At 41.6% G+C, this 144,179-nt stretch overlaps 7 protein-coding genes and 1 pseudogene across 12 annotated transcripts in view; 4 read left to right on the top strand and 4 right to left on the bottom strand.

Moving 5' to 3' along the window:
• The window catches only part of LOC139409065 (ras-related protein Rab-3A-like), a 26,340-nt gene extending 17,069 nt beyond the window's left edge, over positions 1-9,271 (top strand). The window contains exons 3-5 of the mRNA XM_071153738.1: positions 2,521-2,639; positions 5,382-5,506; positions 5,925-9,271. Coding sequence (XP_071009839.1) covers positions 2,521-2,639; positions 5,382-5,506; positions 5,925-6,115 — 435 coding nt within the window. The 3' untranslated portion in view covers positions 6,116-9,271. The remainder of the gene's footprint in view (positions 1-2,520; positions 2,640-5,381; positions 5,507-5,924) is intronic.
• A 1,367-nt stretch (positions 9,272-10,638) lies between these two features.
• LOC139409064 (transcription factor JunD-like) lies at positions 10,639-12,211 on the bottom strand. Its single transcript, XM_071153737.1, has one exon. It carries the CDS (start codon positions 11,938-11,940, stop codon positions 11,119-11,121), a length of 822 nt encoding a protein of 273 aa, XP_071009838.1. The 5' UTR covers positions 11,941-12,211; the 3' UTR covers positions 10,639-11,118.
• Positions 12,212-35,286: 23,075 nt separating this feature from the next.
• LOC139409063 (LSM4 homolog, U6 small nuclear RNA and mRNA degradation associated) lies at positions 35,287-46,598 on the bottom strand. The gene is made up of 5 exons (XM_071153736.1): positions 46,475-46,598; positions 44,778-44,819; positions 44,509-44,607; positions 44,059-44,248; positions 35,287-35,965 (listed from the first exon to the last, which is right to left on the bottom strand). Exons 1-5 carry the CDS (start codon positions 46,475-46,477, stop codon positions 35,862-35,864), a joined length of 438 nt encoding a protein of 145 aa, XP_071009837.1. The 5' UTR covers positions 46,478-46,598; the 3' UTR covers positions 35,287-35,861.
• Positions 46,594-55,276, top strand: LOC139409062 (pyroglutamyl-peptidase 1-like). Its single transcript, XM_071153735.1, has 5 exons — positions 46,594-46,775; positions 48,712-48,764; positions 49,460-49,576; positions 49,691-49,923; positions 50,099-55,276. Exons 1-5 carry the CDS (start codon positions 46,742-46,744, stop codon positions 50,289-50,291), a joined length of 630 nt encoding a protein of 209 aa, XP_071009836.1. The 5' UTR covers positions 46,594-46,741; the 3' UTR covers positions 50,292-55,276.
• A 560-nt stretch (positions 55,277-55,836) lies between these two features.
• LOC139409061 (regulator of nonsense transcripts 1-like) lies at positions 55,837-73,918 on the top strand. 5 transcript variants are annotated; one of them, XM_071153732.1, is made up of 24 exons: positions 55,837-56,208; positions 56,861-57,000; positions 57,151-57,240; positions 57,335-57,502; positions 57,886-58,066; positions 58,349-58,510; positions 59,567-59,654; positions 59,890-59,988; positions 60,615-60,723; positions 60,981-61,140; positions 61,413-61,531; positions 61,743-61,907; positions 63,016-63,130; positions 63,331-63,474; positions 63,626-63,839; positions 64,289-64,406; positions 64,536-64,692; positions 64,959-65,101; positions 65,582-65,756; positions 66,013-66,094; positions 67,602-67,763; positions 68,043-68,269; positions 69,969-70,091; positions 70,224-73,855. In XM_071153732.1, exons 1-23 carry the CDS (start codon positions 56,038-56,040, stop codon positions 70,086-70,088), a joined length of 3,309 nt encoding a protein of 1,102 aa, XP_071009833.1. In that variant the 5' UTR covers positions 55,837-56,037; the 3' UTR covers positions 70,089-70,091; positions 70,224-73,855. The 5 variants fall into 5 exon arrangements, 4 of the variants coding, with proteins under 4 accessions (XP_071009833.1, XP_071009831.1, XP_071009835.1 ...); XM_071153730.1 differs by having other exon boundaries at positions 60,600-60,723; XR_011634358.1 differs by having other exon boundaries at positions 55,853-56,208; positions 60,600-60,723; positions 69,137-70,091; positions 70,224-73,918.
• On the bottom strand, positions 70,563-77,976 carry LOC139409720 (probable ATP-dependent RNA helicase DDX49; annotated as a pseudogene).
• Positions 77,977-80,275: 2,299 nt separating this feature from the next.
• LOC139409060 (homer scaffold protein 3b) lies at positions 80,276-124,687 on the top strand. 2 transcript variants are annotated; one of them, XM_071153728.1, is made up of 10 exons: positions 80,276-80,728; positions 82,348-82,397; positions 98,714-98,870; positions 99,486-99,617; positions 99,723-99,830; positions 108,258-108,394; positions 109,854-110,010; positions 118,618-118,731; positions 120,941-121,021; positions 121,391-124,687. In XM_071153728.1, the coding sequence occupies exons 2-10, from the start codon at positions 82,375-82,377 to the stop codon at positions 121,574-121,576; spliced, it is 1,095 nt and encodes a 364-aa protein (XP_071009829.1). In that variant the 5' UTR covers positions 80,276-80,728; positions 82,348-82,374; the 3' UTR covers positions 121,577-124,687. The 2 variants fall into 2 exon arrangements, with proteins under 2 accessions (XP_071009829.1, XP_071009830.1); XM_071153729.1 differs by lacking the exon at positions 82,348-82,397 and having other exon boundaries at positions 80,287-80,728.
• A 1,169-nt stretch (positions 124,688-125,856) lies between these two features.
• On the bottom strand, positions 125,857-127,807 carry LOC139410111 (ubiquitin-ribosomal protein eL40 fusion protein-like). Its single transcript, XM_071155555.1, has 5 exons — positions 127,726-127,807; positions 127,200-127,311; positions 126,984-127,070; positions 126,447-126,549; positions 125,857-126,021 (listed from the first exon to the last, which is right to left on the bottom strand). The coding sequence occupies exons 2-5, from the start codon at positions 127,300-127,302 to the stop codon at positions 125,928-125,930; spliced, it is 387 nt and encodes a 128-aa protein (XP_071011656.1). The 5' UTR covers positions 127,303-127,311; positions 127,726-127,807; the 3' UTR covers positions 125,857-125,927.
• Positions 127,808-144,179: the final 16,372 nt, after the last annotated feature.

The following is a 144,179-nucleotide window of genomic DNA, read 5'->3' as shown; positions in this document are numbered from 1 at the left end:
CTCCAGGAATAGTAGCTGCTACTTTTGCAACAGCTAATGGGGATCCTGATAAAATACCAAACCCTCCCCTAACCCAGACGATGCTGGGCCAGTTGTGCACCGCCTCATGTGTCTCCTAGGATCAAACCCGGATCTGTAGTGACGCCTCTAGCACTGCAATGCAGTGCCTTAGACCGCTGCACCTCTCGGGAGGCCAACATTATAGAATTTTAACAACCAGGTAATGGCAAGGAGATTTCTGCCATTGATGATTCTGCTTGTGAGATGCTAACCACGTCTCTGAGAGACGTTGATGGAAGAGAGGGGGGTGCAGCCTGCCAATTTGACATCGAGCCAGTCTGGCTTTTGTTGACCAATAGGAAGGCTAAACAAGCTGTATGTCATTTCGTCTGGGCCCAAAATCGTTATTTTTTAAAACATTGTGCAACACTATGATTCCAATGAAATAAAAATTCACAAATATTTCATATATCTCCTTTAACTTTAGGTGTGTGTTGAATTGTGTTTGGTTGACAATGCAACCAAATATCAACATATAAAAGAGATGTATCTACTTTTTTTTGGTTAACTTGTAGACATGTTAATAAGCTATTTATTGTATTTCAAAAGTAATATTGAGTTACATTTAGCGGACACCCTTATCCAGAGTGACGGCATACATTTTAATACTAGTCCTACATGGGAATCGAACCCATAACCCTGGCATTACAATTGCAATGTTCCACCAGCTGGGCCACATAGGAATTGTGTTTAGTTGTCAATGCAACCAGATATCAACATTTTAAGAATATTTATCTTCTGTTTGGATAGTTCCATCTGTAACACTGACTTAGTCTGGCTTTAATTCCAGTTGGTCTACAAATTAATAATTGATGTGTTAAAAATCAAATCAAACTTTAAATAAAGTTTGATTTGATTGATTCATTTTATTTAACTATGATTTTTGTTTGAGATGGAGATGTGAATTAAAGCCAGACTAAGTCAGTGTTACAGATGGAACTATCCAAGTAGATAATACTTCTCCTTCAAATGTTGATATTTGGCCTATTGTATTCTATTTTTAGTTGAATTCTGGGTTGAACTCAAACAGTTGCTGTTGATGACTTTGCAAATGCTATATAGTCCTAAATAGCATCATTGATGATTGATAAAGTATGGTCACGTTTAATTTGCTAAGTTAAACCTACCCTTTGGAATGACTTTAATAGTGAATCTATTTCATTTTTAAGTGGGGCCCTCTCAACAATCATTCTCATGATAGCACATTGTTAATAATCAATGACAAATATCATAGCTAAGCAGGGCTGGGCCTTGGTTAAAACCTTGGATGGAAGACCAAAGGGTAGCTGTCGATAGATCAATTCTCCAGTAGGAGGTGATGCCCAGACTATTTAAAAACAAATTCTGATAGTGGATATAATGTTGAAAAGCTGACATTTTTAAAGGTACAAATTCAACATATTTTCTAGAAGGTTTATGTTGAAATGTGGTTACCATGGTGACATAGCTGTGGTTGAAATTTCACCCTCAAAACAACAGTTTATGTTGATCCCTTTTTTTCAAATCCAATGTATTTCCCACATAGATTCCACATCACAATACGTTGACAAAGTATGTTGAATCAATGTTGATTCAACCAGTTTGTGCAGTGGGGCACTGCAGTCTCTACTAGACATCCATATTGTGCATTAAACACTGGGGGCTGGTGAAAGAGGATACGTGTATGTGTGTTGAGGAAAGGCTTGGTCTGTGGTCAGCCTTTTCCCAGGGCAATGACTATACCCCCCCCCCCCCCCCCCCCCCCCCCCGACCACCACCACCACCTATACACACACTGCTCCCCATCTCCCACCTCCCAGTACAGCATACAGTCAGCTTCGCATGCACTCAAGTGTAGTAAAATTGAAAAAGCTGTGAATGCTGATAATTCAAATATGACCTAAAACATAAACAAGCACATTTGTTACACACCATATAATGTACATATTTCACCCAATTTACATATTTACATGTGTATTTGGATTCATTATGCATGCTAGACATCATACGAAAAGCAACAATTTGACTACTACCCTAAAATAAAGCCTGACCAGCATAGTGTTGTGTGTAATGGGGATTGGGGCTGATGTTGCTCCACAGTTTAGAGAGATGCAGTATTGGGTTGTCAGGGAGGCCTCATTCCCTGAGCATTCATTAGAGCTTAGGCCGTAACTCAATCTGCCCCCTCCACCCCCCGGCTTGCCAACCAAGGAAGGGAGGCGAAATTTGGCAAGTCACAGTAGAAATGCGTCAGGAGCTGTAAAAGCTACTGATACCCCATCATCATCTGTTGGCAGCAAAAGCAGTCTGCGGGTAGACTGTTTGAAATCACCGGAGGGTTTTAATGTTCTGTCGTTATTGGTGTGCGTGGGACGATCGCTGTCAATGTCAATTTGACTGTGGTGCATGTCAATTTGGCTGTGGTGCTCGTTTTCATGCAACCTCCGTGTGTATGTGTGTGTGTGTGTGTCATATTTCTAGGATACGGCAGGGCAGGAGAGGTACAGGACTATCACCACGGCTTACTACCGCGGTGCCATGGGCTTCATCCTCATGTATGACATCACCAATGAGGAGTCCTTTAATGCTGTGCAGGACTGGTAAGTGATTGCTCAGGAATGTGGTGTGGTCATGTGACCATATGGCAAATAGTAGTAAAACAGAGGACAAACACAGACCAGTGTTCCTTGATACAGTACAGGCCTGACTGGAGGAGGTCCAATTGGCACCAAAGGTTTGTTGACCTTTTCTTCAGAAAGGCCTACGAAGTGATAAGAATTTGTTGACCTTTTCTAAATAAAGACCATTGGACTTGAAACACATATACTATATGTACAGGTAACTACCAAAATACAGGAAACACTTGAGTAAATGGGGGATACAAAGTATATTGAAAGCCAGGGGCTCCACACAGGTGTGGTTTGTGAGTTAATAAAGCAACTAACCTCCCATCATGCTTAGGGTCATTTATAAAAATGCTGGGCAGGCCATTATTTTGGTCATTGTTTTGGCTACCATGGCTATGCCCTCATAGGATGACAATGTCCCCATCCACAGAGCACGAGTGGTCACTGAACAGTTTGATGAGCATGAAAACAATATGTAAGCCATATGTCTAGGCCGTCTCAGTCACCAGATCTCAACCCAACTGAACACTTATGGGAGAGTTTTGAGTGGCTCTTGAGACAGCGTTTTCCACCACCATCAACCACCAAGTGATGGAATTTCTTGTGGAAGAATGGTGTCACATCCCTCCAATAGAGTTCCAGACACTTGTAGAATCTATGCCAAGGTGTATTGAAGCTGTTCTGGCTTGTGGTGGCCCAATGCCCAATTAAGACTCTATGTCGGTGTTTCCTTAATTTTGGCAGTTACCTGTATAGTTGTGTAAGTAGAGATACTGGGGTGCAAAGGAGCAAAATAAATAAATACAATATGGGGATGAGGTAGGTAGGTAGATAGATGGGCTGTTTACAGATGGGCTATGTACAGGTGCGGTTATCTGTGAGCTGCTCTGACAGCTGGTGCTTAAAGCTAGTGAGGGAGATATGAGTCTCCAGCTTCAGAGATAATTGCAGTTCGTTCCAGTCATTGTCAGCAGAGAACTGGAAGGAAAGATGACCAAAGGAGGAATTGGCTTTGGGGGTGACCAGTGAGATATGCCTGCTGGAGCGTGTGCTACAAGTGGGTGCTGCTATGGTGACCAGTGAGCTGAGATAAGGCGGGGCTTTACCTAGCAGAGACTTGTAGATAACCTGTAGCCAGTGGGTTTGGCGATGAGTATGAAGCAAGGGCAGTTGTATAGTTGACAACACCTGGTTCCTCTGGTAAAATAGTCTCAAACACTCTACTCAACAAACTGGATGCAGTCTATCACAGTGCCATCCGTTTTGTCACCAAAGCCCCATACACTACCCACCATTGCGACCTGTACGCTCTTGTTGGTTGGACCTCGCTTCTACCAAATTCTCTAAAACAACGTTGGAGGTGGCTTATGGTAGTGACATGAACATTCAATGTTCTGACAACAGCTCTGGTGGACTTTCCTGCAATCAACATGCCAATTGCACGTTCCCTCAAAACTTGAGACATCTGTGGCATTATGTTGTGACAAAACTGCATATTTTAGAGTGGCATTTTATTGTCCCTAGCTCAAGGTGTACCTGTGTAATGATCATGCCGTTAAATCAGCTTCTTGATATGCCACACCTGTCAGGTGGATGGATTATCGTGGCAAAGAAGAAATGCTCACTAACAGGGATGTAAACAAATGTGTGCACAAAAGTAGAAGTAAATAAGCTTTTTGTGCGTATGGAACATTTCTGGGATGTTATATTTCAGTTAATGAAATGAAGGTTCAACACTTTACATGTTTAGTTTTATATTTTTGTTCAGTATATAATTTTGAACCGGAGTCAGATAAAATTGTGTGTTTCTCTAATTACAACGATTAATCCCCAGACAAAAAGCGTGCACTTGGGTTTGTATCTTCCTGATATCCAATAAGGAGGGGACTTGGGTTTGTATCTTCCTGATATCCAATAAGGAGGGGACTTGGGTTTGTATCTTCCTGATATCCAATAAGGAGGGGACTTGGGTTTGTATCTTCCTGATATCCAATAAGGAGGGGACTTGGGTGTGTATCTTCCTGATATCCAATAAGGAGGGGACTTGGGTGTGTATCTTCCTGATATCCAATAAGGAGGGGACGTGGGTTTGTATCTTCCTGATATCCAATAAGGAGGGGACTTGGGTTTGTATCTTCCTGATATCCAATAAGGAGGGGACTTGGGTTTGTATCTTCCTGATATCCAATAAGGAGGGGACTTGGGTGTGTATCTTCCTGATATCCAATAAGGAGGGGACTTGGGTTTGTATCTTCCTGATATCCAATAAGGAGGGGACTTGGGTGTGTATCTTCCTGATATCCCAAAAAATGATTGAATAACATGTATGTGTAAATGTATTTTCAACGCTTGCTTACATAATGTGGCCGGTGAAGTTTGCGTGTAACCAAATACTATTACTCACAATAACCCCAAATAAACATTAATCGTATCGCAAGCTGCATTATTCCAAACTCATTTTAGATGACCCTTGAGTGTTGGATAAGTGCAGTGAAAATGTCACCTAAGCTTTCAATGGCTCTGCAGTGGACCATGTCTCTGCAGACTGCACACTACAACCTATGTTCTTAGTAAGAGTGGTTTATTGAAACAATGTTTCGATCCTCAGATCATCATTGTGTCTCTTTGACCTCAAGCACCTGCTCAAAACCACTGGATGCGTGTGTGTGTGTGTAATCTTTTCCAATACTGAACCTTTCTGTATGGCTGCCATAGGTCGACCCAGATTAAGACGTACTCGTGGGACAACGCCCAGGTCCTGCTAGTAGGCAACAAGTGTGACATGGAGGACGAAAGGGTGGTGGCAGGAGACAGGGGCAGGCAGCTTTCTGAACACATGGGTGAGTTCAAGTCACACAACACCAGCTCACAGTGCCCACCATAACTACATGAGCTATACAATTCAATGATACTGCTGATGTTAATGGTACTTCTTATCTGATGATTTGATTTTATCATCTGAGTTGTCAGCAACAATAACATGTATAATTTGATTGCAATCGCTTGGTAGAAGTTCTTATCCAGAGTAAATGCGATTAGGAGGTAGAACAGCATCATAAGCAAACATAAAAAGAATTGTGCCGAATTGGCTGTTGAACACAGATCTCCCAGCTACCACCAAATATCATGTCATACAGGAATGACAAAACACGAAGTTTGCTCACAATAGCTTCAGAAACCAATGGGCAAGATTACTGATCACGTATGGCTAGTTTTGTAAACATTTAAATCCAACACCATTATAACACCATGTTCCAGGGTTCGAGTTCTTTGAGGCCAGTGCCAAAGATAACATCAATGTGAAACAGACGTTCGAGCGGCTGGTGGACATAATCTGCGAAAAGATGTCTGAGAGCTTGGATGCCGCTGACCCGGCAGTTACAGGGGCTAAACAGGGGCCCCAGCTCACCGAGCAGCCCGTACCCCCCCAACAGGACTGTGCATGCTAAAGCTGAGCGAACCCCCCACACACACCATCAACTCATCCTCAGGTCCCCTCACACCTGCTTCCTTTACTCTGGTCCTCACTGGTCTTAAATTCTCTATCCAGAGTCTGCCCCAAATCTTCATCATTGTTTACCTTATTTTCTCAGACTAATGGTTTTCTGATAAAAGCCTTTGTTAGAGACGGATGGAATTCCATATTGAAGTATGTGTTGTCATAAAGAGGTCAATACTTTGGAAACAGAGATATTCAAGCCGAGTGCAAATATACTGTCTAAGTTCCCTGTCTGTGTGAAATACAAGAAAACATATATTGGATTGCATCAGTCACTGGTATAACATAATTTCCTGTCTCAAATTTTTGTCCAATCAGCCTTTTTTTTATGTACCTTATGTTTTGTATACTGGTACCACTTTCCTTTGTAAAGCTTTTCGCGTATAAAAAAAACAGTAAGGAAAATACAAACAAATTATAGAGAGGTAAAAATAAACAGAGACATTCTTTATACAGTACCAGTCAAAAGTTTGGACACACCTACTCATTCCAGGGTTTTTCTTTATTTTTTACTATTTTCTACATTGTAGAATAATAGTGAAGACATCAAAACTATGAAATAACAACTATGGAATCATGTAGTAACCAACAAAGTGTTAAACAAATCCAAATATATTTTATATTTGAGATTCTTAAAAGTAGCCACCTTTTACCTTGATGACAGCTTTGCACACTCTTGGCATTTTTTACTGGTACTGTATATGTTTGGTTTAAATGTGTATGTAAATAATGTGCATAATATAATATCTAAGGGATCCATTAGAATTATTATTTTTTTTAAAGCATAAAGAAACAATCTATGAAGATATGAGAGGTCAATGTTGTAGATTTTCTCTGAATCAATTTATTTATGGTTTAATTAGTCTCATTGTCATCCCCCTATGCCCATTTACACAAAACATCTTTGCTCCTACTACCGCTCTCAGGTACTTGCAAATACACTCACTAAGAGCTGTTAAGATTAATGCTAGTTTGCATGGAAAGAGGCTGAAGCCACGGAACCAGAGCATAGCTGAAGTATATCAGCATCGCTCACCTTTTACATCCATTTCAATGATCTTATTTTGTATTTTTGTGAGAAATAATGAATTACAATGTGCATGTTATATCAGAGGCAATACTTGGCTCCTTATGACTTGAAATAGGATACAAGAGACTGCACAAGTGAGGTTAAATAATATAGAAATCATACTGTGTCCTGTACAATAACAGGTTAAAAAAATATGTTTTGCTCAGTTTTGGCAACGGCTGTTTTTGTCCCACAGCTTGTAAGTACTTAAAGGTAGATATGACGTAGGTGCACAAGTAAACCAGGGCCAATATCCACAATAACTAAGAGCATTAAAGAGCGACGGTAAACTTCTGCTGTTTTGGTCCCGTACCTACCATGCTCAAACAGCTTGACCCGAACCCATGCGCAGATACTGTGTGGGGGGGAAGTCTTGCATCTCACTCATCGCAATATCTGCGATGCTGCTCGTGGCAATGTCATTTTGCTGAGTCTACCTTTAATGCACACAAGCGTAGGCTTATGCAACAAAGAGTTTATGGGTTTGTAGTGTGTGTGTGATTGGAACAATTTGCAGTAAAATATGTGTAAAATTAAACGCTAACCCTTGAGACTGTTTGAGCGCAAATTTAGTCAACCGTTTAATTTAGGAAAGAAAAACCTGAATGGCCTTTTGCCTCTGGTCTTTGAATTGATATTCAGTCCAAGGTCTCAATCCAGGCAAGTTTCCATTGAAATTAGAGAATATATTATTACTCATTGCAAGCGATCGAAACCACCCTTAAGACCTTTGTGATGTTTACGAGTGAACTTTTCTATGTTGTTGACAAATGGCTGTCTTTACTAGAGTGAATGAGTGCGAAATAATCATACAAATAGATCAGTCATTCAAGCATCCTCAATTGATGAAACTGTCAAATGTATACTTCGCTGAGTCATACCAAAGTTTTGATGTGGGACAATAATGACAATGTGTAACAATAATATTAGAATAATACTACTGTAGATACAATAACAACAATATTTGATCATGTTGCAATCCAGCATACATTTTCAACATAATTTTGCTCTACTATATTATGGCTGTGAGTCTGCCATCTCAGTAGTATCCAGAGACACCCCCACCCCCCTCTGTAAATTGTCCTCCTCCTCGCCGATGCCGTCTTCATTTCTATGAAACAAACTGTAAATGCATTTTAGTCATATGTTTCATGCGTGGATTCTGTGTTGTATTGACTCCAGGTTTGCAAAAAAAGGACAAAATCTGAAACTCGTATTGTATCTGCATTAGTTCTAGGCCTGCTTGTGAATGAATGTGTCACTTCCTTTAATAAAAAGCAATATGCAGTACCACTGAACAGCATCTGTAACAGTAGAGCTTGCTGACAGTAGATCTACTATATAAAGTGTATCGGGTACACCCCCCCCCCTTCAAATAAACCAAGGGTGTCGGGTAAGTTTTACCTTGCTGCTATTCCTAGGTAGTATAGAACTGAATCTGGAAATATGTAAAAAGAGGGAATAACCATGTTCAACTGATTTGTTAGGTTACATAAAGCCAAGCTGTTACTGTCAACAACAACAAAAAACATTTACACAAATATACTAGTGGTTTTAAAACCGTGGATTTATAGTGAGAGATGTTGTTAGGATCTTGGATGTCACCAAAGCTTGTGAGAAAAATAAACATTTGACAAGAGTGTAAATTTAGAAGAGTACAATAAGAGTATTTCAGATTATGTTTTTATTCCATTGCTTTGCTACGAAGGCAACCTTCAAGGCATCCAATAAGGTTTGCGCTGTCAGGAAGGTATTGCAATTTTTCAAAAGATCCAAAGTGTTGCTTGTTTTTGGAATTTATTTCATAGTTTTTTTGTGTTTTTATTTTTATTGTGCATCCACCGAATACTGTTCTGCAAAGTACTGTTGACTTGGTTTACATAGATTTTTACTTTGTACTTCTATTGTGGGAATACAACAACTAATGTTATAATAATAAGGGAATATGGTGTCAAAATGTTAAAATGTGAACATTACCAAATCTGCTGTACATGTTGTGGAATTCAATGACAAAAATAAAAGTTGACCCTGTTTTAATATTGCAGTTTTCCTCATTGATGCATGTTCACCACTATCATTATGTAGTGTGCGTCTCACATAGAAATACAGAAGACACACACTCACAAACACAGCAGTTGCACCATCTCATTTGGCTCGTAAACATTGCTTCCAGGAGCCTGCCAGCCCCTGCAACATCACATCTTTTATAGCCCTGGTACTGATGCTGCAAATTCAAAGCAAGCTGGGACCATCTGTTATTCACTGTCTCATAGGTGTCTGGCTACGGTATCTATAGAGTGGTCTCTGAGGCTGCGTTCAAAGCAAGCTGGGACCATCTGTTTCATAGGTGTCAGGCTGTCTACACTAAGGTGTTTATACCGGAGATGACCTTGTCATAAAATTATCCATGAAGCATTATTACAGGTTTGACTTACAAAAACAACACCAACAGTCAACTGTGCTACCACAACTTGGTCATATGCAAACATTTTCATACTGTATAAAGTAACTAAAAGTAGTCTTAATTTTTACTTTGGACTAAATTATCATACGTAGACCTACCAGCATAGCCGGCACTCAGTCAAACAAAATAATTGTGTTGATACAACTAATTAGATGACATTTCGTATACTTAATCAATACATTAACTCATCTACAGCACAATTTCTTATCCTACCTCATTTGCATATGCTGTATATAGATTTTCCTACTGTATTATTGATTGTATGTTTGTTTATTCCACGTGTAACTCTGTGTTGTTGTATGTGTCCAACTGCTTTGCTTAATCTTGGCCAGGTCGCAGTTCCAGATGAGAACTTGTTCTCAACTAGCCTAACTGGTTAAATAAAGGTGAAATAAAAAAAATAAAAAAAACAGTCTAATTTCTGCAATAGGCCTATCGTATTACACCAGCAGAGGGCACAACACACCATGTTGATACACAATTCGCGGACATATCACAGCAAACGGACATCCTGCGAGGAATGGATACGTTTGTATCCAATATGCTAAATGCTACAATGTCACGATGGAATCCATTCTCCGGACGTGATGCCAGGGTTAGGAGTCAATTTAGGCCTAATAAAGTTGGCTAATATGCAAACTTGTAAAATTCACATAAATAAGTGGAAAAGTGTCCCATGGGAATATTGTACTAAAAAGTGTATTTATATCAAATACATTGTAATGGTGGGTTGGACCCAAGTCATCATTTATTGGACTTTCCAAATATGTATTGACCAATATCCTTGTGTGCCCCACCCAATCATTTATCCTATTGTGAAAACCCAACTAGCATAAAGGCTTACTGTCGCTTGTGAAGACATTGGTGTGTAGGATCTTGTTTTGTTGCTTCTAAATGAATCAGAAAACTGAACCAACAAACAGATAGCAAAACACGTGCCTTGAATTACCAAGCAAGGTTTATTTGATAACTGAATCCAAGTAAAATAGGAATGTGAAGGGAAATATTCAGTGCAACAAAAAGGTGACAACAGTTTCACATTAAGATAACACTGAAATAAGACACTGGAGCATTGAATATAAAATGTACAGGTGCTTGCTTGTAAACGTTAAAAGGGGTTAAAAAATGTTTTTACTTGCACCCAATGACACCCTCTTAGGTAACATTCGAGTTTGTCAATAAACATGCAAATATGTATTTATTCAGTATAAGGCTATGATATAGTAATACAATAATGATGAACTGGTTTGATCCAGTCTTACACACATGATAAAGAATGTGTAAACAGAAAATGTACATTAGTGAAGTCCTTTTAGTCTTTAAAGTCGATGGCTCTACGTGCATAATTGAGATATTTGAGAGCCAACAAGAGAACAGATATTGAGCTTATTTATGCTGGTTGACCAATGTCGTCCTGCGATTAGTACACTTGAACTTGATGTGGCAACAATTGGCATCCGCTGTTCACATGATTCAAAACATTTTGTTTTAGCTGAGCCACTTGATCCCGGAGTACACTTGCCGTTGAGGCCAGGTCAGTGTTTTGAGTTTTTAGGTTATTGACTTTGTCTTCGAGTCTGGATATCCTCTCCAGTTTCCTCTTTCGGCACTTGGACGCAGCAATTCTATTCCGCAGCTTTTTCCTCTCGGCTTTAATGCGCTCCTGTGTGTCCATGTTGATAGGTGACAGTGGTGGACTGTCGCCGAAGCTGTGCAAGTCAGGGACTGTCTGCGGCTCATCCTTCAAGGATTGCAACCGGGAATGTGCTTGTTGCTGCTGTGTGCCACCTAAATGGTGAGAGGGAGGAGGTGGGAAGGGTACAGTGTCTGTGGAGTAATTGACAGTGGTACCCAAAGGTCCATTACCATAACTGTTCAAGTTCGTATAGACGGGTAAGTCCATGTGTACAGTGACAGGAGCCACGTTGGTACTTAGGTCGAGACTGTTCATTTGAGCGCAAGTCCCCCCGTTCAGCTGGTTCTGTTTGTGTAAGTCCTCCAGAGCCTTGACGAATCCCTCTGCAAACTCCTGTTCGTCAGTTACTGACTTGGGGTAGAGGAACTGAGAGGTCGGTGTTGTTACGACCATTCCGTTGGACTGAATGAGGAGTCTCTCCAGCTCCGGGGAAGCCAGTTTCAGCAGCCCAAGGTCCGGGGAGTTGAGAATGCTCTCGCCGTCGCGGAGATGGGGCTTTAGATTAGTGGCATCTACAAGGTTTAAATGAATGTCATTCTTCATCATATTTTGGTAAAAGACAAAATCTAAGATGACAGCAGCTGTAAAAAGTCAGCAGAGCCTTACGACAGAAAGAGGGGTTCCCATAACCTCTCAGTTGCTGTCGAGGAAAAGATGCGTAATTTGCACATTAAATCAAATGCTCTTTTAAAGTTGCCCTACCCCTTCTCCAAGTTCAGGGTACAAATCACCTTTTGCCTCAAATGGTGTCGTTTTTCCCCTTGTTAATAAACAATTGATAAGAAACAGTCGATGGTTAATCTCCCGACTAGAGGGGTAGAAGTTCCAATGTGTGCGCTCGCATGCTGCCGCTACCTTTTCTATCCTCGTAAATTCCATTATGTCACTTCAGAGCGCGCAGATTGGACAGAAATCACGTTTTTTTCGTATTTTATTTGAATAAGGGGACGTACTAGCCCCATTGCCATGGAGAAGGCGGGTAAACTGCAAACACTGCGGTGCATTGTGGTTTGATGTCATAGCAAATCTTGGATGGAGGCGTGGGGGTTGGTCAAGGCTTGTTTTCTTCCCTGTTCTATTGCTTTTGCACAGTAAAACAAGTCATTGAGTTCTGTTTGACAAATGTTTTTGCACTAAATACCCTATAACATTATTTTTTACCTTGTCCAAAAAGTGTGGTGTAAGAAGAAAATAGCAAATGGAGAAGATACTAGGACTAAGAGTGTGGTTTTTAGAATGAGCTTTATAAAAACACATGATATATAATGACTATCAGTGTATTGAAGGTCACACTATTTTCACTAACTGATTGACACAGTAAAGGCATATACAATGTTATAAGTTAAGAGGGACCTAGTCTTATTTTCAAGATTCAAAGTTTATTCACCACAGGGCTGATTCTGACCCGAGTTAAGTGCAAGTAAATGAAACGGAATTCCCTTTTCATGCACTTTTCTCTCTAGGTGTATTCTGACCTTTAACTTAAACATGAGAATAGCATGCTATTCAACCGCTATTCGTTTGGGGTGGAGATCTAATAAATTAAGGTGTGGCGGAGGTGTGTCTACAGATACTTCGTATTCTGACCTTGACTTAATTCCCTATTAATTCCACCACCTCTACGCACAAAGAAAACATTAATAAGGTCTAGCGAACTTACCGGTTCCAAGTGGAAAAAGCATATACTTAATTTTTTTAGATTGAAATAACACTGTTCTCCATGCACTGTAATTTACAACTTAATGAGAGCTATTGATAAGAGCTAGGTAAAGGAGTAATCCGTTTGGATAAGGGGATTGTAAATATACATTGTTTTAGATCTATTTTACCTTATAATCACTGGAAACGAATGTGAAACCAGTCAAATGGCAGCATTTCATGAACAGTAAAGTTTATGAAATGCTGTGCCATTATGCAGAATTTAAATGGTACTGTCTTTTTACTTGCAGGGATGGGCACCCTCGAATGTCTTAGTTATAGGCTACACAGACTTTCTCTGTTTCCTATTTCTATCAAGGTAAATATTAGCCACAATCAGTATCGACCGTAGGGAGTCCTAACAACCACACATATTCAACTGCCTATTTACTGTTAGTTCCCTTCAGTTGTTACAGCCTACATTTTATTCCATTTAATTATATTGTTTTGTTGACCTATATTTGCTTACCTCTGTAAATGCTGCCACGGCCGTGTGGTTGTTGCTGAGGATTATTATTAGTAACAGTTGATATATAATATATATATATAAATAAAATACATGTAGGCTAATTAAATCGTTATGGAGTGGAGTGCAGACTCAACGAGCTACACAAAATATTCTGTCAGAGGAAGAAAAATTATAATTTGTAAAAAAATATATATAATAATGAAAAATAAAACAGCAATATATTTTGATTAGATAAAGACTCTGATTTAATACATGTTAGAATCACATTTGGCAGCGATTACACCTGTGAGTCTATCTGGGTAAGTCAAACTCCAAGACTGTTGAAAAAGCATTCAAGGTGAAGCTGATTGAGATAATGCCAAGAGTGTGCAAAGCTGCCATCAAGGCAAAGGGTGGCTACATTGAAGAATCTAAAATCAAAAACATATATTTATTTGTTTAAAAATGTTTTGGTTACTACATGGTTCCATATGTGTTATTTCATAGATTTGATGTCTTCACTATTATTCTACAATGTAGAAAATAGTAAAAAATAAAGAAAAATCCTTGAATAAGTAGTTGTGTCTGTATACTTCTGGCCCTTCTTTGGACACAGTGTTAACAAACCTCCAGACGAGCTTCAATGCCATACAACACTCCTTCTGTGGCCTCCAACTGCTCTTAAATGTAAGTAAAACTAAATGCATGCTCTTCAACCGATCGTTGCCCGTACCCGCCCACCCGTCTAGCATCACTACTCTGGACGATTCTGACTTAGAATATGTGGACAACTACAAATACCTAGGTGTCTGGTTAGACTGTAAACTCTCCTTCCAGACTCACATTAAGCATCTCCAATCTAAAATTAAATCTAGAATCGGCTTCCTATTTCACAACAAAGCATCCTTCACTCATGCTGCTGAACATACCCTCGTAAAGCTGACTATCCTACCAATCCTCGACTTCGGCAATGTCATTTACAAAATAGCCTCCAACACTCCACTCAGAAAATTGGATGTAGTCTATCCGTTTTGTCACCAAAACCCCATATACTATCAAATCAATCGATAAAATGTATTTATAAAGCCCTTCTTACATCAGCTGATGTCACACAGTGCTGTACAGAAACCCAGCCTAAAACCCCAAATAGCAAGCAATGCAGGTGTACAAGCACGGTGGCTAGGAAAAACTCCCTACCCACCACTGCGACCTGTATGCTCTCGTTGGCTGGCTCTCGCGTCATATTCATCGCAAACCCACTGGCTCCAGGTCACCTATAAGTATTTGCTAGGTAAAGCCCCACCTTATCTCAGCTCACTGGTCACCATAGCAGCACCCACCCGTAGCACTCGCTCCAGCAGGTATATTTCACTGGTCATCCCCAAAGCCAACTTCTCCTTTGGCTGCCTTTCCTTCCAGTTCTCTGCTGCCAATGACTGGAACGAATTGAAAAACCCCCCCACTGAAGCTGGAGTCTTATCTCCCTCTCTAACTTTAAGCATCAGCTGTCAGAGCAGCTTACCGATCATTGCACCTGTACACAGCCCATCTGTCAATAGCCCACCCAACTACCTCATCCCCATATTGTTTTATTTTCGTTGTTCCTTTGCGCTCCAGTATCTCTACTTGCACATTCATCTTCTGCACATCTATCACTCCAGTGTTAATTGCTAAATTGTAATTATGTCGCCACTATGGCCTATTTATTGCCTTACCTCCCTAATCTTACTATATTTGCACACACTGTATATAGATTTTTCTATTGTGTTATTGACTGTACGTTTGTTTATCCCATGTGTAACTCTGTGTTTTTGTGTCGCACTGCTTTGCTTTATCTTGGCCAGGTCGCAGTTGTAAATGAGAACTTGTTCTCAACTGGCCTACCTGGTTAAGTAAAGGTGATTTTTTTTTAAGTGTCCAAATTTTTGACTGGTACTGTATATACATGTAAACAAGAGTTATAGTGACCAGTAGCAGGATACATATACAGTGCCTTGCGAAAGTATTCGGCCCCCTTGAACTTTGCGACCTTTTGCCACATTCAGGCTTCAAACATAAAGATATAAAACTGTATTTTTTTGTGAAGAATCAACAACAAGTGGGACACAATCATGAAGTGGAACGACATTTATTGGATATTTCAAACTTTTTGAACATATCAAAAACTGAAAAATTGGACGTGGAGTCTGCACAAAACATGACATAATACATAACATTAATAGACAAGAACAGCTCAAGGACAGAACTACATTTATTTTGGCCGGCTGGGTTGTCCTTGTCCCATCGCTCTCTAGCGACTCCTTGTGGCGGTCTGGCGCATGCACACTAACTTTGGTTGCCAGCTGTACGGCGTTTCCTCCGACACATTGGTGCGGCCGGCTTCCGGGTTACAGTGCCTTGCGAAAGTATTCGGCCCCCTTGAACTTTGCGACCTTTTGCCACATTTCAGGCTTCAAACATAAAGATATAAAACTGTATTTTTTTGTGAAGAATCAACAACAAGTGGGACACAATCATGAAGTGGAACGACATTTATTGGATATTTCAAACTTTTTTAACAAATCTTCTGAAAAATTGGGCGTGCAAAATTATTCAGCCCCCTTAAGTTAATACTTTGTAGCGCCACCTTTTGCTGCGATTACAGCTGTAAGTCGCTTGGGGTATGTCTCTATCAGTTTTGCACATCGAGAGACTGAAATTATTTCCCATTCCTCCTTGCAAAACAGCTCGAGCTCAGTGAGGTTGGATGGAGAGCATTTGTGAACAGCAGTTTTCAGTTCTTTCCACAGATTCTCGATTGGATTCGGGTCTGGACTTTGACTTGGCCATTCTAACACCTGGATATGTTTATTTTTGAACCATTCTATTGTAGATTTTGCTTTATGTTTTGGATCATTGTCTTGTTGGAAGACAAATCTCTGTCCCAGTCTCACTGTGCTCTGTCCCAAGCACAGTGCCAAGGCTGCGTATTCAGTTCCCATGCTACCTATTCTTCACCATCTAATACGAACTATACTTCACACCTTGGATAAAACTGACCACACCAACTAGCTAGAAATGTATAAAAGGATGCAGGGAATATTTGCTGAAAGTCACCAGAGGAAGTCATCCCTTAGTCTTCCTGCAAAGTATTTCTTAACATTAAAGACCTGTCCCAAAGGTCATACTATATCAACATATTATTTCTACACACAAATGTCATAGAAGAGCCAATAAAGAATTTCGGACATTTACTTGTTTGTTTTATTAGACACACGTCACACAAGTCAATTTTTCCCCCTGTGAATGGAGCTGCTCCACCTCTACAACAAACCACTGCAGTGTATGCACTTTTAATCGTATTTTTAAAGATGATCCCAATCCGGTTCTCCCTGTGTTCATATAAGCCTCTGGCATGGTAAGGGTTACACCGAGGAGGAGTGTGTGCGTCACAGGTAGGCCCATCTCTGCAAGGCAACGTGGGGGCGGACCACGTCTGCCTGTGATGTCAGAGAGAGCAGCGACAGCGCTCTCTGTGGCGGAAGGGGTAGGAAAAAAAAGAAAAAAGGGAGGGGGTGAACACTGCTCACTGAACAGACAATATTTCTCTGTAAGAAAAGGCTGAATACAACAGTGTAAAGCGTGCGGGGGCGGTCCAGTGAAAAAAACAGCCAGTAGAGGATAAAAAAAAAGGAAGTAACATCTAGTTTTTTGTTGCAATGTGAACAGGGCTGCTGTAGCATGCTCATACTATAATATACATGCTGTTACTAGAAATGTTTTTTGGGGCAAGAAAAAGACCATGAAGAAGTATGTAATCACATTATTTACATTCATTTTATTACATTTGAAGGCTCAAGGATCTAATGATGATTTATTTTCAATGAATAATCCAAAAGGTAATAGATGAAATGAATGTCATGGTGGGTATATCAGCTGCTGGGAAAGTATATTATAGGGCAAGACACTATATTTGGTACTGTCAAGGAATGACAATGTACAGAAGAGTACAAAAGGAATAATCTTATTCTCTCTGCGATTGATCACCAGCTCTACATCAACTCCTATGTAAGAGCATTCCACCTGCAGATTAACCTGGTTCTGTAATGTATCTAACATTTGGAGGCAATGTAATAAATTGCTTAGGAGCAGATACACATGTTGCAATGATCTTAACCTGAAAACATAATCAATTCATATTCATTGGAAGCAACCGTGTTGCTTTGGTCTCTATTCCTGGTCATAGTGGGCTGCAGTTGTGCAAAGGCTTTAGTTGAAACCCAGGACTAACACATTTGATTCAGCAAGTCATGGTCTTGTTGATTAGCTGAATCAGGTATTGTATTGCTAAAGTTTGGACACAACTACTCATTCAAGGGTTTTACAATATTTTTACTATTTTCTACATTGTAGAATAATAGTGAAGACATCAAAACTATGAATTAGCACATATGGAATCATGTAGTAACCAAAAAAGTGTTAAACAAATCAGAATATATTTAATATTTGAGATTCTTCAATGTAGCCACCCTTTGCCTTGATGACATCTTTGCACACTCTTGGCATTCTCTCAACCAGCTTCACCTGGAATGCTTTTCCAACAGTCTTGAAGGAGTTCCCACATACGCTGAGCACTTGTTGGCTGCTTTTCCTTCACTCTGCGATCCAACTCATCCCAAACCATCTCAATTGGGTTGAGGTGGGGTGATTGTGGAAGCCAGGTCATCTGATGCAGCACTCCATCGCTCTCCTTCTTGGTCAAATAGCCCTTACACAGTCTGGGGGTGTGTTTTGGGTCAATGTCTGTTGAAAAACAAATGATAGTCCCACTAAGCCCAAACCAGATGGGATGGCATATGCTGTGTAAGAATGCTGTGGTAGTCATGCTGGTTAAGTGTGCCTTGAATTCTAAATAAATAACCGACAGTGTCATCAGCAAAGCACCCCCACACCTCCTCCTCCATGCTTCATGGTGGGAACCACACATCCAGAGATAATCTGTTCAACTACTCTACATCTAACAAAGACACGACAGTTGGAACCAAAAATCTGAAATTTTGACATGAAGGCGTGATTCACGTAGTCTCCTCTGAACAGTTGATGTGGAGATGTGTCTGTTACTTGAACTCTGTGAAACATTTATTTGGGCAGCTATCTGAGGTGCAGTTAATTGCCGATTTCTGAGGCTGGTAACTCTAATGAACTTGTCCTCTGCAACAGAGGTAACTCTGGGTCTTCCTTTCCTGTGGCAGTCCTCATGAGAGCCAGTTTCATCATAGCGCTTGATGGTTTTTGTGACTGCACTTGAAAAAAAGTTTTTGACATTTTACGGATTGACTGACCTTCATGTCTTAAAGTAATGATGGACTGTCATTTCTCTTTGCTTATTTGAACAGTTCTTGACGTAATATGGACTTGGTCTTTTACCAAATAGGGCTATCTTCTGTATACCACCCCTACCTTGTCACAACACAACTGATTGGTTAAAAACGCATGAAGGAAAGAAATTCCACAAATGAACTTAAGGCACACCTGTTAATTGAAAATGCATTCCCGGTGACTACCTCAAGAAGCTGGTTGAGAGAATACCAAGAGTGTGCAAAGCTGTCATCAAGGCAAAGGGTGGCTATTTTAAAGAATCTCAAATATAAAATATATTTTGATTTATTAATACTTTTTTGGTTACTACATGATTCCATATGTGTTATTTCATCGTTTTGATGCCTACACTATTATTCTACAATGTAGAAAATAGTAAAAATAAAGAAAAATCTTGGAATGAGTAGGTGTGTCCAAACTTTTGACTGGTTGTATCCTCTGATACAGAACGCGTTATATCCCCTCCAATGGCAAGTCTGGGATGGCAGTAACAAGCACAAGGATGTTAATGATCGCATATCTCAGGAAATATAAATCACCTAATTAGTTTATACCTGATGCCATGTATTACAGCATGACTGCTTCGATATGTGTTTTCTACCTTAACCAAAATGTGGTTCTGCAGTGTTTTTACCGTTAGAATGAGCAAGGGCAGCAGTTTCACAGTACGTAGTCTGCCTTCACCTCTGTTCCCACAGACGTGCACTCTACTTGGCCCATGACGCAGTTTCAACATGTAGGTGACGTTCCACACTCACGGCTATGGGGGAATCCCTGTGTGCGAGGGGGTAGAGTAGTTTCACATGCGAGGTTAGAGGGAGCCTACGGTGGCCTGTCACACACCCCCACACACAGACATACACTCAAAGCCACAAACCCACAGCCACGCATCACAGCAGTGGTTTTGTGTTATGGCTTTGATACTGCTGTGTTGACTGTTATACAATGTGCAATGGACAGGACAGGTGTACAATTAGCATTTTGTTAATCATCATTATGTCCTTCTGAACAAGAAAAAAAACAAAACCTCAAAATACTATTACAAAATGTCAAGATTTTTTCCATTCATTCTCATCTCACTTTCTAAAAGGAAATAGAGGCATGCAAATTAGTGACGTTTGAGGGAAAAACTTGATGGAAAGTAAAATGCGGCCAACACAGCAATAATTGAACAATATTTTTATGGAAACCATGTTACTAAGATTCATATTGATGTATGAGGGGAAAACGGTGAAACAATCCATAATTTGTTTAGTGGGATCAAATGTTCTGGGTGTGTTGACTCCTACAGAAAAGGAATGACATATTAAACAATGTAGATTTGTTTCCTGAAAGTCAAAGGAACCCTACATCACTGAACTAAGCCCAGAAGGAATTCTGTGATTCAGAAAAAATGTTGACCTGCCCTCAGTGCCCAAAAATGTTTAACATGCCCCTCTGATACCCAGTCACAACGAATAAGTCATCACTTGACACCGTCTTGATAAGAGCAAAGATATGGGGAATGAATAAGTCATTTCACAATGGTAAGAAACAACAATAAATTACACTTATAGCCACACAAATATGCAAAGGTGTTTAGCACTAACAGTGAGCTCCAAAAGTATTGGGACAGTGACACATTTTGTTGTTGTTTTGGCTCTGTACTCCAATACTTTTGGTCCCCTAAAATAGGGGGGACAATGTACAATGTTGTAATTTCTAAATGGTACCCTCAAATTAAAGCTGACATTCTGCACTTTAACCTCGTAGTCACTGTAATTTAAAATCCAACGTGCTGGAGCACAGAGCCAAAACAACAACAAAATGTGTCACTGTCCCAATACTTTTGGAGCTCACTGTATGTTTGGTTTAAAAAAAAGTCAGAGTGGTGCAATAAAGCGGAATAAAAAGGGAATCAAAACAGTCTTTCTCGTGGGGCTTGAAATTTTGACAGATGTCCTTACAAGAGAACATTCTGTAGGCCTACGATGTCTCAGATCAGTCAGTCCATCCAGGTACTTAGTATAAGGAAAAGACCCTGTAACACCATGTCTCACAGTGAGTGTTAAATCCATTTACAGGATGATCAACAAACTCAGACAACTGCTCAGGAGACATTATCCAAAGTAATAGAATGCCTTTCAAAACAGCAGCACTGGAATAATCTTATTTCACCACTTACACTGAAATCAAATAGACCAAAATTACAGGAAAGGAAAAGCTTCTCTTTAATGTGATCGGTGAGAGAAACTAAAAATGTTTCCTGGCAGCCTGCATGAGATACAAGTTTCCATAAATACATGGGCAGGCTGGTATATCTGTGCCCTGCAGTAAAAATAGCCCCGATTCCGAAGGGAAGTGATGACGTCCACAGCCTGCCTGCATCAGCAGTCGTCATCATCATCATCCTCGGGTAGCGGGAGGGGGCATTGTCGACCATCGCCATGGCAACACCTACATGTAGCATGACGCAGGAGAGTGTGGCAGAGGAGAGTGAGGCTGCAATTGGATGGGCTGGTGCAGTGTTGTGTGGGCAAACAATGCGTGGGAGGATGGGAGCAAGGATGTGAGGAGAGGGAGAGGAGGATATAAAGACCATCTCTAAGATGACTTCCACCCTCCAGGTCAAAGCCAGTTATCACAGCTGAAATTTCAGCGAAGCAATTACCGAAGATCTGATCAGCACGCCCCTTGAGCAATGTCTGAGAAGCAGAACAAGTGTTTTTTCTCCCTTAGCAATTGATTTAAAAAATATATATTGTTCTGCATTTGTGGTGAAATTCTGTCTCTCAGAATGAAAAGGAAACTGGACAGTGAATTAATTCCAATGTGGCAAGAAAAAAGCATTTGGCAACACACTTAACACTGGTGATTCAGAGATGCCGAATCCTTTCGGTTTTATGAGAGGTTTCCTTTGATTTAGTACACCCACAGATATGGTATTGTAGGGATAGTGGGAAACTGTATTCCAATGCATATGGCATGACACAGATTGATCCATCACATGAAAGCTGGTGGTAAAATTGATATCCTTCCAATCTTCAACTCCTTGGGCACCCTGTACTTCCCTTGTTCTAGCATGATTTGATTAATTCCAATACCATAATTGATCCCTTTAGGGACAATTTATAAAGCATAATCCACCCACATACAGTTATGATACATCCTCCACATACAACGCATGATACAGTGGCAGACAAATATTTTGGCACCCTTGTACATTTCTTAAAGGTCCAATGCAGCCATTTGTATCTCAATAGCAAATCATTTCTGGGTAACCCTTACTGTTATTTTAAATTAAAACGGTCAAAAATAAACAAATTGGTTCTTTGTAAAGAGCAATTTCTCAAGCAAGAATTTTGCTAAGACTGTCTGGGAGTGGTCTGAGCGGGAGGGGAAAACTGAAAACTAGACTATCATAATGATCATAGCATTATCAGAATTTTACAGTATTATTCCAACCTTTGTGTAGAAATACAGCATATATATATATATATAACACAGGATTATCACATTTTTGACTGCACTGGACCTTTAAATAATTATTTATTTATTCTCAAATAAATTGAAATTAGAAAAAAAGTGTAATTTCTGTCAGGGTGTTCTTTGAATGCTTAATTTTGTCATTGGTAACTATAGGGCTGATTTGAATTGCCAAAGAGCTCCAATTTAGTTTCATTGGTCAACAGAACATTTCTTCCAGGATTTGGGCTTGTTTAGGGGAGATTTTTGCACATTTCAAATCTGAGTTTCTGGTGTCTCTTTCAGCAGTGGGGGTCTTCCTATGTTTATCAACAACCAAATTAAGCATTCAAAGAACACAACATCCTCCCTACAAACAAATATCAGGGAGGTTTGATAATGCTGTGGGGTTGCTTTGCTGCCTCTGGTAAATGGGGCCTTATACGTGTACAAGACATCATGAAATCAGCAGATTATCAAGGTGTTTTGGAGTGAAATGTATAACCCAGTGTCCAAAAATGTAGTCTCTGTTGAGGGTCTTCCAGCAGGACAACATAAATACACATAAAAAAAGCACCCAGGAATGGTTCAAGAATAAACACTGGACTGATCTGGAGTGGCCAGCGATAAGTCCAGATCTGAATTCCATCAAAAAAATCAATGGAAAGATAATTTGAAAACAGCCGTCTGTGGAAAGCACCACTCAAACATTGAAGAATTTGAGCAGTTTGCATCTGAAGAGTGGGCCAAACTGCCAGTAGAAAGCTGCAGCAAGCTCATCAATGCAGTTATCTTCACCAAAGGCTGTTTAACCAAGTATTAGCTCCTGGGTGCCAATAATTTTGTCCATGCTACCATTTGTTTTAATTTTCTTAATTAACATTGTAAACATAAAAAGGTCCAATGCAGACTTTAATTTTTTTATTTTTTATATCAATACAAATCATTTCTGTGTAACAATGAAGTACCGTACTGTGATTATTAATTTAAAATGGTCAAAAATAAACAAAGAGCAATTATTTTCAAAGAGCAATTCCTCAAACAATTTTTTTGCCAGGACTGTCTGGGAGTGGTCTGAGTGGGGAGGGGAAAACTGAAATGTAGCTGTTATTGGCAGAGAGGTTAGGAACTCTTTTTTTATTGGTCTATTAACTAAATTTACAGCCTGGTGATGTCCCCAGGCAGGTCAATACTCCATTCCACCAAAACAGGCTGAAATTTCAGACAGCCTTTTCAAACATCACTTACACTAAAAGACCATTATCATAATTGTCACAGTAATATTCCAGAGGTGGCAGAATGAAGTGCTCGAGGTGGGGTTTAGGGTTTGAGCATAGCCTGAAGGTAGGGAACTGCCCCTACAACCCAACCCTACAATCCAACCACTCCGTTCTGCCACCTCTGGTCACTTGCTCCTCCCACCCCTATAAGAGGGCAGCTCACACTAAGCCCAGTCCAAGCTCTTCTCTGTCCTAGCGCCCCCAACCAACTTCCCCCTGAAGTTAGGCCAGCAGAGTCCCTGCCCATCTTCCGAAAACATCTGAAACCCTATCTCTTCAAAGAGTATTTTAAATAATCCCACAGCATCCTGACACCCCTAAAAAAAGAAAAAAGCATTTTGAGAACTAACTCGCACTTTACTTTATTTTCCCCCTTTACTAGCTCTGACCTTGCTGATAGCTACTTTAAGGAAAATGTAGTTAATATTACTCTAATATGTCGCTGGCCCACCTAGCTATCTTAAGATTAATGAACTAACTAAGTCACTCTGGATAAGAGCATCTTCTAAATAACTAAATTGTAAATGTATTCCAACCTCGGTGTGGAAATATATGAAAAATCACGTTGAATGAAGATAGCCTTTAAGTTTACCCCAAATATGTATTTCTGCAATGTTGACAATCCAATAACAACGTGTGGACAGTGGAGACCAAAAGTTTGTTTTAGAATAAACAATTATTTCTGAAGAGTGCAAGGGTGCTAATACAGTTGAAGTCGGAGGTTTACATACACCTTAGCCAAATACATTTAAAAACTCAGGTTTTCACAATCCCTGACACTTAATCCTCGTAAAAAATTCCCTGTCGTAGGTCAGTTAGGATCACCACTTTATTTTAAGAATGTGAAATGTCAGAATAATAGTACAGGAAAAATGTATTTCAGCTTTGATTTCTTTCATCACATTCCCAGTGGGTCAGAAGTTTACATACACGTGGTAGCATTGCCTTTAAATTGCTTAACTTGGGTCAAACTTTTCGGGTAGCCTTCCACAAGCTTCCCACAATAAGTTGGGTGAATTTTGGCCCATTCCTCTTGAACAAAGCTGGTGTAACTGAGTCAGGTTTGTAGACCTCTTTGCCCACACACGCCTTTTCAGTTCTGCCCACAAATGTTCTATAGGATTGAGGTCAGGGCTTTGTGATGGCCACTCCAATACCTTGACTTGGTTGTCCTTAAGCCATTTTGCCACAACTTTGGAAGCATGCTTGGGGTCATTGTCCATTTAGAAGACCCATTTGCGACCAAGGTTTAACTTCCTGACTGATGACTTGAGATATTGCTTCAATATATCCACATAATTCCTCATGATGACATCTATTTTGTGAAGTGCACCAGTCCCTCCTGCAGCAGAGCACCCCCACAACATGAGGCTGCCATCCCCATGCTTCACGGTTGGGATGGTGTTCTTCGGCTTGCAAGCATCCCCCTTTATCCTCCAAACATAATGATGGTCATTATGGCCAAACAGTTTCATTTTTGTTTCATCACACCAGAGGACATTTCTCCAAAAAGTACAATCTTTGTCCCCATGTGCAGTTGCATACCGTAGTCTGGCTTTTTTTTACGGCAGTTTTGGAGCAGTGGCTTCTTCCTTGCTGAGCGGCCTTTCAGGTTATGTCGATATAGGACTCGTTTTACTGTGGATATAGATACTTTTGTACCGGTTTCCTCCAGCATCTTCACAAGGTCCTTGCTGTTTTTCTGGGACTGATTTGCACTTTTCGCACCAAAGTATGTTCATCTCTAGGAAACAGAACGCGTCTCCTTCCTAAGCGGTATGACGGCTGCGTGGTCCCATGGTGTTTATAATAGCGTACTATTGTTTGTACAGATGAACGTGGTACCTTCAGGCATTTGGAAATTGCTCCCAAGGATGAACCAGACTCGTGGAGGTCTATAACTTTTTTTCTGATGTCTTGGCTGATTCCTTTTGATTTTCCCATTCTGTCAAGCAAAGAAGCACTGAGTTTGAAGGTAGGCCTTGAAATACAACCACATGTACACCTCCAATTGACTCAAATTATGTCAATTAGCCCATCAGAAGCTTCTAAAGCCATGACATAATTTCCTGGAATTTTCCAAGCTGTTTAAAAGCACAGTCAACTTAGTGTATGTAAACTTCTGACCCACTGGAATTGTGATCCAGTGAAATAATCTGTCTGTTAACAATTGTTGGAAAAATGACTTGTGTCATGCACAAAGTAGATATCCTAACCAAATTGTCAAACTATAGTTTGTTAACTTCTCTAGGGTAGGGGGCAGCAGTCGGAATTTTGGATGAAAAGCGTGCCCATATTAAACTGCCTGCTACTCCGGCCCAGAAGATATGATATGCATATAATTGGTAGATTTGAACAGAAAACACTCTAAAGTTTCCAAAACTGTTGAAAGTGTCTATGAGTATAACATATCTGATTTGGCAGGCGAACCCCTGAGAAAAAACCTGAGAAAAATCCATTTAGGAAGTAGGATTTTTTTGGTTTTGTAGTTTTCTATTCAATTACAGTATCCATTGACTTAGGACTCAAATTGCAGTTCCTATGCCTTCCACTAGATGTCAAGTGTTTAGAAATTGTTTCAGGCTTGTATTCTGAAAAATGAGGGAGTAAGAGTGGACCCTGCCGTGTCACAGAGCTTTTTCATGCGCGCGACCGAGAGAGTGCCTTTCTTGTTTACCTTGACGAATTTTGAAATATTATCGATTATTTAGGCTAAAAACAACCTGAGGATTGAATATAAACATCGTTTGACATGTTTCTATGAACTTTACGGATACAATTTTGATTTTTTGTCTGCCTGTTGTGACTGCGTTTGAGCCTGTGGATTACTGAAGAAAACGCGAACAAAACTGAGGTTTTTGGATATAAAGAGAGACTTTATCGAACATTTATTGAATAAATTAATGTTGGATTTACAAGAAGTTAATCTTTAAACCTATGTAAAATAGTTGTCTCTTTTCTGAATTTTTATAACAAGTATTTCTATATTTGAATTTGGTGCTCTGCAATCTCACTGGATGTTGGCCAGTACCCTAGAGGTTATTAACAAGAAATTTGTGGAGTGTTTGAAAAACTAGTTTTAATGACTCCAACCTAAGTGTATGTAAACTTCCGACTTCAACTCTATATCTGGCTGCCAATGTATGTACACCTACATTCCTACTAGGGTTGGGCAATATGGCCAAAATATCATATCAAGGTATAAAAATAAAAAAAAAGGATGGTATTTTATGTTTTTTAATAATAGAAGTTCTTACATTTGCTTTATGGGTAGTGCGTGACCGTAGGGTGGCAACAAATACATTCTAAGTCATTTCAATGGGTCTTTCTCCATTCTGATTGTTTTACACTGTTCAATTCAACCAAAAACTATTTAAGACTCATCAATTTCTGCATTTCCCGCACTCGTTTGAGATCCTTTCCACACTGCCATGTAGGGCTGCACGATATGGGCAAACAACCTAGGCCTTATTTTTAACCAAATGTTGTAATTCCGATTTGACTTGCGATTTAGTGAAAATGCCAGGGAATAGTTATTGTGACAGGGTAGGAACCAAAGTGTTGACAAGTGTTTCCTATGGGACCTTATAATCTTTGGCTACATTTAATGTTTTCTATTAGCTACTTTATGTAGCTAACATATTCATGCTTTGCGTATTCCTCTTTGATTTAGAATATACTATTGCACAAATAACATGCTGATTTAGGCCTACACCATCACTGGTATTATCAGGCTGTATAGCTAATTACGTTTGCTCTGACTCAGTACATTTGTTAGCTAGCTAGCCAGCTAACTAGCGATTAGCGGCTAAAAGGATTTAGGCCCAACTTGTTAAGAAAATACAAAGTATCTGTTTGCAGATGTAAGACACACAAACTATGTGTAATTATAGAGCGGTAGTGGATTTATATTAAAGAAGCAAAGTGAAAACAGCAACCTTGTCATCAACATTGTTGCATGTGCTGCATTGACCATGCAGACTGAATGCAAGTGTCTCATGGTCTAGGAACAACAAATGCCCTCTTTGAGTGATGGGGGGTGTGGCTAGGTCTGTGTGGAAAGTGGCGTGGAGAGAGAGCAGAGAGAGATGTCTCGAGTAGCGAAGTAAACTATAAAAATGGACTTCACACGCGGCTTGTCCCATTTAACAAACATTCCTATACAGTTATAGAAGGTAAAGTAAAAACCAAAACCGCTCTGTGCATCAATACCCGTATATCGTTAAAATATGATATACCGCCCTGCCCTATTTCATACATGGCCATTATCATCAGGCCATTATCATCAGGCATGAGTCACAGGCCTTCTGGCTGACTGTCCATTGTCTACTAGCTAGATGTACTAGTTCCAGTTAGCTGGTATGGGGATAAAATAATTGCAACCTGTAGTAATTTTAGTTTGACATGTTTTGCTGTCTGTTAGGTTTTAAACTATGAGCAAAGAAATAGGCTAGTTCTAAGGTTGTAATTAACTCTAAGGGTATCATTTGGAAACTGAAAGACAGCAAAGGTAGGCCTGTATTAGTCAAGCGTGTAAGTTTTGTCTTGGCCCTTTTGAGAAGGCAGATGATAGGGCATTGGGCTCTAATTGAAGAGAACCATGTATCTTTATCTCAGGGCTTAGCAGTACTGTGGCATAACCTGTCAGAGGAAAAGATCTTCCAAACAGAGGACATTAGCTCAAACATCTTAACACAATATCTTTCTCCCTCATACATTGCTACACAAACACTCACCTACCCACACACACACATTCTCTTAAGTAGTTCCCCACAATGATGTGAAATTGTAGCTTACAGGGACATATAATACATAGGAGTAATGCTTTACCCATGGATTTGGGTACAGGGTAACTTCAACCTTCATTAAAGTATCTCACAATCGTGGCCTCCAAAAACTAAAAGTTGGAAAATGAAAGCCCATTAGCATGAAACTTCTGTTAATGTTATCTTTAACTACGTCGCGAAAGTGCTGTTAAAAAATAAAAAAAACACATTCCCCACAGGCAGGAAAAAGGCAAGCAAGCGTTTTTCATGACTGAGCGCCAAGTATGGAGAACAACATTCTGCTAATTTGATAATATAAGTGCTACATAACTTTTATATCCTGGGTCGTATTCTTCAAGAGAGCTGTGGTACATTAGTCTCATAACATTTATGGGACACAAAACCAGTGCCTAGGGATTTTGGTATTGACACAAGAAATAAACACTTTTGCCATACAAATACAGTGCATTCGGAAAGTATTCAGACCCTTTAACTTTTTCCACATTTTGTGTGGTTACAGCCGTATTCTAAAATTGATTAATAAATTGTTTTAAATCTACACACAATACCCCCTAATGACAAAGCAAAAAGTTTTATAGAAATGTGTGCTAATTTATGAATAAAATCTGAAACGTCACATTTACATAGGTATTTTGTTTAAGCACCTTTGGCAGCGATTAAAGCCTCGAGTCTTCTTGGGTATGACGCTACAAGCCTGGCACATCTGTATTTGGGGAATTTCTCCCATTCTTCTCTGCAGATTCTGTCAAGCTCTGTCAGGTTGGATGGGGAGCGTCGCTGCACAGCTATTTTCAGGTCTCTCCAGAGATGTTCGCTCGGGTTCAAGTCCGGGCTCTGGCTGGGCCACTCAAGGACATTGAGACTTGGCACGAATCCACTCCTGCTTTATATTGGCTGTGTGCTTAGGGTCGTTGTCCTGTTGGAAGGTGAACCTTCGCGCCAGGTCTTGAGCACTCTGGTTTTCATCAAGGATCTCTCTGTACTTTGTTCACTTCACATTTCTCTCAATTCTGGCTAGTCTCTGCCAGGACCTGCCGCTGAAAAATATCCCCACAGCATAATGCTGCCACCACTGTAAATAACAGCTGGTGCACTATATCCAAGGAAGTCTCGAGCTATTGCTCGTCTGAGGTAGAGTACTTATGATAAGCTGTAGACCACACTATCTACCCAGAGAGTTCTCATCTGTATTTATCGTACCTGTTTACAAACCACCACAGTCAGCGGCTGGCACAAAGACAGCATTGAATGAGCTGTATTCCGCAATAAGCAAAAAAGAAACCGCTCACCAAGAGGCGGTGCTCCTAATAGCCATGAACTTTAATGCAGGGTAACTTAAATCCGTTTGACCAAACTCGGGACCACCTGAGAGAGACGCATACATACATAGCTCTCCCTCGTCCTCCATTTGGCAAATCTGACCATAATTCAATCTTCCTGATTCCTGCTTATAAGCAAAATTAAAGCAGGAAGCACCAGTGACTAGATCAATAAAAACAATTCTAAGCTACGGGACTGTTTTGCTAGCACAGACTAGAATACAGACTAGAAGATTCCTCCAATGGCATTGAGGAGTACACCACATCAGTCATCGGCTTCAGCAGTAAGTGCATCGAGGACGTCGTCCCAACAGTGACCGCACGTACATACCCCAACCAGAAGTCATGGATTACAGGCAACATCCGCACTGAGCTAAAGGCTAGAGCTGCCGCTTTCAAGGGGCGGGACTCTAACCCGGAAGCTTATAAGAAATCCCGCTATGCCTTCCGACGAACCACCATACAGTCAAAGCGTCAATACAGGATGAAGATCAAATGTACTACACCAGCTCCGAAGCTTGACGGTTGTAGCAGGGCTTGCAAACCATTACAAAGGGAATCACAGCCTGGAGCTGCCCAGTGACACAAGCCTACCAGACGAGCTAAACATCTTCTATGCTCGCTTCGAGGCAAATAACACTGAAACATGCATTAGAGCACCAGCTGTTCCGGAAAACTGTGTGATCACGCTCTCCGCAGCCGATGTAAAACCTTTAAAAACAGGTCAGCATTCACAAGGCTGCAGGGCCCGACAGATTACCAGGACGTGCACTGCGAGCATTCACTGACCAACTGTCAAGTGTCTTCACTGACATTTTCAACCTCTCCCTGTCCGAGTCTTTAATGGCAAACATGTTTCAAGCAGACCACCATAGTGCCTGTGCCCAAGAACACCAAGGTAACCTGCCTAAATTACTACCGACCCGTAACACTCATGTCTGTAGCCATGAAGTGCTTTGAAAGGCTGGTCATGACTCACATCAACACCATTATCCCAGAAACCCTAGACCCACTCCAATTTGCATACCGCCCCAACAGATCCACAGATGATGCAATCTCTTTTGCACTCCATACTGCCCTTTCCCACCTGGACAAAAGGAACACCTATGTGAGAATGCTATTCATTGACTACAGCTCAGTGTTCAACACCATAGTGCCCTCAAAGCTCATCAATAAGCTAAGGACCCTGGGACTAAACACCTCCCTCTGCAACCGGATCCTGGACTTCCTGACGGGTCGCCCCTAGGTGGTAAGGGTAGGTAAAAACACATCCGCCACACTGATCCTCAACACAGGGACCCCTTAGGGGTGCGTGCTCAGTCCCCTCCTGTAGTTCCTGTTCACTCATAATTGCACGGCCAGGCACGACTCCAAAACCATCATTAAGTTTGCCGATGACACAACACTGGTAGGCCTGATCACTGACAAGACAGCCTATAGGAAGGAGATCAGAGACCTGGCCATGTGGTGCCAGGACAACAATCTCTCCCTCAACGTGATCAAGACAAAGGAGATGATTGTGGACTACAGGAAAAAGAGGACCGAGCACACCCCCATTCTCATCGACAGTGCTCCAGTGAAGCAGGTTGAGAGCTTCAACTTGGTGTCCACATCACCAACAAACTAACATTGGCCAAACACACCAAGACAGTCGTGAAGAGGGCACGACAAAAACCTATTCCCCCTCAGGAGACTGAAAAGATTTGGCATGGGTGGGTCCTCAGATCCTCAAAAAGGTTCTACAGCTGCACCATCAAGAGCATCCTGACTGGTTGCATCACTGCCTGGTATGGCAACTGCTCGGCCTCCGACCACAAGGCACTACAGAGAGTAGTGCGATCGGCCCAGGACATCACTGGCTAAGCTTCCTGCCATCCAGGACCTCTAGAACAGGCAGCGTCAGAAGAAGGCCATAAAAATTGTCAAAGACTCCATCCACCCTTGTCATAGACTGTTCTCTCTGCTACTGCACGGCAAGTGGTACCGAAGCGCCAAGTCTAGGCTTCTAAACAGCTTCTACCCCCAAGCCATAAGACTCCTGAACACCTAATCAAATGGCTACCCAGACTATTTGCATTCCCCCCCTCCCTTCCCCTCTTTTACACCGCTGATACTCTGTTATCATCTATGCATAGTCACTTTAATAACTCTACCTTCATGTGCATATTACCTCAACTAACCGGTGCCCACGAAAATTGACTCTGTACCGGTATCCCCCTGTAAATAGTCTCGCTCGTTATTTTACTGCTGCTCTTTAATTACTTGCTACTTTTATTTCTTATTCTTATCCGTATTTTTTCAACTGCATTGTTTGTTAGGGGCTCGTAAGTAAGCATTTCACTGTAAGGTACCTGTTGTATATGGTGCATGTGACTAATACAATTTGATTTGACTAGGGCTGTGGCGGTCACGAAATTTAGTCGGCTGGTGATTGTCAAGCAAATAACTGGTCGGTCTCATGGTAACTTACCGTTAATTAACAGACACATTTAGCTTCTCCTGGCTCCACTGATGCAGAACATCTACATTTAAAAAAGAATAATAAATCCATGTAATATATCATACACCTTCGCAATAAATCCATTATTATTTTAGACAGGTCTAAAGAAGTATGATATGAAGAAAATCGAATTCAGAAGAACAGAATAGTATACTTTGAGTTGTCCTTATGTTAGGCTCTGATTTGGCTAGGCCAAATGGCTGTGGGCTACATTAGTTAATTTAGTAGACAATATTTGCTTAGAATTCCTTAGGATTATTGTATATAATCTTTTTAGTATGAATAATACAATTGAACAATGCTGAATAAAATAGAAAGGAGATTTACTCCAAACAATTTGAGAGTGCGCAATTCTGTGCCGAGCGGTTAACAAAGAAATAGGTATTCCTACATGCTTAATTTAGAGTTATTATTGTAACTTTAGTTGTTCTACAAACATTGATCTATATGCTTAGATTTTTTAATACATTGTAAGGCTGCATGACGTGACTAAAGATGATTTTTTTTTTTAAATGCTCTAAAAAGGCATGAGCTCTGCTTTGTGTGCTTTGTTTCTTGCGCAGGACGTACACTCTACATCAGTCATTCATTCACAATTTGACAATTTCACGGCAGCATCCCCTTTGTGTGGCTGTAATGCACCCTAAAAAAAGCCATGCCTTTTGCGGCCAGTGGCCTCTGCAGAACTTTTTTGCAGAACCTTTCACAGATCTGTGCCTCGACAAAATCCTGTCTCGGAGCTCTATGGACAATTCCTTCGACCTCGTGGCTCGGTTTTTGCTCTGACATGCACTGTCAGCTGTGGAACCTTATATAGACAGGTGTGCCTTTCCAAAACATGTCCAATAAATTGAATATACCACAGGTGGACTCCAGTCAAGTTGTAGAAACATCTCAAGGATGATCAATGGAAACCGGATGCACCGGAGCTCAATTTCGAGTCTCATTGCAAAGGGTCTGAATACTTATGTAAATAAGGTTAAAAAAATATATAAAATGTATTACATTTGGAAAATGTTATTAAAAACCTGTTTTCACTTTGTCACTATGGGGTAGTGTGTGTGTATATTGATAAGAGTTCAAATGTTCCTCATCAGTTTTAGAATAAGGCTGTATTGTAACAAAATGTGGAAAAAGTGAACAGGTCTGAATACTTTCCGAAGGCACCTTATTTCAGAGGTAGGGAAACCATCTCATAATTTCCAGCAACCCCTTGTCAAAAAACACTTATGCATTTTACATTTTCAATTGAAGCTGGCTTTTCATGCAAATGAAGTTGAGGTTTGAGTTCTTTTTTGGGGGTTTCATGTTACAGGTTACTGAAACTAATACAGATGTTCCATTTCAATTCATTAGAAACAGCCACAATACTTGCAACACTACAGTAATAAAACTCATGGAACAGCATCCTAAATCTGTCAGCATCTCATGTGATATTTAACTTCATGAATTATAACTATGTTAAATCAGGGCTTGCCTTGCTACATAAACCCCTTGCTCTGGCCAAACATACGTTTCTTTTCCGCAATAGAGCCCCACAGTGGAGGTGTCATAATACCCATAAAACCTAGCTGTTGCAATCATTTTTCCACCATTCATTTTATCCTCTCAATTAAAAAAAAAAAAAAGCTGTTGCACAGCAACTCACTGCCTTCTTGAAGACAAACAATGTATACGAAACGCTTCAGTCTGGTTTTAGACCCCATCATAGCAGAGACTCCACTCATGAAGGAGGTAAAATACCTTTTAATGGCATCAGACCAAGGCTCTGCATCTGTCGTGCATCATCTCGTGCTCCTAGACCTTAGTGCTGCTTTTGATACCATCGATCACCACATTCTTTTGCAGAGATTGGAAACCCAAATTGGTCTACACGGAAAAGTTCTTGCCTGGTTTAGATCTTATCTGTCGGAAAGATATGAGTTTGTCTCTGGATGGTTTGTCATCTGACAAATCAACTGTACATTTTGGTCATATCAAGACTATTTAAAGGACAGGACAGCCCCCCCCAAATCTCTCTCGGACAAGGTGACTAATATATTTGGCAATATTTACTCTCAGATTTGAAAATGCTAATTAGCATCAAAGTAGACATCATGCAAAACTACAAATCCCTGCAAGCTCCTGCATATCATCTCTGGCAGACACCTTTGCTAACAGGTATTGTGTCAACTTAAAACTTGCACAAGGCAGTTCACAGAATTGTCCATTTAAATACATTTTGCCAATTTATTAATTACTACATTTTGCTAACATTCGATAGTTAATCCAGAGATTCTTACCTTTGCCTCGATTAGGCAGTCTCATCCAGATCATCATGTCATTTGTAGTTCTTTATGAGAACCACATTAGCATTTCATTTTTGGCGGGTAAATACAGGCATATATATTGATAGAAGTCACCTTGTCCTAGAAAGATTTACAGGGTTATCAAAACGTCACGGTAAGCCTACACAGCCCTTATTTTAATGTTTCTAAAATGACCTAATGGAAAAACTATTTGAACGATTTCCCTGTTAGACCGCTAGGATTTATTGGTATTATGACTCATACAGTGGTACTCTACGAATTTGGATCTTGCAGATGATTTCTAGAATGCAAACACATTCTAACCATTCTGATTGGTAACAGAAACCGGTTGGGCCAGAGCCAGATCACGCGTGGGTATAGCGGCGTTTTGAAAATCAGTCATTTGCATTGATACTCTGATTGGTTAGAGATGATCCAATCGCTAAGGACTTTGTTTTGACGTATGCAACGAACATAGAGCAGTGGAAGAATTCAGTTTAAGTCGTCACACAAAATCCTGGCTGCATTTATTGCACATTCAGCAGCTCTGTGATTGAGGTTGTGCTTTAGGGGGTTAGAGGGTTACACCAGCCTTGTTATATGCACCCCTTATTGTTTATTGACTACGGACTGTTTATTTTACAGCTAGTTATACAAGAACATAAACCTAATATGCAAATTGTGTTTTTGTCACTGTGTTACAAAAGGCTTTTTAATTCTGTATGTAGACCAATTCGTTTTTTCTACTTTCATACATAAAGTACAGTGTATAACATAAAATTGTTTATTCTCATGTAAGTAAATTACAAAGTTATTTTCTTGGGTTACAAAATGCAAATAAGATTCCAAAAGTAGAACATTTAGAAACACGCAATTGGGACTCTTTAACCAACTACGTATTTTTCACTCACATACCCCAATCAACTTAAGTTTTCAAATTCCAAGGGCATAAAATGTGCTTTAAGTTGAAAACAATTGGATATACATTAAAAAAACAATTGGGTACAATCAGTTGTATGTAAATGTCTCTAGCCACAATAAAAACAAACTTCTGGACGATATTTATAGGTTTTTGACGGTGGTCCAAATTGATAACTTAACAAAAACTGTAAGTAGGGGGGAAGAAATCTGTAGATAATACAAAACCCTGCATTTTCTGACCTGAACGGACTATTCATAGTTCTCACAGTGGAGTTCAAACTCACACAACACACAACTAGAAACAAAGCACAGAGGGAGCGGTAATGGCCATTATACAAGACGTTGTGTGAGATGATCTCCACTGAGTTATTATTCTGTGAAAACTACACTCTCTTACGTCTGACCTTTCTGCCTGTCCCTCTCCTCAGTGCTGGTTCTTGACTCCCTGAGGTTTGCCACCACCAGGCTTCTTCTCCTGCTGGCCTCTGCCCACTCCTGGCATACCGCGGCCACGGCCTCCAAATACACCTAAACATTGAGCAGGGACATAGAGCATGACCAAAGTTAAGCCACATCAGGAGCACCAGAAAATAATGATTGACACAGCTTATATGATTTCTAGCTACTTTTGAAGCACACACTGTGCCCTAGAAACATTTTTTTTTTTTAACTAGGCAAGCCAGTTAAGAACAAATTCTTATTTTCAATGACGGCCTAGGAACAGTGGGCAGTGGGCACTGCCTTGTTCAGGGGCAGAACGACAGATTTTTACCTTGTCAGCTCGGGGATTCGATCTATCGACCTTTCGGTTACTGGCCCAATGCACTAGGCCACCTGCCACCCCAACTAATATTTAACAATGTAAAGACCGTTTATTATAAAAGCTCAAATGTGGATGCATATGCCTGTCATTGAAATTACAGATCTGCGACACACTGCCTAAATCATAGGCAAATGCACTTTTTTTTGTGTGCCTAATAATGATGTTAGCCTCAGTAAGAATGGGAGGCCAATGTTGGTCTAAGGTTGGGTAGGGGTGAGGTCCGGAAGGGGTCAGTCAACTTCCCTAACTGACATTTCCTGAAACCTAAGCTGTGTTCAAATACTCATACTAACCGCACTATTTTTATTTTTTCCTTTAAACATTTATTTTTTCCTTTTTTTTTAATATTTTTTTTCCACCTTTATTTAACCAGGTAGGCTAGTTGAGAACAAGTTCTCATTTACAACTGCGACCTGGCCAAGATAAAGCATAGCAGTGTGAACAGACAAGAGTTACACATGGAGTAAACAATTAACAAGTCAATAACACAGTAGAATTTGTGTAGTATTTGTGACGTAAATTGAGTATGTAGTATGCTAATTGGGGGCGACAGGTAGCCTAGTGGTTAGAGCGTTGGGCCAGTAACCGAAAGGTTGCTAAATCGAATCCCCGAGCTGACAAGGTAAAAGTCTGTGGTTCTTTCCCTGAACAAGGCAGTTAACCTACGGTTCCTATGCCGTCATTGTAAATAAGAATTTGTTCTTAAATGACTTGCCTAGTTAAATAAAATTGTTCCCAGATATCGTACTAAATTTGCCAAAATACGAAGTATGCAAGCAGTGGACACTATTTACAGTGCCTTGCGAAAGTATTCGGCCCTCTTGAACTTTGCGACCTTTTGCCACATTTCAGGCTTCAAACATAAAGATATAAAACTGTATTTTTTTGTGAAGAATCAACAAGAAGTGGGACACAATCATGAAGTGGAACAACATTTATTGGATATTTCAAACTTTTTTAACAAATCAAAAACTGAAAAATTGGGCATGCAAAATTATTCAGCCCCTTTACTTTCAGTGCAGCAAACTCTCTCCAGAAGTTCAGTGAGGATCTCTGAATGATCCAATGTTGACCTAAATGACTAATGATGATAAATACAATCCACCTGTGTGTAATCAAGTCTCTGTATAAATGCACCTGCACTGTGATAGTCTCAGAGGTCCGTTAAAAGCGCAGAGAGCATCATGAAGAACAAGGAACACACCAGACAGGTCCAAGATACTGTTGTGATCAAGTTTAAAGCCGGATTTGGATACAAAAATATTTCCCAAGCTTTAAACATCCCAAGGAGCACTGTGCAAGCGATAATATTGAAATGGAAGGAGTATCAGACCACTGCAAATCTACCAAGACCTGGCCGTCCCTCTAAACTTTCAGCTCATACAAGGAGAAGACTGATCAGAGATGCAGCCAAGAGGCCCATGATCACTCTGGATGAACTGCAGAGATCTACAGCTGAGGTGGGAGACTCTGTCCATAGGACAACAATCAGTCGTATCTTGCACAAATCTGGCCTTTATGAAAGAGTGGCAAGAAGAAAGCCATTTCTTAAAGATATCCATAAAAAGTGTTGTTTAAAGTTTGCCACAAGCCACCTGGGAGACACACCAAACATGTGGAAGAAGGTGCTCTGGTCAGATGAAACCAAAATTGAACTTTTTGGCAACAATGCAAAACGTTATGTTTGGCGTAAAAGCAACACAGCTGAACACACCATCCCCACTGTCAAACATGGTGGTGGCAGCATCATGGTTTGGGCCTGCTTTTCTTCAGCAGGGACAGAAAAGATGGTTAAAATTGATGGGAAGATGGATGGAGCCAAATACAGGACCATTCTGGAAGAAAACCTGATGGAGTCTGCAAAAGACCTGAGACTGGGACGGAGATTTGTCTTCCAACAAGACAATGATCCAAAACATAAAGCAAAATCTACAATGGAATGGTTCAAAAATAAACATATCCAGGTGTTAGAATGGCCAAGTCAAAGTCCAAACCTGAATCCAATCGAGAATCTGTGGAAAGAACTGAAAACTGCTGTTCACAAATGCTCTCCATCCAACCTCATTGAGCTCAAGCTGTTTTGCAAGGAGGAATGGGAAAAAATTTAAGTCTCTCGATGTGCAAAACTGATAGACATACCCCAAGCGACTTACAGCTGTAATCGCAGCAAAAGGTGGCGCTACAAAGTATTAACTTAAGGGGGCTGAATAATTTTGCACGCCCAATTTTTCAGTTTTTGATTTGTTAAAAAAGTTTGCAATATCCAATAAATGTCATTCCACTTCATGATTGTGTCCCACTTGTTGTTGATTCTTCACAAAAAAATACAGTTTTATATCTTTATGTTTGAAGCCTGAAATGTGGCAAAAGGTCGCAAAGTTCAAGGGGGCCGAATACTTTCGCATGGCACTGTATGTGCTTTTAGGGCCTAAAAAGCAAATTCTTCAGAAAATGCTCATGGCTTCACATTTTCAGATTTGAAGAAAATGGCAGCCCAAGTTCGACGGGGGCGGATACAAATTCATTGCTTTAACTAATGACAAATGTTAAGAAAATGTTGAACAATGTAATAAAGTAATGACTTAGCAAATAAGTTACACGTTATGTTGGCTTACAATTTGTTAGCTACGCTATCTTTACAAACCACCTACCGGTACATACTGCTGTAATGCTATGTTAGCTAGTTACCTAACGAGTAATGTTAACATTAGTTGGCTACTAATACGTCAAACTTGCCAGGCAGTATAAACTATAATCTAACCAACTACCCAATGTTTATTGACTTGATTATTCACGTCATTCTTAGCTAAGTGGTATAGTCGTTGTGCATTCTCAATGGACATTGTTCATTTCTGGCCATCTACTCCGATTTCAGAGCACACTCGTCAGTGTGCCAGAGCGCAATTTACACATTTTCAACACCCGTTGAATATATGGCCAGTGTCAGTAAATGTTGGCCAAAAAATGCGTAATTAAATTGTTGCCAGCATCATAGTTACAGTCACAAACACTCTGGATAACATGAACCAGCCTAACCAGCTCTGCTAAGGCGAGTAAAACGGTCAGAGTAAGGTGTTCTCTCATTTGTGTCTGGAAATAGTTAGCAAGCTAGCCAACGTTATCCAGTTAGCTTGGGTGCTTTACTGTGGTTGTAAGGTCAGAACGATCAGATCAACCCTATTCCTCAAACAGAGCGCGCTCCAAGAGTGAACCACTCTGAAATTGACAATCTGACAACGATCTGGATTTACGAACACCCAGAGCGCACTCTGGCACTCCAGATTGAATTTCCGAACACACCCAAAATCGTAAAATGTCTAGCTAGTCATTTATTATGCTAACAAGCTAGCAATAGGTTGCACGGCAACAAAATCAACTTCCGATAGACAGGCGAAGCGCTAGTACGCTCAACTGAAAGGATATAGTTAGTTTACAGTATACTAAAATTAACTAATAGTATATACTCAAACAATGTATCCAACAAAATAAGTCTTGTTTGATCCTACATTAAATTGAGGTGGTCTCAATGACACCTTCATATATTTCTGGGTAAAATTTAGGGGTAATGATTTTTAGATTTCATAGGTTTCTTTGTGGACAGTCTAGTGAAAATGTGAACTGGCTTCGTAATTTGGTTTGGGGAGAAAATGCTCAATTCAATTACTAGATGCAATGTAGTCTAGTTTATTGTAGACTATTTGAAATATGAAACAACTGAACTAGGCCTATATGAGCTGGTTTCAGATCTCCATCCCTGACCTAATCCATCAAGGTCTGACTACTAGTCTATCATTCACTCAACATGCCTTGTCGTCATTGGTGGACTGACTATTATAACATCATTAGAAGCCTACTGTTGACATACAGATATATCAAGAGGACAGATCAATAACTGATGAATTAACATTGGCCTACTAATCTTTAAACCGTCTAAAATAACTTTCTGTGAAGGACGGTATTAGCGGAACAGCTCTCTGCCATGTCTGTTTCCATCCACACAGGAACATGCTCTAAACTACCACAACACCCATTTATTAATTGATCTCCTGAAGAAGCTATCTTTTTTCCTTTCTTTCTGTGCCCCCAAATGTTTGGATATACTGGTAAAGTTACCAGAGGAGTATACTACAAAGCAGAATCAATGAGTTAGCCAGCTGACTAGCCTAAGTGTTTTTTTTTTTTTAAAGATGAGCTTTAAAAAAATGGGCATGGTCTCTGACTAAACAACCAAAAGCAGAAACATAAGTTTAGCTTTCTTAAATTAATCAGAAAATCTATAGTTATTTCTGGTTGTTCATCAAAGCTAGCTGGCTAACCCATTGATCCTGCTTTGTAGTATACCCCTCAGGTTGTTAGCTAGTTAGCCAATGCAGTAACATGACTGAACAAAGTGTAAACAAATGGTTCAAGGCCTTCGAATAGTTTTATAACGGCCAACTGGTTAATAAATATAAAATTCTGTCACGTCTATCAGCTATAGGAGGCCAAAAATGTTGCGCCAAGCCAGATCATTAGAATTGTTGTAGCTAGAAACAAGCCGTTTTTGCTGTAGCAATTGTGCAACCATGACGCTAACGGATCAGCGCTCACTTTTTTTCTCTAGGGCACTCGGAACCAAATGGTACAGCGAAGCCTAATCATTACAACAATTATCTGGGAGAATTTTTAAAATATATTTTTTAATAGGCGCACTGGTGCTCCCAAATTAAAATTCCAGGTTGCACAGAAAATATTTGGGAGCATATCGAGAGCATGACAAACTATTTCACCTAAGACGAGTGATTTCATACAAAACCAGATTTTTAAAAGACAATGATTTCAGGGATTTTCACAAAATGCATCTCATAGAACGAGATCCCACTCAGAAACTTTGATATGCCCATTGAGCAGTGGTAATCAAAATGTATTTGGCACATGCTTCGTAAACAACAGGCGTAGAACAGTGAAATGATTACATACAGCCCTTAACAATGTAGAGTCAAAAAAAGAGCCTTCATAGACAAATGACACAAGGAATAAATACAAAATGATTAACGACATTATATCTATATATATATATATATATGACACACATACACACAGCACCAGTCAAAAGCTTGGACAAACCTACTCATTCAAGGGTTTTTCTTTATTTTTTCACTATTTGCTAATAGTGAAGACATAAAAAATATAACACATATGGAACCCTGTAGTAACCAAAAAAGTGTTAAACAAATATATAAAATATATTTTGATTTTAGATTCAACAAAGTAACCACCCTTTACCTTGACAGCTTTGCACACTCTTGGCATTCTCTCAACCAGCTTCACCTGGAATGCTTTTCCAACACTCTTGAAGGAGTTCCCACATATGCTGAGAACTTGTTGGCTGCTTTTCCTTCACTCTGCGGTCCAACTCATCCCAAACGATCTCAGTTGGGTTGAGGTCAGGTGATTGAGAGGCCAGGTCATCTGATGCAGCACTCTATCACTCTCCTTCTTGGACAAATAGCCCTTACACAGACTGGATGCGTGTTTTGGGTCATTGTCCTGTTGAAAAACAAATAGTAGTCCCACTAAGCGCAAACCAGATGGGATGGCCCATCGCTGCAGAATGCCGTGGTAGCCATGCTGGTTAAATGTGCCTTGAATTCTAAATAAATCACAGACAGTGTCACAAGCAAAGCACCTCCACACCACCCCCTCCATGCTTCACGGTGGAACCACACATGGAGATCGATTCACCTACTCTGCGTCTCACGGCTGGAACCAAAGTCTCTTCTCATTGGTATCCTTTAGTAGTGGTTTCCTTGCAGAAATTCGACCATAAAAGGCCTGATTGACGCAGTCTCCTCTGAACAGCTGATGTTGAGATATGTCTGTCAAATATATTTAGATTTGTTTCAACACTTTTTTGCGTACTACATGATTCCATCGTTTTGATGTCTTCACCATTATTTTACAATGTAGAAAATAGTCAAAATAAAGAAAAACCCTGTAATGAGTTGGTGTCCAAACCTTTGACTGGTACACTAATATACACTGCTCAAAAAATAAAGGGAAAACTTAAACAACACAATGTAACTCCAAGTCAATCACACTTCTGTGAAATCAAACTGTCCACTTAGGAAGCAACACTGATTGACAATAAATGTCACATGCTGTTGTGCAAATGGAATAGAAAACAGGTGGAAATTATAGGCAATTAGAAAGACACCCCCAATAAAGGAGTGGTTCTGCAGGTGGTGACCACAGACCACTTCTCAGTTCCTATGCTTCCTGGCTGATGTTTTGGTCACGTTTGAATGCTGGCGGTGCTTTCACTCTAGTGGTAGCATGAGACGGATTCTACAACCCACACAAGTGGCTCAGGTAGTGCAGCTCATCCAGGATGGCACATCAATGCGAGCTGTGGCAAGAAGGTTTGCTGTGTCTGTCAGCGTAGTGTCCAGAGCATGGAGGCGCTACCAGGAGACGTGGAGGAGGCCGTAGGAGGGCAACAACCCAGCAGCAGGACCGCTACCTCCGCCTTTGTGCAAGGAGGAGCACTGCCAGAGCCCTGCAAAATGACCTCCAGCAGGCCACAAATGTGCATGTGTCTGCTCAAACGGTCAGAAACAGACTCCATGAGTGTGGTATGAGGGCCCGACGTCCACAGGTGGAGGTTGTGCTTACAGCCCAACACCGTGCAGGACGTTTGGCATTTGCCAGAGAACACCAAGATTGGCAAATTCGCCACTGGCGCCCTGTGCTCTTCACAGATGAAAGCAGGTTCACACTGAGCACATGTGACAGACGTGACAGTCTGGAGACGCCGTGGAGAACGTTCTGCTGCCTGCAACATCCTCCAGCATGACCGGTTTGGCGGTGGGTCAGTCATGGTGTGGGGTGGCATTTATTTGGGGGGCCGCACAGCCCTCCATGTGCTCGCCAGAGGTAGCCTGACTGCCATTAGGTATCGAGATGAGATCCTCAGACCCCTTGTGAGACCATATGCTGGTGTGGTTGGCCCTGGGTTCCTCCTAATGCAAGACAATGCTAGACCTCATATGGCTGGAGTGTGTCAGCAGTTCCTGCAAGAGGAAGGCATTGATGCTATGGACTGGCCCGCCCGTTCCCCAGACCTGAATCCAATTGAGCAAATCTGGGACATCATGTCTTGCTCCATCCACCAACGCCAAGTTGCACCACAGACTGTCCAGGAATTGGCGGATGCTTTAGTCCAGGTCTGGGAGGAGATCCCTCAGGAGACCATCCGCCACCTCATCAGGCGCATGCCCAGGCGTTGTAGGGAGGTCATACAGGCACGTGGAGGCCACACACACTACTGAGCCTCATTTTGACTTGTTTTAAGGACATTACATCAAAGTTGGATCAGCCTGTAGCGTGGTTTTCCACTTTAATTTTGAGTGTGACTCCAAATCCAGACCTCCATGGGTTGATAAAATTGATTTCCATTGATAATTTTTGCGTGATTTTGTTGTTGCCAAGAAACTGTAGATCTCGTACAATAATTTGCAAATAAAATCATTGAAAATCCTACAATGTGATTTTCTGGATTTTTTTTCTCATTTTGTCTGTCATAGTTGAAGTGTACATTTGAGGAAAATTACAGGCCTCTCATCTTTTTAAGTGGGAGAACTTGCACAATTGGTGGCTGACTAAATACTTTTTTGCCCCACTGTGTGTGTGTGTGTGTGTGATATATATATACTATGTTTACTTAGCTCATAAATATAAGTCCCAATTGCGTCACACTACCAGCACCTCAACCAAATGTTACCCATTTGCCTCCCCAGAAAGAGAGGTTCCATCTTACCTCTACCTGCTCCTGCTCCTCCCCCTCGGCCCTTGCCCTGCTGTTTGTTCTGCTGCATGCCTCCTCGCCCGCGGCCCTTGGACACCACCTCCTCCTTTACCATGTCAATGATTTCATCAGGGATACGCAGGTACTTTATGGTGCTTCCTCTGATGTAACACTCGGGCATCCTCCAAAACTTATCTCCATCCTAAACGATAGGAGTGAATGGGATTAGGGGAGAATTTCAGCATTAGTCTTGGTAGAAGCACTCTTAAAAGCTGAATCTTTTGACTGTCAATAGTGCCATCTTGTGGCTAGACATGGACATTTTTCTGATAGTTGATTTGTGAAAAAGAGAGCAATGTAGCCTCTTCATTCACGGCTGTCACGTAAGCAACCATATACATATTTCAGATCAGTGGTCACAACTCTTGAGTGTCGACAAGTACTTATAGACAAACCCTTTACCCTCGAGGTGCAGATGACTTCTCGTAAGTTGATATTCATCCAGTTGTCACAACTGACCAAGTGCCCGTTGTACGTCTCTCCATTCTTCAACTCCACCAGCTGAGGAGCATAGGCATGAGTAAGAAATCAAAGTGATGTGGTTTCATGTTTGTACCACAAAAACCAATGACCACATTTACATGAACAACCGTGAGAAACTCACATGACTCAAGAAACAAAGTAAGAGTAAAATATCACAAAAACTTAAGACTAGTTGAATTCATCCTTACCATAGGGTGGTTCTGTGCAGTCTTCAGCAGAGATAGAGGTAGCTGTGAATTTCAATGTTTTTTTAAAGTCATTGCGCATGTTGTCTTGCTCGCTAGCTAACACATGATTAAATTAGCTAGCTAGCTTTGAAAAGGTTTGCTAACTAGTTGGTATGATAGCAAACTATACTGAACAAAAATATAAACGCAACAATTTCAAAGAATTTACTGAGTTAGTTCATATCAGGAAATCAGTCAATTAAAAAAGTCATTAGGCCCTAATCTATGGATTTCACATGACTGGAAATACAGATATGCATCTGTTGGTCCCAGACACCTTTATAAAAAAGGTAGTGACAACCGCCATTTGCCTCATGCAGCGCGGCGGCTCCTTCACAGAGTTGATCAGGCTGTTGATTGTGGCCTGTGGAATGTTGTCCCACTCCTCTTCAATGGCTGTAAAAAGTCACGGGAACTGGAACACGCTATTGTACATGTCGAACCAGAGCATCCCAAACATGCTCAATAGGCCATGAAAGAACTGGGACATTTTCAGCTTCCAGGAATTGTGTACAGCCCTTGTGACATGGGGATGTGCACTATTATGCTGAAACATTAGATGATGGCGGCAGATGAATGGCACAACAATGGGCCTCGGGATCTAGTCAAGGTATCTCTGTGCATTCAAATTGCCATAGATAAAATGCAATTGTGTTCTTTGTCCGTAGCTTATGCCTGCCTATACCATAACCCCACCACCACAGGGCACTCTGTTCACAACGTTGACATCAGTAAACTGCTCGCTCACACAATGCTATATACGTGGTCAGCAGTTGTGTGGCTGGTTGGACGACCTGCCAAATTCTCTAAAATTACATTTGAGGCAGCTTATAGCAAGGGTTCCCAAACTTGGTCCTGGGGCCCCCCCTGGATGCACGTTTAGTTTTGCTGTAGCACTACACTGCTGATTCACATAATCAAAGCTTGATGATGAGATGGTTATTTGAATCAGTTGTGTAGTGCTAGGGCAAAAACTAAAACGTGCACCGGGGGGTGGGGAGAAGAGACACCCCAGGACTGTTTGGTGGACATTCCTGCAGTCTGTGTGCCAAATGCACACTCTCTCAAAGACATCTGTGGCATTGTGTTGTGACAAAACTGCACATTTTAGAGTCGCCTTTTTTTGTCCCTAGCACAAGGTGCACCTGTCTAGTGATCATACTGTTTTATCAGTTTCTTCATATGCCACACCTGTCAAGTGGATGGATTATCTTGGCAAATGAAAAATGCACACTATGGGATGTAAACAAATTTGTGCACAACATTTGAGAGAAATAAGCTTTTTGTGCTTATTGGACATTTCTGGGATACTTCATTTCAGCTCATGGAACCTACACTTTACATGATGCGTTTATATTGTTTGTTTAGTGTAGTTAACTAGCTAGATCAAATTTGACTTGAAATGCAAACCATGTGTTTAGACACTATAACAAACATATGTCAATGTTTTAACTAGATTACGATTATATTTTTAGTTAGCTATTAGCTAGCATTAACACAATGAGTTAACCATTTAGCTACGTTCATGTTACGTTACAGTAGCTAACTATCCAAGCTGCATGGTAAACAAAACAACCACGTTTTTGTGCTCGAGCTATTCCACGGTCCCACACATAATAGTCCTCATATTACTGTAACCCGAAAAAACATATACTTACCATTATAACAGATTATATTACAAACTATCCGGTCAACTGAACGTATTGTATTTTGTTTGCTAATGCTAACTACGTTGGACGGAAGTTGTCGCCAAAATGTGTTTCTACCATGCGTCATTACGTCAGACTCACCAAGAAAAAAAATACGCAAAAAGCACAGAAACAGATGACTGATCAACTGTGAAAGGACAGCAAAATCCCAGACAGCTGCATTCCTGGTAAAATTTAGAATAACAAACGAAAACATTCACTACAGCTAAGAAAAATATGGACAATAGTAACCAAACTGTTGTTGTAACAGGTTAGTGGGCTTTCCTCTACTTGCTCGACTGTACGTAGTTTCTAGCTCGACAAAGCCAACTAGGGAGTGCATGTGAAGAATGTTACTCTGTTGAAAAGTTGTGTGAAGGACATGCAGCTGAGTTGTCCAAATAGTTGCAGTTTGTTATTTGTAAAATGGCATACATTCCTTCAAAGTGTTTGTCAAATTGGCAATCATTTGTTTCTTGTATTCCAAAATAATATGCCTATGGATAACTGCCTATGGACATAATTGCATAACTTTAGGAACGTGTCATGCATGGTATGACCTACTTGACCCTGTATGTAGCAGAATCAAATTGAAGTTGTAATATTTCAGACCTCCAGACATGCACTTGTTAGGCAATTTGGCTAATTTTTAATGTCTTCCTTGTGTTTAGCAAAATTCTAGTTTCAATAAACATTTGCTTTACATACTAGCATTAAACAGAATTGTGAAACTTTTAGGGTGTTTTCAAATACTCCGCTTTTTAAAAGACATTATCTCAGTTCTCTTTAAAGTGAATTGGGGTAAAACATTTAAATGAAATAAAAATAACCCAGTTCTCTTTGTAGTCACACTACCCTTGCCTTTGAATGAGGACTCAACTATTTTTTTCCAGTACACTTCACCTATTTTGTGGACTGAGTCCTCTTTGCACTCACATTGCTATGTTTAGAAAGGAATCAAGATATTTTTTTCCAATATGCCCTCTGTGTTTTTACAAAGTGCAGGACAATCCATTCAATCAGAATTGTGTTATTGGACAACTAGATATACATACTTTTTGGAAGCTAATAATTGCATTTAATTAAAATATGAGACATAATAATTGTAATTAGAAGATACTATTAACATGTACATTGTATTGCTAACATAATAAATAGCAGAATAATAACTGCAGATTTAAATAATGCTGTAATTGAAAATTGTACACCCAATATAGGCGACTGCCCCTTTATTAGCTAGAATTTATTTTTGTACCTTACAGTATGTTGTTATTCTCACCAAATGATGTTGTCTTCTCACACTTTTCAAAATGCACAACCAAATAAGCATTTTATGAAGCTCTCAGCCTATAGATAGCATATTGCAAACAAATAATCTTGAACTAAAAACACACATTTTGTCATTTGTGTCGCTAATCAGTAAAAAAAAAAAAAAAAAAAAAAAAAATCTGCGAACCTGCATGTAATCTTCTCTCTTTTGTGGCACCAATGTGATGGATTATGGCAGGGAAATCTGTGTTGCAGTATTCAAGTGTGTGGTGTGGGAATAATGACAGACGAACCTGGGGAGCTTTGTGTTCACATTTCCCTAAAAGAGGGAACCGGACCACGGAATTCAAGCGAACCGCTTCAGGGGCTCTTTTGAGGTGTCTGACTTCCTTTGGAGTGTTCACAGTGCACAACAAATGTTGCAAACCGTGCTGAGTTCACAAAAATTGTCTGAAAGGGACCAAGTGTGAAAACACCCGAATTCTCCTGTCTCCCAGACACAAAGGCCAGTTGAACACGGGATGGCCTGATAAAAGATGTTAGATTGCCTGGGAACAGAGGGCCTCACAAAAGAGCTGGCCAGCAGCTGCCGACCCCACGCTCACTCCTTTTCACCTTCCTGCCAGACAGACAGATAGATCCCTGTGTCCCCAAGGGAACACACCAGCCCATTAATTTCACAGGGATTCAGAGTGATGTCTCAACGTTACTGCAGCTACACTCACACATTTATAAACACATCATATAAAGTGAGCATTTTATTGAATTGTGCATATTTCTTTAGTGTCCCTTCGAGCGTGGGTTCTTAGGACAGTTATTTCCCTTCAAGCAAATGTATTGCCAAGCAATCCTATAAGTAAGCTTCAATCTCAAGTTAATTGAGTCTGCTATTTTAGTTTAATACTTTTAATTTTTATAAATGCTGCCATATTTTGCAGGGTTTGAGCCATTTGGAGAGCACACTATTAATGCCAGTTGGGTAGCAGTCCAGGTATGTATATTTAGCATATTTCACGTAGGCTATATTGAATTAATTTGTCTTTATAACTATGAGGATGAGTTTATTTCCCTGACAATAACACAAAACTGCATACCTTGTTCATGCTCAGCCTGTTTTGGTAGAACACATTAGTTGTCATGGGATCTCCATTCAGAAAATGTTTTCTTACACGTTCTATAATGTGAGAGAATCATTATAGGGCCAAAGTGGTGGTGTGGGGCTGTATTGGGAAATGTGATGGGGACAATGGTTGTCAGGGTGTCTAGACAGACTTGATAAGGATATTCAAATCAAACAAAGGGCTGCTTTGTGGCTGTGGTCAATCACGCCACTTTTAAATGTTTATGGGAACTGGCCTGGTAGCCATGGCCAGTTGTTCTGTAGCAAATTATAGAGCCAGTTGTGAACATTACACTTTAGAAATGTTGTCTCCTCCAGAAATGTTCAATCTTTTCCTATTTGTGCTTTCCCAACTTGTATTTTCAGGATATCATCCAATCATATTTCTGTTGTGCATATTTTTTTATGGACTGAATAGACAAAGTAAAGATGTTAGACATTTCCTTGTGGTCATGTTACAACATTTCTATTTATTTTAAAAGCAATGAGTTTCAAAATAATGTGAAGACATTTCTATTATCTTTTATGAATATGAATCACCTGTCTACTCTTCTCTTTGTTTTAAGGAACTGAAGAAGCTGGGCCTGGGAAAGGACATAGACCTGCATGTGTATGAGGTGCCTGTCGACTACCAGGCAGTCCAGAGTTTGATTCCATCACTATGGAAGCAGTATCATCCCCAGGTAAGAAGGCAATGAATGGGTCCCTATCTCCTTTCCTGCTGGTCAATTATGCACCTTAATATGCACCATATTTGAATTTGTTTGTTTTGTATCCTTCTCTGCACGGGGAATCAGTTAGTGGTCCATGTTGGAGTCTCAGGTATGGCCACCACCGTTACCTTAGAGAAATGTGGCCGTAACCATGGCTACAAGGGTCTGGACAACAGCCGCTTCTGTCCCCATTCTCAGTGTTGCATTGAGGGGGGCCCAGACTGCATTGACTCGGTTATCGACATGGAATCGGTCTGCAAAAGAGTGACAGCCTCTGGACTAGGAGTAGCAGTCTCCGTATCAAAAGATGCTGGCAGGTAAGCATCCTCCTCCTGTATGCTTTTGTGTTTGCGACATTGCTAATAAAATCAATGTGCATGCATACACCTGTATTTCAAAGAAAGTTGTAGGCCTATTTTTTTCCCCCCACATATCTTACTGTAGAACCACCACTTAGAACCATTATATTAATTCCTGTGTCTTTCCTGACAGATACCTCTGTGACTTCACCTACTACACCTCTCTGTACCTGAGCCATGGGCACTCCGCATTCATCCACGTGCCTCCCATAGAGAAGCCTTATAGTGGAGTGGACTTGGGTAGGGCCCTCCAAGCCATCATACAAGAGATGTTGGACATGCTCGACCAAACCGAAGAGAAGATCCACTGCCAGTGTGTGCACTAATTTACCTGTGAAAGCCAACTGCCTTTAACCCCTTACACACAAGAGAGATTATGCACTTAACCACAACTAGCCAAACAATGTTTTTGTTTCATTACCTCTTCTGGTGCAAATTCAAAGATGGCAACCATACAGACACTTCCAGTTGACTTATTTCACAGCCATTTTGTCACATTCTTCATTGCTGTTTCCTCAAGCTCTTGACCTGGCCCATTTTTTTAAAATCTTAATGGTTATGATGAGGTGAGTAAAGCTGGTTTGGTGTAACGAGCTTTCCCCACATTCTGTTGACACAGAAGAGATTGAGCAAGACGATTTGAACTGGAATAACAGGAATTGACAGAAGTGAGCCACATGCTTGTTCTAAGAGCGCTACTCTTTTTGAATCTGTTGAGAAGCTTCCATGGTTTTGACTCTTTATCCATACTTACACTGCTATCTCAGAAACAGGGTTAGTGTATGGAATAGCCCTTTTTTGCATCAACTCAATGTACAAGTTCCACATTATTTATTGTTATCTATCTAGTTATTTAAGGGGAATTTCTGTCTTTGGTTGTTATTCATCATATCTTGGAAGGAGTTATTTTTGTAACCAGCTTTTTCATTAAAGTCTTAGGCGTCCACTTGTTGGTGCTACTTAAGTCATGCTAGTACTTCCTGGATTTGATGTATATGAAATGCCCGGCCTTTTCCTCTCCACTCACCAACAAAACCAGCGAAATACAACTTCTGATAAGGATAAAGAAGGACTTCTCACCTCTTTCTTTTTTATGCTGTGGGTCTAGCCAGCTTCCAGGTCTACAGGGCTGATCGTGTCCCGAAGCAGTGCAATAAATCCAAAGGAGGTGGTTTGTGTTTCTACTTCACCCAATGCTGGTGCAATGATGACACTTCTAAGTCTCCAGATCTGGAATCCATTTTCATCCACTGCAAACCTTTTTCCTCAGCCATTCTGGCCGGAGTCTATATCGCGCCGAGCACCTGTGCACACACAGAGAAACATCTCCTGGCTGATCAGATCACAGAGGTGGAAAAAGAAGACCCAGATTCTACTTTGACCATCAATGGGGGGATTTTAACCATACCAGCCTACAACAGGAACTTCCCAGATACAAACACTTGGTGAAATGTTCAACAAGTCAAGAAAACAATTCTGGACCATGTTTACAGCACTTTTAAAGGGACATACCATGCTGTCTCCCATGCTCCCTAAGGGAACTCAGACCATGTGATGCTACACCTCATCCCTGCATACAGACATAAACTAAAAACTGCCAAGCCTGTCAAACATGCGGAAATAGACTGACGAGGCCATTGGGAAGTGAAAGCACTGCCTAGACAACACAAATTGGAACATATTCAAGGACAGCAAAGCCAACATACACGACTACACAGACAGATACACTGATGTAGGATGTGAATGTGAGGAGAACTACATACCATCCAAATACTTTTCTATCACACCTCAACGACAAGCCATGGGTCACTGGTGAGCTTAGGGCTCTCCACAGTGCCGAAGAGCAAGACCAGGGTACTCTATAGAGGTCAAGAAAAAGCTACTCTCAGGAATGAAGGCAGCCAAACAGCAGTACAAAGACAGGCTAGAGCAACTGCTCGTCTGTCTGGAAAGGACTGAAAGAAATTTCCAACTAGAAACCTAAAGCTACAAACCCTAACCCCTCACTGCCGAATAAACTAAACTAGTTCTACTGCAGATTTGACACACCCTCCACCTACCCCTCCTTGCCACTTCCCCCTCTCACCCATCTACCCCACCCCTCCCCTCCCCATTTCTCTCCAGGCTCCTCTCTCCTCTACTTAATACTTAAGTCTATTGACGCACACGTGCATCAATCTAAGTAATACAATTTTAAAAATCATCATCCCCAATTTTTTACATGGGTTACGTCTCAATCCACCGCATCCGCCTATGGCGGCCTTTCCGTATCTGCGGTGGAAGGTAACAGAGCTAGAGCTGTCAGACCATGAGACATCCCGAAAAATCTAGCTTCTCACAAAAACGTCTGTAGCTTCCGAACGGTTTGGCCTACAAACTATAATAACCACTCAATGGAAAGGGGAGACTCTCACAAACACAATGGTATTCTCCTGTGTCACGGGACCTGTCTTAAGATACTTCCATTCATTTGTATGGGTTATGGGAGTAGTTTTGTGACAACAGAAATAAGAGGTTAAATGTGTATCCAACCTTCAAAACCTTATTCCTTTATGATTTTTTTTCAGATTATTTTTTTTTGTTGCCATTTATGAATGTTTATTCAATGCGTTTCTATGGGATATAGTAATGGCCAAGTTCAATATTTTATCAACACATTTTTTTTTTTTTTTAATGTTTACACCTAAAGGTGTGCTAAAATTCAAAATCAAATAGCTAAATGATCCATGGTATGACCATCTTAAAACAATTCCACGTGTTATGTCAGCTTAGTAACCTTCCCCTCAAATGGCTTAGTTATTTAAGGTTTAAAGCACTGCACAGACCAGCTCTCCCGTTTTCACTGACCATATTCAACCAGTCATTAGAGCAATGCACTGTTCCTGCCTGTTTCAAATCTTCCATCATTGTTACAGTCCCAAAAAAACCTAAATGTGTCCTGCCTGAACTTTTACAGACCTGCAGTGCTCACCTCGGTAATCATGAAAACCTTTCAGCGCCTGGTACTGTCCTATCTCAAAACCATCACTGACGCCTCCCTCAACCCACTGCAGTTTGCCTACAGAGCTGACAGGTCTGTGGACGACACTGTCGAAATGGGCCAACACTACATCCTCAAACACATCGATAACCCATAGACATATACAAGGACATAGTTTGTGGACTTTAGCTCTGCTTTCATTACATTATCTCAGAACTGCTACAAGACAAACTGTCCTAGCTGAACGTGTCCAGCTCCATCTATCAGTGGACTACTGACTTCCTAACCAACAGGACGCAACACGTGAAGCTGGGAAAACACCTCTCGGACTCTTTATCCCTCAGCACCAGGGTGCCGCAAGGATGCGTGCTCTCACCTGTACTCTACTCACTTTGCACTTCTAACAACGCATCTGTCAAACTACTCAAGTTTGCAGATGACGCCACTCTGGTCGATCTCATCACCGACGGCGATGAGTACATGTACCGTGGAGAGGTCAACCAACTAGTGGCCTGGTGCAGTCAAAATAACCTGGAACTCAACACAGACAAAACCGTGGAAATGGTGGTTGACTTAAGAAAACGCCCCCCACCATCTCCCCCCTAGAGATTGTTGGCTCAGCTGTTAGCATGGCTGAATCATTCAAATTCCTGGGGACCATCATCTCCCACAACCTCAAATTGGAGGACAACATCACAGAGGTCACCAAGAAGGCACACCAGTGGATGTACTACTTGCAGCAGCAAAACACAATCTCCCACCCAAACATTATCCGGTTTTAAGCATCAATCGTTGAGTCCATCCTTCATCTCCTCCATCACTGTCTGGTTTGGGTCTGCCCACTGCAAGGGCAAACTGCAACACATACCCAAAACGTCTTGCCACCTGAATAGTTTCTTCCCCCAGGCTGTGGCCCTCACCAACCGGCTATCTGGCCCATAGAGACTAAAGCACTATGCACTCTATGCTGCACACCGCATCAGGCCATCTCTGATTTGTATACAAAATAACTGCATTTCACTCTGTCCAGCTCTCTGCATTTAGATAGATTCATACTGTAAATGTGTACATCCACTGTATATCAATAATATACCCACTGTACATTTGTATATCTGCTCATTCTCTATGTTCACTTTACCTAGTTGTATATAATGTGTGTAAACTTTGTTGTCTGTATTCTGTCTCTAAATGTTGTCTATCACAAGCAGCTGGCACCATATCACCAAGTACAACTCTGAGTATTTGTAAATGTACATAGTGAATAAAGGTGATTCTGATGGTGCTTTCATAAGGTGTTTTGCTGGATTTATATGTTGTATAGAAATGTTTAATGTACCTGAAAAATTTTCTGTAGAGCAGACTTTAATTTTTTTTTAAAGTGAACTGCATATTGTGTTTTCATATCCCCCCCAACGTTATCTAAACTTTTGTTTGTTGTTTTTCTTTGGGGGGGGAAAACAGCAATTTTAGATAGTTTCTCTTACTTGCAAAAGCCAAATGCTGCTCGTTTACATGGATTTCTTATTGTTTCTTGAGTATTTTTATAAGAAGTTGTAGTTGTGCCTTTTACTACGGTTATTTTATATCAGGGAACGGTTTGGTTCTATCTCATATTTTCAAGTCTGTGGGCCCAACTTTGATTGATAGCTGTATGGCGATGTTTGAAGTTCAATGAACTTCATCAGATCAGTATGCTTATCTCAGCCGAGGATTTCATTTGATGAAGTGGGCAGGTAGGCAGCCAGGTGAGAATTGGACCCAGTTCTTGCATTTCTGTAGCACTTTCTTTTTTACTTTATTGAATGAATTGTTTTGGATGTTTCAGCTTTATGAACATCATTGAGCTAGTTTAGTTTTGTTCTTGTATTTTTGTCATAACACAGTATTTGTTTTCACTTGTCTCCCATTACGGCTTCTTCCCGTGTTGTATCTATATTTTAAAAGACATGTCATACCTCTCGTGGTACAACCACATAATAACATACAGTAACTGATCCAGATGAATTGTATCTTCTTCCCAGAACAACTGTCATAAGCAATTTCGTTACCTAAAATATGTTTTGTGTTTACTGGGTATTTGAGTGTTCATGGACTGTATCCATGGAGATTTGTCTTTGTGTTGTTTATGTGTTCCTTTACACTGTCACATACTGGTTATTACATATGTGATTAAATTGTGACTATACTCACAGATGTGAAAGCCTATGTCCCCAAATGCTTGTTGAGGTGACCAATTTCCTTACTCTACTCTTCTGACCTGTGTAATAATGGAAAGGGCTGTAGAATATTCACTAGGTTACTATTTAGAAATAAACTTCCGCCATACATCGATCCCAGTATGCCTAACATCTACCTACATCTACCAACCTATAAATGCTCCTCTGTCTCAATGTGTAGGCCTATTGTTCTTAGATGTATATCATATTTTATGACATCTAGATGTATATCATATTTTATGACATCTAGATGTATATCATATTTTATGACATCTAGATGTATATCATATTTTATGACATCTAGATGTATATCATATTTTATGACATCTAGATGTATATCAAATTCCTCTGTATTTTCCCGTATTTCTATTTAGTGGTTGGTTTTGTAAACAAAAATAAACATTGAAAAAGATGACCCTCATTAACGTTTGAATAAATAAATTAACATCATTTTGGTTTCCCATGTGCCTCGAGAATAACCCACACACAATGTTAATTCTCATCCAATCATAAGTATATTCATAGTAAACACTTCTAGTTGACAGCTACTGATTTTTTTTGACATTATAAAAAATAGATTTTTGTCACCAATATCAATCAATCCATCAATAATAGTTTAATCCTCCTTCATTTGCATTTCTGTTCTCTGCACGTTGTGTGGCTAGGAAGTTCGTCACTGTTTGGTGTTGGAGTTCAGGCGCCTCGAGTTGTTTTCGGTTTAATTTCTGGTGCGGTTAGAATTTTGTTTATGTTCAAATCAGACTCGAAGCAGAAGCGGTGATCACAGATATCAGCATTGATAAACATATCACTGAAGATCTTGATCATATTCATCGCCGCATCGGAGTCTGTTTAGTCCGCGCAACTTGTGTCGAGATGAGTGTGGAAGCGTACGGGCCGAGTTCTCAAACGCTCACCTTCCTGGACACCGAAGAAGCGGAGCTACTTGGAGCAGATACCCAGGGCTCGGAGTACGAGTTTACCGATTTTACCCTACCTAGCCAGACACAAACTCAAGGCCACACCCAGAGTCAGCTGGACAATCAGGTTTCTATTCTTCATGTCAACAGTTAACGTTAGCTAGCCAAACACGCTAGCTAACAAGTAACGTTAAGGCGTTAGTTTGCTTGCTCGCCACCACCAACAATGTTGACTGTTTGCTTACGCTATCAACAGTTAGCTAGCCAGCTAATATTATAAAGCGTTGTTAGCCAGTTATCGTACTAGCTAGCTTACTAGCTAACTCGTTTGCTAACTAGCTAGCATTATATGTATCAATCACTTTTTACACGTCACTGGGCTGGCTATATTACAAAGTTAGTTAGTGATAGCTAACAGTGTAAGGTAGCTTTAGTTAGCTAACTTAGCTTCTTGTCTAATACCGTATCGCCACCCATTGACTTCCTCCTCTCCAAAATTAAAGGTCAAAAACATGTGCTAAATGTTGGTCATGCTAAAATTGCTAACTAACAACAACAGTACGGATGTGGGTAACGACGTTCTGCAGCAGTTCCAAGTATTCATCAAGTGGTTTGACTACAAACCAAAAAATTCGTCCACAAATTTAAAGTTTGCTTGTGTTGTTTTACCTTTTTTAAAGTTGTATGCGTTCATAGTAGTGGCAAATTAAATATGTTTCTAACGTTACCTAGTGCCATAGCAATAGTTCAGTCTTAATTCAACCATACTCTATCTGTAGGTGAATGGTCCTAATGAAGGGCTTCACAATGGAGGGGTTGATGATGTTGCCAAGGCGAGCCAAATTCTCTCTGAGTTGAACTTTGAGGAGGATGAAGAGGACACCTATTACACTAAAGACCTCCCACTGCATGCCTGCAGGTAGTTTGTAAATAAAGTAAAATAATAACTGTTGTAATATAAACGTATTATAACTCTGTTATTTCTTTCGGTGCTGCTTCACCCGATTATGAGTAAATACGTATGACCGAGAAGTCATAAAAGGGCCTGTTGCTATGTTTCTTTTTTCAGTTACTGTGGCATCCATGATCCTGCGTGTGTGGTGTACTGCAACACAAGCAAGAAGTGGTTCTGCAATGGACGTGGCAATACATCTGGCAGGTATGCATCACGACAGCATCATATCCACACAAAAAAAATGCATTCATAACATGCGTGTGCATGTAAGTTGATCGTCTTCCATGCTCTCGTTCAGCCACATCGTAAACCACTTGGTGAGAGCCAAATGCAAAGAGGTGACTCTGCACAAAGACGGGCCGCTGGGCGAGACGGTGCTGGAGTGCTACAACTGTGGCTGTCGCAACGTCTTCCTCCTGGGCTTCATACCCGCCAAGGCCGACTCTGTGGTGGTGCTGCTGTGCAGGTGTGTATAATGTGCTGAAAAAGAGGGAATGATGGCCAACGCTGTGTGTGTGGTGTGATAGAGAGATTGATTGTGTGTGTGTTATTACCATAGATTTGACAGTATACACACGTGTTGCCATAGAGGCTGTGATGTAAACGTAAGTATCAAATCAACACTTATTTGTCACTTACACCGTTTACAGCAGGTTGAAAAGGTGCAGCGAAGAACTTGCAATTTAGCATTTCCCTGCACCGTTTATACCTGCTATAAACTGTGTATATGACTTATAAACTTGATTTGAGAATGTCCTATTATGGCAAAAGATCAGCACAATCTTCTGTCGAACAGACTTTCGATAATGCAAGTGTATGGTGACTATATCCAAATGTTTGTGCTCTTAGGCAGCCATGTGCCAGTCAGAGCAGCCTGAAAGACATAAACTGGGACAGCTCCCAGTGGCAGCCGCTGATCCAGGACCGCTGCTTCCTGTCCTGGCTGGTAAAGATCCCCTCGGAGCAGGAGCAGCTCCGGGCCCGCCAGATTACCGCCCAACAGATCAACAAGCTAGAGGAGCTCTGGAAGGTACTGGGCTGACTCAACCTTTTACAGGGCCATGAAGTAGACAATGCACTGTACACGTATCTTAACTTCATAAATAACCATGAAACACCACAGCATCAAACATACTGGGGGGGGGGGGGGGGTTCATTCAACAAATCAAGGCCTCTTTTGGGGCAGAAGGGCAACAAAACTAGGCAGGGACAGTCCCTACCAACACCTGTCAGTAGCTGTAGGAGGAATCAGTCAGTGTTACCATATATGGACGTGCATGAAAACTTGAACCTGTGCATCCTCTCGTCTCAGGACAATCCAACAGCCACTCTGGAGGATCTGGAGAAGCCCGGTGTAGACGAGGAGCCTCAACATGTGCTGCTGCGCTACGAGGATGTCTACCAGTACCAGAACATCTTCGGCCCCCTTGTCAAACTGGAGGCCGACTATGACAAAAAGCTTAAAGAGTCCCAGGTATAGCCTCCACATCCCCTTTAGATAGTTAGGTCCCTTTAAAAATCTGCGATGTGGAGAACCCGGATGGAGTCACGGAATGCAGACATTAAACAATATTCAAAAATGTATTGAACATATTAGGAAACCGACTAAATGTATTGAACTTTGTAGTCATGCGTTGATTCAGTTTTTACCTTCAACATTTTGAAGAGGCAGTATGGGAATGCCCCTGTCTGTGTGTGCGCGTTTGTCTACCACTTTGTGTGGCTGATAGCGATGATGCTAATGATAACTATTGTCTGGTAGATGGAAAGGCTTTCCCAAAAACCTTTTCAATTAAATATCAATTGCAAAGTAGTCTATGCCTACCTGGCAGAATGATATCATGATTATTTGCATCAATCCAGTGGTGATTTGTAAAGCAAACTCTGCACTCACATGTGTACTACAGAAAAACCAAAGTCTCTTGCTGGTGCACACTTGAATTAAGGGTATCTATACCCAAAAATGTAAAATTCTTAGATTTTTTTATTTTTTCTCCCCCAAAGAAAAAGGGGTCTTCTGATGCAGTTTAAGCGTTGTTGTAGATTTGGAACATCCAATTTAGTAGTTTTTTAAATATATATATTTTTTTAAGTGTGTTTTAGTGAGCGAAAACCAGAAAAACGGCAGGAAATCTGAAACATGGAAAAACAGAATTCATCAAAAATGAAATCTGATTTTATAGTGCCCAATATCATCCATAAGCTCCCCTTTAAGGCAACAAAACGTCCGTCACACATGAGTCTACTGTGCAACTGCCTACTACAACATACCCACTCTATTAAATGTTTACATGCAGTACTTTATCTGTCTTGTGTGAGGTAAAATCATAATGGTGGAAACCTTGCTATAACCCGGCCAAATTTGTCAAATCAGTGAACATGTGCAGGGAACGATGCATATTCAAAGAAAAGGAAATTGTACTTGAACATAGCAAGGGGGATGAGTTTTCTTTTATGTAGCTAATAACAGTATGACGACTAACTTGTCCTATTTATTGTTTCCCTTGTTCTCATCTGGAACTCTTCATAGACCCAAGATAATATAACGGTCAGGTGGGACCTGGGGCTGAATAAAAAGCGGATTGCCTATTTCTCCTTGCCCAAGACGGATTCAGGTGGTAATTCTTTCAATTGACTTTTCTCTGTATACTGGTTGTTCTGCTGTGCATAGAGAACCCTTGCATCCCACGCATCCCATACCTGCATCCCTGGTGGTGTGTTCGTTTTGTGTCGTGCCGTGTGTGTACGGTATTGTATTCTGTCCGCCTCATTGGAACCATAATTCGTATATTTTGTGATATAGTTTTGAGCAAAGTGTTTCTGATGTGTCTCTGTTTGTGGTGGTTTGTACAGACATGCGGTTGATGCAGGGAGATGAGATTTGTCTGCGCTACAAAGGAGACCTGGCCCCACTTTGGAAAGGCATCGGTCATGTCATCAAAGTCCCAGACAGTATCCTTTAACTAAAAGACCATTACTGAAGAAAAACTTTAATTCTTCAATGGTTGCTCATCTCTACCCTTCTGACCACCTTTTCAAAGTGGTCCCTTTTTAACAAATAGGATCCACCTCTCCATCTTTATTTTTCCATGGTGGGGGTCAGAAAAAAAAGAAGCAATTTTGTGTCTCAATTTATCAGCCAATCTGAACATTCTCAATGTCTCAAATGCAGACTAGTTCTTGGTAACCAATGCAAAACGTGAGGTAATCAGTCTAATGATACTAGCCACGTTATTGGGTTGCAATGTTCAAAGGCTTGCAGAAATAAATCATATTTTATCGGGAGATAATTACCTAATTTAAACCAAATTATTAAGGGTTCAATACCCCATAGAACTCCCTTAGGAGAAGCCCACCCATTAGTTAATGCCCCTCTAGTTTGCACCTGGCTAGTGTATCTGATATATGCTAATGTTTGGGAAAATCTACAGTTCTGTAGACCTTGCTTTTCTTCCCTACTATTAGCCCCGTTCAAGTGGGTGGGGGAGGGGATGGGGACACGTCTTTTTCTTTCTAACATTCCACAAGGAGGAAAGGCTATTTTGCTGTACTTATTTCCTTAGCACCCTTTGTGAAAGACTATGGAGATGAGATTGCTATAGAATTGCGCAGCAGTGTCGGAGCACCTGTGGAAACAACCCACGACTACCAGGTGGATTTTGTGTGGAAGTCCACTTCCTTTGACAGGTGTGACAAGCCGATCTGAATATTTAAGCAGTTCTACTTTGGTTGTTGATGCTCTGGTGTTCTTAAACGTGACTTCCAGAGTACTGATGCCTTAGCTTCGGCAGCGTTTCACATGATTTATCCCGAACATAACTCCTGACGTATATTGAAGAATTGAATGAATAAGACATGATATGAAGGTACTAGCTGGTATTATTGCTGTTAATCACGTCACTCTCTATCGCCACCATAACCCATTGGTTTCCACTGGGTTCCAGAATGCAGAGTGCCCTGAAGACCTTTGCTGTGGACGAGACGTCCGTGTCAGGCTACATCTACCACAAACTGCTGGGCCACGAGGTGGAGGATGTCATCATCAAGTGTCAGCTGCCCAAACGCTTCACTGCCCAGGGCCTGCCCGATCTCAACCACTCTCAGGTCTGACCCACACACATACTCTTAACACCTCACTGACCTGACCCAACCTGACTTCCGGAAACTGAACTTGTTTGCATTTTTAACCATTCGTTTTAGTGGATGAATGATCACAGAAAATGAGAAATTTCCTCTTATAATGGGGAAACCGTATTATAGTAACGTCGTCTTATAATCACGAAGAACTTCATTTGGAGTTAGATGTTAATTCCCCGTACTACCATGTGCTCTTTGCACAGCTTTCATAAATGTTTTGATTTGTGTGTGTAAAATAGGTGTATGCTGTGAAGACTGTGCTGCAAAGACCCCTCAGTCTTATCCAAGGCCCCCCCGGCACTGGGAAAACTGTCACCTCTGCCACCATAGTGTACCAGCTCGCCAGGCAGGGCAACGGGTAAGATGGGTTACACTCACTATGCATATGTGTATTTTTTTAAAGCATTTTCGTGTGCAGTTTACATTCAAGCCGTTAAGCGGAAGCTCTCATCTAGAACGACTTACAGCAAGTGCATCGTACTTAACGAGAATCTGAAGCGACGCACATCAAAAGCATCTCCACGTTGCCCTAGCTTTCTGCGTTCATCTGTTGTGTTTGGTTCCTGCAGACCCGTGCTGGTGTGTGCTCCCAGTAACATCGCGGTGGACCAGCTGACTGAGAAGATCCACATGTCAGGTCTGAAGGTGGTCCGGCTGTGTGCTAAGAGCAGAGAGGCCATCGACTCCCCCGTCTCATTCCTGGCGCTGCACAACCAGATCCGCAACATGGACAGGTGGGGCATGCTGGGAAATGAAGTCTTTGTTAGCACTGTCTGAAATATAATTTTACATGTAGTAGTGCTCTCGTAATGACTCATGTTAATGCTTGTAGCAGTGTATTATCCCTGTTTTGAATATCAAAGAATTACAGAAAGGGAAGGATGAATTTTTTTAAGCACTTCCAACAGAACTATTGATATATATATAATAACTCTAATTCTGTGTGTTTCTAATGGGGGTGTTCCTCTGCTCAGGCTTTACTTACTCATGCCAAATCTTAAAACGCCTGGATAAGTATTTTAATTATCCGCTAACCACATTGTCATGGCATATCTGTAAGTCGATGACACAGTCGATGACGTGGCACGTAAACATTGGTTAATGCATGCAACTTCTGAGCAGGGGAATGCAACCACAGACTTAGTTTTGCATAGCCATACCTCCAAATCGCATTGTTGTCACACCTCATTTGGAGGTCTGGAGAATTTTATATCATCTGAAATGGCTTGATTGGTCGGATGGATTCCAGCGGCTACATTTTATTGGATGTTCAATTTCAAGAACCGTAACTCTCACATGTGACCGGGGCCACACTTGCAGAGAGTTGTTGCGTATGCTAGTTTGCAACATCGCAGAAAATAGAAGAGAACCGGAGAAGAAAAACCGGAGAGAAAAAGCGGAATTCAAAAAAAAAAAAAAAGAGAAGTTATGGCGTATCTACCTACAGGCCGTGGTAATAGTTTAGTGTGGCAGTCTGATTTATTGAAAGTGGAGAAACCGATGGTAATAGTAGTTTCTCATCTGATGTCACTAATCAAGGATCAGGTTTGTGTCCTTAACTCTCAAGGAATCGCCTCCGCATACGCGGTTTGAAATGAGATGGAGAACCGTTGCTCCTACGACACTAGTCTAGTGGGCACCTTCAGAGCTCCGCCCAAACAAGGCATTTAATTGGTTTGAGGTGTTGCGAGGCGTCACTGATTCACTCCGGCTTTATACCCCTTTGGAACTAGTTTCTGCCATTAACTTCACCAGGTTTTCCGATTAGGGAAGCCAGGTTCTCGACAAGGCTACTAATGACTCAACCCACTTTGCCTGCTCTGTGTCTGGTGTGACCCTCAGTATGCCAGAGCTGCAGAAGCTGCAGCAGCTGAAGGATGAGACCGGGGAGCTGTCGTCTGCTGACGAGAAGCGTTACCGGGCCCTGAAGCGCACCGCTGAGCGAGAGCTGCTCACGGTGAGGAGGACTTTTACAACACTTACACCTTTGTCGCCCGATATGTCACAGCAGTATTATGAGAAGAGTATGGCAGGTGCTGTCAAGTAGAATGTATTTTTTTTTTTTGACCTAGCGAAGATGATATGGGTTCCCCGTTCCTTCAATTTCAAACCAACTGTTAACCTGTTAACCACTGTTCCTCTTCTGTCCCTCGGCAGAATGCGGATGTGATCTGCTGTACCTGTGTGGGGGCAGGAGATCCACGCCTGGCCAAGATGCAGTTCCGCTCCATCTTGATTGATGAGAGCACCCAGGCCACCGAGCCAGAGTGCATGGTGCCTGTGGTCCTGGGTGCCAAGCAGGTACAACCACACACCAATTTATGTTCAAGATAAACAGCTCAACTAGGTCAATTGTCCGTGACTTACTCAATCCAGACGAAAACAATGTAAAAGCCCATGAGAATATTTGGTTAATTGATTGTCATTTCATCATTAATTCCCCCCTTCACAGCTCATTCTGGTGGGAGACCACTGCCAGCTGGGCCCAGTAGTGATGTGTAAGAAGGCAGCCAAAGCAGGCCTGTCCCAGTCTCTGTTTGAGCGTCTGGTGGTGCTGGGCATCAGGCCCATTCGTCTGCAGGTGCAGTACCGAATGCACCCGGCCCTCAGCTCTTTCCCCTCCAACATCTTCTACGAGGGCTCCCTGCAGAACGGAGTCACCGCTGGTGAGTTAGACGTTTTCACCAGGCTTCTCGGTCATATTATAGCTTTTGAATTGTCATGTGTTAAAAATTAAATGTAAAAAAAATGTTTTCATTTCAAAATAATTCACACTTATTATCAGCAATGTACTGGTGCCTTGCATCTAGAACATGTGACGTTTTTGTAGAAAGTGTGTTTGTTCACCCCTAGAAGATCTAGAAGTAGCAGTGTAGATCTGCTTTGGATTCAAGCGGTGTTTGTGTTCATACACTGAGTATAAAGCATTTACTCTACTGTGGAAGTTTGTTAGGCCATTCTGAAATCGACAGCAACTCAAAGCATATTGCTTTTGGGCACGTATTTGCTGTTGAATAAAATGGCCAATTTTAGGTTTGTTCACAATCTCGCTGAATTATTGAAGACCAATTCCCATACTAACCATGTTGACAAATTCTCTGTTTATCCTGGGAAGCTGACCGCATCAAGAAAGGCTTTGACTTCCAGTGGCCGCAGCCAGACAAGCCCATGTTCTTCTATGTAACTCAAGGCCAGGAGGAAATAGCCAGCTCTGGAACGTCCTACCTGAACAGGTACGGCTAACAGTCCTGTCAAGGTTCATCTCTAAGCATCAACATAATTGATTGCTATTTTGAAATGCACATAGAGTGCGTCTCTTCATTTAGTTTGACTGGAACCATTTTAAACACTCCTCTCCCCAGAACTGAGGCGGCCAACGTGGAGAAGATCACAACCAGGCTGCTGAAGGCTGGGGCCAAGCCTGACCAGATAGGCATCATCACCCCCTACGAGGGCCAGAGGTCCTACCTGGTGCAGTACATGCAGTTCAGTGGTTCCCTCCATACAAAACTCTACCAGGTACGGCAGTATAGCTGAACTTGCACTTGTCTTGGGAAAAAAACAATTCAATATATTTTTGTTGTCGCAAGTCTTCTCAAGAACATGATTTGTGATATCGATTTGCTTTGTTATTGTTCTGCAGATGGTAGCAGACTTATAAAATCTGAAAATAATATTGCGCTGCTAGTCCTGTCGATCCCTGTTGCCATTTGACCAATGCCAAATGCAACAGGTCTCGATGACCAATGTTACAACACTGTTCTATCCTCTTGTCTTGCTATCAGGAGGTTGAGATCGCCAGCGTGGACGCGTTCCAGGGCAGGGAGAAGGACTTTATCATCCTTTCGTGCGTACGAGCCAACGAGCACCAGGGCATCGGCTTCCTCAATGACCCGCGCCGTCTCAACGTGGCCCTCACAAGAGCCAAGTAAGCATCTGGACCATTAGTCTTCATTCTCACCACAGCTTCTCTGGATGGACAGTTTCAAATCTGTATGGACAAAGTCATAGAATTACATATAAAAGACATAGAATGGACAATGGGATCCTAGCAATAGTTACTTCATAGGATGTCTGTGTTCAAAGTCATGGTAGTTTAGAAGCCTTGATGATGAATCGTGATGAGCCTCAGTGGAACAGTATGGAATGCGTCATCAAAAAATCTATGTGAATCCCTGTCCACATTCATCCTTGACACCGTAGACAAAATGATGCAGTTTGAGACTGCCTTGTCCTTAGATTTCTCCCACTGTGTGTGTGTGTGTGTGTGTGTGTGTGTGTGTGTGTGTGTGTGTGTGTGTGTGTGTGTGTGTGTGTGTGTGTGTGTGTGTGTGTGTGTGTGTGTGTGTGTGTGTGTGTGTGTGTGTGTGTGTGTGTGTGTGTGTGTGTGTGTAACGTGTATTTTCAGGTATGGGGTGATCATTGTGGGCAACCCAAAGGCCCTGTCCAAGCAGCCTCTGTGGAACCACCTTCTCAACTACTACAAGGAGCAGAAGGTTCTGGTGGAGGGACCCCTCAACAACCTGAGAGAGAGCCTGATGCAGTTCAGCAGGCCCCGCAAGCTGGTCAATGCCATCAACCCTGTGAGTTATCACACTTGCATGAACACGCATTATATGTTAGATGTGTTGGAGTGTACAGTTGGCACATGTTTTCAGTGTGGGTATTGAACCCATGATGAGTCTATTCCCCTCATATCCTTTTTTAAATTAGTACTTAACACTTTTACCTCAGTAACACTTTGGCCAATATGTAATGCCATTTACAGCAATGTTATGACAACAGTACAGCAGTGCCACTGTGTTTTTTGAGGGTATTGAACCCTTGTCTGTGTTCCAGGGAGCCCGGTTCATGAGCACTGCCATGTATGATGCCCGTGAGGCCCTCATCCCTGGGTCTGCCTACGATCGCAGCAGCGCAGGTTAGTGGGAAAGTGTTTAATATAAGGCCGTGGCCTCTTTCTCAAACCTAACTTTCCGGATCACGTTCGGCATGTTATTTTACACACATTTGTTTTTCTAACGTATTTGCTGCTCACACTCCTCTCTTCACGTTTTGCTCTTTACTCACCCTCTTCTGAACCATGATGATGTCTCTGACTCCTATTTTTAAACAGCTAAATTAAAAACCCTGCACCTATTTGAACGAACATTCCAAAACATATATATTATTAGGGCTGTCCCCGACAAAATAAATCTATTTGCTGATGTCAATGTTGTGAACCGAGTGCCCCGTGGTGGGGTTGTGATATGGGCAGGCATAAGCTACGGACAACGAACACAATTGTATTTTATTTTTTGGCAATTTGAATGCACAGAGATATCGTGACAAGATCCTGAGTCCCATCGTCGGCCATTCATCCACTGCCGTCACCTCCTGTTTCAGCAGGATAATGCACGGCCCCATGTCGCAAGGATCTCTATGCAATTCCGGGAAGCTGAAAATGTCCCAGTTCTTCCATGGCCTGCATACTCACCAGACATTTCACCCATTTGAGCATGTTTGGGATGCTCTGGATCGACGTGTACGATAGCGAGTTCCAGTTCCCGCCTATATTTTTTGGGGCTCCCGGTGGCGCAGCGGTCTAAGGCACTGCATCTAAGTGCTAGAGGCATCACTACAGACCCTGCTTCGATCCCGGGCTGTATCACAACTGGCCGGGATCGGGAATCCCATAAGGCGCCAAACAATTGGCACAGCGTTGTCCGGTTTTGGTGGGGGTAGGCAGGCATTGTAAAATAAGAATTTGTTCTTAACTGACTTGCCTAGTTAAATAAAGGCAATTTCACACAGCCAATGAAGAGGAGAGGGACAACATTCCACAGGTCACAATCAACAGCCTAATCAACTCTATGCGAAGGAGATGTGTCGCTCTAAATGAGGCAAATGGTTGTCACACCAGATACTGACTGGTTTTCTGATCCATGCCCCTACCTGTTTTTTTAAGGTGTCTGTGACCAACATATGTTAACTGACTTGCCTAGTTAAATACATTTTTTAAAACGCAGTAAAATCTTTGAAACTGTTGCATGTTGCATTTTATATTTTTGTTTATTATATTATATAACTTGTTAAGCACATTTTTACTCCTGAACTTTTTTAGGCTTGTCATAAGAAAAGGGTTGACTTGACAACTTTTCATTTTTTTATGAATTTTTTTATTTAAAAAAAACTTCCACTTTGGGGTATTGTGTGTAGGCTAGTGATGACAAAATCTAAATCGAATGCATTTTAAATTCCGGCTGTAACACAATGTTTTTTGGGAGAAAGTCAAGGTTGTGAATACTTTCTGAAGGTACTGTAGGCTAATGCCTTGCTAGAACTGTAAGGTGGCACCAGACTTTATTGCATTGCAACAAACGCGTCCTACAGCAACGAGACCGCTCACACACTACTGTGACATGTTTTCTGTGTGTTTCTTTCTACAGGGCGTCCATCCAACATGTATTTCCAAACCCACGATCAGATCGGCATGATTGGGACTGGGCCAGCCCACATGGCGGCCATGAACATGCCTATTCCCTTCAACTTGGTGGTGCCCCCCATGCCTCCGCCAGGCTACCTGGCCCAGGCCAACGGCCCTGCTGCAGGTGAGCAGGAAGCGAAACAACTACTATTCATTAGTTGTTCATATATTGACTGGTGGATATTGTATTTGGCCCTGTGAAGTTGGACATTATCCAAATGACCAGAAGTCTCTGTGTTGCTCACAAGAGTATTCTTCATGTGGTACTGTTGTTGGTGATATTATGTTATGGGGGTTTGGAGATGTCCTCGTACCCCTACTATTTCTCGTCTGTAATGCATGTTCATTGTTTTTTCGTGTGTTTGATAAGTGAGCGGGAACATACTCTCTCTGTGCCACCCAGGTCGTGGTGGGGTGCTGAAGGGCAAAGCAGGGCGTGGCGGGCGCCAGAGGCCCCGCGGCATGGGGAACCACGGTAGCAGCGGGCAGGCCAACGGGCACAACAGCCAGGCTAGCCAGGACGTATCTTCCCAGCCCTTCTCCCAGGGGCCACTCACCCAGGGCTACATCACCATGAGTCAGCCCTCCCAGATGAGCCAGCCTGGCCTCTCCCAGCCTGAACTTTCCCAGGTAACAAGACCGGCCTAAACTCCACTCTTTACTACCTAATACCAAATCAGAATCTGGCCTTGTACTCCTATGCCCAATCCCAAATTGTACCTTACTCTTTATGTGATTGTGGAGATCTGAGAGGATTAGATGGGTATAAGTAAAAGATTATAACAGCTTCACCTTGCCCATTGGTTAGATGTAATGTTTTTGACATATTGCTTGAACCAAGCAAGAAGCAGAATGGTAATAACGTAAGCAATATGGTAATAATGCCACCTCTTATTTGCTGGGTGGAGGTTCATATTGCTGACATCATCTGATACTCTTAGGGAAATGTGTTGGAAGCAATGTCCCCTTTAAGCTGCGTGCGGGCGCGCAGTAGCCTCGAGACAGCTGCGCAGCTCCCCTGGGACTGCGCAGAAGAAATACAGTATTGTCCCACGGAGGGAAGCACGAGATTGAACTTCACTCAACTTTTTAGAGTTTTCCCTGTTAACACTATGTTTCCCTTTACTGTGGCAATTGTGATCGAATCAGCGCCACTTTTAATGCAACATACCAAAACAAAAATAACTATGCAAGACTTAGAATGCAAAACTAACTACACAAGAGATTTTGTTGTAGCGTGCGGCATTACCAATCAGAGCTGCAGTAGGCCTATATGCAAATATTATAAATTGCCATATATGGATCTGTGCCATTTACTTTGAACTGGACTGTTTACAGCATGAGCGGTCGTGAGTAGATAGTCATTTATAGTCAGCGATTGCTTCCTACAAGAGAGTCAGGAAAATATATATATATTTTCTTACCCCCTTTTTCTCCCCAGTTTCATGGTATCCAATTGTTAGTAGTTACTGTATTGTCTCATCACTGCAATTCCAGTACGGACTCGGGAGAGGCGAAGGTTGAGAGCCATGCATCCTCCGAAACACAACCCAACCAAGCGACCTGGTCAGTGTGCACTGCACCCGGCCCGTCACAGGAGTCGCTAGTGCGCGATGAGACAAGGATATATCCCTGCCAGCCAAACCCTCCCTAACCCGGACGACGCTAGGCCAATTGTGCGCCGCCCGGTCGAGGCCGGCTGTGACAGAGCCTGGGCTCGAACCCAGAGTCTCTGGTGGCGCAGTGCCTTAGACCACTGCGCCACCCGGGAGGCCCGGCAGTGTTGTATTTTGAGGCAGGCTTGAATAAGCTAAGTAGCCAATAAATAGGCAGAGGGTAGCATAATTTGTCTGATTCTCTGTAATAATGGTATGGAAATAATAATGCATTTTATTTGGTAAAGTGGTTTCTTGCATCAAACACCACAACATACATGTTCTTTTCTAAAGTTTCATGGAATGTAGGCCCACATTGAACACCACACACTGGCTGATACTGTAGGCTGAATGATAGAACAGCTATTTCCATGTTAAAATGTTATGGGATGCATTTCCTCCATTGTTTTTGATGGTAGACCACTCTGGTAGGCCTACATTATGATCAAAAAGCCACAGTAGCCTACTTGGCCACTGATAAAACTGACTTAAACTGGGTACAGCCTCAGTGTTCACAGTGAACGCACGCTGGAAGTTGCACAAGAGTTTTCACAACGTTCAAGTTTGTACTCAGCAGACCTGAAATTTGCTCAGTGCTGAAAAAATGAAGGAAACATTAGTTGGACGAATTATGTTTTGGATGTAATTGGGTGTTTCTCCTTCTGTTTTAACAGGACAGTTATTTAGGTGACGAGTTCAAGTCCCAGATCGACGTGGCTCTGTCGCAGGATTCGACTTACCAGGGTGAACGTGCATACCAACATGGTGGAGTGACTGGACTGTCACAGTACTAGAGTGTAAGATAACTATTCCCATTCCCACGGTACTAGAGTCATCAAGAAGTGTTATTGATTTGACCTCCACTGTACAGACCAATAATCGTGTTGGCGGAAGCCATTTTGAATATCCTTATTGTTTCCTTTTCTCAGGTTGTTGGAAGAGGAGCTAGGCTTGAGCTGAGCTTAGTTCATCAGCATTTTAATCTGGGTAATAATAAAAACAAAAAATGGATACCTGTTTTCCTCTACAACTGAAGCACCACCGTGTGAAATCAACGGGAGAGAGAAACCAACCAATCGCGAGAGAGAAAGTGGTAGAAAAAACGGACGGCCAGGAAGAGAGAACGTGTGGGAGTGAGGGACCACTGCCGGCACATGGGAACGAAAGCGAGAGGAAGACGGTGGCCAGTGGTCGAGCTGTCGTGAGGAAGACGAAACGAGGAACAACTCCCTCCCTCCACAACCCTTTTCCCACCTCCCATTCTAACCTCACACCTCTGTCTGAGAGAATGACCAGTTATCCAGAGGACCTTGCTCTTTGATCAGCTAACAGAGAAAGAAAGACAAGTTCTCAAGCAACTTGGCTGGGGGAGCACTTTCCACTAACTCTCGAAAGCGGATAACAAGAAAGTAGAGGGGGGAGGGTGTGGAACACTTCAAGCAGGCAACATAGGAAATCGTCACCTCAATGTTGATCACTTGCGGTGTTGATCTCAACTCTCAGACCTGAATTCTCATCAAATGACCGCAAGAGGAACCGTCTCCAAGAGGAACCGTCTCCAAGAGGAACCGTCTCCAAGAGGAACCGTCTCCAAGAGGAACCGTCTCCAAGAGGAACAGTCTCCAAGAGGAACAGTGGCAGTTCACATCGTCGTTCAACTTTGAGTTGAAAAGTTTTCTCCGCTAAAGTCTGATAATAAAGAACTTTGAATTGAAATGCCTTTGATGGCCTTCGGAACCATTTGGCTTTTTCAACAGGTCTTTTCAGAAACAGGTGGTTAACTAGAAGTCTGGTGGAGTTGAGTGGCATGGGGATATCAGAGGAAGGTTTCTGAAGTGGTGAGCTCTGGATCCAAGAGATCTTTAATCATGAGACTATTTGTTTTTGAAGTACCTTATTGCAGAGCGCAAAAGGCAAAAAAGATTTAATAGAAAAATGACCAGCATTGAAGAATATTGACTCAATATTATTTGAAGTTGTAGCAAAGGCTTTTTTGATCTTTTGAAATAGGGGGGGTTACATGAGATGTCACCCGCTGTGATGTTCAGCGGATAATATTCTATGTTTTAAATGTTTTTATGCTTCGATGGGCAGCGGCTTTGAATGAATGCTTTACTTGGGGGAATTCCTTGTGGATGTAAGATCCATCTGCATGAACACTGAGCTATTAATGGAAACTGATTTCCACTATAGTCTACACACTTTTGTGTTACTATTGAAGTTGCAGGTGGCTAGGTGTGAAATACGCTACATGGACGAAAGTATGTGGACACATCTTCAAATGAGTGGATTCAGGTATTTCAGATACACCCGTTGCTGACAGGTGTATACAGTCGAGCACACAGCCATGAAATCTCCATAGACAAACATTGGCAGTAGAATGGCCCGTACTGAAGAGCTCAGTGACTTTCAAAATGGCAACGTCATAGGATGTCACTTTTCCAACAAGTCGGTTTCTGCCCTGCTAGAGCTGTCCAGGTCAACTTTAAGTGCTGGTATTGTGAAGTGGAAATGTCTAGGAGCAACAATGGCTCACCCGCGATGTGGTAGGCCACACAAGCTCACAGAATGGGACCGTAGCACGTAATAATCGTCTGTCCTCGCAACACTCACTATCGAGTTTCAAACTACTTCTGGAAGCAACTTCAACACAATAACTGTTCATCGGGAGCTTCATGAAATGGCTTTCCTTGGCCGAGTAGCTACACACAAACCGAAGATCACCATGCGCAATGTTAAGTGTCGGTTGGAGTGGTGTAAAGCTCGCCACCATTGGACTCTGGAGCAGTGGAAATGCGTTTTCTGCAGTGATAAATCACGCTTCCTCATCTGGCAGTCGGACGGATTAATCTGGGTTTGGTGGATGCCAGGAGAACACTACCTGCCCGAATGAATAGTGCCAACTGTAAAGTTTGGTGAAGGAGGAATAATTGTCTGGAGCTATTTTTCATGGTTCGTGCTAGGCCCCTTAGTTCCAATGAACGGAAATAGTAACGCCACAGCATACAATGAGATTCTAGACGATTCTGTGCTTCCAACTTTGTGGCAAAAGTTTTGGGAAAGATCTTTCCTGTTTCAGCCTGCCAATGCAGGCACAAAGTGAGGTCCATACAGAAATGGTTTGTCTTTTGGGATGAATTAGAACGCCAACTGCGAGCCAGGCCTAGTTGCCCGACCTCACTAATGCTCTTGTGGCTGAATGGAAGCAAGTCCCCGCAGCAATGTTCCAACATCTAGTGCTGTTATAGCAGCAAAGGGGCTCCATATTATTGCCCATGATTTTGGAATGAGATGTTCGATGTGCAGGTGTCCACATACTTTTGGTCATGTAGTGTAACAGTTAAGGAATAGACTAGGATGGTGGCTGGAAGAAGGATAAGGCTTGAAGATGCATCCCCCGAATCTGGTTATTTAGTATGGAGAGTCAATTGGCGTTCAAATTTGAATGTGACTCTTCCCCTGTGAAATGCAGTCGTGCGTACAGAATGTTAGCTACATGACTAGAATTAAGTTGTCAAATCCAAAGTATTTGAAACAATTTCACACCAGTTACACAAAATCAGTAAAATTACCACTGGTACTGATTTTCATACAAGGTGACGGTGATTTATCACATTAAAAAGAATGAATGCATCCGAATCAGTACCCTTAACTTCCTTTTGGTTATTTGCAGATATAAAGAAGCACAAACATGAATGCAGGTGAACGCAACCTAAGTCAGCATATACCAACTTCATAGAAAGAATCGCTGAATGTGACCAGTATGTTGTGACATTGAAACCCACAGAGTCGTTACTTGAACCTGAGTCAGTGTTTCTGAATGGTTACTGAATGTACGAACTGGTTTAAGCCATCTTCCTTCTCTTAGGAGTTTCCACTAAACCAGGTTGGTAGAATGGCCTTCCTTTTGTAACTTCTATTTTATGAGTGTTTTACATTTTTGGCTTCCCTATAGTTCGCCCATCTGTTTGCTCCAAATTCCTATGGCTCCCAAACCCTCCATTCTTACCCCTCTGTGAATTGTAATTTCCCCCCAGTATTTTCTTTTTTGCATGATTTGCCTGCCAGGGGTGAGGTTGTGAACAGCAAAATGAGACTTAAACCACACTATACTGTTTAATTTGTTATCTGATGACAAAGGGTGATTAAATAAAATAAATTAAGTTTTAAATCAATCATTTAAATAAACTGTCCATGGGACTGTTTTATATTGAGGAATCCTTTTCTATTTGAGGAGTCCTCTATCAGTTTTTAGGAATGTCATTTGGATGCTTCGAGCACCAAATTGAGAATGTATTCATTTTAGCTCACCACCTGCATTGTCCTCTTTTCTTTTTCTTTGTCGTCACCTGACTTTGAATGTCAATCCAAAACACATTGTATGACAATCTTGCTGTCAAATAGCTAGTCGTGGTTGAAGAAATGCTTAAAAAATGGTATTTTTTGATCAACATTATGCATTTTTTCCATGTTGATTATGTTACTTGTATACTTATACTTTTTACTAGGATGGTGACATTATACTTATGTTGAAATGAAATACAGCAATCCTGCTATCAAAGTTTGTCATCTGTTACATGGCCAGCACGGCTAACTAGAAATGTATTAAAAGTATATTACCAAACTATACTGCAGGAATCAATGGATAAGAACACATTTTTTTTTACGGTAATGGTAATATGGTAATGTATGCCTTCCTTCTTCCCAGCTTTTGGATTCTCACTATGGAAAAACTGCACTGGATTTGCAGGAATTAGTAGTTTAGTTGCAGTGAAGATTAATCGAGACATTTTGCCTGATGATTCCTCTCTTGTGAAACAGAAGCAAAGGTTGCTTATATGTCAACGGGTTTGAGGATTGAGAAAGTGATTTTGCCATTTATTTGGCATTTACAGATTATGAAACATGTTGCACCTGAACTCGGCGCAATAATGGGCAACTGGTCTTGTTATACAGTTGAAGTCGGAAGTTTACATGCACTTAGGTTGGAGTCATTAAAACCAGTTTTTCAACCACTCCACAAATGTCTTGTTAACAATGGTTTTGGCAAGTCGGTTAGGACATCTACTTTGTGCATGACACAACAATTGTTTACACAGATTATTTCACTTATAATTCACTGTATCTCAATTCCAGTGGGTCAGAAGTTTACATACACTAAATTGACTGTGCCTTTTAAACAGCTTGGAAAATTCCAGAAAATGGTGTCATGGCTTTAGAAGCTTCTCATAGGCTAATTTACATAGTTTTAGTCAATTGGAGGTGTACCTGTGGCTGTATTTCAAGGCCTACCTTCAAACTCAGTGCCTCTTTGCTTGACATCATGGGAAAATCAAAAGGAATCAGCCAATACCCCAGAAAACAAATTGTAGACCACAAGTCTGGTTCATCTTTGGGCGCAATTTCCAAATGCCTGAAGGTACCACGTTCATCTGTACAAACAATAGTACGTAAGTCTAAACACTATGGGACCACGCAGCCGTCATACCGCTCAGGAAGGAGAGTGTCTCCTAGAGATGAACGTACTTTGGTGCGAAAAGTGCAAATCAATCCCAGAACAACAGCAAAGGACCTTGTGAAGATGCTGGAGGAAACGGGTACAAAGGTATCTATAACCACAATAAAACTAGGCCTATATCGACAAAACCTGAAAGGCCGCTCAGCAAGGAAGAAGCCACTGCTCCAAAACCACCTTTAAAAAAAGCCTGACTACAGTTTGCAACTGCACATGGGGACAAAGATTGTACTTTTTGGAGAAATGTCCTCGAAAGAAAAATAGAACTGTTTGGCCATAATGACCATTGTTATGTTTGGAGGAAAAAGGGGGAGGCTCGCAAGCCGAAGACCACCATCCCATCCATGAAGCACGGGGGTGGCAGCATCATGTTGTGGGGGTGCTTTGCTACAGGAGGGGCTGGTGCACTTCACAAAATAGATGGCATCATGAGAAAAGAAAATGATGTGGATATATTGAAGCAACATCTCAAGACATCAGTCAGGAAGTCACAAATGGGTCTTCCAAATGGACAATAACCCCAAGCATACTTCCAAAGTTGTGGCAAAATGACTTAAGGACAACAAAGTAAATGTATTGGAGCTGCCATCACAAAGCCCTGACCTCAATCCCATAGAAACTTTGTGGGCATAACTGAAAAAGCAAGGAGGCCTACAAACCTGACTCAGTTACACCAGCTCTGTCAGGAGGAATGGGCCAAAATTCACCCAACTTATTGTGAGAAGCTTGTGGATGGCTACCCGAAACGTTTGACCCAAGTTAAATGCTACCAAATACTAATTGAGTGTATGTAAACTTCTGACCCACTGGGAATGTGATGAAAGAAATAAAAGCTGAAATAAATCATTATCTCTACTATTATACTGATATTTCACATTCTTAAAATAAAGTGGTGATCCTAACTGACCTAAGACCGAGCATTTTTACTAGGATTAAATGTCAGGAATTGTGAAAAACAGAGTTAAAATGTATTTGTATGTACAGTGTTGCATTATATGGACTTCTCTGCCTTTTTTTGAATTTTTGCTTCATCAGTTTATTTTTCTGAATCCCATGTTGCGTCTTCTGAATGGTTTCATGCGCCTTCTCCCTGAACAACTTCTTCTCACCCCTTATCTTATCCAGTTCAGCCTTTCTTTCCAGGATCCTCTGACAGGATAGTAGTTGGAATGTCGGGAAAAATCGGCTAGAACCCTTATGACAGCAAAAAATGTAAGTCTGTTCATGGTGTTTTGGCTCATGGTGAGTGTGTATACTTACTTTCCCCTCCAATCATATTCTCTAGTTGGTCTCCTTTTTCGAGTGAACATCTGCTGACTCAGGTTTCTGCAACACGAAAGGAATGGTGAGAAGTCACAGCTGTAATATGAGCTCATGTTATCCAACAGCCACATGTTCACGAGGGGAAATGTCTATATAAACAGAATGTGTTCATACAATTTCACACTAGCGTCTGGCCACGTTGATTTGAGTCAGGGTTTTCAACAGGATACTCCTTCAGTTTGGTCTCTGGACAAATGAGAAAGCAAAACAAATAATCTAGCTTTCCGCCCCAAGATCATATCCTAAGTGGTGATATTGCGCTAATGGGAATGTCTGAATTGGAAAGGGTAGCAAGCAATACTAAATCAACTATGTGCAATCTATACTTTTCCTTGTAGGAAATGTAGACTTAACTGATCTTCCCCTCGATGGAATAAACCAAGTGGATGTCATACTGTGTCACCAGTATGATCGAGACACCATGCCTTTCTGTAGACATATCAGAGAAAAGTGGATTGTGTTTTAAGTCTACAGTAACGGCCTGTGTGATAACAGACAGATACCGGAGGAATGTTACCTGCTCTGGCAGTTCGGCCGACTCTTGTGAATGTAGATCTTGGGCAGACCTGGCATGTTGTGGTTGATGACAACCTGGACTGTTGGGATATCCAGGCCCTACATAATGAGATTCACAATGGTTTAACCTTTCCATATATTGAGAAATGTTTTTTTTTGGTCTGATTATACACACTAACGGTGAACACTGAGCTTTCTTATCTGGAAGCTACATCAGTTGCAATCGGGATTTTGAAGACACTGAACTTGAACTTTGCGAGGTTGGCAAAATGTTGTTTCTGTGAAAAAGGTAACTAGTGTCTTAATTCTGTGTACATTGTCCAAATTAATGTTACTTATTATGACGCGTGTTAAATGTGCTTTTAACCTGTCCTGTAACCCATTAATGAATACAAAGCTACAGTCTGAGCTCGGGTTGTTTACCCGCGTCATCATTGAATGCAAGGAGAGTTGAATTTCAACTGGGTGGGGGTTATGCTGAGCACCCGAGGAAATAAAGGTTGTTCATGACACACTGTTTTGGTTATCAGTGAAATCCTCACCTAGACATCCTCAAACATGGCCTTTGTGGAAGAAACAATATTTTTTAAATCTTTGTTTTACCAGAAACTGGATCTTCTTGATGCTGAATGTGTTGGAGATCCGAATGTGGTCTTCCTGGAGTGGCTACAACGACGTGGGGCTTCATGGAGAGTTCCAAGGTCTATGTGATCATATGTGTATGGAACATCACCTGAACATTATGCTGGACAAATTAATAACAATGCAATAAGAGGCAATGTCATTGGTAATCGAGATTACTCATTCCACCAACAATGATGCGGTCCCGCAAGCCCATTGGTTTTCCCAGGACTCTGAACTGTTTGGCAATCTGGTAGGCCAATTCCCTGCAAAGGACACAAGTTTAAACATTACACAACATTGACCATTATATTACATTGTTGTTTTCCAGACGATATGCCTTTTAAATGACATTTTGGTCAATTATTGCTCTAGAATTTATACTTAAATTATCCGAAGATGCCCAACATGGTAGGTGTGAGCACCAAACAAAATATGCCATATGGGTCATCAGATAATTTCTGATTTGGTTTACATTGTTGAATCAACCAATCTGACAGCCCGAGAGAGGAGAAATCCAACATTTTACAAAGTTCCAGATGACAATTATATAGAATATACTTTATTTTGTGTTCAGAATTATCATCTGAACTGCCAGAAAATCATACTCTTGGTATCGTAAAATTGGCGCATTTTGTTGATGTCACTATACTTCTTCAATGGATGACAGAATTGGTCATTGGATACGCTCGAATTCGCCCATTCATTCTAGCCTGACCACGTCTGGTCAGATGTTTTTTGGCCATCAAGGAAAACGCTATGTCTGGCGCAAACCCAACACTTCTCATCATCCTGAGAACATCATCCCCACAGTGAAGCATGGTGGTGGCAACAGCATGCTGTTGGTATGTTTTTCATCCGCAGGGACTGGGATACTGGTCAAAATTTAAGAAATGATGGATGGCGCTAAATACAGGGAAATTCTTGAGGGAACCCTGTTTCAGTCTTCCAGAGATTTGAGACTGGGGGGTAGGTAGCCTAGTGGTTAGTGTTGGACAAGTAACCGAAAGGTTTCAAGATCGAATCCCAGAGCCAACCAGGTAAAAATCTGTTGTTCTGCCCCTGAACAAGGCAGTTAACCCACTGTTCCTAGGCTGTCATTGAAAATAAGAATATGTTATTAACTGACTTGCCGAGTTAAATAAAGGTAAAATAAAACTGGGACAGAGGTTCACCTTCCAGCTGGACAATGACCCTAAGCATACATCACTTGAGGGGAAACATTTAAATGACTTGAAATGGCCTAGTCAAAGCCCAGACCTCAATCCAATTGAGAATATGTGGTATGACTTAAAGATTGCTGTACACCAGCGGAACCCATCCAACTTGGAGGAGCTGGAGCAGTTTTGCCTTGAAGAATGGGCAGGTATATTGCACTGGTCATCCCCAAAGCCAACACTTACTTTGGCCGCCTTTCCTTCTAGTTCTCTGCTGCCAATGGCTGGAACAAATTGCAAAAATCTCTGAAGCTGGAGTCTTATATCTCCTCCTCTAACTTTAAGCATCAGCTGTCTGAGCAGCTTACCGATCACTGTACCTGTACACAGCCCATCTGTAAATAGCACACCCGACCACCTCATCCCCATATTATTACTTATCCTCTTGCTCTTTTGCACCCCAGTATCTCTACTTCCACATCATCATCTGCACATCTATCACTCCAGTATTAATGCTAAATTGTAATTATTTTTGCCTGTAAGTGCCTAATTATTGCCTACCTCTATGTACACTGTACATAGAATAGATTTGTCTATTTTTACTTACTGTTATTAACTACATTTGTTTATGTGTAACTCTGTGTTGTTTTTGTTGCACTGCTTTGCTTTAACTTGGCGATGTCGCAGTTGTAAATGAGAACTTGTTCTCAACTGGCCTACCTGGTTAAATAAAGGTGAAATGAAATAGTAGATCTGTACCAGTTTTTGGCATTTATAGTAATGGTTCTCAACTGTACTGCAGGGATGGAACGTAAGTTGTAAAAAAAAAATAGAGGTTGTGGTGGCAGCTGCAGAGAGGTATTAGGGTGTAAGAGACTTGCCATCAGAAGAGTTACAGGGTGTGTTAAGTGGTAGTGTCCCATCCTTTCAGGCTGTAGGACTAAATAGATTTAAATAGTGGAGTATGGTATTCATACTTTTTTTGTGAGTGTAGCGTTAGATGGTAAGGTATTTGTTTTAGTGTTTTTTTGTTGATTTTTTTTTTTTTTTTTAAAGCCAAGTGTAAGGGAGTTATACTCCAGTCTAGTAGGTGGCGGTAATGCAACATTTATTGGATGCCAACTGCCGTTAAACCTCATCGAAAAAGAAGCAACTCCCCCTCACCTGGTTGTCTAGGTCTTAATAGAAAAGAAAACGATGGAATGAGTTTGACGCACCTGATTTACAAGATGTATTTCTATATTGTTTTAATGCCTTAGGGAGGTTTTCAACATGATGCCAAATACACACCAATATAATATGAACACCTTGTTTCAAGCATATTTTGAGCACCTACATGTCACAAAAGCTTAGAGATTGAAGGAAGACAAAAATAAAATGCTTCAGAGACATTTACACGGACCTTTCAAGGACAGCTCAGGGGGAGTTTTTGGGACTACAGGAGAGAGAGAAAAATGTACGAAGTACAGCAATTTAAAAAATGTATGATTTAGGTTTACCTTAATAGGCAGAGCATTTTTTATTCCAAACAGCAATTACAATGTACTTTTACACCCATAATGTGAATGTATTCCTCATTTCAGCCATCAATCGCTGGAAATATACTTATTTTAATCCCATTATGTCAATCAAACCTCATTACAAGTGGGGAGAGTGCTTTCAAGACAACCTGCAAGCCATTAGAATATTATATTTCACATTTCAAATGGCTTAAAGTGGGTTAGGTTAGAGGCAATGTAATTTGATTCGTCAAACAGCAGCCAGTAGGTGGTGTTAGACTTAGTGTCTCTGTCTCATTGAGCAAGGACAATTCTTGAATGGGATACCGGAATGGGCAGAGCAGGGGGAAACAACAAACTGCAGAAGGATCTCATTACCGTGCGCTGACACTTAGCAGGGGCAGAACGCATTTATACTTTTGTAGAACATAGTTCCCTCATGTTTTTGAGAGGCGTTAAATCACAAGATTAGTGTGCCACCACAAAGGAAGAGCGACAAAGAGCGGGATTCGAAGGACAAAGGAAAGCTGTTTTAATTGATTTCCAACAACAGAACTACTACAATTGGGAAAACATTACATGTTTTCAAGTACATTTTTCCCCCACTGAACGTTTGCGGTATTCCTGTTAGAGAAATGTAATGCAACGTACTGTACAATTATAAAGGAATTCACTTTACAGTGACATTCGAGACAATTTGTTAACCATCTATTCGGAGACAAAGAGCAAGACATTACCTATCGCTTGAGATAAGACTGGAATTTATATTCTGCAAGGACACGGAAAGCGTTCAACAATATGGGGTGAGTGCACTGCAGCTTCATAGTTTCTCAAATCAAGTTGCGCTTTCTCTACAATCTCTTGAAAAGGCAAAGACAAAAAGTGAAGTTTGGGATGAGTTCAGGGTGGTATGTATAAATTACCCATGTTTTTGTATGAATTTGATTGGAAATATGATTTAAGATGTGGCATGTTATCGCCCTAATGTATGGGCGTAATGTATGCATGCATTGACCCCCCCCCCCCCCAAAAAAAAATCTCTGAATTCTTACATTTTTTGTACATAAGTCTTAATCTTTTCTTAATGATCTTATTTGAAAGAAGGGTTTAATCTTATTTATATTTCTTATGACCTAATTTCAGCGCCGTCAGCCTTTAAGCAGCATGGTTGTTGCCCTCAGTCTACTGTATGAATGTTCACCTTGACTATGGCTACATTGTTCCACACTGTCAAAGACATGTTATACTGACTGATGTGTTGAAATAATCCGATTAAAATGCCACAGTTCACATACGCAGAAATGTTGATGACTTTGGTTATATTGTGTGGTGCAATAGCCTAGCATTTCAGAATTTACTCTAATTCTTAGCCCTTTTCTCCAATTAATATTTACTTATGTTTACCTTGGTAACAGACAGCTTTTGAAGCCACCTCATAATTTGATAGTCAAGCTGTGCTGAAGGCTCCATAGCTCAATAATGGACTAAAGAAGCCTAAAGTTACTCCTTTCAAGGGCCTTACATGTTATTTTTAGAGGCGAATTGGCTCTGGCAGCCAAATACTCCATTTAAATGTGAATCGATTCTCAATAGTGGTACGGATCTAGAAACATAAAGACCTCTACTTTCATATCACATCAAAATATTTTCACAAATGCTAAATATACACTCACTGTACACTGTTTTAACAGTTGCAGCACACAGTATTTTTCAGGGACAACACTTTTGTGCCATCTGTCTTCCGTTTACACACAGGTGTTCGGAAGACGCAGATGGCTAATTAGCACAGGTAGGCTATGCCTCTGTCTTTGCCTCTGTCTTTGTCTGTTGTCCGTACACAAGCGCTGTAACATGGAAATATGGCTGTGTGGGAAGCCTATAAAGGTGTAATAAATTAACTTGTATTTTTTACTTATTAGTATTTCTCGCTGATATGAACGATTATGTTTCCAAAAACATACCACAAGCGAAGTGTTTTGACGTTCAGAACGAGCGTCGGGGCTGTTAACGAAACTTCCCCAGCCAGAGGATACTTTTGTCAATAGGAGCTAAAGGTAGTTAGCATCTATGCATGGGTTAAAGGCTCCATTGATGGTGAAATCATTAGTTGAAAGATTTATGTTGCCTCTTTGAATTATTTAACTAGTGATATTTAAGAAGGGCCTTGGAAACCAAATGTGAGGGGTTTAGTGTATTGTAAGTATGTCTGGGCAAGGATGCAGTCAGCTCGGCTTCAGAGAAACTAGTGCTGTCTTTAGTTCCCATAGTTCTCCACTACAGACAAAGGTTGGGAAAGAAGAAAAACGATTATAACCTCATGCTGTTTTCATTTGACCTTGAAAAACCTCCGTGATTTTTAAAGTTTATTCCACTTTTTTTTTAAAGGTCTAATTTGAAGTGTTACCTTCTTTTTCCATCACAGAAAAGGAGCCTTCCCTGAGCTGTAAACATGTATCCGTCACACAGAGAAAGGTATTATTGATACATGTCATATGTGTTGTGCTAATTCATTGTCCATTTGCCCTGTCCCTAAAAATGTGCCCCTAATCTACAAGTCTCCCCTCCCAATTGCCCCATCTTGTCACGTCATGTATGCTCTTATCATATTCTAATCCAGGGATAAAAATGAGAACCCCTACAGTGGTTAGAGCGTTGGACTAGTAACCGAAAGATCGAATCCCGAGCTGACAAGGTCTGTCGTTCTGCCCCTGAACAAGGCAGTTAACCCACTGTTCCTAGGCCGTTATTGAAAATAAGAATTTGTTCTTAACTGACTTGCCTAGTTAAATCAAGGTCAAATAAAAAATGTCCAAACTGGATTTTTTATTTCATCTTTAGGTAGGCCAGTTGAGAACAAGTTCTCATTTACAACTGCGACCTGGCCAAGCTAAAGCAAAGCAGTGCGACACAAACAACAACACAGAGTTACACATGGAATAAACAAATATACAGTCAATAACACCAATAGAAAAGTTAACATACAGTGTGTGCAATCGAGGTAAGATACGGCAATAAATAGGACATAAAGGCAAAATAATTACAATTTAGCAATTAAACACTGTAGTGATAGATGTGCAGAAGATGAATGTGGAAGTAGAGATACTGGGGAGCAAAGGAGAAGAAAAAAAATAACAGTATGGGGATGAGGTATTTGGATGGGCAATTTACAGATGGGCTATGTACAGGTGTAGTGATCTGTGAGCTGCTCTGACAGCTGGTGCTTAAAGATGGAGAGAGAGATATGAGTCTCCAGCTTCAGTGATTTTTGAAATTCGTTCCAGTCATTGGCAGCAGAGAACTGGAAAAAAAGGCGGCCAAAGGAGGAATTGGCTTTGGAGGTGATGAGTGAAATGTACCTGCTGGAGCGCGTGCTGCTATGGTGACCAGTGAGCTGAGATAAGGCGGGGCTTTACCTAGCCAAGACTTATAGATGACCGAGAGCCAGTGGGTTTGGCGACAAATATGAAGCGAGGGCCAGCCAACGAGAGCATACAGGTCGCAGTGGTGGGTAGTATATTGTGCTTTGGTGACAAAACGGATGGCACTGTGATAGACTGCATCCAGTTTGCTGAGTTGGAGGTTATTTTGTAAATGACATCACCGAAATCAAGGATCGGTTGGATAGTCAGTTTTACGGGGGTACGTTTGGCAGCATGAGTGAAGTATGCTTTGTTGCGAAATAGGAAGCCGATTCTAGATTTCATTTTGGATTGGAGATGCTTAATGTGAATCTGGAAGGAGTGTTTACAATCTAACCAGACACCTAGGTATTTGTAGTTGTCCACATATTCTAAGTCAGAACCGTCCAGAGTAGTGATGCTGGATGGGCGGGCAGGTGCGGGCAGCGATCAGTTGAAGAGCATGCATTTAGTTTGAATTGCATTTAAGACCAGTTGGAGGCCACGGAGGGAGAGTTATATGGCATTGAAGCTCGTCTGGAGGTTAGTTAACTCAGTGTCCAAAGAAGGGCCAGAAGTATACAGAATGGTGTCGTCTGCGTAGAGGGGGATCAGGGAATCACCAGCTGCAAGAGCGACATCATTGATGTTTACAGAGAAAAGAGTCGGCCCGAGAATTGATACCTGTGGCACCCCCATAGATTCTGCCAGAGGTCCGGACAACAGGCCCTCCGATTTGACACATTGAACTCTTATCAGAGAAGTAGTTGGTGAACCAGCCGAGGCAGTCCTTTGAGAAACCACGGCTGTTGAGTCTGCCGATAAGAATGTGGTGATTGACAGAGTTGAAAGCCTTGGCCAGGTTGATGAAGACAGCTGCACAGTATTGTCTCTTAGCGATGGCGGTTATGATATTATTTAGGACCTTGAGCGTGGGTAAACCAGATTGCATAGCGGAGAAGGTACGGTGGGATTCGAAATGGCCTTGATCTGTTTGTTAACTTGGATTTCGAAGACCTTAGAAAGGCAGGATAGGATAGATATAGGTCTGTGACAATTTGGGTCTAGAGTGTCTCCCCCTTTGAGGAGGGGGATGACCGTGGCAGCTTTCCAATCTTTGGGGATCTCAGACGATACGAAAGAGCGGTTGAACAGGCTAGTAATAGGGGTTGCAACAATTGCGGCGGATAATTTTAGAAAAAGATGGTCCAGATTGTCTAGCCCGGCTGATTTGTAGGGGTCCAGATTTTGCAGCTCTTTCAGAACATCGTCTATCTGGATTTGAGTGAAGGAGAAATGGGGGAGGCTTGGGCAAGTTGCTGAGGGCTGTTGACCGGGGTAGGGGTAGCCTGGTGGAAAGCATGGCCAGCCATAGAAAAATGCTTATTGAAAATCTCAATTATCGTGGATTTTATTGGTGGTGACAGTGTTTCCTAGGCTCAGTGCAGTGGGCAGCTGGGAGGAGGTGCTCTTATTCTCCATGGACTTTACAGTGTCCCAGAACTTTCTGGAGATTTGGTTACTGCACTGAGATGCATTTACCCTGAAATTGTCCTCATAAATTATTGCATTGTGTCAAAGACATTGTGCCTAAACCAGTTGTCCCAAAAATAGGATTTGTGTTGCGTTGTGCAAGCGTGAGTAAAATTAGACAAATTATATATGCCATGAAATAGTCTTTTGTGATCTATAGCTTATTGCTCAATGGGAATTCTGAGGTTGAGGAAGTGCTTGCTAATTGCTGTTTTTGGGATCTTTGCTATTGCTTATGCATGTAATATTCTCTCTCCTTTCACTTTGACTACAACATTTTATCAGTCAGACATGCAAGAGCCTACTGACCAAGTTAAGAGCCTGCACTTCATAATACAAGTGAAGATGATGCTAAGAAGGTTTTGACATGTTTCCAGATTATTTAGCAAAAGGCAATGTTGTATCGTTAGCATTCTTAAATTGTTGAGAATTCCATTTGATGAGAACCTAATTTGGTCCCTGGAGAGGAATGTGTGGATTAAAGAATGAAACACCTTAGCACCTTGATAGAAGACCATATGTGAGCTGAGATGTCTACTTGTTGTTGAGTAGTAGTGAGTTAGCGTTTCCACTGTGCTATTTTGGTATTTAGTTGTGCAGTGTCATGTTGCTGAAATGGCCGGACACTTTCGCTGGCTCAGGAATGTTGGCGTGAGGTTCACTCGACTCTCAGGGTGTCATAGGAATGAAACCCTTAAAGGAGAACTAGAGTCAAAATGAGTTTTTCTCTCACACATTTTATTCTCTATACAAAAACAATAATCTAAGTTTCTGGAAAGGAATAGGGGCAATTCCACAGTAACAGAATTGCTCTGAGACTCAAATGTATGCCAAACAAAAAACATTGATTTTAAAGTTTAACAAACCATATAACACTGTTCACAAGGACTACTTAACAATTTCGTAACTGAATTTTGGTACAATTTATGTGACAACGTTTTCCAAAAACGTTGTTAAATATCTGCTCAGAATTATGATTCAAGATGTCTGCAGAATGAATGGGGTATCAGCTATGACATGACACCTTGAGTTTGAATTTCTTTCAATTTTCGTTATTGAACTAATGTAGGTGAAGTGGGTTTACATCCGGTAACAGAATTGTGGTTACGGAATTTCATCATTGGTCCCTGATCTGTACCACACAGAAATGCATATTTATGGTTATGAGTATAATTCAGTTCATGGTGATGTATCCTAAATAGGTACACAAAGGTAGAAATATGCAATATCCTCCTTTTGCGTATTTGGGTATTATTCTACACACTGGCTGTTCTTTTAAAGAGCTCGTCCACCAAACGACCAAACTACGTCGGTCCAGACAGGACCAAATCTGAACCAATCATAGACGTCTATGTTCCACAAGTTTGGACATCAAAGTAGAGCACAATAGAGTACAGTAAAGTTCAGGAGAGTATAGTTTAGTACAGTACATTAGTGTACTCGACTCTAGTATGCTCTACTGTGTACTGTACTAAACTCTACTCAATTCTACTGTAGAGCGTTGGACTAGTTAACCATAAGGTTGCAAGATTGAATCCCTGAGCTGACAAGGTAAAATCTGTCGCTCTGCCCCTGAACAAGGCAGTTAACCCACCGTTCCTAGGCCGTCATTGAAAGTAAGAATGTGTTAACTGACTTGCCTAGTTAAATAAAGATTAAATAAAGGTGTGTCATTTTTATTTTATTTTAATTAAATGTAAAAATAATCGGCGTCCAAAATTACAGATTTCCGATTGTTATGAAAACTTGAAATCGGCCCTAATTAATTGGCCATTCCGATTAATCGGTCGACCTTTAATCTGAACCAATCATGGACGTCTATGTTTGGGCTAAATGAAGGGCCGGTCCAGACGTCTGTGAACATTTGAAATCAAGGCCAGGGCAGACTGACCAAATTACCGATTTGGTAACAGAATTTTCCATTTGAATCACTTAAGATCTCTTAAACTGAGTTGGTATCAGTAAAAACACCAACTACTTGGTTGGTCTACCTTTACTTTTTACTTCTGTGAACTTTTGTTATCCACCCTCATGAGGGAGATAAATGACAAAATATCTTAAAGATGTGTGGGTTTTTGGTAACGGAATTTGAAGGCATCAGGCATTCTTAAACTTAGAGGCAAGAAAAAAATGTCAACTAAATATACTGTGCATTCGGAAAGTATTCAGACCCCTTGACTTTTTCCACATTTTGTTACGTTGCAGCCTTATTCCAAAATTGATTAAATAATTTTTTCCCTCATCAATCTACACACAATACCCTATAATGACAGTATTCAGACCCTTTGCTATGATACTCAAAATTGAGCTCAGGTGCATCTTGTTTCCATTGATCATCCTTGAGATATTTCTACAACTTGATTGGAGTCCACCTGTGGTAAAGCTCAAGAGACAGGATTGTGTCAAGGTACAGATCTGGGGAAGGGTACCAAAAAATGTCTGCAGCATTGAAGATCCCCCAAAACACAGTGGCTTCCATCATTCTTAAATTGAAGAAGTTTGGAACCACCAAGACTCTTCCTAGAGCTGGCTGCCCGGCCAAACTGAGCAATCAGGGAGAAGGGCCTTGTCAGTGAGGTGACCAAGAACACAATGGTCACTTTGACAGGGCTCCAGAGTTTCTCTGTGGAGATGGTTGTCCTTCTGTAAGGTTCCCCCACCTCTGCAGCACTCCACCAATCAAGCCTTTATGTTAGAGTGGCCAGACGGAAGCCACTCCTCGGTAAATGGCACATGACACCTCTTGGAGTTTGCCAAAAGGCACCTTAAGGACTTGGAGCAAAGTACAGAGAGATCCTTGATGAAAACCTGCTCCAGAGCGCTCAGGACCTCAGACTGGGGTGAAGGTTCACCTTTCCAAGAGGACAACGACTCTAAGCTCACAGCCAAGACAACTCAGGAGTGGCTTCAGGACAAGTCTCTGAATGTCCTTGAGGGGCCTAGCCAGAGCCCGGACTTGAACCCAATCGAACATCTCTGGAGAGACCTGAAAATAGCTGTGCAGCGATGCTCCCCATCCAACCTGACAGAGCTTGAAAGGATCTGCAGAAAAAAATGTGAGAAACTCCCCAAATACAGGTGTGCCAAGCTTGTAGCGTCATACCCAAGAAGACTCGAGGCTGTAATCACTGCCAAAGGTGTTTCAACAAAGTTCTAAGTAAATGGTCTGAATACTTATGTAATATTTCAATTTTTTTATACATTTGCTAAAAAGGGGGGGAAACAATTTAATCTGTTTTAGAATACGGCTGTAACGTAAGAAAATTTGGAAAATGTCAAGAGGTCTTAATATTTTCCGAATGCGCTGTACGTGTTTATTAGTTGGCCGGGGTCTTTTATTCTTCAACATTGTTATGAGGTTAAGACTTTTTCGGGTAAATGTTTTCTAAGACTCCTTTTCCATCAGTTGAACAAGAAATCAAAGCCTTTGCTTTATTACTCATTTTTAGATTGGAAATGGTTCAAAAATGTATCTATGCCTTAACCTCTCAAAATATAGACTCTTAGCTTTCATTTGACACCCACTTTGTCATGCTCCTATAAACTTCACACGTTGTTGCTCATGGGTCCTTTTACATGGAAATGACCATAGTCCCCTGAGTGTCATCCCCGTAATGCTTACAGCAGGGGTAACAACTTTAGTCTTTTTACCTCAGGGGCCATTTATATAGGTGTCGGCGGAAAACATTGCGAAACAACTCCCATTATTCTATTACCTACATTCAAATATGGCACAAGATTACAATAGCCTAATTGATTTCACAGTTTTGGAGTCAGCTATTTTTTTTTTATATCATCGGATCTTTTCAAATAATCAGAGATATTATAATGGGGGATATTTACACCCCAGAACTTCTGCATGAAGTAGGTCATTTAGAATCTTATATCATTGGTCAAATTATTTTTCAGTATCAGAGTTTACCTGTGGTATTCTGCCATCTGTTTTCCCCATTGAAGATGTGTCCTTTGTAACATATACCACGTGTAGTTTGGAACAGCTTGGTTTTATATTTCTGAGCTATTGCTTCCAGATAACTTATTTTGATGCTTTCATAGACCACAGAATAACTCATGGGTATTTTTGGGCAGCTGATCCGCATAGGGGGGCCATTTTACAGATCAGTGACTCTGGAAGATGAATTACTGAGGGAGCTTAAGCATGAGATGAAGATCCAAGTGAGGTGGATTAGCCAGCGATGACACTGTCTCTGGGTGAACCCACACACCCACGGGTCACTGAGAAAGTGAGTTTTAGAGTTTAACTTAGAACGTGAGCAAGAAGCTAATGTCTAATGCTGTTTCACTGTAAATGCAGTTACTGATTTCAGAACGAACCAATCAATATCACCTGCCTTCACTGCGAAAGGTTCAGAGTTGTACTTTTTGTTTTACACTGACTTACATTTGAAGTCCGTGTAATGAGGAGTAATGTTGATTGAGATAATGAGCATTTTACCACAATGGACTTTCTTTTGTGCACTTGTTTTTCACTGAGAGGGTGTTTGTTGGGCTAGAATTTTACATTCTGTTGTCAAGTACTACTGACTCAAAACTGATGGACTGGCCTGATGCCAGCACGTTTTTCCATTTGCCCTAAAAATGCACTGATTCCCACAGAAGTGATTTGACCAGGTACAGAAAGCGGCCCATCCATCGTCAGCACCCAGCCCATGATTAATTCAGTGTTGTGAAATGTTTAGATTAATTTATAATATATGGGCGTGCGTACAGCACGGGAAAGGTGATGAAATATAGATACGTGGGGAGAATAGTAGTCTTTTCCTTCAGTTCCCTCCCTCTCATCCTGTTGGCTGCCAGCCCAGCAGCTGCTGTCCCACTCACCTCGCTAGCTATCAGCTGCTCACCGTCCCCTCTGATAATATAGCTCCAACTTGTTTGTTTCAATGATTCCTTATACGTTTCATGAATATGACCTGGAATAGGTTTACAATAATCTATCTGGACAACCCTGACTTTATTATGACCTTTGCAGAGCAGTGCCATGTTGATTTGAAAATGTCACTGCCAGATTTACCTCATCTCTAGGATACCTGTGCACAACACTGTAAGGGTGATTTGACATGGCTGCGCAGAGGCTAGTAGAGCATTGAAGCATGTTGGTAGAACGTTGGCGGAGCGTTGAATTGACGGTTCGTTGAGCCACCCCCCCCCCCCCCCCCCCCCCCCCCCCGGGTCCTCCTTGATCCTACAGGGAAGCATGGAATGTGCCAGCTGGCCAGACAAAGGCCTGTGTCCCAGAAATGTGTGTCACGGTCACCCCTCCTCCACCCCCCCTGCCTCCTCTCCACGGCTCTTTGCTTTCCCTTCTGAGGCCTCGCTTTTGGCTTCCAACCCACTCCCTCCAGGCCAGGGGGAGGGCTCAAGGCCCCATTTTCTCTCTCTTTCTCTCTCTCTGCCCACTCTTGTGCTCAGACATGAGGCTTCACAGCGTGAGGCATGGCTTCTTTACAACCAAGCTCTCCTGGGCTCCTGTAGAACCTAGATCTGATTCTCTAATGGGAATGAATATGTACTGTATTTATGCTACAGGACTGATCTTCAGGAGGATTTGAATCCATGTTAATCTATACGTTTCATCAAGTCTGTTTATTGTCTAGGCATAGTCACTTTACCCCTACCTACAAGTACATACAGTGCCTTGCGAAAGTATTCGGCCCCCTTGAACTTTGCGACCTTTTGCCACATTTCAGGCTTCAAACATAAAGATATAAAACTGTATTTTTTTGTGAAGAATCAACATCAAGTGGGACACAATCATGAAGTGGAACGACATTTATTGGATATTTCAAACTTTTTTAACAAAACAAAAACTGAAAAATTTGGCGTGCAAAATTATTCAGACCCTTTACTTTCAGTGCAGCAAACTCTCTCCAGAAGTTCAGTGAGGATCTCTGAATGATCCAATGTTGACCTAAATGATTAATGATGATAAATACAATCCACCTGTGTGTAATCAAGTCTCCGTATAAATGCACCTGCACTGTGATAGTCTCAGAGGTCCGTTAAAAGCGCAGAGAGCATCATGAAGAACAAGGAACACACCAGGCAGGTCCGAGATACTGTTGTGAAGAAGTTTAAAGCCGGATTTAGATACAAAAATATTTCCCAAGCTTTAAACATCCCAAGGAGCACTGTGCAAGCGATAATATTGAAATGGAAGGAGTATCAGACCACTGCAAATCTACCAAGACCTGGCCGTCCCTCTAAACTTTCAGCTCATACAAGGAGAAGACTGATCAGAGATGCAGCCAAGAGGCCCATGATCACTCTGGATGAACTGCAGAGATCTACAGCTGAGGTGGGAGACTCTGTCCATAGGACAACAATCAGTCGTATATTGCACAAATCTGGCCTTTATGGAAGAGTGGCAAGAAGAAAGCCATTTCTTAAAGATATCCATAAAAAGTGTTGTTTAAAGTTTGCCACAAGCCACCTGGGAGACACACCAAACATGTGGAAGAAGGTGCTCTGGTCAGATGAAAGGGACAGGGAAGATGGTTAAAATTGATGGGAAGATGGATGGAGCCAAATACAGGACCATTCTGGAAGAAAAGCTGATGGAGTCTGCAAAAGACCTGAGACTGGGATGGAGATTTGTCTTCCAACAAGACAATGATCCAAAACATAAAGCAAAATCTACAATGGAATGGTTCAAAAATAAACATATCCAGGTGTTAGAATGGCCAAGTCAAAGTCTAGACCTGAATCCAATCGAGAATCTGTGGAAAGAACTGAAAACTGCTGTTCACAAATGCTCTCCATCCAACCTCACTGAGCTCGAGCTGTTTTGCAAGGAGGAATGGGAAAAAAATTCAGTCTCTCGATGTGCAAAACTGATAGAGACATACCCCAAGCGACTTACAGCTGTAATCGCGCTACAAAGTATTAACTTAAGGGGCTGAATAATTTTGCACGCCCAATTTTTCAGTTTTTGATTGGTTAAAAAAGTTTGAAATATCCAATAAATGTCGTTCCACTTCATGATTGTGTCCCACTTGTTGTTGATTCTTCACAAAAAAATACAGTTTTATATTTTTATGTTTGAAGCCTGAAATGTGGCAAAAGGTCGCAAAGTTCAAGGGGGCCGAATACTTTCGCAAGGCACTGTATTACCTCAATTACCTGGACTAACCTGTAGCCCCACACATTAACTCTGTACTTGTACCCACTGTGTGTATGTGTGTATATATAGCCTGGTTATTGTTATTTTATTGTGTAACTTTTTTAAAACTTTAGTTTATTTAGTAAATATTTTCTTAACTCTTATTTTTCTTAACTGCATTGTTGTTTACTTACAAGCCCTTAACCATTTCACGGTAAGGTGTATTCGGCGCATGTGACAAATTACAATTGTATTCTATTTGAAATACCAACAACAGCCTGTATTCTTTATCTGGCCTATATCCTGGTTTCAGTCAAATTGAAGGCAAAAGGCAATGAGCCTTCCTTCTCCCTTAAAGTAAAAATAATATTTTTGGCATACGTTGTATTGTGCTCATTAAAATCAGTATAGCTAGGTAATTGAACTGTAAGGGGAACCGGGACGAAAGTAACACTTCGTTTTTTTCCTAATTACTCAGAGATCGATAGAGCTTGAGACACCATATTTTATGACACCTTATAAACTCAGACCCCTTCACTTTTTCGACATTTTGTTACGTTACAGCCTTATTCTAAAATGGATTAAATCGTTTTTCCCTTAATCAATCTATACACAATACCCCATAATGACAAAGCAAAAACAGTTTTCATTTTAATTTTGAAAATGTATTATAAATAAAACATTTAAATATCACATTTACATAAGTATTCAGACCCTTTACTCTGTACTTTGTTGAAGCACCTTTGGCAGTGATTACAGCCTTGAGTCTTCGCTACAAACTTGCCACATCTGTATTTGGGGAGTTTCTCCCATTCTTCTCTGCAGATCCTCTCAAGCTCTGTCAGGTTGGATGGAGCGTTGCTGCACAGCTCTTCTCAGATCTCTCCAGTGATGTTCGATCAGGTTCAAGTCCAGGCCTTGGCTGGGCCACACAAGGACATTCAGAGACTTGTTCCAAAACCACTCCTGCGTTGTCTTGGCTGTGCGCTTAGGGTCGTTGTCCTGTTGGAAGGTGAACCTTCGCCCTAGTATGAGGTCCTGAGCGCTCTGGAGCAGGTTTTCATCAAGGATCTATATATACTTTGCTCCGTTCATCTTTCACCCGATCCTGGCTAGTTTCCCATTGCCTGCCGCTGAAAAACATGCCCACAGCATGATGCTGCCACCACTAAGCTTCACCAAAGTGTTAGGGCTGGGTGATATGGCCAAAATATCTTTCACATTTTTGACTGTATTTTATGTTTTTGATTAATACAAGTTCTACATTTGCTTTGAGTGGTGTGTGACCGTAGGGTAGCAACACATATATTCTACAGTATTTCAATGGGTCTTTCGCCATTCAGATTGTTTTATACTGTTCAATTCAACATCAACCTAAAATTATTTCCAGCATTTCCATCAATTTCTGCATTTCCTGCACTCATTTGAGATAATTTCCACACTGCCATGATATGGACAAAAAAACTAGACCTTATTTTTAACCAAATGTTGCGATTTAGATCAACACTTGGGTGAACTTTTGGAATCATGGAAATAGTTTATTATAATTCTATAGTTAGTTAGAATATACATAATAGTGGGGACTTTGAATACAGTGTTATTTGACATGACAACAAATTATTGGACGAGTTATTGTGACAAGGTATAAAAAATGAATAAATAAATCAAATAAATCAAAATAAATAAAATTTTATTGGTCACATACACGTGTTTAGCAGATGTTATTGCGGGTGTAGTGAAATGATTGTGTTTCTAGCTCCGACAGTGCAGTAATATCTAACAATTTCACCACATACTTAACACACACAAATCTAAGTAAAGGAATGGAATTAAAAATATATAAATACATGGATGGGCAATGTCAAGAGTGGCATAGATTAAGATGCAGTAGAATAGAATACAGCATATACGTATGAGATGAGTAATGCAAGATATATAAAACATTGTTAAAGTGACATTATTAAAGTGACATTGTTAAAGTGACTAGTGTTCCACTTATTAATTAAAGTGGCCAGTGATTTAAAGTCTATGTATATATAGGGCAGCAGCCTCTGTGCTAGTCATGTCTATTTAACAGTCTGATGGCCTGGAGAGAGAAGCTGTTTTTCAGTCTCTCGTTCCCAGTTTTGATGCACCTGTACTGACCTCGCCTTCTGGATGATAGCAGGTTGAACAGGCAGTGGCTTGGGTGGTTGTTGTCCTTGAGGATCTTTTTGGCCTTCCTGTGACACAGGGTGCTGTAGGTGTCCTGGAGGGCAGGAAGTGTGCCCCTGGTGATGTGTTGGGCAGACCGCACCACCCTCTGGAGAGCCCTGTGGTTGCTGGCGGTGCAGTTGCCGTACCAGGCGGTGATACAGCCCGACAGGATGCTCTCAATTGTGCATCTGTAAATGTTTTAGGGTTTTTGGTCTCTGTTGCACCTTCTTCACCACACTGTCTTGTCAGTTATGTGTACACCGAGGAAATTTACGCTTTCCACCTTCTCCACTGCAGTCCACAATCATCTCCTTTGTTTTATTGACATTGAGTGAGAGGTTATTTTCTTGGCATCACACTCCCACAACCACTGTTGTGATGTCTGCAAACTTGAAGATTGAGTTGGATGCCTGCTTGGCCACACAATCATGTGTGGTGAACAGGGAGTACAGGAGGGGGCCAAGCACACACCCTTGTGGGGCCCCAGTGTTGAGGATCAGTGAAGTAGAGGTGTTGTTTCCTACCTTCACCACCTGGGGGCGGCCGGTCAGGAAGTCCAGGACCCAGTTGCACAGGGCGGGGTTCAGACCCAGGGCCTCGAGCTTAATGATGAGCTTGGAGGGTACTATGGTGTTTAATGCTGAGCTATAGTCAATGAACAGCATTCTTACATAGGTATCCCTCGTCCAGATGGGATAGGACAGTGTGCAGTGCGATGGCGATTGCACCGTCTATGGATCTATTGGGGCGGTAAGCAAATTGAAGTGGGTCTGGGGTGACAGGTAAGGTAGAGGTGATATGATCCTTGACTAGTCTCTCAAAGCACTTCATGATGACAGAAGTGAGTGCTATGGGGCTATAGTCATTTAGTTCAGTTACCTTAGCTTTCTTGGGTACAGGAACAATGGTGGCCATCTTGAAGCATGTGGGGACAGCTGACTGAGATAGGGAGAGTTTGAATATGTCCGTAAACACACCAGCCAGCTGGTCTGTGCATTCTCTGAGGACGCGGCTAGGGATGCGGTCTCGGCCGGCAGCCTTGTGAGGGTTAACATGCTTAAATGTCTTACTCACATCGGAGAAGGAGAGCCCAGAGTCCTTCGTAGCGGGCTGCGTCGGTGGCACTGTGTTATCCACAAAGCGGGTGAAGAAGGTGTTTAGCTTGTCCGGAAGCAAGATGTTGGTGTCCGCGATGTAGCTGGTTTTTCTTTTGTAGTCCGTGATTGTCTGTAGACCCTGCCACATACATTCATGTCTGAGCCGTTGAATTGTGACTCCACTTTGTCTCTATATTGACGTTTTGCCTGTTGGATTGCCTTGCGGCAGGAACAACTACACTGTTTGTTTTCTGCTATATTCCCAGTCACCTTGCCATGGTTAAATGCAGTGGTTCGCACTTTCAGTTTTGCGTGAAATCTGCCATCTATCTACAGTTTCTGGTTAGATAAGGTTTTAATAGTCACAGTGGGTACATCATCTCCTATACACTTCCTGATAAACTCAGTCACCGTATCAGTATATTCGTCAATATTATTCTCGCAAGCTACCCGGAACATATCCCAGTCTGCGTGATCAAACTATCTTGAAATGTGGATTCAGATTGGTCAGACCAGCGTTGGTACATCCTCTTTGAGTTTCTGCCTACAGGAAGGGAGGAGCAAAATGAATACCAGTGTATTGCAAGCCGCATGGACAAGACAGTAGATACACTACATTGTTAGATCCACAGGCAATTAATCTATTGATCGTGTATTCTTTATTTGTAATGAACGATCTGAAGGTGTTGGACTTTTTAATACCTGTACAGGCCACACAATTGTGATGGGAAGAAACCATGGGCATCATCCAAACGTTCCTTGGGAGATTTCGATAGGTCATAAGTGACTGCGCCACCAGCATGTCCTTTACGCCTCGATCACACCGACAGTGTCATTGCATTTTGGTACACCAGAAGTACGTTCAGCTGTGTTTGCCTTGCAGCGTTGTGTTGCAGAGGCAGTTGTAGTGCGTTCTGTGTGGTGAATACGTTGGATTTATCAGACATGGAACATATGCGTCAAACTATGCATAGACGGCTTGACAGAAATGGTAGCAAAAGGTGAATGTTGAACTTTTGTTGCACACATGTAGATGCTGCTGTGTACCATTTTGCACAATTACACTGAAGGTGTGATCGAGGCATTATGCATACTTTCGATAAATCCAACATATGCAACATACAGAACGCCCTGAAACTGCCTCTGCAACGCAGTGCTACAAGGCAAACGCAGCGTTCCATTGGAAATGGATGTACTTCAGTACCACTGGTGCACTGGTCAATTATTTAAACTATATATATTTTTACTCACTGGCTTTCATGTGTTGCTATCCATTGGAGCACAGCTTGGTTGCCCAAAATTCTGGGGCAGGGCTTAGCGAACATCAATTACAGCAATGTTTCTCAAACTCTGTCCTGGGGCCCCCCCCTGGGTGCACATTTTGGTCTTTGCCCTAGCACTACACAGCTGATTTAAATAATGAAAGCTTGATGAGCTGTGTAGTGTGTGTGTGTGTAGTACTAATCAGCTGTGTAGCGTTGAGGCAAAAACCAAATTGTGCACCCAAGGGGGCCCCAAGACCGAGTTTGCGAAATCCTGAATTAGAGGATGAGTTGGCTTCTGGAAATATCAAATCACTATCCATTGATATAGGTTAATTTAACAGATAGCCTCCAAGGTTTTTTCTGGATCCAAAAGCTTAGGCGGTGGGTGTGGCAGGGGCCATAACAGGGTGGCGCGGTCTGCCCCCATCGTGGTGGTGTAGAGAAATGTTTGCATTTCTAAGCCAATTTCCTGCAATTCTACAATATAGCAATATTGTTTTCAGTTTAAAGCTAATTTCCTGCCATTGTATGCCTTTTTCCATGGCTAATGCTGTGTTATTTTGATCAAACATAATAACAAAATCTATACTGCTAAATTCATTGTTTTAGGAATTTTCAATTCTCCCTGTTTAGCTTTTATTTTGGTGATTTGTTAGTTCTCAAAGATTATATGCAACAAAAACAAAAAAAAATGTTACACCCATCTAGTGCCGGCTCAGACCACGCCCTTTGCATCCATAACATATTGAATCCTTCGGGGTATGGAAATGTTGATCAATTGGTATCAAAGGACCTAGCAATGCCAGGAAAACAATCCCCACACCATCGCCCAGCCTGTACTGTTGACACCAGGCAGGATGGGGCCATGGATTCATGCTACTTACGCATAACACAACAGCAACCGGTATTCGGTGGACCAGGCAATGTTCTTCCACTCCTCAATTGTCCAGTGTTGGTGATCACATGCCAACTGCAGCTGCTTCTTCTTGTTTTTAGCTGATCAGAGTGGAATCCTGTGTGGTCATCTGCTTCAATAGCCGATCCGTGATAATTAATAATTATCAACGGGTTGTGCGTTCTGAGATACCGTTCTGCACACCACTGTTGTGCCATTCTCCTTTAACGAGTTGTTTTCACCTACAGGACTACCACTGACTGGATGTTTTTCAATTTTGCGCACCGTTCTCGGTAAACCCTAGACACTGTCATAAGTGAAAAGCGCTGGAGGCTGGACTTTTCTGAGATACTAGAACCAGCGCGCCTGGCACGGACGATCAAAACAGGCTCAAAGTCACTTAGGTCCTCGTTTTGCCCATTCTAACATTCAATCAAACAGTAACTGTCTGCCTGCAACTCTGTCTGTTGGAGCGAAAAAACTGGCCACTGAGTGTGTACGTCCAGTATCTTTTCTACATACTCTATATCTGGTTTTAGTTGTTTAAGTTTACACTGAAAGCGCTTTTCAATCCTTACATATTCTCCCACTGTTTTTTCTCCACTGTTTGTACTTAAATAAAATGCTTAGGCGGCACGACACAAGGATGTAAATGGCAGAAAAAACCCTGGCCTTTCCTTCCTAGCCTCTGTCTAGTACCCAACAACCAGATGTTCCTGATTTTCAGAGGAAAAGGAAAGTGAGCCTGTGGCGCGACTTACGCTTTTGGACGTTAACAATGCGACACTCCATCTTAACTCCTCCTCCACATTTACTGAATTGGTTGAACAGTGCAGTAGAGTTATTTACCAGTAGGTAGAAGATCTAGCATCAGGACTTTATTTTATGCCTGCTACACTAGGTCACTCCTAACCTAAACCCTCAACAATACCCACAGGCTATAAAAAATAATGAAATACCATCCATTTAAAAGATGGGAATGTCTGAGCAATATATGCCTCTGCAGAACATTTTCTTTTCAGAACTATTTTGTTTGTTTGGCCTTTAAGTTGTTAATGCGTTGTGGTGGCTCATTTGAAAGAGAGCCATTTCCAGGGCTCAAAATGAATCCGAGTGTGAATCTCAAAAAGGGGCTCCCCTCCCACAGCTTGACTGGCAGCAATGGAATCATGTAACTGTAACGTGCATACGTCCTCCATTTCACCTCCATGTCTTAGAAGAGAATGGCAGTGAGTGACTGGGCTGCATTGCTAAATAGCATTGTGTGTTTCTCCCCTGAAGGGAACAACCCATCTTCAGTGCCAGAGCGCACGTCTTCCAGATAGACCCGGCCACCAAGAGGAACTGGCTTCCGGCCAGCAAGCATGCCGTCACTGTCTCCTTCTTCTACGATGCCAATCGGAGTGTGTACCGCATCATCAGTGTGGGGGGCACCAAGGTGAGATGTGAACCCCGCTGGCTCTCTCTTACCAACATGGTCCTCATTGTCCAGATTGCCTTTGATGGAATATGATTGAACAGCAGAGTCCCCTTTGAGTAACACCATTAGTAAGGACCTGCTGTGTCATGTCTGGCAGAGGGTAGTTAGGTGTACCCTTGGCTGCTTCCCAACACACACATTATAGGGGAGCTGGCCTGCTCTTGACTAATGAGCATGTAACATTTTCTAGTCCTGCCTCCCTATACTTGTCCTACAAAGGGTGCTTCAAAGGTAGTCAGCACACATCTTATTATTTTGCTTATGTTTTTGTCAGTACTAGAGTGAGTGGATGTCCTTACTCAATGAGAATGTTAATGCTCTCGCTCACTGAATGGGTTGATGGATTAAAAAGGGAAATGGTGAACTTTAGACACGTCTGCAATTTAGTACATTTTGTACAATAATGCCTTTGTCTGATGTGTTGGTAATGTTGTTTTTCTCTGTGAATTTATTATCAGTAGGCCCCAGGCAAGGTGGCAGAATCAAGCAGTGATGTGTGAAGTTTTCCTTTGTTGCTTTGTTGATTAGAAATAAGCGGTTGATTTATTTCATGGCCTCTGCCATCCATCATAGGCCATCATCAACAGCACCATCACCCCCAACATGACCTTCACCAAAACCTCCCAGAAGTTTGGCCAGTGGGCTGACAGCCGCGCCAACACCGTGTATGGCCTGGGCTTTTCCACAGAGCAACAGCTTCAGCAGGTTAGTCACCACTATAGACTGTCTCAAATTCAGAAGAAACACATTTATAATGCACACTGGTTGACGAATTACTCTGATAATTATATTTAACTTTTTCTTCCATAGTTTTCAGACCAGTTCAAGGAAGTGAAAGAAGCAGCGCGTCTTGCAAGGGAGAAATCACAGGAGAAATTTGAACTGACCAACCCTGCGCTGAATATCGCCGCCCCACAGGTGAGGCCTGGAATTGCAGTTGTTCGATTATTCTCATAAGTTGACTGCTAAGGCATGACAGATAAGCACATGGCGTAGCAGTGCTACCCCTACGGACCGCGTGTGTGTGTGTACACATGCGGAGATGATCCGTTCACCTACTCTATGTCTCACAAAGACACAGTGGTTGGAACCAAAAATCTCAAATTTGGACTCCAGATCAAAGGACAGATTTCCACCGGTCTAATGTCCATTGCTCGTCTTTCTTGGCCCAAGCCATTCTCTTATTATTATTGGTGTCCTTTGGTAGTGGTTTCTTTGCAACAATTCGACCATGAAGGCCTGATTTCACGCGGTCTCCTCTGAACAGTTGATGTTGAGATGTGTCTGTTACTTGAACTCTGAAGCATTTATTTGGGCTGCAATATCTGAGGCTGGTAACTCTAATTAGCTTATCCTCTGCAGCAGAGGTAACCCTGGGTCTTCCTTTCCTGTGGCGGTCCTCATGAGAGCCAGTTTCATTATAGCGCTTGATGGTTTTTGCGACTGCACTTGAAGAAACTTTCAAAGCCCAGTGCGCTAAATTTATTTGTATTAATATATACTTTTTTTTTCACTGTTCAAACATTTACATCAGAAGGTGCAAAGTTGGGGCCTCCCGAATGGCGCAGTGGTCTAAGGCAGTGCTTGAGGCATCACTACAGACCTGGGTTCGATCCTAGGCCTTGTCACAAGTGGCCATGACCGGGTGTCCCATAGGACGGCGCACAATTGGCCCAGCGTCATCCAGGTTAGGGGCTTTACATGGCTCATCGCATTCTAGCAACTCCTTGTGGTGGGCCGGGCACCAGCAGGCTGACTTCAGTCGTCAAGTTGAACTGTGTTTCCTCCAACACATTGGTGTGGCTGGCTTCCGGGTTAAACGGGCGGGTGTTAAGAAGTGCGGTTTGGCGGGTCATGTTTCGAAGAACGCTTGACTAGACTTTTGCCTCTCCGAGACAATATTTTTTTCGATGAGCCATGTAAAGCCCCTAACCCGGATGACGCTGGGCCAATTGTGCGCCGTCCTATGGGACACCCGGTCATGGCCACTTGTGACAAGGCCTAGGATCAAACCCAGGTCTGTAGTGATGCCTTAGACCACTGCGCCCTTCGGGAGTTGCAGCGATGAGACAAGATCACAATTGGATATCACAAAAAAATATATACAAAAATACAAAAAAAGGTGCAAAGTAATGGACAAAGACACAAAACATCCACATCAAATGTGTATATTTTCTTGATCAAATAACATGGAAAACAACCAATTTTTTGCGGTCATTAATTTACCGTTCTTACAAACCACTTCATGTAAATGTACATTACTGTGTTGTATGTAGGCTGGTCATGTAGGTTTGTACCTGTAGACTTTCCCTCACCATGAAGAAAAACAATGTACAATACAGTAATTGAGTACATTGAGACATCAGCTGGTTTGTGGTGATGTGGTTGTTGATAGATCATGGTGATTGCAATGCTAGGGTTGTGGGTTTGATTCCCACAGGGGACCAGTACAAAAAAGTATGTGAATTCATGCACTTACTACTTAAGTTACTTACTTACGTAAGTTGCTCTGAATAAGAGCGTCTGCTAAAATGGAAAAGGAATGAATAGACCATTTCAGTTTTCACATAGAAATAAGTATTTTAAGAAACTAGAAAACATAAGCTATATCAAGCAAGTATTTTTATATTCCATAAATATTATCAGATTAACTTTTTTGTACAGATAATTATCAGTTACAAAAGCTGGTAAACACTCAAATACATTTTTGTAAAAACATTTTCACAAAAGTGGTGCACTGGGCCTTTATTAGTCCTGTATTAGTGGACTGATATAGACGTCTTCAGTGCGGGCAATCATTTTTTCCTGCGTCCCTCCTGTCTGCTAAAAAATAACGCAGCACCCCCACCGCAAACTACTTCCCATGGCTATTCCTCCAAAGACTCTCTTGTACCATGTTGTGTGCTGAAAGGCATTATGGTTGTTTGTTTCTTGGGAATTAATATGGGATATATTATCACTGGGTTACGTTTGAAGGATTTGCTGTATAAATAATGACAGCTTGAGCCAATGTGGGCGGGAGACACATTTTATACACCGCGCAAACTATGTAAATACAAACTAATTGCGTTTGGAAATCACATTGTTATACAGCTCGTTGTTACAGAGCCAACCTGAATCGATGGCTCGTCCAATTCATTTGAATGGCTATTTCAGCAAAGTAATTGTAATCTATTGTTTGATAAGTGCTAGGGCTATTTTGGTTATTTGTTTTGGTACCAACATGCATTGAATGAGAGCTGTGTGTGTGCTGCAAACCACTAACAACAAGCCATTGAACATGAGTAGCTGCCAACAGTATAAGGCAAACATCTTTTTTTTTCAGAATAGCGCTAGTCACGGGGGAAGCAGTTGTCCATACTGTCTACAGCCAACCAGAGCCTTTGTGTAACTGTACAATAGCCCCGCTGTTTAGCATATTGAGATAAACAGGCGTTAGGCGGCATTCTACTGGCATGAATTCCTATTATGCATGACTATGAACAATGGGCGGTATAGAGGAGATACCCCGGGAAGTCATTGTTTGGGTATTCATAAATGTGACACAACTTCAACAATACAGCAGAAACAACGGTACATTCTTCTTCATAGCTTTCCTGGTTTGTGATATTCTCGAGTCATGTTTTACAAGGCACATCTTACAGCTGGGCTTATTTTGATGTGATCTGATTTCACTCTGTTTTTATCACATTAGTTCAACAAACTATGCCCCCGTGTCCGTTGACACCAGGCGGAAACATTCCTTTGGCTACTTTGGGAATGTATAATGTAATTGCAGTGGGGTCACCTAGGAAACTGGCTGGAGCACAGCGCATTTCTTTGTACAGTTCACTGACTCATTCCTCTCCTCCATCTAGAGTGCACTCATCTCTGTCCTTTCAGCCACACACACACACACAGTCTGACTTTGGCTTTCTGTTTGACTTGTAGATAAGATAAGTAAAACGTATCGATTTGTGTTCTATGAATTAAACACAAGTGGTGCAGTTTCATGTATGAAATATATGCCGACATTTAGCATACACACGGCGGTCCTAATATGACACCACTTCATGAAATAATTATTGTAATTGACTTAAGTCATTATGGTTATGGCAGACGTGTTGTCACGTCTGTGATATAACTGTAAAATCTTTGTCTGGAGGTCCTGTATTTTAGTGTTGAAAAGCTTAGTAGTGACTTTATTTTGTAGCTGGAGGGACAGCTACAATAGAAGCATTGTTGATGCTCCAGGTTTTGGTACCTCTCCTCTCCCATTGTATTAATTCACCACACTCCAAACCTTACAAGCCCTGGCCAATGACAAATAGCATGGGTACACCCACTTCTTTCACTGCCTCCAAGGCAGCAGCACACTCCCACTGATGCAGAGCTATGTGGTTAGGGTGCATCTCAACAGTCTAAAGTATATTACTTTCATCCTCGGCTTCGTATCTGATAGGTGAAAGCAATATGCTTGATGTCTATTGGGAATTAGCTTTCACCTGTCCACTTCTTTCACATTTTTTGTCAGAGCAGATGACAGAAAGGAGATAAGGAGAGGAAGCCACGTTTGTCTACTGAGATGTTGAAGTCTGCATTCGAGGCGTGGGTCGCGTCATGCTGTAGGCGCATCATGGTCATTCATGACAGGAGCTAGGAACTTCCCTGTGAACCAACACATGATGGCAGCCATATGAAAAGGGCAGATGGTTGTGCTCGAGTACGACGGTTGTCTATATTTAATATGACCTCACCGCTAAGAACCCACAAAGAGAGCCGGCATGTACCGAAATATGCCTCTGATGCAAGGGCTTATTAATTAATAACGCTGGTTCATGGTCTCAAGGAAACCAAGTGTAAAGGAAAGGTATAAAGCAAGGAAAATAGGTTTGACAAAGACTGATAAATAAGTAAACAGTGGTGATGTACTTGGTTTGCGGTAGCACAGGGTTATAACTTTGGTTTAATATTTTATAGCTGTTTGAAATTAAAATGTATAGTTTTTAATCATCTCATTGTCTTCCTTTTATGGTCATGAAACTCCTATATATGATATTTTCCTAGAGAAATTGTTGTAACAATGGGTACTTAATTCTACATGATTAGTAATTACCTAGAACCAAATTTCAATGAGTCTCACAGAATCCAAAAGGAAATTAGCATGTAATTATCATTATACAATGTAATTACAAAATATCAAGGGAATAGCTGACTGAAATAAAGCATAACCAGTGACTATCTCTGTTTTAGGGTTGTTTTTTTGTTGTTGCATAAAATGGTGTGCACCGGAGCAGACAGTATGACACTGAAATATTGCTGATTATTGCTCTCTCTTTTTTTTTTAAGCTTTGTTCATGAAAACACACTTATCTCTCGCTCTTCTTTCTCTTCTCACCTATTCTCTTTTCCCCCCACGTGGGTGCCCTCTGCCTCGCTGCCACTGATCCACCATCTGCTTGCTCATCTCACAGCTCTCTCAGGTTAGTGTCATGTCTATTACACCTCTTTTCTCTCTGCTGCCGACTGGCACGGAGAGCGCACTCCCTGCACGTTATTCCAAAGGCATTCTCCCCATCACATCCCAGATGGCCTACTTCATGAGGCATTTTCAATGGGACTTGGGAGTTCCTAGAAGACCCCCTAGTGTTTCCATGAGACATTGTTCTCAATAATGCAGTTGCAGTATGATGAGGGTAGATTTGGAGAGCGGGAAAGAGAAAAAAAAGCATATCATCCCATGATCAAATACAATCTGTCTGTACATTTTAAGGGAGAAGATTCCACTTGCGATATCATCATTTGAATTACAACCCTAATGAGCTATTCCGCTCGTTAGGATGTAGGACTGTCGTATGTTTGCACTTGCTCCAATTGGAATGCACTAGTCAACGATGAGGGAAAACTGTTGGAAATTTGTAATCCATTATTACTTAAACATGATCCACATTGTGAATAATTTAGAGAACTGTGCTCCCTAGCCATTGACTTTGGTGTGTGGAGTTGTCTTAGCTTTGATTTCTTGCTCTTCACTTTTGGACCTAGCTAGCGCTAGCTCTGTTTTGAATGCTGGCCCTGTGCATTTTTTTATCCACGTTTTTTTAAGTATAGTGAGGGAGTAGCTAGGTTGTAGAAACAACTTCCTTGGGGGAATACACACAGGCTGACTCTGAGACTAATTAATAATACAAGATTTTCTGAGTGCAGGGGTGTAATGCCTCACCGATGCACTCGGCGCTTGTCGAGCTCAAGTTTAGTTCCCTTTCAGTCAGTCAACTTTGGTACAACATACTTATGGGGTGTCGAACTCTTAAATTGCTTTTTCCCGCAATCTACACACAATACCACATAATGACAAAGCTAAAACAGGTTTTTAGAATGTTTTGCTAATTTATAAAAAAAATGTAAAAAACTCACATTTACATAAGTATTCAGACCCTTTACTCAGTACTTTGTTGAAGCATCTTTGGCAGTGATTACAGCCTCAAGTCTTCTTGGGTATGACACCTCGAGCCTGGCACACCTGTATTTGGGGAGTTTCTCCCATTCTTCTCTGCAGATCCTCTCAAGATCTGTCAGGTTGGATGGGGAGCGTCGCTGCACAGCTATTTTCAGATGTTCGATCAGGTTCAAGTCCGGGCTCTGGCTTGTCCCGTTCATCTTTCCCTTGAATCCCGACTAATCTCCCAGTCACTGCAGCTGAAAAACATTCCAACAGCATGATGCTGCCACCACCATGCTTCACCATAGGGATGGTGCCAGGTTTCCACCAAACGTGACACTTGGCATTCAGACCAAAGAGTTCAATCTTGGTTTCATTAGACTAGAGAATCTTGTTTCTTATGGTCTGAGAGTCCTTTACGTAACTTTTGGCGAACTTCAAGTTGGCTGTCGTGCCTTTTACTGAGGAGTGGCTTCCTTCTGGCCAATCTATCACAAAGGCCTGATTGGTGGAGTGCTTCTGGAAGGTTCTCCCATCTCCACAGAGGAACTCTGGAACGCTGTCAGTGACCATCAGGTTCTTGGTCACCAAGGCCTTTCTCCCCCGATTGCTCAGTTTGGCCGGGCGGCCAGCTCTAGGGAGAGTCTTGGTGGTTCCAAACGTCTTCCATTTAAGAATGTGGTTTTGGGGACCTTCAATGCTGCAGACATTTTTTGGTACCCTTCCACAGATCTGTGCCTCGACACAATCCTGTCTCGGAGCTCTACGGACAATCCCTTCGACCTCGGCTTGGTTTTTGCTCTGACATGCACTGTCAACTGTGGAACCTTAAATAGACAGGTGTGTGCCTTTCCAAATCATGTCCAATCAATTGAATTAATCACAAGTGGAAAATCAAGTTGTAGAAACATCTCAAGGATGATCAATGGAAACAGGATGTGCCTGAACTCAATTTCGAGTCTCATAAAGCAAAGGGTCTGATTACTGATGTAAATAAGACATTTCTGCTTTTTATTTTAAATACATTTGCAAAAATGTATTAAACCCGCTTTTCACTTTGTCATTATAGGGTATTGTGTGTAGATTGAGGGAAAACATTTCTCTAATCCATTTTATAATAAGGCTATAACTTAACAAAATGTGCTAAAAGTCAATGGGTCTGAATACTTTCCGAATGCACTGTACAATACAGAGAATTGTCTTTCAGTATCCACTGGCATACAAATGAAAGGAAGCATTGCAACTGGGGCAATGTTCCTTCGAATTTAAATCATTTTAAAAGGAAAGAGCCATATGCTGCTTCATGCTCTACAAAGTAATGCGTTTAGCAGCTGTGTGGCTCCCCATGGTTGCTTGTTCAACTTTGAACCTGCGTTGCGGATACAGATGTAGGATCTTCATTTGATCACCCTGTTGCAGGAGAATTTCCTGCGAGGCTTCTGAAGTTTGTAATTTTCACTTTGAAATGTCAGACTTGATTTTCCCTTTATCAACCCCTACAAAAACGTCCAATAATTATAAGCCCCATAATAATTCACACTTCCTGTTTCTGTAGGGTTATTTAGCAAAGTGGCTCAAATTAAGATCCTACATCAGTATGGAGGTTGATAAATGACATAATTACTTTTGGCAACCTGTTGTTTTGAATGAGGTGTCTGAATCTATAGCGACAGCTTGTCATCTTCTTCCTGTCATTTTATTGTACTAACGAGGGCTAATGTTTCAACCATTTATCTTTGTCAGGTAACAAAAACGGTACAATACTAATACAGAATTTTAAAAAACAGTTTGAATGTCCCTCGAACAATAAATATCTACTCACATCACAAATGCTGAGCTGCCCTGTTTCTGTCTCATTGTACAGCCCCTGAATGTCAATGCTCCAACTGGCAGGGGAATAGCTATGACAAATAGAGATATGCAGTGTGAAATGAATAGTCATTCCGCTCCCTTTTCAGATCCAAACAAATTATTTGAATTGAATGGGAACACTGTAGGACATGCTCAGTCTTTATTTTAAGCGTTCATGTTTTCTTACAGGGATGCTTCGTACTTCCCCTGAGTTGGATGAACTCGTGGACACCATTTGTATGTCTCTGTGTCAAGTATGAAGGAAGTTGGAGGTAGTTTCGCGAGCCAATGCAAACTAGCATTAGCGCAATGATGAAGTCTATGGTCTGCTACCATGCTAATATATATACCCATAGACTTCCAGTCATTGCACTCATGTTAGTTAGCAATTGCGCTAGATAGCAACTTACTTCAAACTGCACACAGACATAAAAATGGTATCCACGAGTTAATCTGACTAGGGAAGTTGATAAAAGGCCTCATTGCCAAAATCCTGAAGTATCCATTTAATTCCCATAACAAGCACACCAAATTCAGATACAGACAGAGATATCAGAGAGAGATCCCTATGTGTGGTCTGTTAGTTCAGAAAGACACATGAGATGGACACATCACTTATTCATCCACGATTTTAACCAAGAGCTCACATTTGTATTAAAAACATATTGAAGTGAGCCCTGGTTTGTCTAAACCAATCCTTAGGCCTGTTAGGCCGTTCTAGAGTTATGTCAGGTTTGGCCAACTCACCTCCTGGAGAGCCACTGGGATATGCAGGCTTTTGGAACACCTCATGTTGTAACACACCCAATTAAGCATATCAAAGTCTTACTGAGCAGCTAATTAGTGGAATCAGGTGTGTTAGAGTAGGGCTTGAGAAAAAACCTGCATACCCAGTAGCTCTGCAGGAGGCTGGTTGGCCACCCCTTCCCTTCATAATGTAGAGTAGTTGTGGTCAGCTTCATTGAGCTTTGACAACGAGGAAGAGTTGAACATACAGTAGGATTGGAGGTGTCCGGGTAACTCATTTCCATGATATCCTTCCTGTCACTAATCATGTCCCTGTGGTCCCCCAGGACTTATCAGAGGACCGCCACTCGCCGCCGCTGCTGACTGTCAACGGACCCGAGGACAAGCTGTTCCGCAGCAAGAGCGCCGACATGGAGCAGCTGACGTCGGAGAAGGAGCGCATTAAGAAGATGCTGTCTGAAGGGTAATGTTATGGAACAGCCCCCCCCCCCCCCCCCCCCTGCACACAGCAGTTTGCCAAACACACACCTCGTAGTTACACAATGAGATCCAAAAAAGTCTACTTCCATTGTGCCACCATGGTCATTGTTTACAGTGGCTAGGTCTCCCTTGGGAAAGAGGTATTCTGAGCTCAGTGTGACTTCCTGGTTAAATGAAGGTTAAATTTAAATACTGTAGACCATGTATAAAATGTAAAGCATACAGTGCACACTATTTTTCTCCAAATGGTAATAATGTGCCACCCCGTCGGTGTGAAGTCACATTGGTGTCTTCAAATAACCTTTCAAATTAGCTGGCACCAGATTGTGACATTTTATTTTAATTGTGGTAGCATGGTGTGACATTTTCAATGTAAATGTAGCCTATTGTCTCCCACTATCTGGTGTTGTCGTGCAACTGTTGGGTTACCTAGTGAGTCACTGAGCAGCTATCACGTGTCGCCAGGCATAGTGTGTGTTCTCCGTCATCTGATTTCTGGGGCAGAGTTTGCGCTAACGTGCCAGATGATGATAGAGGTTCAGTGGGTTGTGGTGCGAAAGCGGCAATGTGATCACAATGGCAGAGGTGAAGCCTTTTTAGAACATGGGATGTATGGTGCCTAAGTGAATGGAAAGGAACACGAACGCTGAGCTCACTTAATAGGATGATGTGACCCGGGAAACTGTCGCACACGATTTAACTCACCGCTACGTTAGGGAGGAAGGAGCGTGCGTGGCGAGAGGAAAGCAGATTAGTGCTTAAAGCAAACCATTAGAAAATAACTCCTATATAGAGTGTATGGGATGCGTTTTAGCTGTGGAAATGTACTAGCAAAATCAAGCCATGGCCCTAGGCGGTATGGTTTCTCCTATTGTGGAGGTTGTTGTGAGTGGGAGGTTGAGCCCAATGACAGGTGGCCACTGACCTGTATGAGGCTGAGTCATGTGCAGTTAAAACATGGTCATTAATGAGGCTCTACAGCAGAGCCATTCAGACACCAGTCTGCCTTCCATCCCACCCAAGCACATAATATACCATTTTAAAATGTTCTCTGACAAACCCTCCTTGTTCTTTTCTTGCATGTAATGAGAGTTGTATGTTGTTGTTTTTTTAGTGCCTGTTGCTATGGTGAGTTGGTTGGTAGTTGGCAGACAGTTAGAAATGGCATGGGGGTGTTTTTTTGCCTGAGGCCTCAGTACTTTAGAAGATGCTGGTCTTAGAAGACTGTTTGGAATTTTCCCATCTCCCGCAAATTATTTGAAAGCTCTTGTCCATTCAATATAATGACTCTAATGGTACCACATTCTGGCATGACAGGAATTCTAAAACCACTTAATAGCTGTACTGTATACCACTTGGGGAGCAGTACTTTGCACCTGACTATGACCTCTGATTTGTCTGATCATGGTGCACTAATCTTCTGATTTGGTTTTTCCCTCCAGGTCCATATGTGAGATTAACCTGGAGGCAGAGCTGTTCACCCTGCAGGATAGCAACGCTAAGCTAGTGGCGGCGCTTCACGAGGCTAACACTGGCGTGGAAGAGTGGAAGAAACAGCTGGCTGAGTATCAGGAGGAGACTGGCAGGCTCCGAGATCAGGTAAGAGTTACGGTGACAGACCACTGCTATTCCGGTTGTCTGCATCCCAGCTAACTGGTCTGGATCCATAATGGTAGATTATTAGATTTAAAGAGGGGGTAACCCTTACACTTTGCCACTTTGGTGGTCAAAGTGGGATCGTGCCCATGAGAAAGACCATTCTCAAAGCAACATAATATGAAGATCTACTGAAGATCAGTGGTCACATGGTAGTTAAACTGGGGTTATGTCTAAGGACCGTGCTGACATTTGGCTGCAGGTTCCACCGGTTTGATAACATTTTTTATGTATCACTGTTGATGTGCCTGGATAATCAGAGGGAGAAATGTGTTTAGCTTAATTTAAACTTAATTGGAAAAAGAGATGTGTCCTTGGTCAAGCTTATTGAGGTTCTTTCATGTGGCAGATTAAAGTACCAGCGTAACATCTTCTGGAAGAAATGAGCTGTCAACAGTCCTATTTTAGCTTCAGGCACTGAGGGGAACAACATCCATCTCAGTCCAAAAAAAAGCTAAGGTTATCCACTTCTGCAACAAAGTCAACCAGGTGGTTGGAAGTAGACCATGTCTCCAGGGCTTGGCGGGGCGGTGAAGCAGTTTGAGGACAGGACACCCTATTTCCCCCTGCCCTAGTTGTGGAGGAAATGACAAATCACCCAGAGGGAGAGCAGGCAAGACATTGGCTAGGATTTTCTACCAAGCCACCATTTAAAGTAAGCCCTTTCCTCTCCAGGCTCTCCAAGCGGTAGACACGATTTACTGAAGGGGTCGGTTTATTTTCGGGGGTATCTCTGACACTGCAGAGATGCTCTGGTCCCCAGTCTACTCTCTCATGTCTTGCCTTGCACTTCTGTAGACAGTAGCTGAGATGCGGTAGGAGCAAAGCGAGGAAGTCCTTTTTAAATACAAACTATACCAAGGGACAGTAGAGTGCACACTGTTTTAAAATCCCATTTGTTGGTTCTCTCAAAATGCTAACATTGTTCATACAAGCTCTTTTCAGGTAATTTCACCATAATGTATTCGACTTGAGCTCCTATTCATTTTCCTGCAAGGCAATTTGATAACTGTTTTAGAGACGAAAGGAGAATTTCAGAAAGGACTATTTTCATGTACTTGTATGTTGGGGTTAGATTGGCTTCAGGTGTCATCAGTAATACTGTTGTCCATGTTGTCAGCGGTGGTGTGAAAGGGCTGTTGTGAGCAAGCAGTAACATCATTCCCCGGGGACTTGCTGTCACATGGATTTGACAGGATGGGGTTGGGTCCTATCGGAATGCTAGATACCCTTAGAGCAGCTTTCTCAAGCGCTGCTGGATGGCATGACATGGAATCTTAAAGGGCCACTTTGAAATTCACTCTGAAGATGCGGAGGAGATATAAAGGGAGAGATGGTAATTGCGAAGGCTGAGCACAAACCCATGCAAACTTCAGTTTTCAATAAACAAGTCTGTTTTGTTATACAATTCTAACCATGTTCCTGTCTGGTGTTAAAGTGAAGATAATTGGCGTCAAGTAAAAGTTTTGATTTCAAGGGGTTAATAGTTTCTCTCTTTTAATCACTGTTACTCCCCACATGAGCATATGTGGAATTCAAACCTTTGAGTCACAATTGATTTGTAAAAGTAGGTCAAATAAATCCGTCCGGCAATTAATAAAAGGAAAGTAAAGGGGGATACCTAGTCAGTTCTACAACTGAAATTCTTCTGCATTTAACCCAACCCCTCTGAATCAGAGAGGTGGGGGGGATATGATATTCGTCATCCACGTCTTCTGCACCCGGGGAACAGTGGGTTAACTGCCTTGCTCAGGGGCAGAACGACAGCTTTTTACCTTGTCAGCCACTGGAATTGTGATACAGTGAAATAATCTGTCTGTAAACAATTGTTAGAAAAATTACTTGTGTCATGCACAAAGACAATGTCCTAACTGACTTGCCAAAACTATAGTTTGTTAACAAGAAATTTGTGGAGCGGTTGAAAAACAAGTTTTAATGACTCCGATCTAAGTGTATGTAAACTTCCGACTTCAACTGTATAGATAAATAGAGATGTTATTTTACAATATTTTTTTATATATTTTCTTTTTCTTTCTATAGTTGTCTAAAACTCTCACGTTTTAAGAAACAGGGAAGGACAAGACATACGCTTCTATAACTCTAATCCCCTTGAAAGGAGCACAACCAAAACCAAACTCATCTCCAATATGGAAAAACGTGCAGTCATAATAAATTGACTGCCCACCCTTGAAAGACAATCAGAAACCAAGTTGTCCTTACCACGGACATGTCTGATTTCAAGGGGAAATTCCTGTAATATCCGTTGTAACTTTTCGCTCGTGATTTTCCTCAGTGGATTGACCTCAAGGAAACAAATGGCAGTGCACACGATGGTCAAGAGAAACTGATTTTCACTATTTGCTTTGGGCAGAGAATACGGTGCGATTATCTGAGGATAGAGCCCCATAAAAAACAACTATTTCAACCAGCACAGGCGTAACAAAATTACAAACTGCAATAAAATAAATTGTTTACCTTTGACAATCTTCCTCTGTTTACAATCCCAATGCTCATTATTACACAATGAATGGTCTTTTGTTTGATAAAATCCATTTTTATAGCCTAACACGAAACATTTTGTGAACCGCTTGTCGTGAATTCCGTCTCATTCCATTTTCGACGACAGATTCGATGTAAATACACACACTAAATGGGAATTTTCCAGTCATGTTTGGTTTCATTGCAATCAACTGCTTTGTTTGTAACACAACCAAACCTGATGGGTCATTTCGCGGGACGTATTGACTGAAAGAAACCGATTTGAAGACAACAAGTAATGACATCATTGTGCACCAATGATATGATCGCTGTTTCGTTGATTGACTGTATTTTAACCCAATGACCACTGATCGTCTTGAAATCTAGCTGGGTAGATAGCCAATGAGCTGAGGTAAACGGCAATATGTAATGTTTATGTGTTGGAAGACCAACCCATGTAGTAAATGCCGGCGTAAAGAGGTTCATTCGCCATTGAAGATTCATACCGGAAGGAGCCACGCATGTTACGCACAGCGTTGTTTTGGTAAAGCGCATCTTCAGCTGTTTATATATCAATCAGTATGGCGACTAAGTCAGGGAAAGCTAAATCTAAGTCTAGATATACAGATGTACACACAATTTTAGAAGAAATTGATCGGGAAAGGGAGACAGAGATTGTTGGAGGACGATTCATTTAGCGATTCCCAAATCTCTGAATATTTTTTGAACGGAGAGGACATCGTTTTGGACTGGTAAGTTTTTCTTATGCCAATGCCGTTGTTTGAAATTAATAATATAAAATATTATTTGTGAAATGAAATAGCCTATTTGAGGCTGTTGATGGGAGGGCAGGCCCACAACAATGGCCAAAGTGAAATGGAGACAGTAGATACAGCTTGTCTGTTGTAATATAATAAAGACAGTAGATCTAGCTGGTCTGTCATAATATAAATGAGACAGTAGATCTAGCAGGTCTATAATAATATATTCAACCTTATGTTCCCTGTACTCTATATATATCTGTTTATTACACATGTTGATACAGGGCTCATATGTGAAACTATTCTAACTGAACATTTTCTTTCACAGTGACACTGACTCCGAATGGGAGCCCCCAGTGCCAAGGTGTCCATCCCCCACTGAAGCTGGTTCATCCAGCTCCTGCCACAAGTGGTGTTCATCTGCCCAAATTTATTTCTGCATGCATGGATGTGCCTCAGGGCCAAAAGGGCACAGCATGTGTTCTTTGCAAAATGAAGTCCCCCATCACCTGCACCACATGCTTGGTGACCCTCTGCTTTACAGCAGAAAGAGACTGCTATGGCACCTGGCATCAGCAGCACAATATTGTGTAGAGGACGGAGGGTCTTCCAAATATTGAAAGTGTTATTTTGTAAGTGTATATATATATTTTTTTTTCATGTTTTTTTCTCCATTTTTGGGGGGGTGTGTTAGAATACCATTTTGGTATTTTGTATATAGTTATTCCATTCAAAATGTATAACTTCACCAATTTGGCCACTTGGGTACATTTGGGCTACTTGTGTGGGACACCTGGGTGACTTCATGATAAATGTCATGTAGCACACTCATTTTGGAAGTTATCATTCTGGAACTTTGCACAAGTACTGTTGCCCTCTTATGTTTTTCACTGAAATTGTCCCCATCATCCTATCTGAATGTTTGTTTTGTCTTGTTCATTTTAAAGATGATGATACAACAATATAAATGAAAAACGTATGGTTTTTTCATTGTATTATCTAAACCAGATCTATTGTGTTATATTCTCCTACATTCAATTCACATTTACACAAACTTCATAGTGTTTTCTTTCAAATGAAATCAAGAATATGCATATCCTTGGTTCTGAGCCTGAGCTACAGGTAGTTAGATTTGGGTATGTCTTTAGGCAGAATTTGAAAAAAGTAGGGGGGTAGCTGTAAGAGGTTAAAGTCTTTCCAACATAATCCAGGTATAATCAGGAATTCCCCAGGGCAGCTGTCTAGGCCCCTTACTTTTTTCAATCTTTACTAATGAAATTACTTTCAGTTAAGCCAGTGTGTCTATGTATGCGGATGACTCAATGCTATACACGTCAGCTACTACAGCGACTGAAATGATTGCAACACTTAGTTACAGAATGGGTGGCACCTGGACTACTGTTCATGCCTGGGGTCAGGTGCCACAAAGAGGGACTTAGGAACATTGCAATTGTCTCAGAATAAGGCAGCACAGCTGGCCCTTGGATGTACACAGAGAGCCAACATTAATAATATGCATGTCAATCTCTCCTGGCTCGAAGTGGAGGAGAGATTGACTTCATCACTACTTGTATTTGTGAGAGGTATTGACATGTTGAAAGCACAAGCTGTCTGTTTAAACAACTAGCACACAGCTCTGACACCCATGCATACACCACAAGACATGCCACCAGAGGTCTCTTCACAGTCCCCAAGTCCAGAACAGACTATGGGAGGCACACAGTACTACGTAGAGCCATGACTACATGGAACTCTACTATGTAGAGCCATGACCACATAAGGTAACTGATGTACACAGTAGAATCAGATTTTAAAAAACAGATATAAATACACCTTATGGAACATCAGGGACTGTGCAGCAACACAAACATAGGCACAGACACATGCATACACACACATGACAACATACGCACTATACACACACGTACATATGGATTTTGTGTTGAAGATATGTGGTAGTGGAGTAGGGCCCCAAGGGCACGCACTTAGTGTGTTGTGAAATCTGTTATGAATGTATTGTAACGTTTTTAAAATTGTATAACCGTCTTGTTTTTGCCGGTCCCCAGGAAGAATGGGATCCATAATAAATACAATACAATCCATCAGAACCCTGCTGAAAGGTTAGTCAAAAGCAGGAATAGTCTGCAAAGGTGCAACCGGCACAGCTTGGTTCGTTGTACCTGTCCGCTGGCTAACGAGACTGGATTTACAGCAGGCCAGAAGTAGTTACGCAAGATACGGTCTTACGTCTTGTTGACCCCAAGATGGCCTGCCATACTACCATCGGGAGCCAACCTCAGTATCTCTTGTCCAAGTGCAACTGGAACGACAATTTGAGATGCACTGGGCCAATCGTCCTGCCCAGAAGTGGCGCGAGAATGCCATGTCCTCATTAGAACACGATCTCTGTCAAAGTAACCCACACAAACTTCATCAAACTCCTCCTCTGGATGTATCTCAGCAAAAAAGAGGGGAGAGTGAAACATCTTTACTCTGTCTGTTCAGCAATCAGCTGCTTCCTAGACATCAACCCTTTCGTGAAGGCAATTCTTAAACTGCTCTAAGTATGGGTTTTTAAATCCTCACGTCCTTGACCTCTTGAGAACCACACCACCGATCAAAAAGACATGCTTGTTCCCTTGCGAACTCAACATGCCTTTGTTATTCTGTCCTTCGTAATTTACAGAACTGTTGTCTGTATGCATCTGGGACCAACTCATAAACCCGAAGGACAGCAGCTTTAACAGTGTAATAATCTGAACTCCGATCAAGAGATAAAGCAGTGTACTCTTTCTAGGCTTTTCCCACAAGAACACTTTGTAGGATAAGTGACCAAATATCTATGTACATAGGGCAGCAGCCTCTAAGTTGCAGGGTTGAGTAGCCGGGTGGTAGCCACCTAGTGATGGCTATTTAACTGTCTGATGGCTTTGAGATTGATGTTTTTAAGTCTCTTGGTCCCAGCTTTGCTGCACCTGTACTGACCTCGCCTTCTGGATGATAGCGGGGTGAACAGGCCGTGGCTCGCGGGGTTGATGTCCTTGATGATATTTTTGCCCTTCCTGTGACATCTGGTGCTGTATGTGTTGGGGAGGGCAGGCAGTGTGCCCCCGGTGATGTGTTGGGCCACCACCCTCTGGAGAGCCCTGCGGTTGTGGGCGGTGCAGTTGCCATACCAGGCGGTGATACAGCCCGACAGGATGCTCTCAATTGTGCATCTGTAAAAGTTTGTTAGGGTCTTAGGGGCCAAGACTAATTTCTTCAGCCTCCTGAGGTTGCCTTTGTCACCGCACAAAGGGTGTGTGGGTGGACCATTTCAGATTGTCAGTGATGTGTACAAGCAGGCTGTTCCGTCCAAGACCAAACTCTGTTGAGGGTGCTGGATGGCCTGACTGGATGGAGTGTTTCCAGATCTACATATCTCAGTTGAATGGCATGTTCATGTTTTTGTTATCTGGCTGCATGTTCATGTTCTTGTTATCTGGCTGTATGTTCATGTTCTTGTTATCTTGCTGCATGTTCAGGTTCTTGTTATCTGGCTGCATGTTCAGGTTCTTGCTGTTTGGCTGCATGTTCTTGTTATCTGGCTGCGAGTTCAGGTTCTTGTTATCTGGCTGCATGTTCAGGTTCTTGTTATCTGGCTGCATGTTCAGGTTCTTGTTATCTGGCTGCATGTTCATGTTCTTGTTATCTGGCTGCATGTTCAGGTTCTTGTTATCTGGCTGTATGTTCATGTTCTTGTTATCTGGCTGCATGTTCAGGTTCTTGTTATCTGGCTGCATGTTCAGGTTCTTGTTGTTTGGCTGCATGTTCTTGTTATCTGGCTGCATGTTCAGGTTCTTGTTATCTGGCTGCATGTTCAGGTTCTTGTGGTTTGGCTGCATGTTCAGGTTCTTGTTATCTGGCTGCATGTTCATGTTCTTGTTATCTGGCTGCATGTTCATGTTCTTGTTATCTGGCTGTATGTTCATGTTCTTGTTATCTGGCTGCATGTTCAGGTTATTGTAATCTTGCTGCATGTTCAGGTTATTGTAATCTGGCTGCATGTTCAGGTTCTTGTTGTTTGGCTGCATGTTCTTGTTACCTGGCTGCATGTTCGTGTTCTTGTTATCTGGCTGCATGTTCAGGTTATTGTAATCTGGCTGCATGTTCAGGTTCTTGTTGTTTGGCTGCATGTTCTTGTTATCTGGCTGCATGTTCAGGTTCTTGTTATCTGGCTGCATGTTCAGGTTCTTGTTGTTTGGCTGCATGTTCAGGTTCTTGTTATCTGGCTGCATGTTCAAGTTCTTGTTATCTGGCTGCATGTTCATGTTCTTGTTATCTGGCTGCATGTTCAGGTTCTTGTTATCTGGATGCATGTTCAGGTTCTTGTTGTTTGGCTGTATGTTCATGTTCTTGTTGTTTGGCTGCACACCCATCTTGTCTTTCCTTGTGCACAAACTCTAATTTCTGTTCTCATTTTGCCTTTAGTTCTACCTCTCGCAGTTGCATGTCTATGGGGTGTACTCTACCACCCGTAGGACCCTTTTCATCATCCTCCCTTTCCGGAAGAATTTCCTCATTCCACCAAATCAATATACTATAGACTAACCCTTTGACTACCACTTTCGAATCGGCATGTGCAACTTTGATGTCATAATGCTTTGCAATGACGAGCAGATTCACCTTTTTACATTTATCTAGCATCTCCCATGTAGGGTTTTCCACAAATGCTTAAAGTTCATGTTTATTTTATTTAATAAGCGTGTGTGTTTATGCAACTTTCAAAATGATTCCAACAGTCTCAGGGTGGATGTCAGTGACAGAAAGTGGGGGTTTTTGGAGGGGTTCTGAAAGACACTCATGGGTGTGTTTACTGAACGTTAACGAGCAACAACAACCTAAAGACACCCACCATGAGCTTTCACTAAATTTGCCCAAGAACAGGCAAACAAAATTAAAGACAGGACGCAAAACAAAAAGAGGAGCAAAACAAAAACCGGTAAGATCAGATAAAGGATTTTTCTTTTAGAAATCAAATTAGGAGCACCAACTAAAGGTGTTAACCCTCCACATCTCTCAAGACAACTGGAGCACTGGGCCAGCCACTCTTAAATATTACCTAGGCCAGCCCAGGTGAAACACCTTCCCACAAACGATATGACAAACCAGCACAGATGTAACACATACTGACTAACGAAGTGAAGCGAATCTGTGCACTCCACGTGCCAAAGTCCAAATATAAATGGAAAAAACAAATCCTGTAATAGCATGTACACTAGGATTTAAAAAGTCCTTACTTGTTATTCTCTCCGGTGTTGTGTGTTGGCAGGTGGCAGAGCTGGAGGCTCAGAGCGGGCGGCCTGGTCCCAGTGAATCTAAGACGAGGGATGAGCTGACCCAGACGTTAGAGGACTTGGAAGCCTTGCTCAAAGCTAAAGACGAGGTGAGACCCGGGGCTCAGACACACTTTCCAGGCAGCCAGGTACTGCTAGCCTCAAGATACCAGTCTTCTAGGCTGTCTAGATAGCACCGTTGAAAGAAACGAGTGAGGTACAAGCTGAGGTTTTCACTTGAGAATCTCAAGAAACCGATTTTTCGAGCACTTCCCATGTGGAAATTTCCTTGGTAGATGTGCTGCTTTGCATACTGTGAATTCCACCTCTTGTTCAAAGGAAATTGCTTTACATACAGTACCAGTCAAATGTTTGGACACACCTGCTCATTTAAGGGTTTTTCTTTATTTTTACTATTTTCTACATTGTAGAATAATAGTGAAGACATCAAAACTATGAAATAACACATGGAATCATGTAGTAACCAAAAATGTTAAACAAATCAAAACATCTTATATTTGAGGTTCTTCAAAGTAGCCACCCTTTTCCTTGATGACAGCTTTGCACACTCTTGGCATTCTCTCAACCAGCTTCATGAGGTAGTCACCTGGAATGCATTTCAATTAACAGGTGTGCCTTGTTAAAAGTGAATTCGTGGAATTTCATCCCTTAATGCATTTGAGGCAATCAGTTGGGTTGTGACAAGGTAGGGGTGGTAACAAAAGATAGCCCTATTTGGTAAAAGACCAAGTCCATATTATGGCAAGAACAGCTCAAATAAGCAAAGAGAAATGACAGTCCATCATTACTTTAAGACATGAAGGTCAGTCAATCCGGAAAATGTCAAGAACTTTGAAAGTTTCTTCAAGTACAGTCACAAAAACCATCAAGCTCTATGATGAAACTGGCTCTCATGAGGCCCGCCACAGGAATGGAAGACCCAGAGTTACCTCTGCTGCAGAGGATACGTTAATTAGAGTTAACTGCACCTCAGATTACAGCCCAACTAAATGATTCACAAAGTTCAAGTAACAGACACATCTCAACATCAACTGTTCAGAGATTGCGTGAATTAGGCCTTCATGGTCGAATTGCTGCAAAGAAACCACTACTTAAGGACACCAATAAGATGAAGATACTTGCTTGGGCCAAGAAACACGAGCAATGGACATTAGACTGGTGGAAATCTGTCCTTTGGTCTGAAGTACAAATTTGAGAGTTTTGGTTCCAACCTCCTTGTCCTTGTGAGACGCAGAGTAGGTGAACAGATGATATCCCTATGTGTGGTTCCCACCGTGAAGCATGGAGGAGGTGTGATGGTGCTTTGCTGGTGACACTGTCTGATTTTATTTAGAATTCAAAACACACTTAACCAGCATGGCTTCCACAGCATTCTGCAGCGATACGCCATCCCATCTGGTTTGGGCTTAGTGGGACTATCATTTGTTTTTCAACAGGATGAATGACCCAACACACCTCCAGGCTGTGTAACGGCTATTTGATAGAGAAGAAGAGTGATGGATTGCTGCATCAGATGACCTGGCCTCCACAATCACCCGACCACAACCCAAATTAGATGGTTTGGGATGAGTTGGACCGCTGACTGAAGGAAAAGCAGCCAACAAGTGTTCAGCATATGTGGGAACTCCTTCAAGAGTGTTGGAAAAGCATTCCAGGTGAAGCTGGTTGAGAGAATGCCAAGAGTGTGCAAAGCTGTCATCAAGGCAAAGGGTGGCTACTTTGAAGAATTTAAAATATACTTTTTTGAATACTACATGATTCCATGTGTTATTTCATAGTGTTGATGTCTTCACTATAGAAAATAGTAAACATTAAGAAACCCTTGAGTGAGTAGGTGTGTCCAAACTTTTGACTGGTATTGTAGGAAACATCAACATGAAGTGTCTTAATAGGGCATTAGGCCACTTTATTAATGGTCCTTGGTATAGATTATACAAGTGTCTGGAACTATTGGAGGGATGTGACACCATTATTTTACAAGAAATTCCATAATTTGGTATTTTGTTGATGGTGGTGTAAAACTCTGTCTCGGGCGCCGCTCCAAACTCTCTCATAAGTGTTCAATTGGGTTGAGATCTGGTAACTGAGACTGCCATGTCATATGGTTTACATTGTTTTCATGCTCATAAAACCATTCGATGACCATTCGTGCCCTGTGGATGGGGGCATTGTGGTCCTGTGGTAGCCAAAATAATGGTGAACTGGGCCTACCCAGCATATTTATACATGATGGGATGTTTAGTGCTTAGGAATTGCTCAGGAACCACACTGCTTTCAATATACTTTGTCTTTTTTTAGGAAATCCACAATCTACAGAGCAAGAATTCAGATATTCCTGATTTAGAGAAAGAGAGGGAAGAGGCGGTTCAGAGACTTCAGGTGAGTTTTAGGAATTGGGGCAGAACATGCATTTCTGGCTTTTCAAAACTATACTGAAGACTAGTGATTCTCAGCCAGGGGGTCGGGCACCGCTTGTGGGTCTCTGAGAGTTTTCAAAGGGTCAGAAAAATTGCGGCGGGGAAATCTAAAGATATGACAGTGGGAGAATCTCAATTACATACTCCTCGCATCCTCTCTACTGGCCGCCTCCTCAAAATCCATTGCAGATGGTCAGAGTGGAGGGACCTCTGGCGTTCTCATCCAATGAGTTTTGATAAGGAGACGAGTAGAGAGTATGCGAGGAGTATGCAATTGAGATCTTTAACATGAATTGATCCGAAGTCCTCTGTCACCTTGTGGACCTTCTAGGATCTGGAGACACGGAATGCAGAACTTGAGCAACGGGTGGAGAAAGCCGAGCAGACTCTGGCTTCCTCTCTGGAGGAGCGGGATAGGGCGGAGAGTGAGGTTCAGCGGGTCATCGACGTCCTGGATGTCAAGATCTACGACCTGAATGACCTACGACAGAGCTTGGCCAAGCTCATCGACAAATAGAGCAACGCGATGACAGGATGGTAGAGGGCGGTGGACAAGGACGGAAAGGAAGCTAGCTCTTTTGGAACAATGTTTGCTTAAGCACATTATTACAGAGGTTAAGAGTAGAACCGTGGATCCACCCGTTGCAGCGGTACATTGCTCCTACCCACCACCTTGAAAATAACAATCTAATATTTTTTCTTTGTCGCTGTGAGAATTGTTGAGTCAACGTTTACACCATTTATCTCAATGTTTTGTTGGGTTATGATTCAGTCAACCTGCTATTATAGAAGTTATCTTGAACTTTTAAAAGTAGTTGAATTGAATCTGGGCTTGTACTTAAATGTAGTTGCCAAATTATTGTTTCCGTTTGTCAGTATTAACAATTAATAATAGATTTACTTCTGTTGTTTTATGTATTGTATTACATTAACAGATAACATAATTATTTGATCATCCTACAGAAATGTTGCTGCGGAGGGTTTATCACCAGGGGTACTCAATGACAAAACTTAATGAGCTCAGTGAAGAACCTTGCCAAGTACAGTAATGTGAGTTATGCGCATTACCCAATGTGCAACCTTTTACAAATAGATTTAAAAGCACAAGTAGTGTTATTAGTAAAGATGTACTGTACTTGATTCAATGCAAAAGCTAACCTGGTATCTCTACTTTCACTGATGCACACCATCGAGATTCTCTTCTGACCTAGGCATTGAGGCATTTTTTCATGGTATTATTTAGGTACAAATAAGGTTAAATCAGTGTTGAATTAGCAATACAGTTTTTTGACGAGCACTCTGTACGTAATGTAATCTCACCTTGTTCATGTAGACAAACTGCAATTCTGTTGAACAATGACCACATTTACATACATTTCGGATTGTAGCTCATATCCTGCTTAAGGTCTTATTCGGGATAAGCTGTTTACATGCACCTTTGATATCCCGCTCACAAGTATCCATGTGACTAAATAGTATATTCCTAATTTAAGTTCATATGGGTTAAATGGAAAAGTAACTGAAATGTGGACACTGACTGTCGGCCTATAACCTCTCACATGTAGAGTAATATAACATTGACTACTGCAGAATAATGCATTTCTTACTGTAAAATGGTACAACAAATGTTAATTTTGTCTCGGGAACAGGAGTGGAGAAATATTTTTTTCTTTCAGCATCTCTTGAGAAAATGTGAATACGTGTGTAACATGTTATATTTGACACTGTTATGCAAGCAGACAGTAGTTCAACCACACAAAATATGCACCTGAGATGAACTGAAGTCTTATCAGAAGTGTTTTCCATGGTTTTCTCAGCTTTTCATTTAACCTTAACTAGTCAAATTGATGAAATTTGGACATTTTCCACAGGAACAATTTTTCTACTGATTTGGAGTTATTGTGTTTTCTCCCAGGTCCCAAAACGAAACAGACAACTTTACTGGTAATTAGATTACTAATGCATTCATCTGGTAAGCATTACTTTATTTTGTCTTCTAGGGCATCAAGTTATTACGAAAGAGAAGCTGCATGTACAGTGCATTCGGAAAGTATTCAGACCCCTTGACTTTTTCCACATTTTGTTATATTATTCTCAAATTGATCAAATTATTTTTATCCCCTCATCATTCTACACACAATACCTCATAATGACAATTTTTGGGGTGCAAATTTATTACAAATAAAAAAAACGGCTATCACATTTTACAGTATTCAGACCCTGTACTCAGTATTTTGCTGAAGCACCTTTTGTATTGACTACAGCATTGAGTCTTCTTGGGTATGACGCTACAAGCTTGGCACACCTGTATTTGGGAAGTTTCTCCCATTCATACTGAGCAGTGGCTTCCGTCTGGCCACTATATCATAAAAGTCTGATTGGTGGAGTGCTGCAGAAATAGTTGTGGGGGGGGGGATAATTTAATCAATTTTAGAATAAGGCCGTAACGTAACAATGTGGAAAAGGGGAAGGAATACTTTCCGAATGCACTGTATCGAACTATAGTTGACAAACAAACTGTCTTCCAAATGTTGGAAATTATAAGCAGAAACATATCTAAATTAGGGGTGAAAGTAGCCTAAGTCAGTAAGCTATACAGTCCAGTAGCCTACGGAGTATCAGAAAAACAAATTATTATAGTGGATGGAACTGCGCATGTAGCCAACTTTTTGAAGTGATTTGTTTGAGAATCAGAGGAAAACATCACAGCACCCATGATATGCGAAACTGAGCCCGCGCAGACCTCGAAAAACAACAGTAGGCCTAAACGGGATAAGATGTTTACATACCACGGTATCCCGTCTATGATCAGAATATCCCAGGCTCCCAGCATCTCCGTGCTAGAGGTGTCACTACAGACCCTGGTTCGATTCTAGGCGGTATCACAACTTCCCGTGATTGGGAGTCCAATAGGGCAGCGCACAATTGGCCCAGCGTTGTCCGGCCATCATTGTAAATAAGAATTTGTTCTTAACTGACTTGCTAAATTAGTTAAATAAAGGTTTTTAAAAAACGTGTTTCTCAAAACCGGAATATACGATTTTGCGGGTTATTGTATGTGTTTTATATATGCGTCAACTCAAAAACAGAATACTTGAGTTGGGGGGGGGGTGGTCATATCAACATGGTTGTTTTCCTAGCCCATCTCCAACCTTCTGGAGAAGACTTGACAGAAAATGTGATCATCCCACTGAAGTGATGATACAAAATGCAGTACCAAAGATGCACTTTTCTTACCCACATAACTGGATGAAGCACAACTGACTGGAAAAATATATTGGAATGCCTGTGGAATTATTCTGTAATTAAAATGTGTAGGGTCTGTAGTGTTCTCTTACTCTTAATACACTTGACAACCACTAATACTTCAAATACCTCAGCGACCTACTTTGAACTCCAAGTGTCTGAGCACTTTCAAATACAATGATTATCCTTGTAATCACATTGGACAGGTGGTTTATATTTGTTGCATTATTTAACAAGGATACATTTTTCCTGTATTAAAACAGGGCCTTAATAACACTTGCCTGATTTGACTTTCTGCATAGGAGGAACCCATGTTTATAATAATGGAAGTTAATGTATGTGCAAGTATTTGTATACAATTCAACATTAAACTTAGCTAAAACATTTGTTTTGATGAATTGCAGTAGCCAGTTAACTACAGACCTCTCTTTAAAATGTTGACTGACACTGAGGCACATCAGTCATTGAGATGTATGAATTTTCCTTAGCTTTGAACACAAGCTCTGCTTTACAATGTCATACAATCCTGTGTACTGCAATTTCCTATTCACCTCTTTACATGACTATCTAGTAAATTAGTTGTTGGTTGAGTACAAGTGCATCAAGCACAAACATGGTTGGCCCTGTCAGAAATCTTGCTTGCCAACTAATGCGCAGTTACTTTGATTTCCACCTTTCGTTCATAATCATGGGGGAATGCTTATCAGCTGTTGAACACACAATCTCGAACAATTTTATTCAAGTGTGCAGCAAATACTGAACAGAAATAAACGCAATATGTAAAGTGTATTGGTCCCAGAAATGCCACTAAAATGAGCAGTTGTCACAACAATGCCACAAATGTCTCAAGTTGGAGTGTGCTGACTGCAGTAATGTCCAGAGCATTTAATTTCTTTACCATAAGCCACTGATGTTTTAAAGAATTTGGTAGTACATCCAATCTGCCTCAACCGCAGACCACGTAACCACGCCAGCCCTGGACCTCCACACCCGGCTTCTTCACCTGCGGGATTGTTTGAGACCTACCACCCGGACTGCTGATGAAACAGGAGTATTTGTGTTTGAAATAAAGCCCTTGTGGAGAAAACTATTCTGATTGGCTGGGCCAGTCTCCCAAGTGTGTAGGCCTATGCCCAGTCATGTGAAAACCAAACCCTAATGAATTTATTTAAACTGGTTTATTTTCTGTGTAGATTAAAAGCCAAAATCGACATTTTAAACTGGAATTTAAAGCATACTAAATTGTAAAAAAAAAAAGAAAGCTATAACCATTTTTCGAATTCCCAAAATGCCTGATATTTCAAACGCGTACGTGAATTCAGACAGCAATTGTGCGTTTGTCAGCTTCATTTGGGGCTGGTTCAATGTGTCACACACAAGTATGTACACAAGTCACCTTGAATTGTCTGGATATTTAATTTGTTTTAATGTTTTTTTGAGCTGTCCAAGCCCTCTTGAAAGCCTGACTATCAAACAAATTCAGACTGTCCTTTAGTTCTTTCTCTAAGACCCTTCAATTGTGGATTAACTTTAAATCAAGGCCAGGCAATGTCATTTTAAAAAAATGTTTATTTTACAGAACAGTTCTGCATATGTCCCACAGAAAACACCAAGCAAACAGTTTACTTCAGCTTCTTCTTGGGGCGCAGGTTGCTGGTGTGTCCACACTTCTTCTTGCGGCAGTTGACAGCACGAGGATGGAGGCGAGCGTAGCACCTGCAGCACAAAAAGGCTCAGAACTGTCCAAAGTGTGTAGTTCAGCGGTGTAAGTCACTGCCAGCTAACGCTCCAATTGATTAATTTGAACTAAAACATTATACTGATTAGCTACCCAATCTTTTCAGACGTATGAAATCTGAATTTGTGTGGGATATGGTTGACGTAAAACAATGGAATTAACTGGTCCATTGTCCAGTCAACCATTCAAGGGGACACTCACATCAACGGGACTTAAGTTTTTATACACTGCAACATTACTGCAGTTGCTGAATGTTGCATTTCCATCAACTCAATCTCAAATGTGCATTTAGGTTTCTTAACGTTAAATTTAAACTAAAAATAAAGGGTGAGTTTAAAGAAACGCGCCAAACTTAATTATTTTGTAAAAAGAGTTGTTCTTTACCGCCATTAACTTGACTTACTTGCGGCAGATCATTTTGTCGCAGTTGTACTTCTGGGCCAGCTGTCTCAGAGATGGCTCAATGATGCCTCCACGCAGACGCAGCACAAGATGCAGGGTGGACTCTGGAGGGGAACAAACATAGTACTTTTGTACACTTTTAGCCAGTAGTTCTGAAACTAACATGCACAAATCAAAAGTGGTCCCCAAAAATGTTGTACTACAGCACATCATTATGCGCCCTCTTGTTCTGCTGTGCATGCATCTTGCTAGCTGTCACTCAAATGGCAGGGGCTAAAGCGCATTGGCTGAAAATAATTGTTAGGGGGCTGTCCCCAGTGGGAGAAAATAGCACAAAGCTTCCAGAAAGAAACTGTGGCTAGCTTAGGTAAAACAGTAATTCTGCATGTATGAACTACACTGACACATCCAGCCTGAAGCAGGTTTTAAATAAATTATAGCCCCAAAGTGTGTCTTTAAAAGCACCTGTACCTTTTCGCATAGGGCTAACTCATAACTTTGAGCAGCTTTACATGCTCTCATTAACTCATTATCTTACCTTTCTGGATGTTGTAGTCTGACAAGGTACGACCATCTTCAAGCTGTTTTCCAGCAAAGATCAGACGCTGCTGGTCAGGAGGAATACCTGAGAATAAAAATAAAATTGATATGACCCACTAATGAAATCACTCATGCACAGTGCTAGTATCAAAGTGTAAAATCCACCTCCCAGCCATACAGTATAACAAATGAGTTACAATGAAACGTAAAATACCTTCCTTATCCTGGATCTTGGCCTTGACATTTTCAATAGTATCGCTGGGCTCAACCTCAAGGGTGATGGTTTTCCCCGTCAACGTCTTCACAAAGATCTGCATCTTGGCAGGCTGTTGGGAGAAAAATTGGTGCTAGTTGGTGGCAAGTTAACAAGCTTCTAAAAGAGAAATCCGTTAACTAGCAGAGTCTGCTACTCCCTGGCACCAAGAATGGAAATCCACAAACAATGCTATTTTTGGAGGACAATAGTGAACACGCTAGCTATCCCATCGGCAATAAGAATGAGCAGCTGACTTAATAGTTAGCCATCAACTGCGGTCCAGCCAGTGCTAATAGTAAGGCCTCTGCCACATGCGGGAGCTCGTATTTCAATACTCATATTTACACATCTAACATGTGATAACCAAACGGCTACTGAGACACGTATATGGTAGCGAACGGACACTGTTGTATTTCTATAACTTTATAAATGCGTATTCTAGTCAATTTCACCAAAATTGGTATGAACTATAATGTGAACCCACCCGGCCGCTAGCTGAGCCTCAACGAAAAGAGTCTGTACAAGGCGGAAGTTATATTACATCACATCCTCTTCTGCTTCGCACCAGCTCTTAACATTTTTTTTTTGCACAAATCTGTTTGATTAATCCTGACTTTACTAACAGCAAAATGTGGGGAAAGTTATCGTCAGGATCATATAAAGTTGCAATATACTACTGGTATCACTAAATTGTATCCTCAAACGAACACAAACGATCAGTCGCTTGGAACAGGTGTTAGATAGTTGCATTTTACTGCCGCCCTCTGGTGTGACTGAGTAAACTTCTCTGATGAGGTCATTTATATTACCATACCTGTCTCAAGTGTGTATTATTTAATAATTTATTTGACTATATAATGTACAGTATGTATGAATTTATCAGTGGTGGTAGAAATGGGGAAGACAGGTTCACGGTAATGGGTGAAAATATGCCACAAGTGAAACATTAACTCCATTTAAGATGCCCTCACATCAACTCTTAAGTTTCAAAACAACATATTCCTAATTACATGCATTGCCATGCAAACAGCATTGATACTGTACGTGAACGTGAGGTTAGGCAAATTTATATTATAAGGTTTTCCACAGAAATGCTATTATAAATAAAATACTATTTTTTTAATGATTTGATTTTTTTTTAATGCTTGTTACAGTCATTTCCCACCCCTATGGACTCAGGAGAGGCAAAGTTTTAGAGCCAAGCATCCGCTGAAAAACAACCCTGCCAAGGGTACTGCTTGCTTATCCCAGAAGCCAGCTGCACCAATGTGTCAGAGGAAACACCATTCAGCTGGAGACCAAAGTCAGCTTGCAGGCACCCGGCCCGTCACAAGGAGTTGCTAAAGCACAATGGGACAAGGATATCTCAGCCAGCCAAACCCTACCCTAATCCAGACAAGGCTAGGCCAATTGTCCACCGCCTTATGGGTGATCCAGTCACAGCAGGCTGTGCCACAGCCTGGGATTGAACCTGGGTCTGTAGTGACACGTCAAGTACTGCCTTAGACCACTGCACTACTAGGGAGGCACTTGCACAAAAGACACTTGAGGCAGGGAAGTGTGTAGCTACCACTATTCATTCAGGTGATGTTCTTCACTGTGGAATGGGTAAGTAACTTTCATTGCCTCCTATAAGCTTCGCTTTGCTACAGACAAATAAACACATAGCAGCAGACAATGAACATTCTCATTCATTTATACATTTCTGTTCATTCACATCTTCATTCCATAACTAATTAACATCAAATATCAACTGTATCACTCAGGGCTGTCATAATGCTAGATGTATATGGTTGGCTACACAGGACATAGATTTGTATTATGCACACAAAAAAACTTTAATAGAATAGAATGATTAAAAAAAAGATAACCATAAAAGGAAATGCACAGTGATGTAAGGAGAACGACAAATTATAAGTAAGAACAGTCCAAGAAGTTATATGGCTGTAAGCACATTGATGGGAAAGGACTTCCTTCAGTCATCACACATCCCCTTTCGGGGTGCCAACGGTGGCGATGGCCCTAACGAGACCTTGAAGACTACCTTCCAGACGGACTTCAACTCCTTCGCCACCCTTCCCAAGAAAGGAACCATCGCTTGCCCCACCCCTGGCCAGGTCGAGCACAAAGACCTGGGTCGGATCAAGGAGTATCTGACGGAAGCGGTCAAGTGCTATGCCCACCACCCATGAATCCCACTCAGCCGCACCCCTGCCTGGACCAAACTGTGCACCAACTTCCAGATGTATGAAGACCGAGGCAGGTTAACTTCCTCACCACCCAGATAGAGGGCTTCCAGAACCTGGCCTCATCCCACACCAGCCGCATCCGGCCAGTCATGGCCATCAAGAAGAATCAAATGGAGGAGAAGCTTCTCGAGACCACTCATAAAGCCATGTTCACCCCATACATTGTCAAGGCCAAGGTCAAACACCTAGGTCAGTGGCTCTGTCAAATCTAGATCATCACGTTGTATATGCATATATACTATATCTATGACGTCCTTCTCACATTTGTGGATTATTTGTCACTCAAATGGAAGCATTGCAGAACGGGGCAAACATTGGTTTTGGATGAACCTTTATGCAAGGCCTACCCCAGGCATAAGCGGTGACAAAGCGGTGACACTTACTATTGAGTGTAAGAATACACCAGGTGGAGTTTCCTGTGGCTATTTTAGCGTCTACATTTTTGCTGGGGAAAATGCAACCAATTTTTTTAAGATGCATTCCAGCAAAGCCACTACACAACATTTTATTAGGCATATGTGGTCTAACACGGAAGGAAAATACAATCACGAGGATCCATTTTTATGGACAACATATTGCCGCACAGACAGTGCATTGTGCAAACAAAACAACCCTCACCATATCAACTGGAATTACATGGGTCTATTACTAAACTTTTTGTTGAAAAAAAATATTTGAATGGGAAGAGGCAACCATGGTTACAGACCCAACAACATTACATAGTGAAGAAAAGCACATGAGCTAATTATAATACACAAATTAAAAACAAAAAAACAATGAAATCATTCCAACATTGCCGAAAATGATGATAACATCCTAATGAGATAGACCTATATAAGCAATATAACAATTGAGATGTACAAACTATGGCATAAGGGAACGATGAGCGGATAAGAGGCAAGCCGTAATTTCGATTTGGACATTAATGAGCGAGTAGTCCATATAACTATTTGTTCAGCACTTTTTAAATTTACAGCGACAGAATTCAGAACATGGGCCATTCTTACAGTATTCTCCCTGTACACCAAGTCAGAACCGTAGGATAAATAATGGGGGCATATAAAGCAGACAATGAAAGCTCTTACAATAGTCGATGATGGCATTTCTCTAAAACAGGCTATAGGCTACTTGTACACCATCAAGTCAGAACAGTAGGCTAATTCTTAGTGTGAAACACATGGGCTACTAACAGCTTACTACACACCATACGTTTATTATTACTTTCTTAGCTACTGTATACATATCTCCCTGGCATATTACATAATTTATGCAGCAGTATACAATACATATTTTATGACTCACTGTTGTTGTGCTGTGCTCACTTGAATGTGGCGGCGCGATCCTGTAATGTAAATGATGGGAGTCAGGAAGCAGGTGCATTGGAGAGTTTAATAGAACATGAACAATAAACAATACAAAAACAGGAGCAGCGTCAGGACATGGAAACAGAGTCAATAATAAGTCTTGAACTCACTGAAGTCTGAGACTACCCAGTTCCAAGTTGTTTTCGATGCGGCAGAAGTCATGTTTATTTAACTAGGTAAGTCAGTTATGAACAAATTCTTATTTACAATGACTGCCTATCCTGGCCAAACCCTAACGACGCTGGGCCAATTGCGCGCCGCCCTATGGGACTCCCAATCACGCCCGGTTGTCATACAGCTCAGGATCAAACCAGGGTCTGTAGTGACGCCTCTAGCATTGAGATGCAGTGCCTTAGACCGCTGCGCCACTCGGGAGCATGTATTCAACCTTTTCTGGCCCATGTATTGTGTGTGAATGTTAATCTTTTTAAGCTGGGAAAAGAGACCCTTTCAGACAGATGTTTTAAACCCTTAAACCCAGACTTGGACCACACACACCTTCTCCACGGAATAACAGGCAGGGGAAGCAAAATAGCGATTGCTTTGCGGCGCTTGCAGTAACTAACAAAAACTAATATGATAATACAGTGGGGCAAAAAAGTATTTAGTCAGCAACCAATTGTGCAAGTTCTCCCACTTAAAAAGATGAGAGAGGCCTGTAATTTTCATCATAGGTACACTTCAACTATGACAGACAAAATGAGATTTTTTTTCTCCAGAAAATCACATTGTAGGATTTTTAATGCATTTATTTGCAAATTATGGTGGAAAATAAGTATTATTTAGGGAAATATAATGTTATTTCTAACAAAGCTATCTAAACTCAGCAAAAAAAGAAACGTCCCTTTTACAGGACCCTGTCTTTCAAAGATAATTCGTAAAAATCCAAATAACTTCACAGATCTTCATTGTAAAGGGTTTAAACACTGTTTGCCTTGTTTGTTCAATGAACCATAAACAATCAATGAACATGCACCTGGTGAACGGTCGTTAAGACACTAACAGCTTACAGACGGTAGGCAATTAAGGTCACAGTTATCAAAACTTAGGACACTAAAGAGGCCTTTCTACTGACTCTGAAAAACACCAAAAGAAAGATGCCCAGGGTCCCTGCTCATCTGTGTGAACGTGCCTTAGGCATGCTGCAAGGAGGCATGAGGACCTCAGATGTGGCCAGGGCAATATATTAAAATATCCATCCTGTGAGACACCTAAGACAGCGCTACAGGGATGGACAGCTGATCAACCTCGCAGTGGCAGACCATGTGTAACAACACCTGCACACGATCGGTACATCCGAACATCACACTTGCGGGACAGGTACAGGATGGCAACAACAACTGCTCGAGTTACACCAGAAACGCACAATCCCTCCATCAGTGCTCAGACTGTCCGCAATAGGCTGAGAGAGGCTGGACTGAAGGCTTGTAGGCCTGTTGTTAGGCAGGTCCTCACCAGACATCACCGGAACAACGTTGTCTATGAGCACAAACCCATCATCGCTGGACCAGACAGGACTGGCAAAAAGTGCTCTTCACTGACGAGTTGCTGTTGTGTCTCACCAGGGGTGAAGGTCGGATTTGCGTTCATCATCGATGGAATGAGTGTTACACCAAGGCCTGTACTCTGGAGCGGGATCGATTTGGAGGTGGAGGGTCCGTCATGGTCTGGGGCGGTGTGCCACAGCATCATCGGACTGAGCTGAGGTGTGTCCAAACCTTTGACTTTTACTATATCTCAGGATGTTGTGTATCCCTGGCAATAATCAGAACGCATGCAAACATAACAGATTTGAAAACATACAGCAGGTTGTCCAAAAAAAGGGGTCTCTTGGCACAACTTATGGGGTTAAATTGAGCATAGGGACTGGGTAAGCAAAGGGACACATTTATAGCACTTTGTACTTTTAAAAAAAAGGCCCTGGTGTAATCTCATATCCCAGCGATAATGCCTTGCATTACGCCTGGGTAGAAAACCCTTTAATTGAGGCGTAGAGGGGGGCGAACCCAACCGAGGAAGGCATTTTTCATCATCTTAACTTGACTAATCACATAAATGCGAGGCGTCTTCAAAATACTATGCATACAGCGCATTCGGAAAGTATTCAGACCCCTTGACTTTTTCCACATTTTGTTACGCTACAGCCTTATTCTAAAATGGATTACATAATTTTTCCCCTCATCAATCTTTACACAATACCCCATAATGACAAAGCAAAAACAGGTTTGTAGAAATTTTAGCAAATGTATTACAAATAAAACAATTAAATACCCTGTTTACATAAGTATTCAGACCCTTTGCTATGAAACTCGAAATTGAGCTCGGGTGCATCCTGTTTCCATTGATCATCCTTGAAATGTTTCTTGAATGGAGTTCACCTGTGGTAAATTCAATTAATTGGACATTATTTGGAAAGGCACACACCTGTCTATATAAGGTCCCACAGTTGACTGTGCATGTCAGAGGGAAAAACCAAGCCATGATGTTGAAGGAATTGTCCGTAGAGCTCCGAGAAAGGATTGTGTCAAGGCACAGATCTTGGAAAGGGTACCAAACATTTCTTCAGCAATGAAGGTCCCCAAGAACACAGTGGCCTCCATCCTTCTTAAATGGAAGAAGTTTGGAAGCACCAAGACTCTTTCTAGAGCTAGCCGCCCGGCCAAACTGAGCAAACGGGGGAGAAGGGCCTTGGTCAGGGAGGTGACCAAAAACCCGATGGTCACTCTGACAGAGGTCCAGAATTTCTCTGGCACCATCCCTAAGGTGAAGCATGATGGTGGCAGCATCATGCTGTGTGGATGTTTTTCAACGGCAGGTTTTTGACTAAAACCTGCTTCAGACTGGGACGAAGGTTCACCTTCCAACAGGACAACGACCCTAAGCACAGAGCCAAGACAACGCAGGAGTGGCTTCGGAACAATTCTCTAAATGGCCTTGTTGTGGCCAAGCCAGAGCCTGGACTTCAACTCGATTGAACATCTCTGGAGACCTGAAAATAGCTGTGCAGCGACGCTCCCCATCCAACCTGACAGAGCTTGAGAGGATCTGCAGAGCAGAATGGGAGAAATTCCCCAAATGCAGGTGTGCCAAGCTTGTAGTCATCCCCAAGAAGACTCGAGGCTGTAATCACTGCCAAAGGTGATTCAACAAAGTACTGGTTAAAGGATCTGAATACTTATGTAAATGAAATATTTCAATTTCTGTAATTGTTTTTATCTATAAAAACCTGTTTTTACTTTGTCATTATGGGGTAGTGTGTGTAGATTGACGAGGGAAAAAAACAATTGAATCCCTGTTAGAATAAGGCTGTAACGTAACAAAATGTGAAAAAAGCAAAGGGGTCTGAATACTTTCAGAATGCACTATATTATGCTTAAAATATACAAAATGGAATCTTAATTTGTATGGGGTAAATTCATTAGCCATTACCGCAACTTGCCCCTGGCCAAATTGCACAATTTACCCCGACGCATCAATTTTGACTATATTAGCCCACACAACTACAAGGATACACTTTCATGTTAGGTTTAGGACCTCATATTTTAGCTTATAGAGAGCCCAACTGATGTATAAAATGTCTTAGCTATCTACTTTGGTTTAGATACAAGCATCATGAAACCTATAACACAATACATTAATTTGACTTTGCAAAAATACATTTTTTGAACCTAACTTGGTTAGCTCTTTTTCCATGTGGTTTCTTGATTCAGACTCCATGAAATGATGACCTCTTTCTAAATATTTTGGTCACATGATTCATTTTGTGTATGGTTTCCTAGAAACAAGGGGTGGCTCTCCCCTTACCAGATTGTGAAGTTGTCAATTCCTGTGCGATTCAGGGGGAGAACCCACCTTTATAGGGAACAGGGATGACCACCATTTTAGCTCCCACCACAACGACATATTCCAGGGACAATGGTGCAGTCCAACTCAACCTGTTGAGATGGTATCCTGGAATATTTAGGCTACTGTGAAATGATGTGTTTACTTTACTGTAGCTGTATGTGAATAATGGAATCATGTGAATATTTTCTATTAATGGCCACGAAATGGATAATAGGACTAAACTGGCCTTTGATAACTCTCACTTACTTTTCCTTTCTCCCTGTGGAGTACAAGGCCACAACCAACCCACACCACGTCTTTGCTAATGCATTTGATAAGATGGCAAAATGTGATGGCAAATGGAAAATCTATGGCAAGACCGGAAAATGGTTGTCTAGTGATGATTAACAACCAATTTGACAGAGCTTGAAGAATTTTGAAAATAATAATGTGCAAATGTCATCATCGCAAAGCAACTGCATTATACTTATAAAACACTTGAACTTCAATTAAAATGTCTCTTCGTCTAGCTTTTGCTACAACCTATGTCAATGAGCGTTAGCATTATAGCTATTTATTTATTTCACCTTTATTTAACCAGGTAGGCTATTTGAGAACAAGTTCTCATTTACAATTGTGACCTGGCCAAGATAAAGAAAAGCAGTTCGACACAAACAACAACACAGAGTTACACATGGAGTAAAACAAACAGTCAATAATATAGTATAAACAAGTCTATATGCGATGTGAGCAAATGAGGTGAGATAAGGGAGGTAAAGGCAAAAAAAGGCCATGGTGGCAAAGTAAATACAATATAACAAATAAAACAATGGAATGGTAGATTTGCAGTGGAAGAATGTGCAAAGTAGAAATAGAAATAATGGGGTGTAAAGGAGCAAAATAAATAAATACAGTAGGGGAAGCGGTAGTTGTTTGGGCGAAATTATAGATGTGCTATGTACAGGTGCAGTAATCTGTGAGCTGCTCAGACAGCTGGTGCTTAAAGCTAGTGAGGGAGATAAGTGTTTCCAGTTTCAGAGATTTTTGTAGTTTGTTCCAGTCATTGGCAGCAGAGAACTAACAACCGCTTCATCCAAAATAGTTATTTTGTAAAGATCACAACCAAATAATCTTAGTGACTGTTTTAGCAAGAAACAAAACAAAGTTTTAAGTGTATGAGAACCCAAAAAAGTTATTTTGTTAAGAAGTAATACAACTGTAAATCTAGGCTATGATGAAAAGGCGCAGATGGCGATGGCTTTCTTACTGCAGCAAAGAGTCGTGCACATCTCTGCGTGACGTCAGTGTGTCGTGTACTGGAATGGGGTCTATTCAATAGGCTTGAGATTTTTATATATACAGTACCAGTCAAAAGTTTGGACACACCTATTCATTCCAGGGTTCTTCTTTATTTGTACTATTTTCTACATTGTAGAATAATAGAGAAGACATAAAAACGATGAAATAACACATATGGAACCATGCGGTAACCGTAAAAGTGTTAAACAAATCTAAATATATTTTATATTTGAGATTCTTCAAAGTAGCCACCCTTTGCCTTAATGACAGCTTTGCACACAATTGGCACTATCAAACTACTCTACTTGCACACTCATCTTCTGCACATTTATCATTCCAGTGTTTAGTTGCTATATTGTAATCATTTAGCCATTTGGCCTATTCATTGCCTTACCTCCCTTATCCTGCCTCATTTGCACACACTGTATATAGACTTTTTATATTGTATTATTGACTGTGTTTGTTTATTCCACGTGTAACTCTGTGTTGTTTGTGTCACAATGCTGTGCTTTATCTTGGCCAGGTCGCATTTGTAAATGAGAACTTGTTCTCAACTGGCCTACCTGGTTAAATAAATAAAATAAATAAAATTTAAAAAAACTCACTGGCAGTCTTCCAAGCATTAGTCAATGACACGCTTAGGGATAAGTTGAATCGGTTCATCTTTGTTTACCTCGATGACATCCTGATCTTCTCCAAGACCCTTCTGGAACAATTCCTGCATGTCCGCCAAGTCCTGAGACGCCTCCTGCAGAGTCAACTATGCATCAAGATAGAGAAGTGTGAGTTCCATGTATCCCAAGTTTCTTTCCTGGGCCACATCATCTCTACCGCCGGCATCCAAATGGACCCTGTAAAAGTGAGTGCGGTCACCAACTGGCCCTGTTCCGCCTCACTCAAACAAGTCCAGCAGTTCCTTGGGTTTGCCAATTTTTACACACGTTTATACACAACTTTGGTGCGGTGGAAACGCCTCTCACGGCCCTAACCCGCAAGTCCCAGAACCATTTTTGCTGGACCTCAGAGGCTGACGGGGCATTCAGGGAGCTCAATGGACCTTTCACCTCCGGACACATCCTTGTCCATCCTGATCCTACCCATCCCATCGTGGTAGAGGTAGACGCCTCGGACACCGGAGCAAGGGCAGTCCTTTCACAGCGGAACGAGGGAGACAAGAAACTGCACCCATGTGCCTTTCTCTGCAAGAGATTCTCGCCAGCAGAACACAACTATGATGTAGGTAACCGGGAGCGCTTGGCAGTTAAGTGAGCCCTTAAGTGGTGGAGACACTGGTTGGAAGGGGTACCTCATCCTTTTGTAATCTGGACAGACCAGAATAACTTGGTCTCCATTCAAGAAGCCAAGAGGTTGAACTCTCGCCAGGCTAGGTGGGCTCTGTTATTTAACAGGTTCAACTTCACATTAGCCTATTGCCCAGGATCCAAGAATCAGAAAGCAGACGCCCTGTCCCGCCAACATGGTGTTTCTAACGAGGAGAGGAACTCATCCCATCATCCCTAGCTCCCGCATTGTGGCCCCCATGATATGGAGTATTGAGACCATGGTCCGACAAGCCCAGACTGGAGAATCTGACCCCGGCGGGGGTCCCACTAATAGACTTAATGTTCCGCGAACAGCCTGTTCCAAAGAGCTACAATGGGGACACACCTCTAAATTAACTGGGCATCCAGGGGTTAATCGAACACAATGGGAGTTCCTGAGTGGGAGATTCTGGTGGCCCAACATAATTGAGGATGTGAGATCCTTCGTTACGGTCTGCTCCACCTGTGCCCAAAGCAAGTCCTCACGACAGCGACCAGCTGGGTTGCTCCAACCTCTGCCCATCCCCAGCTGGCCCTGGTCCCACCTGTCCGTAGACTTTATCACAGGGTTATCCCCCATCCCAAGGGCTTACCATTATCCTGGTGGTCATCGATCGTCTTTCCCAAGTTGCCCTCAGCGAAAGAGACCCCTGATCTCATGATTACCTTTCAACTACACAGACTTCCCCAGGACATTGTCTCGGATCGTGGGCCCCAGTTCGTTACACGGTATTAGAAAGCCTTCTGCTCCCTGTTGGGGGCGTCGGTGAGTCTCTCCTCGGGATCCACCAACAGTCGAATGGGCAAACGGAGCGGGCCAACCAGGAGCTGGAGCAGTTCTTTCACTGTTTCATCTCCACCCAAGCCAGCAACTGGAGCAAGTTCCACATCTGGGCAGAGTATGGCCACAACACACTGCCGAACTCATCCACTGGACTGTCGCCGTTCGAGTGTCAGTACGGGTTCGCTCCATGTCTCCCATCTCAAGCTGGTAAGGACCTTTAATACTCTGCATTTGCACACACTGTATACAGATATTCTGTTGTGCTATTGACTGCACGTTTGTTTATCCCATGTGTAACACTGTTTTGTTGTTTTTGTCGCACTGCTTTGCTTTATCTTGGCCAGGTCGCAGTTGTTAATGAGAACTTGTTCCCAACTGGCCTACCTGGTTAAATAAAGGTGAAATAAAAAATAAATCATTCATTGGTACAGAAGTTCCTGTACAGAAGATCCTGTGCAATTGGAATTGGAAACCAATACTGCTGAGAGCAACAACAGCAGTTTCAAGTCAATTATGGTTAGGTAAACAAACACTAGAGGACAGTATTGTTAATGCAAATTAATATTTCATAAGGTGGTCAAACTGATGTTTCTTCAGGCTTATTATGTGCACATTTCACTGTATGTTCCCTAGACACACACAGCACAATGTGTAATGCTGAACAGAAATGTGCTGAAGTTGTCAGTGCTTAAGCAATGCAGATATGAGAATACCTCAGTGTTGGGAAGTAGTCAACTACATGTAATTGAACTAGTCATTTAACTACACTTTGCAATAGCTAGGTGGTAGTTGAACTAAATTCAAATATTGGTAGTGTATATTACTTTATCATGTAGTGGTGTAGCTATCTACTGAAACTACACACAATTTTCAGACCTGCCTAATTCTTACTTGAAAATTTTTTGTGCGTGCCTAAAATAAACATTTTGTGTTTAATAGGCTAAATTACACATTTTGTTAACATCTGATTCCAGAGTGATCTGTTTTTTGCATTTTTTGTTCTGACATTTTAGATTTACATAGATATGAAAATTCTTCAAAGTAGTTTGGATGTAGTCATCTACTTTTTGAAAGTAACTCTCGTTAAGTAAACAATATTTTTTATTTAGTATAGCTTAACTTCTTCCAGTGTGAAGTAATTGGTTGTTTAGTAAACTATACTTTGAGTAGCTTCCCCAACACTGTACCACAGGAGGTTGGTGGCACATTAATTGGGGAGGATGGGCTCGTGGTAATGGCTGAAGCAGAATGGTATCAAATACATGGTTTGATGCCATTTTCATTCACCCCGTTCCAGCCATTATGAGCCATTCTCCCCTCAGCAGCCTCCACTGCTATCTAATACGTTCTCAGAGAACCAGTTGACACCGATTACTGTACACACACAAGCTCTTTGTCAGTCAAATGTATTTTATAAAGCCACTTTTACATCAGCAGTTGTCACAGGATTGACAGATACCCAGCCTAAAACCCCATAAAGAGCAGAAACATTGACACGCTCTTTGTCCCTTTTGTGTGCAAGCATCAGCAAGTTATTCATATCTTAGGGTCTTTTAATCATCTCCCTCTCTCGCCATCTGCCAGCAACCTGGTCTCAGAGCATTTCGTATAATTATGTATTTAAAGCAGAGACTATTTAGTGTATGTTACATTTGGTATGGTAAGTATCACCCATTTCATATGATAGGTTACAAATTACAATTCATGTTGTTACGAATTTGCAAAATGTACAATACGAATTTGAAAAACATAAAATATTTCAAATATATCATAGTTAGGTGGCTGTTAGCTAGCTCACTAACATTAGCTAGTTTGGGAGTTAGGTTAAAAGGTTATGGTTTGGTGAAGGGTTAGCTAACATAAGTAGTTGCAAAGTAACTAAAAAGTACTAAGCAGTTGAAAAGTTAAAATGCCAAAGTTGTCTGTGATGAGATTCAAACTCACAACCTTCAGCTTGCTAGAAGTTCAAGTTATCCGTCCTACCCATCCACCCTTTTGTTTTTGCCTTAAGTAACCATCTGGCTTACGTAACCATTCCAAACGTAACATATACTAAAGGAGTGCCTCAGATTTACATAAATACAAAATGCTCTGAGATCAGATTGCCATCTGTAAATTAGTTTCTCAATTGCTTAAACCCAATTCCTGGAACAACTCACCATTTTCTCAAATCTTCACACCAATTTTTTTAAACTCAAGCCCAACGGTACAAACCTTTAACTTCTGGGTCCCAATTCAAACTTTGCCCTCAAACACAGTCAAAAACACAGACTACATGACTGTTACACAATGGAGGGATTCAGTCAAAACACTGCTACAAAAATGTTTAGAAAAGGTTCAGAGAAATAATTTGGAACTTTGTAAAATCACAGCACTGACTATCCAGATACCCTTTCAGGAACATCCTGGCGAGAGAAATTCAAAACAGTACTGTAATAAATACCTCTTACATTAGTGGATAAGGGAATACAGTATATGCTGTTTTGGTGAGAAAAAAAAAAACTTACCTTTGAAATGTCACACTGACAAAACATGTTAGGAAAAAAACATGTGGGAAAAAAAGTCCCTTGTGTGCCTTAGAAAACCCTGGATAGACTCTACAGACACATCACCACAGGCGTCCACCATTGCCTCCAGGAGGTGCTGCTGTGCGTAGGGGTTGCTGTCATACACTCTCCCCTGCCATGCTGAGAAAAATTCCTCAATCAGATTCAGAAATGGGGAATATGCTGGCAAAAAAAGAATGGGAAACCTGGGGAGGTCATTGAACCAGGCGTGAACCAGAGCAGCCCGATGGAAACTCACGTTATCCCAAATGACAACATATTGGGCTTGCTCTGGTTTCCCTTCCTGTTGAAGAATGTTATCGTGCAGCTGATCTAGAAATTGAAGGAGTTGTGCCGTGTTGTATGGACCCACTTTGACATGGCGGTCAGGGGACGCCATGATTGCTGCACATAGGGTGACATTGCCTCCCCTCTGGCCTGGAACTTGTATGATCGCACGGTGACCAATTATGTTGCGCCCCCTTTTATTAGGTTGAACCCTGCCTCATCGATGAAGATGTACTCCTGTGAGTCAGCCATGGCATCCAGCGCAAAGATTCTCTGAAGTAAAAAAAAAAAAAACATTTTACTGTACTACAAATACAGTACTGGAATGAAAGATTGTGTACTGCAGTTACTGTAACACATTACTATATGGTACTGTACTGATATGCTGGAGAGATGGGTCATACTCTACATACTGTCAAAATGCAGTATAGCAATTACCTGCACATATTGGAATCATTGCTCCTTAACTCTGAATTCCTTTCAAAAGGCACAGCTGCTTTGTCTTTTTGTGGTTCTTCTGATGCTGTCAATTCCTTGGAAGACTAGCTGGTCTTCACCTATTAAAAGGTTTGAATTTCCCTCAAACAGATGGCATTATTGGCAATCACTATACTCACCAGGGCAGTCTCCTGCTTAGCTGTGAGAAGTCTCCGCCTACCTCTAATAGATTGCCGGCTCAGCTCTGCAAAAATGAAATTTGACCATTACGGACCTATGTTCATCCATTACCGTGGTAAAAACTACACAGAAAACAAGTGGAGATTCAGTCTATATGCACTACAACATTACATGTAGCACAGTAACAAGGCAAAATACCAGTTTCCCCTTCTGAAAGTACGGACAATGGATGCAACCCTGTAAAGGCTTAGGTTGAAAGTGAGAATTTGTTCTTAAACGACTTGCCTAGTTAAATAAAGGTTTAAAAAAAAAAAAAGAAAGTTGGGTTGCACAAGCTGTCCAGTTTCTCTCATAGTCCTCCCATGTATGAGCACATGATGAACTAGGGTGGCACGAATGTCACCAGAGATTACTTGTCTTTGTTGTCCTCTTCCTCTCTGTTGTCTTGCAACTCCGGCATTGTTAGGATCCCAAAGCACATGGACATGCCTCTAAGCCCTATTTATTTATCCTGCAATTCTGATTGGTGTGTTAACAATTTTGAGGCTTGGTGTTTGCACCTGGAGAAAGGTGTGCTCTTTGAGTTCAGGTTGTGATGACTTGAGTTAATTATATTGAGAGCATGTGTTTGCTGAATGAATATATAATGCAATGATTGATTTATTTGGCCACTTGGGTAAGGTTTTGCAGAAAGAGTTTTGAATATTGAAACATGTGTGGAGACAGGTGAATAGTGTTTACGGCTATGGGAAATGTGTGTGTTTTGGGGAATGACGTAAGGGTATGGGTTTTTGTGTTTAACAATCGAGGAAAACTGTAAATTCAGCCACATCACCACTCTCTACAATGAGCAACACGTCAGCACGACCCATAAGGCTTTTAGTGCCAAGCCTCTCTCCAGGACCTGCCTGCACAACCCACATTAGCCATGTGCATTTACTCTACACTGAGTAAACAAAACATTAGCAAAACCTTCTCTTTCCATAACGTAGACTGACCAGGCGAATCCAGGTGAAAGCAATGATCCATTATTGATTTCACTTGTTAAATCCACTTCAAATCAGTTTAGAAGAAGGGGAGGAGACAGGTTAAAGAAGTATTTTTAAGCCTTGAGACATGGATTGTGTATGTGTGCCATTCAGAGGGTGAATGTGCCAGACAAATTTTTTAAGTGCCTTTGAACGGGTATGGTAGTACGTGCCAGGCGCACCGGTTTAAGTGTGTCAAGGACATCCAGCCAACTTGACACAATTGTGGGAAGCATTGGAGTCAACAGGGGCCAGCAATCCCTGTGGAACGCTTTCAACACCTTGTGGCGTTCATGACCTGACAAACTGAGGCTGTTCTGAGGACAAAAGGGGGTGCAACTCAATATTATGAAAGTGTTCCTAATGGTTTGTACACTCAGTGTATATCATCTTGTGACATTTTGGGGATTTGAAAGGAAAAAACTCTGGCACAAATTTATTTTATTTTTTTAAGGCCTACTCCTCTTGAAATGCATGCTTTTATTCAATGCTTTGTTTGTTTATTGAGCAAATGCCCTGGTGTTATGGAGCAACTGCTTGCCTCTGTTGGCTAAACTTGTACACTTGACTGCCTACACACGATCAAATAAATATGGAAATAAAAGCCCATGCGGCACAATTTGGAAACCTGGTCCCAAATCGGTCATACCATTCACGTCGTAGGCATGACAATGAACATAGCAGTTGGCTATACACCTTATTTAGATCTGGGACCAGGCTAAGCTTCGGTGTGTTGGCTGCCACATCACCTCCAGTGACTTGCATGCCTAGAGAGGAACCGTGCAAGAAGCCTGATAATCGCACTGACATGAGAAGATAAAAACCTTGACCCAGAAGTTTGCGGACCTTGCACGTTGAGTGTGAAGTATCAAAGCAGTTAGGAAGTTTAAACACAAACCAGGGCCTCTGGATAATGTAGAGCAATGCTACACACTTTTGCATTGGTAAGCTTACTCACCTTCCTACTTTGTTTACAATGGAAACTTTGGCTGTTGATAAGGGTAACTGCCTTTTGAAAAACATTAGTTGCCGATTTTAGCATGCATATCTTTGTGTGTGTGTGTGTGTGGTGTGTGTGAGGAGGGGGGGGGGGGGGGGGGGGGGGGGGGGGGGGGATGCATGCCAGCAAAGCCACTACAACACATTAATTGCACTATAACAGCGACAAACTGTGCCCACAAACTGTTAGGGCCTACATAAAGCTGTCCCAACAGCAGTCCCAACACCTTACCACTGTTACACCTGGTTATCAGCGGAGCCTTGTCTAGCAGCAAAACAGTTCATTCAGCCTCATTTACTGTCTTTTAAAATAACATAGCTGATGGCTGACTTGCTCAAACAAATGTGGTTTCTACTGACAATTGAGATGTACAAACTATGGCATAAGGTTACGACAAGCGGATAAGAGGCAATCCGTAATTTAGTTTAAGACATTAATGAGCGAGCTAGGACGGATGTAGTCAATATAACTATTTGTTCAGCACTTTTGAAATGTACCACGACAGAATTCCGAACAAAATAGACACAATTGTTACGGCGAACACATGAGCTACTAACAGCATACCACAGAACATACACTTAGTATTAATTTATTAGCTACAGTATACATACAGTT

The sequence above is a fragment of the Oncorhynchus clarkii genome, chromosome 5, assembly GCF_045791955.1.
Source record: "Oncorhynchus clarkii lewisi isolate Uvic-CL-2024 chromosome 5, UVic_Ocla_1.0, whole genome shotgun sequence".
Lineage (NCBI taxonomy): Eukaryota > Metazoa > Chordata > Actinopteri > Salmoniformes > Salmonidae > Oncorhynchus > Oncorhynchus clarkii.
The sequence above is the reverse complement of the archived record's forward strand: the minus strand, read 5'-3'. Positions and strand labels throughout refer to the sequence as shown.

Bases quoted from the DNA above. Each gene is read 5' to 3' on its own strand.
- LOC139409064 (XM_071153737.1), bottom strand. From the start codon at position 11,940: ATGATGAAGAATGACATTCATTTAAACCTTGTAGATGCCACTAATCTA.
- LOC139409063 (XM_071153736.1), bottom strand. The intron at 44,608-44,777 runs GTAAGGATGAAT...TATGCTCCTCAG, and splicing joins CTGCACAGAACCACCCTATG to CTGGTGGAGTTGAAGAATGG. The intron at 35,966-44,058 runs GTAAGATGGAAC...CTCAATGTTTAG, and splicing joins AGGAGCAGGAGCAGGTAGAG to GTGTATTTGGAGGCCGTGGC.
- LOC139409062 (XM_071153735.1), top strand. From the start codon at position 46,742: ATGGACAATAGTAACCAAACTGTTGTTGTAACAG. The intron at 48,765-49,459 runs GTATGTATATTT...CTTTGTTTTAAG, and splicing joins CCAGTTGGGTAGCAGTCCAG to GAACTGAAGAAGCTGGGCCT. The intron at 49,577-49,690 runs GTAAGAAGGCAA...ACGGGGAATCAG, and splicing joins GGAAGCAGTATCATCCCCAG to TTAGTGGTCCATGTTGGAGT.
- LOC139409061 (XM_071153730.1), top strand. From the start codon at position 56,038: ATGAGTGTGGAAGCGTACGGGCCGAGTTCTCAAACGCTCACCTTCCTG. The intron at 61,908-63,015 runs GTGGGGCATGCT...TGTGACCCTCAG, and splicing joins CAGATCCGCAACATGGACAG to TATGCCAGAGCTGCAGAAGC. The intron at 68,270-69,968 runs GTAACAAGACCG...CTGTTTTAACAG, and splicing joins CCCAGCCTGAACTTTCCCAG to GACAGTTATTTAGGTGACGA.
- LOC139409060 (XM_071153728.1), top strand. From the start codon at position 82,375: ATGTATCCGTCACACAGAGAAAG. The intron at 98,871-99,485 runs GTGAGATGTGAA...CATCCATCATAG, and splicing joins TCAGTGTGGGGGGCACCAAG to GCCATCATCAACAGCACCAT. The intron at 99,618-99,722 runs GTTAGTCACCAC...TTTCTTCCATAG, and splicing joins CAGAGCAACAGCTTCAGCAG to TTTTCAGACCAGTTCAAGGA.
- LOC139410111 (XM_071155555.1), bottom strand. From the start codon at position 127,302: ATGCAGATCTTTGTGAAGACGTTGACGGGGAAAACCATCACCCTTGAG. The intron at 126,550-126,983 runs GTAAGATAATGA...GTTCCCCTCCAG, and splicing joins AGACTACAACATCCAGAAAG to AGTCCACCCTGCATCTTGTG. The intron at 126,022-126,446 runs GTAAGTCAAGTT...TTTGTGCTGCAG, and splicing joins GACAAAATGATCTGCCGCAA to GTGCTACGCTCGCCTCCATC.